The following is a 144,179-nucleotide window of genomic DNA, read 5'->3' on the forward strand; positions in this document are numbered from 1 at the left end:
TCAGCAGCTGGACTCTGCCAACTGTGAGTCCTGCCCTGCCAAGAAGTGCCAATCCAGTCCTGGGCCTTGAAGTGGATTCTGCAGTTGCTTTTCTGCAAGAATCGACAGTGACGTCTTTGCGCCGATCGGAACTGATGCAGTGCCCTTTGAGGCTAAAGCAGCACGGTTTCAAGGACATCACTGGGTGGCTCAACAGCGGCGCTGAACCGGACTGAAAGGCTTACCATTGACATAGCGCCTACATCATAAGGGGTTTGACAGGAGGATTGATGAGGCCACTAACACCAGTAAGGAAATCTTCATGATTGTGAAGGAATTCACCTCGCCTGCCGCTATTACATCTAAGTGCTCCTTCTCTGATCCATGGGTCACGGAATTGGCAAATTTTTATGCTAATAAAATCCAAAACATTCAGGCGACTTTTTCACCTGCTGCACCAGTGGTAGCGTTCAATCCTGCACCCCTTTCTCTTTTTCCCGTTTTTGGGAGGCCCACGTTGTCTAATTTTCCACCTCTTTGGCCCAAAACTTCGTTGAAACTTCTTTCCAAAATGAAATCAGGCTCCCCGCTGGACTCCTGTCCCGCTAAGTTTTTAGCCAAAATGGTACTTGTCATTAACCCTATCATCAATCCTATCTTAAACCACTCCCTTGAGACGGGGGTGGTGCCGCAGGCCTGGAAACAGGCTCTTGTTCTCCCTCTTTTCAAAAAGCCGACCCTGGACCCGAGTATTCACGCCAACTATCTGCCCATCTCTCTGCTTCCGGTCCTGACTAAAGTTGTGGAAAAGCATGTGCAGTCCGTTCTCTCGGACTTTGTTGAGACACATGGTGTCCTCCGTTATACTCAGTCTGGATTTAGGGCGAATATGAGTACCGAAACTGCACTGCTGGAGGTATCGGAGTCATCAAAGAGGTCTTGGACGGCAGAGGTAAAGCATTCCTGGTGATGTTAGATCTCTCGGCGGCGTTTGACACCGTCCCCCACAACCGCCTCCTTGCAAGACTCTTGGAGATCGGGGTAGAGGGGACGGTGTTCAGATGGTTTGACTCTTTTCTTTCCGACCGCCAACAGACGGTCTGGGCCCCTCCGCACTCAGCCGTTGTGTCGCCATTGGTGGTGGGAGTTCCCCAGGGTTCTATTTTGAGCCCCACTCTCTTTAATATCTATATGTCCCCTCTGGCGGAGCTGGATGAGTCTTGCGGTGCCCAGATTGTCTCTTACGCCGATGACACACAGCTCCTCTTTACGTGCGGAAGGAACATGGACTTCAATGGAGAGCAGATTAAGAGTTGCCTGGGTGCCGTCTTTGCATGGTTCCAACGGAACCAACTGAAATGCAACTCTGACAAATCAGAGGTTCTCTTTTGTGGCTGTCCCCCAGACCCCTGTTGGAAGTCCTGGTGGCCGGCTGCTAAGTTTCCACCCTCCGCTGATACTATAGTCGCTAAGAATCTTGGAGTGAAGATGGACAGCCCTGATTGGATCGAGGCTGGATTATGCGAATGTGCTATATCTGGGCCTCCCTGACTACCTCCTGTCGTGCCTGCAGGTGGTTCAGAATTCTGCGGCGCAGGCAATTTTTGGCCTTAGCCGGAGATCCAACGCCACGGGACTTCTGAAATCTCTCCAATGGCTGGCCATTCGGAAACGCATTATCTTTAAGACTCTTACAATTGCGTTCAAGGCCCTTCATAGCAATGGTGCCCGCTATCTTAGGAACAGGATTGGCTTTCACTATCCGGCTAGAGCCTTAAGCTCAGCTTCATTGTCGCTACCCACGATCCCGGAAATTAGGCGTGCTCGTATAGGGGGTCGCTCTTTTAAACATCTGGCGCCCCTGGCTTGGAATGCACTGCCATTGTCATTAAGGAAGATTGACAACCTGCTGTCTTTTAAAAAAGAGCTCAAAAATGGCTGTTCTGCCAATAACTCCATCTGCTTCCTTGTTTTGTGCTTTGCCGGGTCTAACAGCGCCGGGACACTCTGATTGAGTAGTTGAGCGCTCTACAAAACCCCGGATAACATAACATAACATAACAACGACACAGGACCCAACTGCGAGGCTCGGCGATGATGCAAAGCCTGCATCGTAAGGAGTTCGATGAAGGCACGGGACCTGACTACAATTTGAGTCTTCAACGCTGATGCTTGCTCCAGCCAAGGTACTTTTTCAGCGGAACCTGCATGGGTCCTGTAGCTGAACTGCCCTCCATCGCGGTAGGACTGAACTTTAGATTTACCTTGATTAAGGGCGACCTCAAATAACGCCTAGGCGCTATTAGCTTTTGAGCACTGTTCCCAGGAGGAACAGGGTCAAGTCTGATTGGGATTTGGCTGGGTCCAAACTGGGGTGGCTTGGTGAGCAAAAGAACAATGGATTAAACCCAGATCTTTGTGACTGGGGGTGAATGTTTGCATTATTCAGCATTCCATCCATCATTTGTTCCATTTGCTTTTTTCGCCTTAAGTGTGAAGTGGATGACCAGACATGGGTCCTGTGCTCACTGTGCCACTAGATTTAAGCTAGCCTGGCTGACGAAGGCTGATGCCCCGAAACCTGCCCTAGGATAATTGTTTCCAGTCCAGGAATGACTTGGCTTGGCAGTTCAGGCTGGACTGTTCCATGAGGGTCAAGACTGATTTGCATATGGCCGGGTCCCAAAAAAGGGGTGGTGTGGTGAGCAAAAGAACAATTGATTAAACCCAGATCTTTGTGACTAGAGGTGAAAGTTTGCATTGTTCAGCATTCCGTCCATCATTTGTTCCTTTTGCTTTTCACTGTTATTAGGGCTCATCAGTTAGGTATAGCTTGGTTCCAGTGGCACAGTGTGCATGGCACCCACGCTTGGGCATACCAGTCCTAATTAAGTGCGGCACACTGATGTATACATAAAAGTGAGGGTTGGACTGCTTGAATAAATCTCAGCCACTGGTAGTTACTCTTCTAGTCCATCATTATTTCGCACACCATGCCACCTCAGTTTGGACCCAGCCATATGCACATCAGTCTAGACCGTGCTCCAACAGGAACAGTCCTGCCTGAACTGCCAAGCCAGATACTCCATGAACCAGAACACAAGTAGCCTAAGACTGGTTTTGTCTGTTGGGTATAGCTTGGTTCCAATGGGACAGTGTGCATTAGACCCATGTCTGGGCATACCGGTCCCACTTATTGCATCTCATTGAAGTATGGGAAAAAAGTAATGGCTAGAATACCTTAATTAATCTCACCCACTGGTAATTACTCTGGCCACTTTCTAGTACATAATTATTTTACACACTGTGCCCCCTCAATTTGGACCCAGCTATATTAAAATCATTCTTGATCCTGTTCCAATAGGAACAATCCAACCTGAAATGCCAGGCCAGGTCCTCCCTTAACCGGAACAGAAGAAACCTAAGACCAGTTTTGCCCCAATGAGGATTCATAAGTTGAGTAAAGCTTGGTTCCACTTGCACAGGATGCACATCTGGGTGTACCTGTCCCACCCAGAGTGCTGCATAGAAATATGCAAAAAAAGATGGATGGAATCCTTGAATTAATCTCAGCCACTGGTAATTACTCTGGGTCACATCCTAGTCGACTGTTATTTTGAACACCATGCCATCTCAGTTTTCTCCCAGCAATATGCAAATAAGTCTTGGCCCTGTTCTAAAAGGAGCAGTTCAGCAAGAAGTGGCAGGCCAGGGTCCTTTCTGAACCTAAACACAAGCCTGGCTTTGTCCTTATTAGGGCCAATCAGTCCGGTACAGCTTTGTTCCAGTGGCAAAAACTAACGTCAGGGCATACCTGTCCCATTGAGGTGGCATGGTGTGGAAAATCACCTCAGAATGAGATGCGGCCCGAGTAATTACTAGTAATATGGATTGGAAATGTTAAATTTTTTATGTGCTTTCATGATTATTTTTTATTGATCGAATAAAGCTTTTGGAACGAACGAACGAATTACTAGTGACTAACATTAATTCAAGTAGTTCATGTATCACGTTATGTATACTTCCATAACAGCCATCAGCATTGCCATTACCAGTACGAACAATTCCTTTGATTAGAGGGTCCAGTCATGTCATGAATGCTCTTTCTGAAGCTTCAACTGTCATGAAACGGATACCTTCACCTTCATACATACATAAACAGAAAGGATCTCAGGTTGTCCTGCAGACAAACATTATTAGGATTTATCTCAAGAAATGTAATTAACTACATCAAGAGCAGTGCCTGTCTAGTTTTACCCTAAGAATTCAAGTTTGACCTTGTCTGATCAGGTCAAAAGAAACATCTGTACAAATGAGACCTTTAATACACTCTGTAGGAAAGTCCAGTTGACAATGTGTAAATAACTTCTATTCACTGCACACGTGTTTTGTTATTTTACAAATTGACTGTGTCGAGGGGAAATAACGAGAGTTTCAAAACAACAGCAACTGAAGTACAAAACTATTATTAATGATTTCCACATAAACACAGTAATAATTGTCATTGTATTTTAGTACATGTTAAAGAATCAATCTCCTCCTTACTAGACGAAATCATTTACAACTGCTAAACTGGAATTTACACCAGAGTTAGCATTGTTAGTCAATTTGAAACAGAGTAGACAACAATATTTCGTATAAAATCATGTTTGGTGATTATTACTGTGCGGCATTTCAACATTACTGTGCGGCATTTCAACAGTGACTCAACTCGTCGGACTCAGGGGATAATGGCTATTCTCTGGTGCTTCGAGTGGCATCGGGACATTGGGTTTGTGACTGGTTCAAGGGCAGTATTAACCCAGTTTTAGAAAAGCAGGGCACCTTGGCAGTCGTGTGTCTCCTCGTCGGAAAAAAACTTCGATTCACACACTCAATTTACATGGAAAGCATAACTGCAAAATGTTAGACGGCAGGAGAGATACATGTCATGTGTTATTCATCTGATGTGGTGCAGTGCTCGCCCTGGCAGTCTGGGCATCGCCGCGAGCAAGGCATAAAAGAAACATGGAAGAAAATACTGCAATAAACCTTAATGGCCGTGACCACCACCCAGTCAGAGGAAAAAACATAGCCGTAAGATCCTGAGAGTGTCTTGAAAACGTCTGTGGTGAGGCTGAGCATCTCGCGGTTGAGAAGCACAGACTGGAGAGTAAGGGGGGGGGGGGGGGGGCTGATGGAGAGAGGAGGGGGCCAGGGGGGCCTCCCGCGGAAGGGAAGGCAGCAGTGTGTGCAGAGCTCTGAGAGAGGGAAAGAAAAGAAAGAAATGCGGTTGTCATATTCACTTTCTAACCCTGGGGGCATACTGAAATCTCTCCTATTAAATCCAGAGGGAAATGTAAAACAGGATTTACTGGTTTCACACGCTGGCTGCTCGGCTAAAACCCATCATTACCATAACCGTCGGGAGAAGCGGAGGAGCGGCAGCGCACTCCGTGCCCTGGATTCGCCCCATGCATGCCCCGCGGGGAGCCAGCCGACCCCCGACGACCGCCAGCCCGCAGAGACCCCGACCCTCACCCCGGCGCTGCTCTACACATCACCGGTAAGGGTGGGGGGCTGGAGGCGGCAGCGTGGGGACACCGAGGGGTGCGTGCATGCATGCGTGGCACACACCCGCCGCAGCTGTGGGAAATATGGACAGGTGGCAGGAGGCTGAAGTCCTGCCTTGCCCGGTGCCCTCGGGAGGGGTGGCTGGAGGGCCGGCGGGGCAGCCTCTCCTCAGGGGCATGGTGGTCTAAGGAGAGGAGGGGCGAAGATGATACTTCAAGTAGATCATCTCCCGCCCTCGGAGTAGACACCTTTCAACAAAACGGCTGCAGTGCTGGGACCCCAAGGGTAAAAGAAAACAAAACTGACCACAACAACTGGGGGGAGGGGGCGTCTGGATTCGATGTTACGCCCCTGCACTATCAGTTCAGACACATCGCATATCTGTCACACCTAGGTGGTGGGTCCGATGCTTCTCGTTTAATGTTTTTCTAAAATCTAAATCCAGACTAATGCATGTTCATGCCGGAGTGGACCGGCGGCTCCATGTCAGAGGGCGCCCGCCCGTTCACAGCGTTAGCAGTTCGAGAGCTGCGTGGACGTGTGTGAACTCGAGATTCATTTTGGGGGAGGCGGCACGTCCTCCACGCCCATCCATCCGTGCGCGGTGCCTGTCTGCTGGCCTGGCAGCCAGACTGCGCTTCGTCTGCAGCCGCTCGCGCTCCTCCAGTCTGCCCTCTCTTCGAAGCAGGCGGCTGCGCACGGAGCGCTGCACAGGCTGCCTGCCTCTGTCTGGCACCGCACTCCCTCCCTGCAGCAGTCAGACACTTGTTGCAAGCTGCCCGCGCGCCTCCTTTTATTGGGAGGTAGAAATCACCATATCAGCGCGACTGATGACTGAAAAGGAGATTCCGAATTATCAAGTATTATCGGAGGTATGAAGAATTCCTTGTATGTATGACACGCTTTTTTAGTTTTCGTCCAGGAGGGATGCTCTTGGGCACCTGGCTTCTGCAAAAAATGGGTCTGGTAAGTTTAGACGTATGCTGCCCGCGTGAGTCATGTCCGAGGAATACCACATTTAGAGCTGATTCCCCTTAGAAGGAAACTGGGAAATGAGGTATTTTAGCTTCTCCATTAACTAAAGACAGCTGACTGACAGGCGCGTGAGCTCCTCGTGATACAGTCTGGTTAGTAGACAGCGGCTTAAGGAAACTCAATGTCGGCCTACCCTACGTGAAGACATTGACAGGAGACATTCATGTATTAATGATGGACAGAAAGCGTCACAAACCTACCCTGCCTCAAACAATCCTCAGCTCGTGCACAAGGGCACAGTCTTATTCCAGGGTAGCCTCAGAGGTCTGTAGTGATTTCTGTGACTTTGAGAAATAGATCTTCCTTTTCAAACATCAGCTGTTGGTCCACAATCCACAAATATCACACATGTGGTTCTTGGACCTCGAGCTCTTCGGGAGAGTGAATTGTAGGTTATTCTCTAAGTGGGCCAGGACCTGGCTACTATCTGCAGTGGAAAAGAAAAAGAGGGCATTGAACTAGTGCCCTATGGCACCCTCCAATACAGCCCTTCGGTGGCTGAAGTAAAACATAAACTGTATCTTGCCCAACTCACACTACAGCATTGCAATATAGTGCTGCTACCTGAATTCACCTTTGTGACACTGGACACCAAATGTCACTTGGTGACACTGTGTGTGAACAGTGTGGATACTGTAGTTTACCACTGGCGTTGCAGGCCCTTAGGAACTATTTCAGTTCAATCCAATACCAAATTATTGTCACATTTTTATATTTGACCAGTCAAGCGTTTTGTTTATGGCCTATCATAACGGTGCTAGTTAAACTGATAAGTGAACCAGCAGAATTTTATTATGGCTTGTCTGGTAAAATCTATTTATGAATTTGCCAAGCATTGGGCACTATTTCACATATATTAGTTTGCGTCCTGATTTAAAAAGTCCATACAATTTGTTAATCCCAGTACTGGTGTTAGCCAAGTGTTTATGAACATCTATGGTTATGGTGGGAAACACAAATGGTAAAATATACACAGTTCAGCAGGAATAACATATCACCTGTGCTTGTCCCCCACTTTGAAGCCTTAAACCAAGTGTCTTCGCTGAAGACGCTTCAAGGCCCGTTGCCATGTTTATAAATACCCCTTCTACCCTATTCGAACAATACAACACTAGATTTTTGCTCCATTACACACCCGTTGCTAATTGTTGGGCACTGTTCCTGACTGACTGAAGGTCAGCTATTATTCCCAGCTTCAGTTCCTGATGTGATATAAGATATTATATACAGTTAAACCAGGGCTATCGGATGACTGTGGGTGAGTGAGCACAATTGCGTATCACACATTTGGTGGCTTACAGCTTCTAGGTCATTGCATGTCCAACTTCACTTAGAGAAAATACACGGTGATCCCTCAGAGGACTTTTGTGCATCGATAGTATCGACTTGTACGTCTTGCTATCTATCCTGCTCCCCACATCTTCTTTTTTTAAACCAAGCACTGAGAATGTCCTTATGACACTTGTGATAAAACCCATGAACGCAAGTCCTGTTTGAGACACTACCAGCATAAAGAAATGCAAATGTTTTTGCAAACCCTGTGGCCCAGGAGCTGTTCGGCAACCTTCCAGCTCTGCCCTAACCACATTAATCTGCTCTTGAGCTATCCCCAGCAGGCACGCCGGAGGAAGTGAAGCAGCTCTTTACTGCTCTGCAGGGCGAAGGAGGCGCCAGCAGTGCATTGTTACACATGCCAGGACTAGCTGGCTACTTGGCATTCTTCCTCAGTAGTGAACAATATCTGATTGTATTTCAGCATGCACAACCCGTGCCTAGTTTCACAGTGCTTCTTAAATGTCTGCCATACAGCAAGCATATGCGGAGTTATGACTGCCAGAATCTCATGCAGATAACACTCTATCAGCATGGCAGTGCAAGCAACCCTAAACCTTAAAGTGGGCATTATCACCTCTGATTCGTTATGACTCTTCTGCAAAACCTTTAGTGTCATTCATGTTCCACGCAATCCTCTTGTGAAGCACAGGGACACAGTTGAAAGATTTAGCACTCATATTAAAGCACAAAGAAGCTACTAGAGCTTTTAAACCGCATTTCTAATTTCTGCAACACATGTATTTAACCTGCCCACCAATTAAATAGATGACAGCCCAATACTTTAAATAATTTAATTTTTTTCCATATGAACTGTTTTCTGAACCGTAATTCTGTGTGTCTTGTCATTTCCTACACTAAAATAACGAGACAGTGACAATTATACAGTTAGGCTTGTCCAGATTTGAGCGCTCAAAACTTGGTGGACGTGGATTTTTTGCACATTGTATAAAAGCAACGACACCATCAATGGATGCGTCGCAAAGCTAAACTGAAGTCAGTGGTGGGAGTAGCAGCACTCTTGCATGCAGAGCTCAGGACCTTCTCTGATGCATTGGAGCACATGCAGGGTGGAGGGAAGTTGGAAGGTATTTTGGGTCGTATGGTAAACGTAGGCCTACAGCTTTAGGATGTCCTATCAGGGATTGCTTTGATAGAACGTGTCTCACTTCACTCGTTACCACTTCCTCCAGGTGAAGAAGCAATACACTTCCTACATTGGGTCAGGCTGTATGAATACCATTACAAACGTACACAAGCAGAGTATATATCTACAAGAAGAAAGCCCATGGATATTACATACTTAACAAAAGTCATAAACTCACAAGGATTAATAGTTGTGTACTGAGCACCTTTGAAATGTATTGATCATGGCCATTGAAGAGTTGGATGGGCCGGCCCCTGTAATCCATAGAATCATATATTTCATCTGTGATTTTCTGTCTCCTGGGTAGCCTATATCTTTACATTGTCACAGCTAGTGAAACCTATAGTTACATTAATTGAGGCACTTCCTAAACTCTGGACATGGGATCAGGGATTGCAGGAAGTAGAGATTAAACAAAAATATTAACTTTTAGAAGTAAACGTCTGTGCAAGAGCTGTTGATTTTTAACAACAGTACTAGCCATTTTTATGAAAAATATTTATTTTGTTAGACAGGAAGAAGTTATTCTTGAATGCATGCACACGTAATAGAACGGGGGGTGCTTTCCTTCTCTGTATGTGTGTCCACAGAAACAATTAGACTAACCTGACAAAGCAAGTTGATTATTTGTAAGTATGTGTCATTTGTATAGTGCGTAACGTTTGGGATATCCAGGTACGTGATACGTACAGACTTGAATTATGATATAATCTGTGTGACGTGTGCTGCTGCTACTTCGATACTAGATTCCTAAATTATAGTAAAGTTGCTTCTATAAGTGATTGTAGTTATTGGTGAGCTCCTGGTAGTAAATGCTTGTTGATGTGGGCAGTGGTAAATCGAGGAAGGGGTATCTGTCGTATTTTTCTTGAAATAGGCATTTTAGTTTTTTCTAAACTGTGGATGGATTCGACTCCAAGTAAAGATGGAAGGGAATTTCAGATACTGAGTTCAGCTACAGCAAATTTATACCCTCCCATCCTTGCTTTCTTGTTGTCTGTATTTCAATCTGGTCTTGGGTTGCAGATGTTAGGTTGCATGTGGGGGCATGCACCTATATTTCAGCCAGTGGCTGTGTAGTATCTTGTGGATCATTAACTCAATTTTGAATGTAATCCCTTTTTTTGGATTTTGAGCTCATGTGCATTCTCCATGGTGGGGTGAAACGGGAGAATATGGAGTTCCTGTGGAGGGTGTAGCTGCAGCATTTAGGCCTCTTTTGTGCACAGCTGTTTATGGAGGCTGCAATGGAGTACATTGTCACAACCAATTTTGCCATAAAACGGTTCTTTGTATGTCTGTGGTTCTCTCTTTGTCTTCGAGGAACCATGTATTTTCTTGAGGACCTTGAGATGATCGTGGCTGCTTTGGGTGACCTGCTGTATTTGTTTTTAAGGTAGGAGTCGAACATGAATCACAGAAGTTTGTGCTTGAGTTGGGGGGTGGGATTACCGAGAGAGCTGTCTAGAGACATAGGGGAGTTAGCTGGTGACAGGTTGGAAATGGAGGGATTGGAGTTTAGTGTACTAACCCTATTAGAAACCCAGTGATGTACAATGTGCATAGCGACTGGCTTGAAAGGTGAATGCAATTTGCAAAGTGATCTATGTACTAATAGTTTGCATCGCAAATTGCCCATTCACAGGGGATCGCAAATCAACGTGCCCAATGGCAATTAATTAAGGAGATCAAAATTTGCGACCATTGGGGAGGAAGGCTGCAAGGGGCAGCTAACCTACATTCTTGCATTTCATCCTCAAACATGAAACTAATTTGTAAAAGCAACCGAGGTCCATTAAAGGGCTGCTTTTGAAAGAAAAATGTGTTGCCTGTTGGGAACACATGAGGAGGATCAGGCAGTGGTCCTCTGGACCACTATCTTCTCGCTCGTGAGGCTACTGACATGATTCACAAAAGGGAAAGTGTGCCACATGGACAGTGTCCCATTTGCGAATCAATCACCACCACATCTTTGGGGGGTGGGGGATGTCGGTAAGTGATCAATGGTTTGCTGCTGCAATTGTGTTCTTAAACGATTGATGCATTCCATTAAAAATCCCAGATGAAAGGGGGACTCCCATTTCACACCTGCTCTATTTTCTATTCCTAACAGGTTGCAAAATACCTTTTACAACTTAAAAAGACTTTTCTGACTCACAAGAGGGCCTTTTGTACATTCTATAAAGGTGCTTTCCAGCTCAAATGTTCTGTCTTTGTGAATCAAAGGCTTTGTGACCACAAACAATCTTATTATAGGGTCCTTAGAATCTCGACATAGGTATTCGGTTTTGTCAGTTGTTAGACCTTGCATCTTTGGCCGGTTTTCCCCTGTCTTTTTGCTTTTGGCCTCTTGTTTTTGACTGTGTGCAGCATTTCGTTTTTGCTGGTTTTAGAGATCTGTGCACTTTACCACTGCTGATCGGGGCTAAAGTACAAGTGCTCCTTGTGTAAATTGTGATCATGATTGGTTAGCAATGATTGGCATATTTGATTTACTGGTAAGTCTCTAGTAAAGTGCACTGTGTGTGCCCAGGGCCTGTAAATAAAATGCTTCTAGTGGGCCTGCAGCACTGATTGTGCAACCTACATAAGTAGGCCTGTAAACATGTCAGGCTTAAACTGCAAAGTCGCCATGACAAGTGCACCCAATTGTCAGGCTGAAACCTACCCTTTTACTACATGTAAGGCACCATTAAGGTAGGCCCAAGGTATCCCCATGGGCAGGGTGCAGTGTATGTGAAAGGTAGTGCATGAACTGGTTTGTTTTGCATGTCCTGATAGTGAAATATTGCCAATTTCGTTTTTCACTATGGCAAGGACTGTCTCTACCATAGGATATCATTGAAGCTGCCATGTTATAACTTACAAGTGTAACATTTAATTGAGAAGAGGTAGAGATTTTGAGTTTTCGTTCCATGAGCTCAGAATTTAAAAACACATCTTCTAGTGAAGGTAGTTTTTAATTGTATGTTTGAAAATGCCACTTTTAGAAAGTGAAAGTCTCAAATTATGGAGGGATGCAGAATAAATCAAACATTTACCCCCAGTCAAGAGATCTGGGTTCAATCCATCGTTCTTTTGCTCACTATGCCACCCCAGTTTAGACCCAGCCAAATGCAAATCAGTCTTGAACCTGCTCCTCATGGGAACAGTCCAGCCCGAACTGCCAAGCCAGGTCCTCCCTGGACCACAAACAAGCATCCTGGGACTGGTTTAGGGATATCACCCTTCATCAGCCAGGCTAGCTTAAATACAGTGGCACAGTGAGCCAGAGACCCACGTCTGGGCATACCCGGCACACCTAGGGTGATGAAGCAAAAAAAACACAAATGATGGACAGAATGCAGAACAAATCAAACATACATCTCCAGTCAAGAGGTCTGGGTTCAATCCTTTGTTCTTTTGCTCACCATGCCACCCTAGTTTAGATCTAGCCATATGCGAATCAGTCTTGACCCTGCTCCTCATGGGAACAGTGCAGCCTGAACTTCCAAGCCAGGTCCTGCCTGGACCACAAACAATCATCCTGGGACTACTTCAGGGGTATCACCCCTCATCAGCCAGGCTAGCTTAAATATAGCCTCACAGTGAGACAGAAACCCACGTCTGGGCATTGCCGGCGCACTTAGGGCGAGAAAGCAAAATAAACACAACTGATGGACAGAATGCAGAACAAATCAAACATTCATTCCCAGTCAAGAGGTCTGAGTTCAATGCATTGTACTTTTGCTCACCATGCCAGCCCAGTTTAGACCCAGCCATATGTGAATCAGTCTTGACCCTGCTCCTCATGCGAACAGTCCACCCAAACTGCCATGCCAGGTCCTCCCTGGACCAAAAATAAGTATCCTGGGACCGGTTTCAGCGAATCACCCCTCATCAGCCAGGCTAGCTTGTTTCCATTGGCATTGTGAGCCTGGGAGCTATGGCTAGGCATACTCAGCGCACTTAGGGCGATATAGTTAAAGACACACAAATGACACACAAAAAGTGGGGATTTTCTTGCTTTACCATCCTGTGCCTCTGCTGCCTGTAAAGTCCACGTCTAGTTTTGACTGACAGTTGGGCTGTTTTTGCATTCACTCTAGACAGTCACACAAAGGGAGCTGGGGTGTGCCCTGCATATCCAATTGCCCATCACCAGGCTGATGGGCCTTTCTGAGCTAGAGTGGTGGGAGGAGTTGTCACTGACACCTGAATAGGGCTGTGCCTGGCCTCTCACCATGCTGTCTCCACCTGTACTTTGTCTGGAGCCAGAACAGGCCAAAACAGGCTCTGTGCAATACAAAGACTATTCTCTGAAGTATGCCTACTTCAAAGGCCAAATGGACCTATAACTCTGGACTTTAGAACACCTCTGGACTAAGAGGAGATTCTCTCAAGAAGAGCGAGAGAAGCTGTAGGAGGGGAACTGTCACTCTGCTCGTTACTGTGTTGTGCTGGCCTGCTTCTTTTGTTTTGGACAGTGAAAGGACTGGACTTTGCTTTCTTCTTCCTGCTTCCCAAGGTTCAACAATGGCTTGTGTGTGGTTGCCTCCTGTTGTAAGTCTTAGGTAAATCAAAGACTTCATCCACATCTTATTGCCAGCACTGGGACTCTTCTGATGTGAGTCCTGCATTGCAAAGTGGTGCCAAAACCAGTCCTGGGCCCTTGAACCTGAGTAGTTATGCTGTAACTTTAAGAAAAGCAACCCTGATGCCGTCATCGATGCACCCGCCTGCACCGAAGCTGTGGTCACCCCTCATGAAAAGCACAACACATTGACTGCAATGACATTGAAGCTCCGACCTCACTGACTACGCCACTTCATGCTGTAATCGACGCTGCTGCCTGCACCGTGGCCAAGAGCACCGCTTGTGAAGAGCACGACACAACGCCCGACGACATCGCAGCCCTGGTGTACTGGTGACAGCAACATCAACTCCATCTTTATCTTCAACGCCACTACCTGCACCGTGACTGAGGGCATTGCTCGAGAAGAGCACAACACATCACCCCGTTTCACATTGCAGCCCTGGTCTGCCAACGACATTGCTTCAGCACAGATGCCGCACTGCTGCCTGCGCCAAAGACGTGGTCACCGCTAATGAACAACACAACACATCGACCTAGACGACATCGCAGTCCTGGCCTGCCCAACGTCAGCGCTCCTGAAATCAACATTGCGGAGATTAACCTGCATCAGCTGTGACGCCAAGGCCTCAACAACTCCGGCCTGACCTTTGGAACTGACGCCTGTCGATGCTGGTGACACCACATCTTTGGATTTCATTGCAAGGTCCCCAAGGCCTTTTCATTTCAAAAGGTACTGTTTTGCGGATCTTGCCAACACTGCACCACTGAAATGTTGGCTTTGTGTTGCTCACAACACATGATAGCCCTGGTTGGCGCTATCAACTTCAAGGAACTGTATTTTTAGTTTCTTCTTGCAAAATTAATATCTTTACATTTGTATGTTGGATTTTTGTCGTTTTGGTCTTGTTTTAATCAGATAAAGACTGTTTTTTTAACTGGTGTGGTGTCTATTTGTAGTGTTTCCACTGTGTTACTGTGTGTGTTTTATACAAATGCTTTATACATTGGTTCAGAGATAGGCCTGACTGCTCGTGTCAAGCTACTAAGGCGATGAGCAGGTGCTATCTTAGCTGCGTAATCCTCTTATCCTTAATAGAAGGAAGGGTCCCTTCTTGGACAGGGTGCAAGCCACCCCCAACTAGAGACCCCATTTCTAACATCGGTGTTGAGTTCAAGATAGTTGGAATCTATTCTTTGTGTAATGATTGAGGGATGTCTGTTTTGCTAATTTGAAGAAAACTGTTGTCTAGAAGTGTTGAATCTGATCACAAGACTGGCAAGGACAGCACAAAGCAGGATTGTGTTGATGTGATGACCTCAGGAGTTAATGCTGAGTCCAAGGGCACCAAACATGTTGGTGGCTTGTTGGGTGTAGCTTGATCCTTCTATGATAAATGTTATGAGTTTTTTTAAGCAGGCGATCCAGTTTTAGTGTTTGTTGTCCGCTAGTGTTATATTTTTGACCTAGTCAATAGGATTTGATGGTCTTTCATGTTGAAGGAAGTTCATGCACAAACAGAGATTAGTAAGGCTGTTTGTCCTTTACATCCATAAGGGCCTTTCAGCTAGTCAATTTGGTGGCGACTGGTGTTTCTAGGATTAAATATCGATTTTTCAGTGGTGACACAAACTATGTCTTGTTTCAGTGATATAGAGCGAGTGCAGGTGTCCAGGGATGGCACTGTTACAGTAGATGCCAACTGCCATTTACACTAGGCATTTGGTACATAGGAATGAAGAGATGCTCAGGCAGCTGATGATGCATGGGATTTCTTCTGTGTTGTAATCACAGGAGGACAATGCATTGGTTGATATATTTGGTGAATTAATCAAAATGGTGGCATCTGCTTGTGTGGTTAATCATCATGCTTTGTTGATAGATTAGTTTGTTATATAGATCTAATATTCTGGAGTTTTGGTGCACTGATCTTCTCTTGGAGAAGGTGCAATTTAGGGAGAAGGTGAGGCGTCTAATTCTTTGATGATCTGGAATTGTTGTTTGGGTGAGGTGTTAACTGTTAGACAATTGTTGTTATGGGATTGTCTTTCGATCCTGTGGATTGCCATTTAATATTTTTAGCAAAGAATTAGTTGAATCAGTGTGATCAGTACATTTCTAGGACCAACGGAATTGTGGTTTCCCCATAGTTTTGCTGAACTTTTCAGTCTTGCTTGTATAATTGGAAAAACACTCGAGGGAACCTATTTAACTAAACAAAATGCCATCTACCTCCCCAGCAAAGTCCTGAGGTGAAGGAGAACTCATCTCGAATACTGACCTCTTTTAAGTGATAATCAGTAGGAGGGCTGGAGCATGTTGCTTTCGATTTGTTTCTTAGGTGGTCTGGATACAAAGTGCTGAGAATGCCACATTTGTGTCCAGGTTGGCATTTATCACGCATAATCTACTGGATCTTCATGATGGTGCTTGTAGGCATTGCAGGATTCATTTTGTAAACTGGGGCTGGAGAACTGACATCTCAATCTCATGTGAAAACTGATATGGGGCCACGTGGGCAGTGAGGCGTGACATTCAGGGTTGAGTGATTCTTGATCATTTCTGCAAGGTGAGTAGCTTTGTTACATTTCAACCAGCGAGACTGTCATCGCTGTGTTTTCTCTGAAACATCTGCATCTCTGTGTTGACTGTATTTCATATGCCTGACTTGCAGCGTAGCCACCGGTCATTGTCCTCGTTTGTGGCAGATGCCTTCAGAGTGCTAGTGGTTGATAACGCATGCAGTTAACCTAAGAGTGGTGGCAGAAGCGGAGTTGGAGGGTAGTTGGTCGGAAGCATTTATGAATTGTGGAGATTTCATTTAAGTTTACTTTTGTCTTCAATTGTGCAGTTTTGTGTAGTATCAACCATACACTCGGGTGTAGGTGCCAAGTGCAGAGTGCACTCAAGATACTCATCTATTCTTAAAACCATAAAGAGTAAACAGTCAGAAAGAAAGCCTTTTCCAGTAATTTTACTGTTTCAACACTGGCCAATTTACAATTAGATGCTTTTGCAGTGGTGCATAATGGATGGGAAAAATACAAAAGCTGTCCAGGGGATGTAAGTGAGAGATCAGGTAGCCATCAATGTATGTGGAAAGTATGCAGACGTGGGAAAATGGATGTTTGAGCTAAGCTAACACCACATGGGCTTATGTGGGGAGAGCTCAGGAGCATTCAAAGAGGCATGAGGGGAAATGCACATAAGTAGCTGGCAGCTAATCTGTCAGTGTAGGTTGGAAGGCACTAAGGGTACGGTGAGGGGTGGAGGAGCATCTTGAATGCTTATAGCATTTAAGCCATAAGCATGCACAAAAGTGATGGAGAAAATGACCAATGTCATTTCAGGGGCCTGAAGGGGAGAGTCAGCTAGAAAGCTTACAAGCCTAACGAGGGGCGTGTAACTTTAGAATCCTAGGAAGTCGAGCCAGTGTTAGGAATGTAATCATTCACCATGTGGCGAGGAGCGAGGACAGGTGCAGTCCTGAGGATGGGAATGATTGAGTAGACAGGTAAACCATCAACGTAAGTGGGGGTGAAGGTGGTTGTAGGGAGTGACAACCAGGTGGACTTTTGTAGTTAAGCTATTTGAATTCATGGCAAGATGGAGGAGGCTACAAGAAGAAGAAAAGGTCGGGACCAGCCGAGGAGTATCTGGGCAGGTGTTTGGCAATGAAGCCCTAATCATTGGAGGGGGGAAAGGTGCAAGGAACATATGACACAAAGAATGACAGCAGGGCAAGCAGGAACAAAAAGTATGCCACTGTTTATCCTCAAGGTCAACATTCCTTGTTATTTCGTGCTGGTAGTCCAAGGGTTCCGTTTATGCAGGATCCATCTGTCGCCAGCTGGGCTGACACTCCTGTAGTGGCTCTAAGTCACGTTAATGGAGCATGTCTTAAGTAACATTTTGAATGCATCTGCCAAACTGGGGACTCTTCATGGCTACATCTCCTTAGTTTGCGTAGCCTTCCATTAACGTAGGTTTTCTCCACACCCAAGGCAAAGCTTTGCCACTGATCTTGTTTTCGACTCAAACTTCCCTCCCACCTGCTTTTCCCAAATGTGTCCATCCCGGCATGCTTTTATAGCTTGGGGTATACAAAACAGTGATGGATGGAATGCTTGAATTAATCTCAGCCATTGGTTATCACTTGGGGCCGCATCTCACTCCATTTTTTTTTTAATACCATGCACCCTAAGTTTGGACCCTGCTATATGCAAATCAGTCTTTACCCTGCTCCAATAGGAACAGTCCAGCCTGAATTGTCAAGCCAGATCCTCCCTGAACCAGAACACAAGCAACCCAGGACCGGTTCGCCCTAGTTATGGGCTCATCACCCAGGTACAGCTTGGTTCCAGTGACAAAGTGGTGTGCACCAGGCCACGTCTGGGCATACCAGTTCCACTTAGGACAACACAAAAAAGTATTCAATACAGTTATGAGGAGAATACTTGAATTAATCTAAGCCACTGGTACTCACTTGGGCTGCATCCTAATCCCTCGTTATTTTGCACACTGGAGCAAGGTCAAGACTGATTTGCACATAGCTGGGTCCAAACTGAGGTGGCATGGTGTGCAAAATAAGGTTGGTCTGGGATGCAGCCCGAGTAATTACCAATGGCTAAGATCAATTCAGGCATTCCATCCATCACTTTTTTGTATACTTCAGTTTGTCACCCTAGGTGGGACTGGTATGTCCAGATGTGGGTACAGTGCACACTGAGTCCCTGCACCCAAGCTCTACCTGGCTGATGAGTCCAGAACTAGGGTGACACCAATCCTGGGTTGCTTGTGTTCTGGTTCAGGTAGTACCCGTTTTGGCATTTTCGGGCTGGACTGTTTCCATTAGAGTTGGGTCCAAACTGAGGTGGAATGGTGTGCAAAATACCGATGGACTGGGATGTGGACCCTAGTAATTAATAGTGACTGATATTAATTGAAGCATTCCATCTATCACTTTTTTTGTATACTTTAGTTTGTCACCCTAAGTGGGACAGATATGCCCATACGTAGGTCCTGTGCACACTGAGTCACTGGAACCAAGCTGTACCCAGCTGATGAGCTCATAACTAGAGTCAAAACCATCCTGGGTTGCTTGCAGAAGCGGCTCCTCTGCTATTGCGGAGGAGTGTTGCCCCTGACAGCTGCTAGAAAAATAGAAAAATAAAAGAATAATAAACCAGGTTTATGATCATTTTATTTTTCTCTCCTGGGCGAGTCTTGGGGGTGGGGGTGAGTCACGGAGGGGCAGTGGTGGACACCGTTATCAATGTGCTGTGGGTTTGGCTGGCCATCAGCACTCAGGCCAATCCTGATGCTGCTCTCATGTTCGTGAGAGCAGCATCAGGATTGGCTGGAGGGGATTCCGGGTTCCTGTGCTAGTGAGGAGCGGAAATGCAGCAGGTATGTTGTTTTTTATTAGTTTTTTGTTGTGGTCATTCGTCCTCCCCTTCCCCCCACCCCGCCACTCAGCCCTGACACCAGCCGCTACTGGTTGCATTTGTTCTGGTTTAGGGAGGACCTGGTTTGGCAGTTCGGGCTGGACTGTTCCAATTGGAGCAGGGTCAAGACTGATTTGGATGTAGCTGGGTCCAAACTGTAGGTGGCATAGTCTGTAAAATAATGATGTCTTGGGATGATGCCTGAGTAATTATCAGTGGCTGAGATTCTTTCAGGCATTTCATCCATCACTTGTGGGATGGGTATGTCCAAATGTAGGTTTAGTGCACACTGAGTCACTGGAACCAAGCTGTACCTGGCTGATGAGCCCATAACTATGGTGAAACTGGTTGCTTGTACTCCGGTTCAGGGAGAACCTGGCTTGGCATATCGAGCAGGACTGTTCTCATTAGAGCAGGGTTAAATTAAAGTGGCATGGTGTGCAAAATAACTATGGACAGCGATGTGGCCCTGAGTAAAATTACCAGTGGCTGAGATTAATTCAATCATTCCATCCATCACTTTTTTTGTATACTTCAGTTTGTTGCCCTAAGTGGAGCGAGTATGCCCAGATGTGGGTCCGGTGCACACTGTGACACTGGAAAAAAGCTGTATCAGGCTGATGAGCCCATAACTATGACAAAACCGACCCTGGGGTGCTTGTGTTCCTGTTCAGGGAGGACCTGCCTTGGCAGTTTGGGCTGGACTGTTCCCATTGGAGCAGGATCAATTCTGGTTTGGATATAGCTGGGTCCAAACTGAGGTGGCATGGTATGCAAAATAACAATGGACTGGGCATGAAGCCCCAAGTAATTACGAGTGGCTGAGATTAATTCAAGTATTCCATCCATCACTTTTTTGTATATTTCAGTTTGTTGCCCTAAATGGTATGGGTATGCCACAGACATGGGTGCTGTACACACTGAATCACTGGAACTAAGCTGTACCCGGCTGGTGAGCCAATAACTAGGGTAAAACTGGTCCAGGGTTGCTTGTGGTCCAGTTCAGGGAGGACCTGGCTTGTCAGTTTGGGCTGGACTGTTCCCATTAGAGCAGGGTCAAGACTCATTTGCATATAGTGGGGTCCAAACTGAGATGGCATGGCATGCAAAATAACACTGGGTTGGAGTACAGCCCCAAGTAATTACCAGTGGCTGAAATTAATCTAAACTTTTCATCCATCATTTGTTTTGTATTCTTCTCTATGTCCTGGAGCGTGTGTGTGTGAGAAAATATTTTGGAGAAGGATTTCTTTGCAGAAAATCATGACATAAAATTTTATTTTTAACCCTCTTAATAAAATAATTGGACCCAATCAGAAATAAAACTTTTCTTGTCATGGTTTTGTCAATAATGCAGGCATAAGACATAGATGAGAAAGTTGAAAATAGAATTATACTGTTAATCTCAACGAGCTTGTGCCAATAATTCAGAAGGCACACCAGGAAGAGACAAACATTTTGGGAAATTTCCCTTTGCTATTAACTGTCTAATATTATTCACACTGTTGGGATTTTTTTCTGCATTGCTCTGATCCTAAATCTAGCCTTGGTAAACTGGAGAAATGTGATCGTCAGGATCATCACAGTTCTGAACTTCTGTAGTTATAGTTATGTAGCCCCTCTTCCTGATAAATTGACATCAACTTGCATTTAGCCCAGTACAGAGTGTAGAGTTTGTTTCTTGTACTTTGAGTAGGTACAACATCATGTCTGGCATCAAGTAATCATATTAAGTTCAAGTGCCGTAAAAATAGATGTAGAATTTTGTTGCTGTTCGATTCAATGTCCCTGTATTTAAAGTGCCACAAAAATAGGAGTGAGTTTAAAATATATCTCTGCCTTTTCAATAGTTGTCTACCATTAGAGTCTAATGGTAATCCCGTTGTTAAAGTGCATGAAGTAATACTTGAAACTGTTCGGGCCTTCAGAGTTAGTGGCACTGCTTGATGTTCATACAGTGAAAAGTGTGGATGGAGTTGGATTCATAGTTAAAAACTGCTGTGCCCCCTATGTTGGCATCACTACTTTCTTGTTTTCTTTAGGCACCAATTCACGGTGTGAACATTTAATTCCCAGATGGATCTATGACCCTTGCCCTTGATATACCTGGAAAAAAAGTATAAGCGCTTATGCCTCAACCAGAAATCTTCAGTCCTTCAGTACACACACTTGCTAACTACATCAAGATTAAGGTGTCCAACCTATGGTGGCACAGCCTTTTCAACACTGAAATGTCTCACTTGTACTCACACGCGTCTCTGTCGCCAGGCCCCCTTGTGAAAGCCATTTCCATAGCACTTCTGTGTGTTTTTGTTGGTTCGTGCACTTGACTGTGTATAGGCAAACATCACTGCAAAACAATAAACAATAAAATACCACTGTAAAAGACATGAACCTGAACTGGTATATATTATACAAAATTGTACAGAAGAGTAAACCTAAACAAATAAAAACACATAAATACCAGCAAGACACAGACAAGCAACCATATGGCAATATACATTAGCATGCCTTATACTGCTAAATGTACATTGAAACCCTAGTGATGATTTTGATCTGAGGGTGGATTGTTGGACTTCCTGGTCTGACATTGATTCAGATCTTGCAGTTCGCAGGCCTGCACAGAAAGCTAAAATAGCGGCAGGCTACATAGAGGCTAGAGCGGATGGCTTTACCCCTTTTAGAAGCTCCTTGGATATTTACAAATGTGGAGACCACTGAGTCTCTAGAAGGTGTCTTTTGTGACTTTTTTTTAGACTAATACTGTGCTGCCTGCGTAAGTATTGATTGTGTTGTATGCAAGCGGGCAGCCATTTTATGATGAAGTAGTGCTTATACATTTTTGGGACATAGACACCAAGTAATATTAAGAGTTTTACACATTCAAATTACTATATGATTATAAACTTTATAAAGTGCACAAAGTTTGTGAAGGTAGGGCTCATGACATGCACTTGGCCATAATGTGTATTGATTGTCTTCTGGGAGCAAAGTGTAGTTCTTGGACGTTTGCCCAACCCTAAGATGCCCATTCAGTGTGCCTGCCTTTGGCAGTCTAAATCTGAAAGTTAAAGTGCTGAACACGTTTTTGAACACTTGAAGTCCTTGCTTCATTCCTTCGAGACAGAATTTCAAGCAACTTACAGAGAGCAGGAGAGGGTAGGAAAGGAGGAGGGAGAAACTGCTGTCTTGGATATGGTCATAGATTAAATCCAGGAGGACATGTACAGCTTGAGGGAGGAAAGGCATTCGAAAGGAAGAGAGAGGAGGGAAGAACAGAAACAGAGAGGGTGAGTGCCGCAGAGAGAGAGCAGACTGAAGGAGTGAGAGGGCCGGAAGGATACAGGGGGCAGGAAGAGCATGAGGGAACGCTAGACACGTGAATGCCCCTGAAGCGGCAGCTCCTGTTTAATATTCTGCTTGCTCTCCGTGTTGTGCTTGGCTCCTGCGGGACTGGAACTCAGAGCTCGAAACTGGAGCCAATTTTCTGTCTTGATCTCACAATGTTTTGACTGGAGGCAGATCCATTTTAGTCCGACTTGGGGCCAGTGGAAACAACTCACACAGCCTCAGACTTGCGGAGGAGCCCTTCGCCGAGGTGGTTGTTCCGTCGACGAGGAGATGTGACGGAATGGAAAGCAGGACAGCGGTAAATGTGAGCTTTTGGGTATGGCGGTCAGTTTGCCTCAAAACTGTCTCTTCGGCAAGAAAGCCTCTGGCTTTTCTGAAAATAGATTTCTCTACTTGGCAGAGGATATTTGTGTGCGTGCCAGTGTGTCCCTTGCTCTTGTGCAAGAATGAGCTGAAAATGTAAATGAAGCATCACCCTCAGCGGAGTTTGACAATACGAGTAAACAGCGAATCCCGGTGGTATTTGTACGGTTAATGTATGTTTGGCCAGAATTGATAACAGCATTGCAAGTCAGATGTGCAGACCTTCCTAAGAGACCTCTGACCCCCTCTTTCCCCTTTTTCCGCAGGTTCGAGGCTGTAAGACATGACTCTGGTTCTGTCCATGAATAGGTTCTGTGACCCCATCGCCTCTGAAGGAGCCGTTGACGTCCCTGAGTACCAGAGCCTGTGGGAGTCCGAGTGTTACGGCAGAACCGGCGCCCCCGACGCGCTGCACGCGCAGCACGCGGACAGCAGAACATGCCACCCGTGCGCAGGTACGTGCCCTCCGCGCGCCCCCCACGCCGCGCACGTACGTGCCTGCGTCAAGCGCAAACCACCGTCGCTGACTGTAGTAAATGCATTGACTTGCAGTATTGATGATTTCGTGGAGAGAGAGAGTGAAGTGTTGTTGTGCTAGCAGGCTGGGCGCGGACTCGGCCTCTGGAAGAGCATATCTGGAGTACGTCTCGCAGCACGCTTGGCGTAAGCAGCTGCCATTCTGCGCACACACGGATGGAACTATTTAACATGACAAAAGAGCGGCACGGTGCCGCCTCCGCGCGGAGGGGCTGCGCTCCTGCTCCGGCATGGATTGTAATTCTGCACAGTTACAACCGAGAGGAAGCTTTTAAGCTACCGCAGACTCAGTGCCAAAGCCAGGCCCTGCTTTAGCGAGGCATTGTGCTGCCATAATAGGTGAGCAGGAAGCATTGGCTGCGCTCCACAGGGGCGAAAGCGCGCTTACAACCGCCACTTGCCGAGATAAACAGGGGTAGGCTTTCAGGAGCTGATGGCTTCATTTGTTTCCTATAGTCCAAAGAACGCATACATGCAATAGATTTATTTGCTGTAAAAATAGTCTGGACCAATCAGTATGCGTAAAGATGAATTACGGAAGTAGTTACAGCAATCAGCCGGATTAAGCCTATGAACAGGGCCAGTCCCCCCCCCCCACCCCCTGATTTACCTCCGACTGGTCAAGGCCCTTGCGGACCCGGCTCCAGCGCTTCGAGACACCCGCCTCGCTTCTTCTCTCTTTCCCCCTTCCCCTTTTGCCTTCATCTTTCACCTCTGCTCTACGCCTCTCATTCACCCTGTGTAACTCTCTCTGCTATGTCTGCTTTTGGTCCTTCATACGCTTTGTGCCTCTGTGCTATCTGCTTTTGCCTGGTTTCCCTTCGCTTTTGTGCCTCTATTTTGTCTGCTTTAGGCCGTTCTTGTGCCTCTGTTATGTCTGCTTTAGCCCGTTCTTGTGCTTCAGTTTTGTTTTCTGCTTTTGCACATTTTTATTTTTTTGTGCCTGTTTTGTCTGCTTGTTTTTCATTCTGCTTTTGCCAGTTTTTTCTAGTATTTTTCCGGTTTTGTCTGCTTTTGCCCGTCCATGTGCCTTTGTTTTCTCTGCTTTTGCCCCTTGTACCGCTGTTTCTGTCCTGTCTAGTTCTTCCGTTCCTGCTTCCCTGCCTGTCGTGTTCTTCCTCGGCCCTGTCCACTGTTCTTCCTCCTCCTGGGCCTACAAAATAGCAGCCGCAGCACGCACACACCACTGGCATGTTGAAGGCGCACTGGAGGCAAACCCATCTGCACCCATTCGCACACTTGGAAGACCTCCCTTCCTTTAAGAAAGCCTTAAAAGCATAACTGTTCCCTAGAATATTGTAAATGTTTCGGTAGCTGGAAACATCATGTATGTGTCATAACAGTCTAAGCGCCAGGATGCCCGTTGGCTGACAGATATTGCACTATACAAGTATGCCAATACATACATACATACATACATACATACATACTCGTAAGGAAACTTGAGTCGGGCCCCCTGCAAGGTACTTGGAGGGGCCCTCTCTGGGCTCAATCGGGAGCTCACCGGCCAGAGTACTGAGCTGAGGAGGGTCCCCTGGAGCTAGGGCCCCCACTCCGACCTGCAGTGGCCTGTGTTACACCACCGCATCAACACCTTTCCTGCGCTATTGTCAGAAAACCTGGGCCTCCTCTAATGCACCGCTACAATGCTACATCCCCTCATCAGGGCCGCTGCTCCTCACTCTGCTGCTGTGATGAACCGCACAACGCAGAGTAAGTATTTAACTGCACCTCCTGCCGCTTGTTCTGTACCACACTACCCACTGTCCAACACATACTAAGAACACCAGCAACACCCAAAGCCTCACCCTTTCAAACACCCTCTAACAAACACTCACACGCTTCCCACACAGCAGTATTATGAATGTTCCTTAAAACCCGCCTGCTCAGCTCAGCAAACATGGCAAAGAGATCTGGGGCCTGCTGGATGGCACTGCCTTAGACATCCTGTTCTTCACTAAGACATGGATAACCATAACATCAACAAACAATTGTCACTGTGGCCGTCCTGCCAGATACAAGATCGTCAGGCAAGACCCCCCCCAACGCAGACCTGGAAGAGGAATCACCATTATCTTTAAGGACATCTTCAATTGCAGTGCCTTCACAGAATTCGAAACCAACTGTGAGAAGTTGGCCCGATATGCAACGTTCGCTATTCTAGCGACCGCTATGTATCGTTCCAACGACCCTTATGGTGTTTGGTTGTAAGTCAACCTATAGACCAGCTATCCTAGTAGCGTGGATACGAGCAGTCTAAGGCTAAAGACTCGAGAGGGCGCGTTAAGCCAGCTGTTTACCACACATGTACCCCTTGAACACCCCGTGAAAGGACACCACACAAGTGTTATGAAAATAAACAGGATATTTATTAAGATTCACAACAGCCCTGGACTCTTTATGAGGACAGGGTACTAAGCACAAACCAAATCTCTTAGGAAAATACTTCAAGTGCACAATTAAAACAAGTGTCCGAGGACACGGAAAGTTTACGGTCTCGGGCGGACCCGATAAGGCAAGTCGGAAGCGAGGGACTCGGGACCCTAGAGTAAAGAGGCTATGCAGGCACCGAAATGCCGAGTTACCTAGCCACGAGGGCTGCGGCTGCACAAGTCTTACAGGCGTCGGGGTCTTCGCTGACGAGCCAGGAGCCGGAAGAAAAGGAGTTGCTGGCCGGCGACCAGTGATGAATAGTTCGTAGAGATCCAAGCCTGGATCAGAGATTGTTGATACCTGAAAGCAGAGGGGACCAAGTTCGTACTACTAGCCAGTAGTTAGAGGGTACCAGGATGGCACCGGTTGGCCGTCACCTCGACCAGGTGAGTGGGCGACGCTAGGCTCTGCAGTCTCACGGACCAGGAGGCGTTGTCGGCGACCACGGCGGAGGTGCGAGCTGTCCCACGAAGGATGATGCTGTCGGCGTCGCTGGGCCCAGGATGGGGCAACAAGCCTTGGCAGATCTCAGGGCCACGTGGTGGGCCTAAGATGGCGTCTTGAGTGGACCAGGAGGGTCCGGGGTGCTTCTCGCAAAGTTGGAAGCAAGGGCCAGTCTGGAGCAACCAGACCAGCAGTGTTGATTGTCGGATGTCGTCACAGAAGGGCACAAGCCAGCGGCTAGTGACCAGACAATGTGCTGAGCAGCGAGCAGAAGGGCCCCACGCAGATCGTGGAGATGCTGGGAGACTGCACTTCGGTGCTGGAGCGGCTCAGGGTCGGGGCTTCTCGGACCCCAGAGCACTCACCAGGGAATCGCTTCGGTGGTCGTGCTGGTTTAAGAGCGTGCAGGTTCTGATGATGGCCGGTCCCTCGAGGTCTCGTCGCACCCACAGATCACAGCTGAGCTGATGACGTGGGTAGAGGTCAGAGGTGCCAGGGAAGCCGGTTCTCTTCGAGCTGGGCCGTCGGATCCTTGAGGAAGGACTTGCAGCAAACCGCAGTTCTTAGATGGTGCCCGCTGATGCAGGGTGACTACTCCTTAGTCACAAGGGAGAAATCTTGAGAAGAGTCTTGAAGTCCTTTCGTAGAAAGTATTCTTGATTCAAAGATGATCTAATTTGGAAGGGTCCCCGCTCCGGCCTTTATTCTAAAGAAAGGGGTGGGTACATGACTAGGTCCTGCCCTAAGGGTGGGACCAGGAAGGGAGGTAGTTACACCCCTCTCCCCTGCCGGACTTTCCCCAGGCCAGGGCTGGCGCCCCTGGAACTGGTTCTGACCGGCAGATGCGTAGTGAGCACCGGGGTGCCACTCCGCAGTCACCTTCTCGCAAAAGCCCTACCTACCCAGAATACACAAACCTTGTCTGGGACGGTGCGAACACCGCCCTTGACAGGAAACCCTTTGTCCAAGCTCTCCCCGCTGGAAGGACTCCCAGCAGCAGGAGGTCAGACTCGTGTCTGTGGTGGCAGCATCCATTTTGTGGAGCTGAGGCTTTAGTTAACTTTAACCGGGGTTCACAGTTACGTACATGTCGTGTCCCTCTAGAAGGGCGGAATGCTAACCTCGTCGCAAGAGTTGGTGAGAGGGCAGCATCCCGATTCGTATGACACCTTACTCGACATGTCTTGATAACGCGACACCGAAGTTACCGATGTGGTACGCGTTATCATGGAACAGCCATTGGGTCTTGATTCCGCAAGCTGCAACCGGGCTCGGCTCGGGCCAGAACCTAGTTCACACGAGCCCACGCACTCTGCCTTCAGGATTGTCAAGGCCTGCCATAGGAGTGACTGATAGGAACTCGGGTGTCCATTGTATGGTTAGATATAGAGCTACTATACCTAAAGCAAAGGGTGATTACACGACTTTGCCCCAGCTGTCATGCAGCCAGTTGTGTCAAATTTAGGAGGCCAGCCAGGGGTGGCATAATACATGCTGCAGCCCCTGGCGGCCCTGGGTACACCTATGCCCTGAGTTACAGGGTCTGATAGGGTGGCCCAGTACCAATTGGAACTGTACCTAGGGTACATGGAATCCATTTTAAAGAGAGAGCAGTAGGCCTGGGGTCCTGATTGGCAGGGTCCCAGGTCGACTATGTCCAAAACCAGCTACAACACAGGGCAAAAAGTTGGGGGCAACCATAGTCAGGATGTACCTTCCTACACAACCCCCCCCCCCCAAACGAAAGGAGATAAGGCTATCCTTGTCCAGGTAAGCCTCTATTACCTAAGTGGCCATATAAGGAAGGACCAGCTCTGGCTTAGTTTCCCCCTGTGTCATGGTCCACTAGGCAACCCCTCACCCTAAGGGTATCTGAGGGTCTCCACCATAGGGAATCTCTGTCTCTGGTGTGTCTTGGGAAAGAAGAAGGCTGATGCTGGGATGGAGTACTGAAGTGAGGCTCCTCTACCTTTGGGCTCAACTTCCTCCAATCACCATTCATCATGTGTGCCTTTCTTTCTTTAGCTGAGATGCACTGAGCTCTCAGGGTCAACCTCTGGCTACCTAAAGCTGGAGGCTGAGTCCCTCTGTTTGGCTTACTGGAGGGACAGGTCAGGTCTGGGGTTTTTAGGCCCCATGTTTGGCTGTGCCCAACAGTGTCCAGCTGTGGGAGTTCCCTAACTACTTTTAAGGGGGATCCCTCAGGAGTCTGTTCTATTTTCACTTGGCTAGGGTTACCAGCTTCAGTGATCCTAATCTGCTGATTAAGGGGTTCTTTTGGACAGGGGGCCCTTTGGGGTCCACCACTGGCCTCCCTGATTTCTTCAGCCCTGGGCTGACTGAGGCAGGGTAGAGAGGTGCAGGTTACCTGCTCCAGACTGGGTCCCACCTGGGAAGGGTCCACTGCCATCAGGGGCTCTGCCAGGCTAGGCCTGACTACCTCTGGGGCAGTTCCTTCAACAGGGGTAGAGTCAGTTCCCTGAGGAGGCTGGCTCTCACCTAGTGTCTGGGAGGGGGAAGACTCTTCTTCCTCCTCAATGCTCTCTGTTTGAGTGGAGTGATCCATTGTTTCAGGCTTCACAACCTCACTATCTGTTTGAGTAGAGGCTGAGACCATTTCAACCTTGCCAACCTTTTCAGGAGGGCACTCAGTTTGTGTTTGGGCTGTGACTGTCACAGCCCTCCTATCCTGTTCTGAAAAGTCTGTCTGAGCCTGGGCAGTGGCTACCACTGCCCCTCCAACCTTTTCAGGGAGGAATGATGCTTGGACTGGGGCTGTAGCTATTACTGCCCCACTAACCTGTCTGGATAGGCCTATCATTCTGGAATGAGTTTCTTGTTCCACCTCAGCCCATGCTGAGAGTTCCAGGTCATTCCCCAGTAAGCAATCTACAGGTAGGTTATCTGTCACTGCCACTCTTATGGGCCCCGTGACATTACCCCAACTGAGCTTGACTACTGCCATGGGATGCCTTCTCTTCACTCCATGAATGTCTGTCACCTGATAAGTAAAACCAGGGGTCAGTTGAGCAGAGGGGACCAGATGGTCACTCACCATGGTGAGGCTGGCCCCTGTGTCTCTGAATGCCTCAACTTTCTGACCATTCACTAAAACTTCTTGTCTATACTTGCCCAAAATGTGGGGTCCAGTAGTGAAGTTGGCAAACCCCATGCCAGTCTCACAGACAAGAGTGTGGTCAGGGAACCTGGCTAAGCCATAGTCCTCCTGATTGCCCAAAGTAATGCCCACCACATTCTCGGGGGCACTCCCACCACCTGGGGGATTACCACTAGTGGTAACAGGAGGTTTAGGAGTATTACCCGGGGGTATATTTCCCTTATTACCATTTTTAGGGCAACTGGCATCACTTTTGTAATGACCCACCTGTTTACAGGTATGGCAATAAGGTTTCTTCTGTTCTGAAGGAGTGTTCTGGGACCCACCACCCTTGTTGGAGTTTTGGGGCCCTTGGGAAGTCTTCTCTGTGGATTTATCCCCACCCTTCTCTTGAGGCTTGGTTGATTCCTTTTTCTGGTCACCACCCTGGTTTTTAGGCCTGACCCTGGTTCTGACCCATTTGTCTGCCCTCTTACCCAATTCCTGTGGAGAGGTCAGATCAGAGTCTACCAGGTGCTGATGTAATAACTGGTTCTGACAATTATTTAAGATTTGCTCCCTCATAATTAGATTATGCAATCCTTTAAAATCAGTAACCTTACTACCCAGTAGCCAGCCTTCAAAAGCCTTAGTGGCACAATCAACAAAGTCAGTTCAATCTTGAGACTGAGTTTTCTGGGTGTCTCTGAACAGCATCCTGTATTGTTCAGTGGTTAAACCAAACCCATCAACCAGTGTATTCTTCAAGAGTTGGTAATTGTTGGCATCCTCCACCCTTGTGGTGAGGAGCTTATCTCTACCTTTACCATCAAAGGAGAGCCACAAGATAGCTGCCCACTGACTTTGGGGAACACCCTGCACAGTGCAGGCCCTCTCCAAAGCAGTAATCCATTTGTGGATGTCATCCCCTTCTTTAAAGGGGGGCACTATCTTATTCAGGTGCTTTGTATCAAAACTCCTTTCCCTATTGCTAGGTTTATTGCTGCCACCAGTGGGCTGTAGCCCACATAATTCTTGCTCTCTAGCAAGGGCAAGTCTCTCTTTGGCCAGGGCAAGTTCTTCCCTTTCAATCCTCAGTTTGATTGCCCTTTCTTCAGCTTCATACACTCTCCTCTTAGGGGAAGACATTCCTCTGTGAGAAGAGTTGAGAGAGCCATTGGTTCGAAGGGATCTGCCAGAGTCTCTTGACAGAGATCTGGCTCGTCCATTCCCAATGTTAAGCTGACCTGATAGCGGCCCCGGGGGTCCCCCAGTACCACTGTCATGTTTGCTTAAGTTGGACCTGCTTAGTCTGACGACTTCTACCTGTCCCTTATCTGCCTCATCCCCAGAGGGATCCTCATCCTCATCATCCTCCACATCTTCGTTCTCAGTTGCGAGGTGGATGAGGTCAGGATCGTCTCTGGTTCCCTCGAGGGGAGGCATGTCTCCTTCTGGATTAGAAGAGCTAAGACGGGTCTCAGCTTTTCTGGCATCATAAGTCTCCAAGAGACCAATCAGAAAGGACGTGGTGGGGTTAGACCCCTGCTTGATCTTCCGGGAGTGACACACCTGTCTCAACTCCTTGAAGCTCAGCACAGTATATCTTGAAGGGATGACCTGTGGAGGGTCAACTGACACAAGGGGAGACTCAGGGTTTCCTCCTTTGTCCGACATACTGTTTCTAGTGTGGTGTAAGTGATGCACCTACCTACACTACGTGTTTACCTACTGTTCCCTTGCTAAGAGTTGCAGCCAAGGTGTGCTAAGCCTTGAGGAGCTACAACAGCTGGTTCAGTAGAACTCAGAGTATTCTAAGCTTTAGTTATATGTACTAACAGTACTTATGCGATCTTTCAACAAGATATTCTTAGGATACGTGTGGTAAAACAACAGCAAGCTCAAATCCCAACCGCTGCTCACCAATGTGAGAAGTTGGCCCGATATGCAACGTTCGCTATTCTAGCGACCGCTATGTATCGTTCCAACGACCCTTATGGTGTTTGGTTGTAAGTCAACCTATAGACCAGCTATCCTAGTAGCGTGGATACGAGCAGTCTAAGGCTAAAGACTCGAGAGGGCGCGTTAAGCCAGCTGTTTACCACACATGTACCCCTTGAACACCCCGTGAAAGGACACCACACAAGTGTTATGAAAATAAACAGGATATTTATTAAGATTCACAACAGCCCTGGACTCTTTATGAGGACAGGGTACTAAGCACAAACCAAATCTCTTAGGAAAATACTTCAAGTGCACAATTAAAACAAGTGTCCGAGGACACGGAAAGTTTACGGTCTCGGGCGGACCCGATAAGGCAAGTCGGAAGCGAGGGACTCGGGACCCTAGAGTAAAGAGGCTATGCAGGCACCGAAATGCCGAGTTACCTAGCCACGAGGGCTGCGGCTGCACAAGTCTTACAGGCGTCGGGGTCTTCGCTGACGAGCCAGGAGCCGGAAGAAAAGGAGTTGCTGGCCGGCGACCAGTGATGAATAGTTCGTAGAGATCCAAGCCTGGATCAGAGATTGTTGATACCTGAAAGCAGAGGGGACCAAGTTCGTACTACTAGCCAGTAGTTAGAGGGTACCAGGATGGCACCGGTTGGCCGTCACCTCGACCAGGTGAGTGGGCGACGCTAGGCTCTGCAGTCTCACGGACCAGGAGGCGTTGTCGGCGACCACGGCGGAGGTGCGAGCTGTCCCACGAAGGATGATGCTGTCGGCGTCGCTGGGCCCAGGATGGGGCAACAAGCCTTGGCAGATCTCAGGGCCACGTGGTGGGCCTAAGATGGCGTCTTGAGTGGACCAGGAGGGTCCGGGGTGCTTCTCGCAAAGTTGGAAGCAAGGGCCAGTCTGGAGCAACCAGACCAGCAGTGTTGATTGTCGGATGTCGTCACAGAAGGGCACAAGCCAGCGGCTAGTGACCAGACAACGTGCTGAGCAGCGAGCAGAAGGGCCCCACGCAGATCGTGGAGATGCTGGGAGACTGCACTTCGGTGCTGGAGCGGCTCAGGGTCGGGGCTTCTCGGACCCCAGAGCACTCACCAGGGAATCGCTTCGGTGGTCGTGCTGGTTTAAGAGCGTGCAGGTTCTGATGATGGCCGGTCCCTCGAGGTCTCGTCGCACCCACAGATCACAGCTGAGCTGATGACGTGGGTAGAGGTCAGAGGTGCCAGGGAAGCCGGTTCTCTTCGAGCTGGGCCGTCGGATCCTTGAGGAAGGACTTGCAGCAAACCGCAGAGTTCTTAGATGGTGCCCGCTGATGCAGGGTGACTACTCCTTAGTCACAAGGGAGAAATCTTGAGAAGAGTCTTGAAGTCCTTTCGTAGAAAGTATTCTTGATTCAAAGATGATCTAATTTGGAAGGGTCCCCGCTCCGGCCTTTATTCTAAAGAAAGGGGTGGGTACATGACTAGGTCCTGCCCTAAGGGTGGGACCAGGAAGGGAGGTAATTACACCCCTCTCCCCTGCCGGACTTTCCCCAGGCCAGGGCTGGCGCCCCTGGAACTGGTTCTGACCGGCAGATGCGTAGTGAGCACCGGGGTGCCACTCCGCAGTCACCTTCTCGCAAAAGCCCTACCTACCCAGAATACACAAACCCTGTCTGGGACGGTGCGAACACCGCCCTTGACAGGAAACCCTTTGTCCAAGCTCTCCCCGCTGGAAGGACTCCCAGCAGCAGGAGGTCAGACTCGTGTCTGTGGTGGCAGCATCCATTTTGTGGAGCTGAGGCTTTAGTTAACTTTAACCGGGGTTCACAGTTACGTACATGTCGTGTCCCTCTAGAAGGGCGGAATGCTAACCTCGTCGCCAGAGTTGGTGAGAGGGCAGCATCCCGATTCGTATGACACCTTACTCGACATGTCTTGATAACGCGACACCGAAGTTACCGATGTGGTACGCGTTATCATGGAACAGCCATTGGGTCTTGATTCCGCAAGCTGCAACCGGGCTCGGCTCGGGCCAGAACCTAGTTCACACGAGCCCACGCACTCTGCCTTCAGGATTGTCAAGGCCTGCCATAGGAGTGACTGATAGGAACTCGGGTGTCCATTGTATGGTTAGATATAGAGCTACTATACCTAAAGCAAAGGGTGATTACACGACTTTGCCCCAGCTGTCATGCAGCCAGTTGTGTCAAATTTAGGAGGCCAGCCAGGGGTGGCATAATACATGCTGCAGCCCCTGGCGGCCCTGGGTACACCTATGCCCTGAGTTACAGGGTCTGATAGGGTGGCCCAGTACCAATTGGAACTGTACCTAGGGTACATGGAATCCATTTTAAAGAGAGAGCAGTAGGCCTGGGGTCCTGATTGGCAGGGTCCCAGGTCGACTATGTCCAAAACCAGCTAAAACACAGGGCAAAAAGTTGGGGGCAACCATAGTCAGGATGTACCTTCCTACACCAACTACATGTAATATTTCAACTTTAAACTGCAAATCACGGCCAACTCCAGCCTGGGCGGAGCCAAGGTCTACTGAGCCCCAACTTCATAAGCATCACTGACTTCGTCGCCCCATTAGTCATCATCTGTAGCACATACATCCTCCGAGAAGACCTCAATTTCAATTTAGAAGACCAGAGCGGCCCCAACTCAGCCGCACTCCTTGATAGCCTTGAGAACCTCAGGCTAACACATGCATCTAAGATCCCACCAACTCTGTGGGACGCATCTTGGACTCCGTCTTCACATCCTTCAACAACATCACGATTGAAACACCCATGCCTCTCACCTGCACATGCCAATGTCAGTTTCACAACCAGCATCCATCACCTTTAGAACAGTGGTTCCCAAACTTTTTTGATCTGTGGCTCCCTTGGACTAATTGGCAGCTGGCCGTGACTCCCCACCATTTATTTACCGGTGGGCGGGTGGAGGGGGGGTGTAAGCCCCCCCTTGGGAGTACTTCCTGTTGTCTTCCGAAAGTCAAGTAAGAGTAAAGTGAGTTGGGTGTTTTAGAATCTTAAAGATGTCAGCAAGGTTGTTATTGTTTTCACTGTAGTAACCAAAATGAAAATTACATTTCAGCAATAAAAGAAGCGATTTAGAATAGCATGCATCTCTTTAATAAAGGCATGGTCTTCAAAGGTAAATCCACAGACTTTGAAAGGGACGGCTCTACTGGAAAGGAGTACAATGGGAGGGTAAAAAGAGGCTACACGAGAGGTAATAGTGGGGAGTGGGGATACCCAGAGAGGGCCGGGATCATGATGTGCCTATAATTTTCTTAATTAACAAAGAAGCCCTAAAAAGAACCACTGGCAAACCTAAATGAAAAACATTTAGCTATATATTTGTCTGGCTCCACTGACACTGCCCTTACACAAGGGAAGGTTTCATACCAACACAATAAGCTGGTCCATGTTTACATTTTATTACTTGCACTTTTGAGGTTTAAAGTACTATTTTTAAAGTTATACTAATGGACAGGGAAACTTGTATTAGTTTTATAATCAGTTACGGAAGTTTATATGTATGCAATGCATATATGTTATTATACATACGTATAAATAAACAGGCTAAAAAAACAAAGGCATCATCTTCTATCCACAGAGCTGCAGAAAATTCCCCTTAACCTGCCAAAGGAGTTTACTTCATATTTTACTCCCCAAAAGAAATGGGATTGATGAATTTTTAGTTTTCACACCATGTTGAAACAGAACACTGCTCATTATACTCCATCTGGTTTCATGACATCACCTCAAGCGTCTGCCCAAACTTAGCAAGTTGGAATACGAGGTTCAAATCAGCACACTGCCCGATAGGTGACGGGTGCAACATCTTAACGTACATTGTGCAAATGCGTTTTTCAGAAACCTTCCATTAATGTGCACATTAGATTTCTTACCGTTAACAGTGTCCTAACTTCAAAATCTTAGGCGCCCACACGCTGAAACTACGCAGTTAGGCACCAAGTAATCCCAATCAAATGCCATGCTGATCTTCTGCCCAACCTCCGTTTTTTACCTGAACTAGATTTTACACCCGTACTCCTACTGTTTTACACTATTTTGTCAGTATTTAAAATCTAGTTCAAGTAAAAAACTGTATGGCATTTGATTCATAGTAGTATCACCAGCATTATTTTTACAATTTATTTTACACTAAAAAGGCAGGCTCCACGGATCTTGTTAAAGAAATCGTGATAACAAGGCTTATGATTCCTTTAACGAGCTCCGTGGAGAGCGCCTTTTTACTGTAGAAATAATGCTGGTGATTCTACTATTAATCAAACGCCATGCAGATCTTTTGCCCAACCTCCCGGATTATGCAGCTGGCACGCATTTTGAGCTGCGGCTGCAATGAGCTTCAGTTTTCCACATCGTTTCCGCGGCGCCCCTGGCTTCTCATGACGGCACACCGGGGTGCCGCAGCTCACAGTTTCGGAACCACTGCCTTTTAAGAACCTCCATGATGAGTTTAGCATGCCGATATTGGAGTAGATTAGCTGAGGTGATTTGGACCCCCAACCTGCATAAGAACCAACCAGAGCACACAGCCACCTAGCATTCAACATGGACAACCTCAACAAATGGATCACCGCCTGTGCCAACACCCTTGCCCCTCGCAAACACATACCGCATAGCAAAAACAAGAATCCAGACCAGCTAGCACACAGTGGATCTCAGACTGGGTAAAACATCTAGAACCGAAGTGGAGAACAAGCCAGTGGAAGATGGAAAAATATGTACTCAGATCTGCCCTGAGCCGGTACCACCAACAAATCTGAGAAGCCAGGAGGAAGGGTGCAGCCGAACACATCAACAACAGCTCCACCAGCATCTAAGAAATGTTTGCTATAGCCATGGATTTCACCATACCCATTGTAGTCGCCAGCAACATCAACTCAACTACTGTGTGATGACCTCTTGGATATCTTCTGCAGCAAGATCATAACTACATACACCAACTTCGTCCCACAGCCAGGCCCCTTGAACCTTGCCAAATACCTCCTTGTGCTGGACAAAGTCAACAAAATAACCTCATGGGACACTATCAGCACATATGAAATCACAGAAAGCATGATGGACATGTACTCCGGGGCATCACCAGACTCTTGCCCCCATCTTGCCGTCAACAACGGATCAAAGCCATTGTTAAGGCACTCACTCCAATCCTCAACACCTCCGTCAACACAGCCACACTTCTGTAATCCTGGAAACATGCATCCATCAACACTCTCTTGAAGAAGCCCTCAGTCGGTCTAGCCAAACCCGCCAACTACTAACCAATGTCTTTAATTCTGTACCCAGCCAATGTCCTGGAGAAAGCCATTAACAGACGCCTCTCTGACCAGTTCACCAACAACCAGCTTCTTGGTGCCACACAATAAGGCTTCAGACCTAACCACAGCACTGAAATCACCCTCATCACAGCAACAGATGACATGGGGAAGCCCCTTGACAGATGATAAATTCCAGCACTCAACATTCTAGACCTCTTTGCAGTCTTCAGCACCACCTCCAATCCTATTCTGCTCAGATAATTCCAGGACACAGGGATTCAAGGATGCGTCTTCCAGTGGATCCCCAGGTTTCCCACTGGAACTACCTAAACTGTCAGCATGCCACCATACTCCTCAGAAGCACATAAACTCATTTGCATAGTCCTGCAGGTGTCCTCTCTCAGTCTGACCCTCTTCAACATATTCCGGACCCCTCAAGCAGACCCCATCTGGGGTCACAACATCAACATCCTTAACTACGCAGACTACACTTAACTGATACTGTCCCTCTTGGCTAAAACACCCAGCACTAGAAGAAAGTTCATTGTGTGCATGACAGAAGTAGCCACCTAGAAGAAGTCCAACTGCCCAATGGACAAGACTGTAGTGGTAATGTTTGGGAAGATCATATTGTCATGGGATTTCACCTGTTGTCGGACAGATCTCAGACCTGCTTCCATGCCCAGCACGCAAGCTAGAAACTTCTGAATCATTATAAATAACAAACTGGATACGTCTGTTCAAGTTAATGCAGTTGCATCGTCGTATTAGTTTTACTCTGAAGATGCTCAAGAAGATCCTCAAGTGATCTTCAAGTGGCTACCGAACAACACCAGGAGAACGGTCACCCAAGCTCTCATTACCAGTAGATTGGACTACAGGAACACCCTATATGCAAGAATAACCAACCAACTTTCAAAAAAGACTCCAGACCAGTCAGAACACAGCAACCAGACTAGTTCTCAATCTCCCACAACAGGACCACATCACACCTTGCTTAAGGGAACTCCACTGTCTCTTGATACACAAGCACGCACACTTCAAACTTCTCACCCACACGTACAAAGCACTTCATACCATAGCAGGCCTTGAAAAATCATAAAAATATTGTACTAGTCCTGTTATTATTTGAGTCTAGTGACCTAAATAATCTGCTAAACCTAATTATAATGATCTTGACCCATAAACTGGTTTAAAATTATGTGATCCAGGGCAAATATTTTAATTCACTGTGCCGCCATATACTTCTTTATCACATGAGAGCACCTTCAAATGCATGCATTCAGTATGTCTGCTGTAAAAAAAAAACACTTTTGTTTGATTTAATAGACTAAACTTTGGCTCCATATATAATAAAAATCTAGCCACATATAGGATCGGATACACATGACCGCTGATTTGCCTCTCAGTTCATGAACCACATTATCTTCAGGGTGGGAGCAAGAATGTTTCTCAAATCATGTTTAAAAACAATCACAGTTAATAAATGTATATCTGAAGGTAGCACACTTTTTTGCAATCAGCAGATTTTCCATTTAAGTGGCCCCAACATTTCCCACTGACGTGGATTTACGGATAAAACTACTTTGTGTATAGTGTTTGGAAATTGAGTTTCTGTGAATCTTTATTTGCACATCACCAAGTACAGTGTTCTGATTTGTTTTGTTCCTATTTAAATCTTTGTTTGCATCACACATCTGAATTACAAAAAAGTTTTCGTAATTCCTGATATATTTTGAAATATTTGTACTATTCATTTACAAGCTGTTTACATTTTTTGTGTTAGCAATTAGTAAAAAGACAAACTGACATTTCCGATGACTTGCAAGACAATTTTTAAAAAGTACATAAGAATGACATATTTGCAAAATGTCGGCCTGGTATAGTATAAAACCTGAAAGTCATTGACAAACAATATACAAACCTCACTATAATTAGTACATATTTCAGTATATTTATTATTACAGTTTTATATGTTGACAAGCTAAAGAACTATATTATTCTTGTTAAACAGGCATTATAAAAAGTGATCACACTTATGGCTGTACTAAATGCCTGGGGTGGACAAGAATGTAATGGATTTATATTTTGGTATTTACATGCAATGGCTTATGATTTCTGCACAGTCTCTAGTGTGATGGCCTGTAGATATTTGGTAAAAGGTGTCGCCCACTAGGCTGTGTACCCTTTTCCCTTTGGTTACTTTCAGCAGCTGCTTCCTATTGTGTTCCAACTTGTAGATGCATTGTGTTTTTAACAGGAGCCATTTTTGTGAGTGTCCTAATGTGCCATTATTGACTGCCTTTTTGGGTTAATCAGCAGTCTAGTTTTCCACATTTCATGGTGTGTATGCCTGCTGCCGGCTGTTTAAGCACTCTTCCACCTCAGCTGTGCATCTTAATTGTAGATCAGCTTGCGTTTATCAATCAAACATGAATGGGTTAATGACCTTTGTTTGATCATTGATTTCCTTACATTACCATACATTTGTACTATCTGTCCAGCAACATTTTTGCATTCCGCCTAGTGTGACGCCCCATATATGTTTGGTAAGAAGTGCTGCCAACTGGTCTATGATTTTGTTTAGGGGTTACTTTTGACAGCTGCTTCGTATTGTGTCCCAATTTAAAGTTGAATTGTGCTTTTCACTGAAGTAGTTGCAGGGGCACCCTAATGTGCCAATATAGACTGCCGTTTTGTGTCAGTCAGTGGTTTAGTTGTCCACAATTGCCTGCCATTGGTTACTTAGGTGCTCCTGCATTGCAGCCATGCACCTGAATTTCAGACAACCCTGTGTTTTCATCAGTTTAAAGGCATTGGGATAGTGATGTTTGCTTGTTAATTGATTTCCTTTCATTTCCCTTCATTTGTTCAGTCTAGTAAATAGATATTTTGCATCCGGTCTCTAGTGTGATGGCCCATAGTTTTTTCTTAAACTGTGCCGCCCAATACTTTATCTCCTGATTAGGGATCACTTTAGAGACACAAAAGGTGATGGGAAGACTGCTTGCAATTTGTCTAACTACTGGTAATCAGTCTGAGTAGCATTCCACCACATCATTAGTTTGCCCACATACCTCCTCATTCGGTCCCAGCCACATGCACATCAGTCTCGACCCTGCTCCAACAGGAACAGTCCTGCCCGAACTGCCAGGCCAAGTCCTTCTTGAACCAGAACGCAAGCAACCAGAGACCGTTTTTGCCCTAATTGGGGCTCGTCAATCAGATGTAGCTTGGTTTCAATGGCACAGCGAGCACGGGACTCATGTCTGGGCATACCCCTGCCAGTTAGGGTGGTACATCAAGCACCAAAAAGGTGATGGTAAAAATGCTTTCAATTTGTCTAACCACAGTCAATTATTCGTGTTACTTTAGACATCTGCTTCAAATTGTGTATCCCAGTTTAAAGTTGTACTGTGTGTTTAATTGAAGCCATTTTTGGAGTGTCCAGATGTGCCATTATTAACTTGCACCATTGGTCTAATTGTCCACAATTCACAATTTATTGGCATGTGGTCAACTATTTAAGCACTCTTCCATTTCAGGCGCGCCTCTGATATGCCATAGGAAATCCCTTCTGCACCAGTCCATGCTTAGGTGCCACCATCTGCTGACCAGGCTTCTCAAACATGCCAAGAATATGAGATCAAGCATAGAACGTACTCCCCAGAGTTCTTACTGTCTTTAATTTTAATTTTAATTTTACATAGTTTTATATAGCGCATACTTGACCCGAATCGGGTATCAGAGCGCTTTACATAGCACCAGTTGCGTTACATGAGGACACATTCATTTTTTGTAAGGGACGGGGATTAGCCCAGAATCACAGGATGTTCAGCGTTGTTGCCGAGACTCAAACCCAGTTCCCCAGATTCGAGGACGACCGCCCTAGCCGTTAGGTCAACTCCTCTCCCCAACTCCTCTTTGGTCAACTCCTCTCCCCAACTCCTCTTTGGTCCCCACCTCAGGAATACAGGCTCCAGCCACCATTAAAACCCATAAAGAGTCAGTACCCTTAACCACTCAAAGAGGGCCTCCTGATAAAACATCTTTCAAACCTTCACATCAATGTCATTTTATGTCATGAATGTTCAGCAATTAAACATAGACACAAAATTGCTGACCTTATTGACCTTCATCAACTTGACCTGCTGTTATTAATATAAACTCAACTCACTGAGAATAGTGCTCCTTTCTTGAATCCGGTAGATCATCCTAATTTAAAAACCTTTAGAAAGGACAGCTCAAATAGAATCAGAGTCAGCGTAGCAACCCACTCAAATGACACATTGAAGATCAAACACTTTCTCAACCTTTGGTCTAATCTTCCTTAAAACGCCCCACAAATTTCAGCAATAACACAGCCACCCCAAATCTTAAGCTACTAAACCAGGAGTGCATCACGAAGACCAATTACGTTGACGTCACATTTGCCTCAGCTGATCTAATTTATTTCCACAGAACCGCATTACAGGGGCGTTTCAAACCCAATAACAACATCCAAGATTGTATACTTTAAAAGGAAGTATATAGAAGACGAGGATTTCCATCCCCAGCTCAGCAACTCCGCTCAAAAAGTAGGTGTTCTATCTTTGATTTTTCTTGCTGCCTTTAATGCTGCCTTTTTTTGTGAATTGTCATTGTGTGATATACGAAAGATGAGCCATTCATTACCGGAAAACCTTTCAATGAGTTAGTGAAGAGGGAAGTAGGTATCACATTTAAAGTGTAACTGAATCCTTTCCCAAATTGCAGGCCTGTTTTTCAAAACTAGATAATCCTAAATTGATCTAAAGTTTATGCTCCATACTAAGCCTCAATGGTGGTCCTTTATTGTCTCCTCTTTTAAGTCAAGCCCCCTTCACACCTCTCTGTTCAGACGAAAAACAAGGCTGTGCCTAATCTGGAATTCCCAGTGGTAAAGCTGCAGTTGAGAAACTTTAAAATCCGTTGCTGGTTGGGCCACTTTTTTTTTTTTTATTGAAGGTTAAGCTAGAGTTTTAGTTTTTTGCCATAAGTGTGACAGCTTGTGATCATTTTTTGGAGTTAATTTTGCTCAATATAGAGAAATCAATAGCAATTTAGAATATTATTTTGGACTATTAGAATGGCAACTGTTCATTTCAGGACGGCAATTGTACGAAACTTGTATACCCCAATATCTTTAATAGAGTCACATCAGGAAAATCCAGGATCTCAGAGTGATTTATTGCAAGTAAAGCAAAGGGTGAAAGCTGTGGAATTTTTTGTACTCGTATTACCAAAGCTTTACGCCCATGTACTCTTATCAGAAAACACCAGTTCTACTTTTAATAGGCAAGAATTTCGGCCAACATGTGTTATAGGGTGGAAAAAGTAGAACATGATTTTGAGCTTTGGGAATTCAGACGTGTTTTGTGATGAAGTGGTTTGCTGTTAAAGCTCAGTGAAGTCATGTAATGCCTCTCATCAACCTGGCCACACTTTTTTTGATTTCAGCATTTTTTAATGTCAGCTTTAGCACTGGTTGAGGCACGATGTAGCATTAATGGCCACAGAAACAGTCAGTAATGTTAGTTATTGTCCCTCTCCAGACGTGACGCTTCTTGCATTCCACTAGCGTTTTGAATAGCTCGAAGGTCAGTAATGCTATTAGCTAATAAATGTGCTAGAATCTTGAACTCTTCTCTTTCCTGACTCTCCTAAAGGGCAGTTGTTAGAGTTGTAGCTAAGGGTCTCTACCAGTGGTTGCTGCACCAAAGGAATCTGAATGACTTTCCTAGGCTCTCCACCCAATGTGCAAAACGTTTCTTAAAGGAGTCCCAGGCTAAGCACAAAGGTGCATAGAAACCCCATTTTAAAGCCAGAGAGTTCTTACTGCCTCTTTGCACAATTTTCCAGAGAGAAAGGTGTCTAAACAAAAGGCAAGAAGACTTCTCCATGGTTTGAAATTAAAATAACAAAGAAAATAAGTTATCTTGGGGAATTGAGGTTCTCGAGTAAGAGGAACTTTCAATCTGATGGCCCACCCTGTCCAAAAACATGGTACAGGTTCAATAAACCATGTAATTATCTTGCATCCATTGGGATCTATGCAGTGCTTCATCTAGCACATGGTCAAAGCTCTCACATTGCTTTCAATCTTCCTCAAAGGTCACAAACCATCCAGCCAAACCATCCTGTTTCATGGTGTAAAAAGTCAACATGAGTTCCACAGAGGTTACCGTTTACTTCACTGTAGTAAAATGACTCATGGATGCTTTCTAAGTGCCACCTCCTAATCATGGAGAATCTACTGTTGTCCTTTGCCAATTGTAAAAGCAGCAATGTAAATATCTTTTTTGTAGGATGCTTATCTGTCACCCACCCACAGGTGGTATTCTTTGTCCATGGGTCTGTTCCTCACATCTTTCCGTGGTTTTAGGCATGCAAGGCTGAAACTCAGAAGAATATTCTATGACACTGGACCATTGGTTTTTGTATAATTTTTCTCTTTATCGCTTACACATCACATTTTCACTGGCTGTCAATAGGGACAACATCTAAAGTCCTTGCCGGCACATCTTTGATAATGCTGAAAGCCTCAGACCCTTTTGGCCATGATCAGGGGGGCTGAAACGTGTTGGCCTGATACACAAACAATTTAGTTTTACCCTTTATGATATGTTTAATCTTATCAGCTTGTGGCATAAATAAAGTTTGTGGTAAACCTCTAAGTAATTTTAACTGTTTTATCCTGCACACTCCTCAGTTATTGGCTGAACCAATGGAATTATATGTCGAGTAGGACCACATTGTGCGGCAGGGTTGACTAAGTAATGCAGCCGGAAAAGGCAAATTATATTGCCTACTGCAGAACATTTTGAAGTACTGTTAACACTGTATGGACCGAGGTTTCGCCTCATTAATATCAATTTAACATCCAAATACTTTAATCAGCAACTGAAACATGACCTGCCTCTGTATGACAAAACGCTTGCCACTGCAAGGCTACTTGGGTGACAGCGTGTTTGGTAACTTTCGATTTTTTGATTTAGAATTAAAATATATTTTTGTTAAAGCCTGCAAATTATGCAGAAGACGATGAATTATGTGGCAAGTGCATAAACCCATAAATAGGATAATTACAGACTTGCATAGTTCTAGTTGCCCTTGTCATAGGATGAGCATAATCGTAGTGTGCCCACATTTACACCATCACCAATAGTAAGTACTATTAGTAGTGAGTGTATTCGGATTTGATCCTGGGTCTTTATGAGGGTGCACACAGATCCCAGGGCCTTGAGGAAAGCTACAGCGCAGGGTCCCACAGAGTTTCTCAGGAGTCTTCCACTTCAATTGTCAGTGTCGACCTTGTTCTTCTGTCTGTCCCTTTCTCTTTGTTAGATCCTATGTCAGAGCCATTGCTTTGAAAAGGTATACCACTGAGCATCAGGTAAACTTCCGGAGCATTATAGAAATGCCGTGCATAAACTAGATATGACCATTTACTTTAGACGAGCAGTGCATAACATCAGTGCAAAGTTGCAGTGATCTTGAATTGCTCAGCCTCTGGTGTGTGTATAGTCATGTTTTTTGGATAGAGTTTTACATTTAAACTAGGCCACATCAATGCCAGACTAGCTAACTGACCCCACAATGCTTAAGGTATCAGCAGGATGTGCTCTAGAGGTAAATACCGACTGGCACACCTTGGCTGAAATCATCAAGTGGTAGGAAAGCAAGCAGGGCTGGACTGGGAAGCAATACTAGCCCTTGCAATTTTCTCCAACCAGCCCCTGGTGAAGCATTGCTTGGCCCCGGGAGGCTGGAAATGCTTGCTTGCTGGTTTTGTTATGGGCGGGCCGATATTGCAGCTCTACTGCAAAACCACCCCCAGTAACAAACCCGGCTCCCACCATTGCAAAACCAGCCCCATGCCTCCTGGGGAAATGCCCAATGCCTGGTCTGGCCAGTCTGACCCTGAAAGCCAATGACACTACCTGCGTAGGAGTCTGGCTGTGCCTAAATGAAGCATTTGTGCCACTTGCCACCACTGCACATTCGCCTTGGTAGCAGTGCCATTATGAAATAAACATATGTAGGTGTTTGTTCCAGTTAGTAATGCTGTGAGCAACAGGCAGACCTGCTTTTTCCAAAATGGGCAATACTAGTACCTTATTAAAGCTCAGGTGGACTAAAATGAGGAAACAATGTTTAGTCTCAGCCTTGGATTTTTTCTGTTTGTCTGTTTGCCTGTGCTCATAATGATCAGTTACTGACCTGGTGACACACCATCAATACCAGTGACACATCTGCAATATATATTGTGGCCAGAGCAGTGAGCGAGACACTGATTTGCCTAGCCAGTTAGTCCTCAAAAAAGAATTTTATTCCCTTAACGTGCAAAGAGAGGTTAAAGACCGTGCTAGAAATACCGACTCTCTAGGTTATGTTCCAGATTGTTGAACTAACAGAAAATACAATGCTCAGATGGTACTATACATAGGCTTTCAAAAGCACACAAGGCTAAATAAACAAAGGCGGACGTAGATGTGCAAATAACAGGCATTTTGAGGGCAATTAAACTTTGTTGCCTTTTGGGCATTCCAAGGTGTGGCCACCTGTAAGACGTGGCCAATGCTCTCACAACGTTTAAGTGTGAGTATTCACAGCGTTTTTATAGGTAGTTTCCACTAGTTTCACTGGTGGTCCTTTATTGTCTCCTCTTTTAAGTCAAGCCCGAAAGATCAGAAGATTCACACCTGTTAAGGACATGAGTAAATACTTGTACATGGCGGAAACGGTGCTATAACACCTCTAAAATAGCTAGGGTGAAAAGTGAAAAGGGGGTTTCTCGACTGGATTTTTTTGTTTTCCGCTTGTAACAAAGAAAAAAAAACACTATTTGGAAATATACACCAATTACATTTCCATATGAATAAGTATTTAAACATTTGAAAACTCCTAGAAAGCTGCAGTATTTGCAATTTCCCTGGATTACTTTTGGAATTGTTTGTGATTCCATGAAAAATTGAAATTTCCTCAAATCACAGAATACCACACTGGAGAAAATCCTGACTTTATTTGCAAATCGGGCTAACAGACTCCTTCACAAGTGCCACCCGAAGAAGGGATCTGCGATCTTCTGGGCTTATGCAGTGCACTCATTCTTAGGATTCAGCTAAAGGTCTCACAGTGGAGAATTTAAACCTTATCTTTCTGCATTTGTTTTATAGCAGTTCTACACAGAACCAAATGGCTTCCAAAAGAAGAAAACTGTCTTGACTTTACTACAAGTAGTGGCTCCACAGAGTCTAAGAAGATCAAAATCACTCGTATCGTTACCCTTCATGAAACCTGAGGTACCCTGCAATCATATGGTTTGGCTGTGGATGTGAAGTGGAGGATAAAATCCCTTTTTTGACTGGCCCTCCAGATAGGACTTAAGCCCGGCCCAGTCTTGACCTTGTACACTCAAGTCCCATAAATTGTCCAAGAGAAAGGACTGGGAGACCATATTGAAGGCTACGGACGAGTCAAGGACAACCATGACTACTTAACCTGGCTCGAGATTGATCTCGATGAATTAGCGACCTCCAGGAGAGCGGATTCCGTGCTGTAGGCCATTCGAAAGTCCAACTGATTGTCATGGAGCAGGCTATTACTTTCCAATAAACTGGAGAGTTTTCTGTTGTCCCACTTCTCCAACATTTTGACAGCATCCGGCAGGAGGGAAATAGGCCTGAAGTTGCTATGCACATTAAGTTCCGTATTAGCTTTCTTCAGTAGAGGTAGAAGCATAGCCTGCTTCCAGCTCGGTGGCACTTTCACTGCCTCCAATGAAGCTTTCGTCAGCTTAGTAAAGATGGGTTTGATCATTGGCTCAGCCATTTTCAAGATATTCGGGTAGGCCCAGTTTTGCAGCTGGTCAATAGGGTGGCAGAGTCTTCATGCATGAGGGGATCTAAGTTGAATAGCAGTGGTCCATGATGGGTATTTCTGTCTGCGAAGGGGATTAGAGCCTTTTGAGGGGGAAATGTGGTGTAGATCATTTGGATTTTATTGTAGAAAAAGTTTCTTCGTACATTATGGCTGAAGGAATCAGGTAGTTTTGTGAAGCACTAGGGGACACAAAGAGTTCACCACTTTAAAAATGTTGAGGGGTTTATTGGCGTCAGCGCTGATAGAATATGAAATAAACTCTGTACTGCACTAAGCAAATTATTTAGCACTTTCTTTTAGGTTGCTTTCGCTTCTGGGTCGTACAACTTCTTCCACTTGCTTCTAAGAAGCTTACAATGTGATCTATCTTTTTTTACTCCGGTAGTAAACTAGGGTGCAGCAGGAGTTGATCTCCTTTGGGATACTGCTTTTAAAGGAGCGAGGGCTGAAGACAGGCAGTTACAATGGCCAGATCAGGGCCACTGCCCCAGAGAGTTTGAGCGGGGTTGCCTGTTGTGCCTCCAAGAAAAATTATTCAGAGACGTGCCTCTAAGGCCTGGAGATTTTCTGCACAGGGAGTTGCTGTTTCTTAGGGAAGACCTTGACAATCTTAAAAGGCACTAGTAAGTGATCTGACCATGTTAATTGAAGGATTGGATCCATCTGAATATTCAAGGAATGCGAGAATATAAGGTTGAGTGTGTGACTGGCTTTATGCGTTACCCTATCACATGTTAAGTAATGTTGAATCCCTCTGAAGCAGAGAGGAAGTGTGCAGCCAGAGAGCAGTTAAGATCATCACTGTGAAGGTTGAAGTCACCAAGTAACAGGATTTTGAGCGGAGAATGGAAAGTTGAAATATCAAGTTTGTTAGCAGATAAGTGATTCGGACGTACTGTTGGGGGGGGGGGGGATGGTCTATAAACTAACAAAGGAGAAGTTAAGGTTATTACAAAAGAGAGGCCCTCAGTGTCTCCCATATTTTGGGTTCAGATATAGAGTACTGATGGGAGTCTCTACACTATCACCACCCCCGCCTTGTGTATCCATTCTGTCTATGTGCTTGTTCGGAAGCCAACCAGGATGGAAAGAGCTATCTGGGGCAGAGAAGTCTTAGAGCCAAGTTTCTGTCAGGAAAAAAAGATCACATTTATTTCCTGAAAGTAGTTTGCTAATTTTGAAGGAATGTTTGGGGAGCGACCGGCAATTGACTAGGGCAAGTGAGAGCAAAGTTCCTTCCGGAATATTACTGAGATAGGAAGTCTCGGTCTGGGGTGCATTAAAATCAGGCACAAGAGGCTCAGTTAAACAGCCACAGGATGGACAGACCATTTTGGTAGCACGTCTTAGTAGAGCTTCTAAGTCAAATTTGTTACTGCAACAGATCGGAGAAGGGGCTTAGTCATTGCATGTAACTCATCTTTAGAGTAAGCAAACGAAGAAGACGGTTTGCTAGACTCACCAACGGCGTGGCTGATGCTGGACACAATCTGAACGTGGACAGGCGCAGACGGGCTTGCCTTTTGCATACCTTCGGTGAGCCAGCACTGTGCCAACAGCATGCCCGCTGCACACGTTTACTGTGTGTCCATGGCATATCCCACTCTGAGATTCCAACCACTAGAGCGCGACCTGTCAAAAATGGTGCATCTGTGGTGGAATAGAGTAGAAGTACAATACACGCCCCCAAAAATGCACAAGCCCAACATTTAAGAAGAATAAAAGTTTATATAAACATGTAGATAAGACTAAACTACAGATGTAATCTGCCAAAGCGGTGAGTTACATGGTCCAATTTGAATGTTTAAGCCCATGAACTGCTAAGCAGAAGTGCCAGCTAATTCAAAGTCCAAGCAGTTGACCTTTAATGAACACTGAGGTTTGTGCACGTATCCCACATGCTCACTCCTGCCAATAATGAAAGTGGAACCACTTGATAGGGATATCCTTCCTACCAGTCATCAACATTCATTGCTACCAGGGTGCCTATCTAGGGATAACACAGATACATCCCTGCACTTTCATGAACTGCTGTACATCCTGCTGAATCAACACCAACAGGTAGTGATTGAAATAAAAAAAAAGTTATATGCGCCAAACGAAAAGTGCGGGTGAGTGGTGAGCTGTCGTGACTGCCTGCCCTCTGGAGAGACAGAAAGACACTTTAAGAAATTGGGTTATTGGTTGACGGGGCTAGGGGCAGCCCCACTCGGGCAACAGCCACAATCTATGCCAGGGTAAACCACAAAAGGTAATAAAATTCACCTGTGCTTCACCCTCTGGTAGCTTGGCACAAAGCAATTAGGCTTAACTTAGAGGCAAAGTGTAAAGTATTTATGAAGCACACTTACAGTAATAAAGTGAATACACAACACAAGAAAAATCCCACACCAATTAAGAAAAATAAAGTCATTTCTGTAAATAAAATGAGATCAAATCAACAAATCCAATCAGTAGACCCCGAGATATTGAATTTCAAAGCTTTAGGTAAGAATAGCGCCTAAAAGCATAAAGCGCCACTGGCAGTCAACTGGTTTTGGTAGTCCGGGGGAAAGTCATAAGTTTAGGCAGTCCACAATAGAGTTCAGGCCAGATATAGGGACCAGGTTAGTCCTACTAAAAGAAGATACTTTCTCAAAGTCCGGTGCAAAAAGTTCAGTTTGTGGTGCAGGAGGCTGTGAGTAGCAGGGCAAGTGTCGCGGATGGACATCCCTGTAGCACGAATCCCCTTAGGCTGAAGAGTAGGCCTGGCATTACGTATGGTCTTTGCTGTAGCAGGAACATCCATTGAGGCGCTGCAGACCGTCCTAGCTGGAGATTCGCATTGGCAGTCACCCCTTGCTGTAGTGTGAAGTGCAGATCTCACATTGGCAGTCTTGGCTCGAATAGGCTGTGTGTGTTTGCAAAGAGCCCAAAACTTCAGGATGTCTCCTTTTAAGGAAGAAGGGTACTCTGGTGGCAGTCCAGGGTTCAGACCTGGGTAAGCACCTCTTGGGGATCAGGGACTCACTGTAGCAGAGGCCGACTGGGATCAGGCAGGTCTAAGCTGACCCAGTTGCAGTTGGTCAGCTAGGAAATTGCAGGGAGGCCTCTGTAGCTTGTTGTGTCCCTGTAGCTCAGAGCTGGAGGTTAGCCACCTGACCCTTGGAGCTACTCAGGTTAGTCTGGGATGAAGGAAGCAGGTCCAGTCTTCCTTCTCAGAGACCAGGACAGTTCTCAAGCAGTGGAGCTGTCCTCTGGGGAAAAAGGGAGCAGGGCAGTCTTCTGTTAGCTCACGGGCAGACTCTGTCATACCTCCACTTCTAGTAGGTTCTTCCCTTACCCTGTCAAGGCTCCAAGGAGTCCGTAGTGATAAAGCCTGGTGTCAGGTCCTTTGAGAGTCCCAGAGACAAGCCTTTAGAAGTCTAAGTGGGGCAGGACACAGCTCCACCCTCAGCCATTTGGACCTAAACCGCTTTTATGTCACTGTCTACCAGGAATATACAAGCCTAGAGCCCTTCACAGTCATATGCCCCAGGATCCTACCAGTAGGCACACATGGGTAGGACTAGAAAATGCCAACTTTCTAAAAGTGACATTTTCAGAATTTTGACCTAAAATTCCAACTTTCTCATTAGAGACGATTTTAAATTACAATTCATTTTTAGTCCAAACAGCATGTCCCTATCAGCTCCCAATCTAAAATTAGGACTTATTAAATGTACCAAGGTAGCCCAGTGTTATTCAATATGAGAGAAACAGTAATGAAAACGACTGTAGGAGTTTTTCACTACCAAGACAGGCAAAACTTAAACCCCCATTTCCTACTTTTTAAACACAATACACTTGTGGCCTACTTTAGGGCTGACATATGCAATACAAGGAAGTTTTGGCCAGGCAAAAGGTTTACTTTGCCAGGTCAAGAATAGCAGTTTAAAACTGCACTACAGACTGCAGTGGCAGGCCTGAGACATGTTTTAAAAGGCTACTTGTGTAGATGGCACAATGAGTGTTTCTGTCCACTAGTAGCATTTAGCGTACAGGTCCTGGGTATAGGGAACACCACTTTATTAGGAATTACAATTAAGGTAAATGTGCCAAGTCAATGTCACCATGTTTAAAGGACAGAGCACAACCACTGAAGCACAGGTTAGCTTTGGTAAAGAGTCATAATGCCAACAAACTCAAATTCATCCACAGAAGGCAAAATATCTGGGGGGTGTCCCTGCAAAAAAGGCCAGGTCCAACAATTCTCATCTGTGTGCCAAGACGAGACTCGTAAGCCCTTTACTAATGGGAAACCAGGGGGCTACACCCTGGCCCACAAGTGCTTCTATATTGAGAAAGCAAAAGACACACAATTGATGGACGGAATGCTGAACAAATCAAAACATTCACCCCCAGTCAAGAGATCTGGGTTAAATCCATCATTCTTTTGCTCACCATGCCACCCCAGTGTAGACCTGGCCATATGCAAATCAGCCTTGACCCTGTGCCTCGTGGGAACAGTCCAGCCAGAACTGCCAAGCTCGGTCCTCCCTGGACCAGAACCAAGCACCCCAGGACCGGTTTAGGGCTTTCAGCCCTCATCAGCCAGGATAGCTTGATTCCAGTGGCACAGAGAGCCCGGGACCCACTTCTGGGCATACCCGGCGCACTTAGGGCGAGAAAGCAAAAGACACACAATTGATGGACTTAGGCCCAGATCTCTGTACTGGGGTGAATGTATGACATTGTTCTGCATTCTGTCCATCAATTGTTTTTGCATTTGCCACCCAGAGTGTGACGGGTATGCTCAGACGTGAGTCGCGTGCTCTCCATGCCACTGTAATCAAGCTATCATGGCTGAAGAGGGCTGAAAGCCCTAAACCGGTCCTAGGATGCTTGTTTCCAGTCCAGGGAGGACCTGGCTTGGCAGTTCGGGCTGGACTGTTCCCATGGGGCACAGGGTCAAGACTGATTTGCATATGGCTGAGTTCAAAATGGAATGGCATGGTGAGCAAAAAAACGATGGATTTAGGCCCAGATCTCTGTACTGGGGTGAATGTATGACATTGTTCTGCATTCTGTCCATCAATTGTTGTTTTTGCATCTATATTGCGAAAGCACTTTGGTGCAGCTTATCAGTTTTGTTGACAAGAGATTATTATAGTTTTGGAATGTGGGCCTTTGGAGATTAGCGATGTGATCTGACGTTATTTTTTAATGTTTGTCACTTCCAGGGACAGTAAAAAAAGAAATAATAAATCCTCATTGGATTTTCATTTTTCAAAAATAAACTGCCGCTTTGGGAGTCTGTTTCTGAAAAATGAAAAACGGTGTATAATTTGATCAGCATCCTCTTTGATGGAGCCATCCATCAAACGTTTACAACATTGAGAGGATCCACAGTCACAACTTGTTAAGAGTTGTCCACAGAGCTGGTGAACTACTCTAGATTTGGCTGGCAGAGGTCTTTCTGGATGGCGGGGGCAGTATCATTAACCATCTTTTTTTTTAAATTTGACTTTTTTTTTATTTATTTGATCGTAAATGGCACAGTCATCACTTCTTTGTACATATCAAATAGTGTATTTACGGTCCACACAGTATACATTCCTTGTTGCTTCTATTTACAATACATCATTGTTTGCATCTTGCCGCATGCCTGTACATTGTTACAGATATTAGTGTCAATTGCATTACTTTATTCTCGGGTCACTATTGGCAATTCACAGATATCCCCTCTATAGGCGTTCCAGCCTCCCCATTTTCGTATCCATTTTTTAGGACAGCCCCTGTGTACATATACAGTCTTTTCCGCCACCATGGCCATGTCCATACCCCTGCTCCACTCTGCAGGGACTAGATTCCCACTCACCCTCGTGATGATAGACATGACTGATTTCAAATATGACATTATTACAGGGCAGGCCCACAGCATGTGAAAGAATGCGCCAACCGCTCCACATTGCCGCAGGCAGAGCTGTGTGTCAACTTTCCCAATCTTATAAAGAGTAGTTCTAGTGTAGTAGATTCTATGGAAGATCTTGAGCTGCACGGGGCATAATTTGGATGCAATCGCTACTTCTCTAGGTGACGCTAGTGCCTCCTGCCAATCAGTATCATCTAACTCTCCCAGGTCCACCTGCCACTTGTCTCTGAGCTTCTACACAGGGCCTGGCATGTTGTTAATAATCTTCCGATAGGTCATAGAGATTGCTTTCTTATCCATGTGATCCATCAGTAGCCTGTCCTCTAGCGGAGAGGCCTCGGGTAGAGTGGTGTCAGGGGGTATTACCATCTCTAGGGCGTTTCTGATCTGGCGGCAACGGGTCGACGATGTAAGCTGGGCCGTGTGTGGGACATGCATCCAGTGGTTAATCACTATCAATTGGGAAGCCCAATAATATGTTTGTATGTTCGGAAGTGCGATGCCCCCATCATACCAGGTGCGGTACAGTTTTGTCATAGCTATGCGAGCTGGTTGATTATCCCAAAGGAGTTTAGTGACTTCTGCCTTTATTGCACGGAAATAGGACTGGGGGACCAAGAAAGATGTATTTTGAAGGGCATAGAGGAACCTTGGGAGCGCCATCATTTTGAAAAGTGCCGCCTTCCCCAGGAGCGACAGTGGCAACGACTGCCAGTGCTTGGTATCTCTTTGCAGCCGTTTCATGGGGGCTTGGAGATTCAGAGTCATAAAGACCTCTGGGTCATGGGTGACGTGAATTCCTAGATATTTGAAAGTGTCCTCGACAATTGTTACGTCGCAGCCAGCCTGGAATGTTGGTGGGGGACCTTTCAGGACATAGAGCACTGATTTTGTCCAATTAATCGTGTACCCTGAGTATCATCCATATGAACCACAGATGTCTGACTTGCAAGACAGGGAGAGGCCATATATAGGAGGACATCGTCCGCATATAAGGATATTCGATTCTCACATCCCTCAGTCCATGGAAGCCCACGGATCGCACCCAGGCCGCCAGAGGCTCCAGTACGAGGGTGAAGAGAAGCGGTGACAGCGGGCAGCCCTGTCTCGTGCCTCGGTGCAGTGGGAACTCTCTGGATCTATGCCCATTGGCCACTACGTGGGCCAGTGCCAGTGGAGTAGTGTATAGCAACCGTACCCAGGAACAGAATTTTGGTCTGAACCCCAATTTCACGAGAACAGCGGAGAGAAAGGGCCACTCGACCGTGTCAAAGGCCATTTGTGCGTCTAAGGAGAGCACGATGGCTTCTTCTTGGGTGGTATGCTTTCGGCCCAACACGTTTTGGAGGCATCTCAAATTTAAGGCTGTATTCCTCCCAGGCATAAACCCATATTGATCCGGATGTATTAACGTTGCTTGGTGTGTCGTGAGTCTATTTGCCAGGCACTTGGCCAATATTTGGCCTCAGCGTTAATCAGAGATATGGGCCTGTAGGAGGCACACTCCTGGGCGGGTTTGCCGGGTTTGTGGATGGCCACTATTGTTGCTGTTCTTTGATCTCAGGGAAGTTCCCCCCTGTCCAAGCTGGCCTCATACATAGCTATGAGATACGGTGTGAGTATTGTTGTATTACATTTGTACCACTTTATGGGAATACCGTATGGACCCAATGCCTTTCCTGACTGAAGTTTACGGATCGCCGTTGCAATTTCTTCGGTGGAGAGCTCTGCATCTAATAATTGAGACTCCGTCTCCGTGAGCTTTAGAAGTTTGATATCACGGAGGAACTCCTCCGCATCCTCTTGTGTTATTTTGAGCGCCGAAGTGTAAGCCTATTTGTAGTGATGTGCTAGGAGGTCTACTATGCCTTGGGAATTCTGTGTGGTTTCACCCGTGGGGAGCTGAAGTTCTGCGATCCACCTATCTGCCTTTTCCCGCTTGTCAAACCAGGCTAAATGCCTGCCGGCCTTATCACCGATTTCATATTTAGTCTGTTGGGTAGTAGAGAGTCGGGTCTTCGCTTCTTCCCTTAGATGGTCTTTATACTCTTGCTTTTTAAGGTGTAATAAATGAGTGTTCGCATCGGAGGGGTCCTGGCCCTGGGCCCTCTCTAGGTCATCTCTAGGACACGACAGCGCCGCAAAACGGCCCTGGTCGTCTGTGTATGTGTTCTTGGTGACAATCAGGTATTGTTTTTTTAGAAGGATTCCTACCCCCCGTGAACAAGATATAAACTCGGAGTGTACCGCTAGTTTGAAACCCCACCTGTCTAGTGCTTTGTAAGCCATCCTGTTAAATGGGTCGCTTGCAGTAGGGATATTGCTGGTGCCTTACGCTTTAGATATTGTAGGACTAGTGCTCGCTTGAGCTTATCCCAGAGACTGTTAACATTCCTGGATATGATAGGTAGATGCTGTGCGTGAGGTGCCACAGCTGTGGTGGGATCAGGTGGTGTCGTCATGGAAAGACCTTCCTTTTTCCTTGATCAGTGAGTAAAGGGTAGCTGCCTACATGTGCTGGGATGCCTATGGGTAGCCATGCGCAATACAAATGTGTGCTCATTCATTCATTCATAGTGTTTGAAGCGTACGCTATACGATCGAAATTGTTTTGCAGCAATGCATGAACAGCATGAGTGGACCTACGATGTGCCATATAACATAAAAAACCAAATGAACCAAATTAGTCAGAACTTCCCGAAGAAACCCTCTTACCCTCCCTACCTCCCTGCAAGATGGTTTTAGAACTACCGGCCACCCCAACTTTGCAGAGTGCCTATTTCCTATTACCTAGTACCTTCGTAGGGGGAAAGAGCGCTTCTGGGCTATCCCCACGGGGCCTTCTCGTAGACAGAATTACCCACTCAGCTTTATTTAGGTGAGCGTAATGAGATGCCAGAAACCCCTTGTCCATACAAAGTCTTGTGGGGGACTACCAGTGACTGACCCTGGTTAAGTCACTGCCTCAGCGGTCATTGTAGGAGCCTACAGCCCCCTCCCCACACATGTCAGGATCGCAGCATCGTGATTCTTCACTCAGTGCCTTATCCGGACTATGGAACTGGTCCCAGTGCATTAGTACCTCACTTAGAGGGTGCTGAGTATGTCTATTCAGTTCTCTTTGGGCTGGGTCTCGGATTCCGGCAAGCCACCCATTGGGTCCAGGGATTGTGATCCTGTTGTGTCACGAACAGCGTCCCTCCAACCAATCCAGTGCTTCCTTCGGGGGGTGGTGAAGAACCACGTCTTCCCATCCGCCTCCACTCTTAGTTTTGCAGGGAACAACGTAGAGTATTTAAGTTCACGATTCCTCAGTTCCTGCTTCATGGCTATGAAGTTCCGTCGCTGTTTAGCCACAGCCGCTGTGTAGTCTAGAAAGAAAGAGAACGTGCTTTGCTGATAGCGGATCGGGTGGCCACTCTTGGTGTCTGGAGGATAAGGTCTCGATCACGAAAGTTGAAAATATGTGCTAGTATGGGCCGAGGGGGCTCTCCCTGCGTTAGTCTACCTCTGGGGCCACTGTGGGCACGCTCAACCGAAAAATAATTGGGGAGTCCATTGGGTTGCAGGTGGTTCTTGATCAGGTCCTCCACAAAGAGGTACACTGCAGGGCCCCCCTTCCCTCCGGTACTCCCACGATTTGAACGTTATTGCGTCAGGAAATCATCGCGCTTCGCTGCAATGGTTCTGTTGTCCATTTCCAGCTGTTTAATTTGTTTCTTCAGGGTGGCTGTCTGTACCTATAGCGGTTGTTGACTTCTCCGCCTCTGTCACCCGGGAGCTGAGGTTTCTGAAGTCTGCACGGATAAGTGAGAGTTCAGTGGTAACGGTATCTATGTGGGACTCCAGAGAGGTGTGTACATTGTTGAGAGGAGTCATAATATCCTGTAGCGTGATCTCTTTCCCTGTTACGGGCTCTTTGGTTGGAGCAGCATCAGTATTGCACAGTCGTGTGGATCTTTGTCCGATTTGGAGAAAGCATATTGCTCAAGTTTGTTTTGGTGGTTCACTCGCTGGCCTTGGCCCCTCATTTCGTCCTGCTCTGCAGCTATAACCAGTGGTCGCCGGCTGTCTGGTGGTAGTACTCACCGCCGCCTGCCTGTGCTACCTTGTGGCGCTCGTGGCCTGTTGGGTTTCCTACCAACCGGTGGATGTCACCGCTTTTCCGTTATGGGGCAACAACGTGGGCTGCTTACTGGTCTTGCCGTGTAGTTTGTAGATTGACACCCCCATGGATGAATTGCAGCTTTTGCACACAGGAGTCCCTGAAGCAGACCGGTTTGCAGGCCGTGGGAGGAGAGGATGGGGCCACCTTGGCTCCACAGTGATTGAATGCACGGGGCCCCTGCAGACGTGTGGTTTCAGTGTCTGCTTGTGTTCCTTTTAGTGGGTTGGTTGTGTTATTTGGCCCCCACAACAACCTGTTGTGATGTAGGCCCCTGTTGGATCCTGGCGCTCTGGAGTCCACGCCGATGCGCAGTGATTAATCGTGCCACTGGTCCCCACTGCGTGCAATGCGCCTCTTGTGGGTTGCTGCATTCAGGCCACAAGTTCGCTGGGCGTCTCCCGCGCCCAGGTGCTGCGGGAAGCCGCTCCTTCAATACGCCGCTGTCCTAGCATGCGCACCTACCCCAGTGTGGGCTCTGATGTAAGCTTGTTTCCCCGGCTTTTGGTGTACGCAGCTGGTGGGTCCTCCCGCGTCTCACTCCTTGCGGGTCCCGCCACTCAGCCAGAGGAGAAAGCAGTGTTTTTGGAGCCCCGGGGGACAGCTTGGGTGCACTTTGCCTCTCGGTGCCGCCAAGCTCTTGATGCCGAGAGTGTCTGCCGGGTAAAGCACCTACTTTAAGTCCCGGTTGCGGCGTAGCTCCAGACCGCGTCCTGCACACCATTGCAGAATCTTGTCAAATCAGCAAATTTGAACGCAGTGGTCAGCCCGGTAGGTGCAGGAAGGGCTCCGACGTTCCCGCTGCTGGTTGTAGCTTGGTTAGGGTGCGGATAAAGTGATCAGATTTGAATTACGGCCTCCGGATGTCCGGAGCTCTCCTAGGTAGCAGCCATTTTCATTGGCTGCCGGCCATGCCCCCCTATCATCAACCATCTCGATGGAGTGACTTACTTCCTCAAAAGTCTAAATCAGACCCTAACTTCTTAAGTGTTAGCCTAATAATTACTTCTACATTATACAATAAAAATGCAGTTCCTATCCTACTCAGAAAGTGACTAGGGAAACTCAGTGAATTTAATTCACTGTGTATTGTAGACCAGCCTAGGCCCTATTATTCTTCACTGGTGTGAAAGTAGGGCACCGTTATCTAATGCATCCGCCCTTGAAGTATGCCAACTTTCTAGGTTTTCCACCACAATGACCTCTCTATAGTATCATCCTACCGCAATATTGTGGGCAAAATATTAAGGACCAAAATATTAACATGGGAGGTATATACAGGTGAGTATAGGCTTACTTTACTCAATTACACACGTGTGTACCTTGACTATATATGTATTAACTGAAAAAAACAAAGGTTACATGGACGTTATAGTTTCGAAAATAAATACATTTTAAAAAACGTTGAAATTCACTGAAAACCAAAGGTTACAGGGACTTTATACTTAGGAACAGATTTTACATACATAAAACCATTGAAATTCAGCAGTTATAGTGATCTCAAGAAACTTCAACTCCAGCCCTAAGGTAACCATACTCACGCCATCGCTATGCACAGTTTTCCCGTCAATAATTTTATTGCAAATGTTGCAGTGATATTATCAATGATGTCATAGAAGATGTCATGACTGAATAATTAGCAGGGCATGGCGAAGGTTTGATTTTGGCCCCGGAGACCTATCCTGGGGGCCCTCTGCTATATTTACAAGGGAGGAGGGCATGCAGTCCTCTCCCCTGGACCGATTTTGGCCCTGTAGACCCCATCTCCCGGAGCCCAGCCATACTGCATAAAGGTGTAGGGGGCACATAGCCCCTTTTCCCAGGACAATCTTGACCTCCGGGCCCGACCAACAAAAGGTGGATGCCCTTTTGCCCACCCAGGGCACCCATCACACTATGGTTGGGGGCTGCTGGGAGAGCTCCAAGGCCTCCGCTGCCCAGCCGGCACACCACCTCTAGTGGTAGCCGACATTGCTCCAGCTCGCAACTAAAAATGCTGCTCCCTGCGAACAGGAGCAATCTTTTAATCTATTTCCCTGCCCACATTAGTGAAGGAAGAAAAGTCTGCTCCCAGTGGGTAGGCACTTTTTTCATGCTCCTGCCCGCTGAGAGCAGACTTGGTGTTTGGTCCCGCATGGCAGGAGTTTTAAAATTGCTCCCGCCAAGCGGGAGAAAACACAGGTTTGTCTGCCTGCCCCAGTGCGGGCAGGGAATCGCTATGTCCCCTTCCCCTTATTGAATCTAGCCGGACCCTGGGGGATGGAGTCCCCGGGGGCCCAATTTGGTCCCAGAGGGGGGCCAGGCACCCCCTAGTACTTTTTCAAAAAGGTTGGCCCCAGAGGATGGGGTTCACGGGGCCAAAATCGGACTGGGAAGGGGCCAAGTGTGCCCCCTTCCCGCAAATATATATGTAATTGTTGTTTTATATGTAATGTATTGTCCCCCAAGGACCTAACCAACCAGAGGCATAGAAAAAAAAACTAGCGCTTTAAAAAAAATTGCCACGAATCAGAGGATCATCCGCGAGTTTTCAGCAACATTTTAAAAAAAGCATTTTTGGCCGCAGACTGTGTCCCTGTGGGGCCTCATCACCAGGCATAGGAGGTCAGAGTAATCATACCCTGCCGCTCTGTGCGTTTATTTGCCTTTTTTTCTTGGGACTCAGCCGAATCCGATTCTCAAGGTGGCTGCCACCACATTCTGGTTGAAGTGATGGCAGACAGTCATGGCATTGCTGTTAGCTCGTGGATCCTCTATGGATTCACGTCTCTAGATATACATAAATCTTTTTTCTTTAATATCTCCAAACGTACCAAACAGATTTACACTAAATTACAAAAAGCACGATTTCTGGCCAATGATCGAAGTTTCTGACAAATTTATGCAGATCCGTTAAGTGGTTCGGTGTAGTCCTTACCAAAATCCCTATGGGAAATTGCACAGGGAAAATGCGTTTTGTGACCACCCGCTTTTTCTCGGCCCCCGCTTGATGAATCCTCCCAAAATTTTCTAGACAGTAGGAGAAGTTACTGGTTTACTAGTTGTGAAATTTTTGTGAAGGATTGTCAAACGGCGCCAAGGTTATTAGCACAACATAAAACGCTTTTCCTATGGAAAATGGGTCTCACTATACCTTCCTACTGGTGACCTCCAGAAGGTAATATGTGTTGGATTTAGAACGGGAAAAGGGAACAGTAGAGCAGGGTCTAAACCTAGCCCTAGTCATATCCAAATACACTCAGGCCAAAAGAGGTAATTTATTTGTCACTTTCGTGGACCTGAGTTCCGCTTTCGATTGCGTGGACCATAATAAATTGTGGTCCACACTATCAGATATGGGTATAGATGAACAAATTCTCATATTTATTAAGGAGCTATATAGAGGCGCAGGCGCTAGGGTACGTTATGGCAGATTGGGAGAATGCTCCTGAAAGTTTCCCCATTAGGAGGGGCGTGAGACAGGGGTGCATTCTAGCACCCCTTCTCTTCACCCTATACATAAATTCCATTGGCAAACATCTCAGGGAGTCACAGTATGATTATCCGACCATACTGGGATCACCGGCGCCAATATTTTTATACGCCGATGATGCCGCTATTATGTCCCAAACTAGGGTTGGCCTACAGAGGGCTGTCCTGAAATTTATAAACTTTATGAGAGACAGGGGCCTAAAGGTCTATACTACAAAAACCTACACGATGGCTTGTGGGACTGGGACTAAGAGGACACCCTGTCCAAATTTCCTAGATGGTAGGGGGATTGAGACCACCGACTAGTTCTCCTATCTCGGAATAAATTTTGACAGGAGAGGCAATTGGCATACAGCAGTGAGGGCCAGAAACTTAGCCTTCACCCAGGCAATTGGCGCCCTTAATAATATTGCGGCTAAATTGGGGAGAAGACCGGTGAAAGAACTGACTTTAATTTATAAGGCCAAATGTATTTCCACAGCTATATATGGTTCAGGTCTTTGGGGAATCGAAAATGTACAACCAATCCAACAAAGTGAAAACCAGTACCTACGATATCTGTTAGGGGCCCCTAAATCAACTGCCACTTACATCTCACATATTGAATTAGGTTTACCATACATTGCAGATGTGATAAAAAGTGCGCCCATATTATTATGGCATAAGGTGCAAGTTACCCCTGAGACATCGCTTAACAGAGATTTAATCTCTGACTGCCTCACTCTTGACGGCGTTTGTAACATCAAATGGCTAGTCTATGTAAAAAACACGCTGACTGAGATGGGCCACTTAGAATACTTTACAAGGCCATCCAGCATGGAAGGGGTTGCCAGAAAGACTCTGAAAAAAATGGCCCTTGATCATCTAGCCAACAAGAGATGGGATCTGGAAAAAGGTAAATCCTCAGTTGTGGACTATCAGCGAATTACTACAAATGAAGGGCCTCAAAAGTATCTTGTAAACCAATTGTGTTGTTATACCCGTATGCTACTGACCCGCTTCAGGGTTGGCACCTTTTTTCGACTAACGACTTTCCCAGCCTGTAACAACTGGACGAGGGAGAGGCTTGTCTGCCCATACGATGATATTTCTGCCCAGTCAAACATCCACTGTATTTTATTTTGCAAATGTTACACTGTACCCAGGGGAGTTTACCTGAAACCTATTCTGAGGGTGTGGGGACACCGTACGTGCAGAACAGCTTTTGTCAGGCTGCAACAGCTTGAAAATGACTGTTATCCATGCCGTATCTAGTTTTTTTAAACTAGGGATTACATTCAGAAATTCAATGTAAATAACCACGGTGATTTTAGATTGACTCTGTTTTATTTGGATAATATGACTGTCCTTTTTAACTATGTTGAATACTGTTCTTGTATAATAGATATTATTGTATGAGGCACTTTTTAAATGTATGCTTTTATGAGTTCAATTTGAATATCGAATAAAGCTTTTGAATTTGTAATATGTGTGTGTGTGTTGTGTGTGTGTGTTGTGTGTGTGTGTGTGTATGTGTATATGTATGTATATATATATATATCCTTAGAAATTGCGAAGGTTGTGTTGCATGCAGAATATAATACTGACAAACTACCTGAATGGGTCTGTGTTCGTTTTTCTGGATGAATGCAGAGTGAGAAAACGGAGTTCTTTATTTATATATATATATATATATATATATATATATATATATATATATATATATATATATATATATATATATATATATCCTTAGAAATTCACTGAAAAAAAGCAAAGGTTTGAGGTATGTTAGTTTGGCTCACATTTCACTCGTACAGAACCACAGAAATTCAGCAGTTATTGTCACCTAAACTAACTATAACTCACACACCCTGAGTGCACTGCTTATGACCTCACATATTACATCACTCATGGCATGGCGGGCCAGGCATAAATGCCCACCACAGCGCGGAGGCCGGCGGACGCACGCAGCGGGCGCGCCAAAGGCAAGTCCGCCTGCGCCCGTCCGCGCCCAACCGGGTCCAGGGGTCAAGGATGCTGCTCAATCCATTACCTACTCCCCTGAAGCACTCCGAGCGCTCACATCACAGCCATCCTCTCTGGACCTGTCCACATACGGTCGCATCCGTACGAATAGCATTCTGTCAGAACAAGCGCCCCTTCCAGTCCCCCCCCCCCCCACACCCCCCTCCCGCCTTAAGTAATGAGACCACCCCTCGGGTTTTCTATTTGAATACTCGTTCTTTGGTAAAACATCAGCTGGACATCTTTTGGTTGTTAGCATTGGAAAAACCGGACGCCCTTCTGTTCACCGAAACTTGGCTTACCGAGGATTCCTCACCGGATATTTTGGCGGCCCTCCCCTAAGACTATTACATTCTATCGGCCAATCGGCCCGCAGGGAAGAAAGGCGGGGGTGTTGCGGCCATTATACATAAAAATTACAATTTTGACACAATGACCTCCCTCGAACTACCACAAGTCGAGAATTTGGTCATTACTCTAGATACTACCACCGGATCTATCGCGTTGGTGCTCCTATACCGCCTGCCCCAACATATGCCCTCTTTTCCACTTGTGTTAAGCGAACAAATTGCCAACCTGGCCATGAACCATGCATGGGTCCTGCTCATAGGCGATTTCAACTACTGGCTCAATGACACCCTTGGAAGACCACATGCCATGGAACTTTCTGACCTGCTTTCCAACCTAAATCTGCTCCAGCACATATGTTCTTCTACCCATACTAAAGGACATGCACTGGATCAAATCTGGACCCACAATCTTACCTTATCTGTAACTTCTATCTCCCCCTGTATATGGTCAGATCATCATCTGATTGATTTTACGGTCAACTTAATCGGCAGGATCAAGCCCTCTATAGTGCCTGGTGGCTTGACCAGAAAGTGGCGAACCATCGATAAAAACAACTTTATTAACACTCTAGCCTGCACTGCCCCTATTCTTAACCCCGATGTCAACTCTATGGAACTGGTCATCACAGACTGGTTGTTGTCGGCCAGTGACATACACTCCCCTCTCACTAAATTCTCTTGGGCCAGACATTCTGTTCCCCTTAAGTGTTTCACCGGCGATCTAAAGAACCAAAAACTCATGCTCCGTCAAGTTGAGAGGAAATGGAGGCGCCAATACCTAAGTGCAGACAGGCAGCAATACCTGCTAGCGCGTAACGATTATAAAAAGTCGACCCTAACCGCCAAAGCCGCCTTCTTCTCTGCGAAAATTTTGAACGCCGAAAACAAATCCAAGGAGATCTTTCGCATTGTGAACTACCTGAGCTGCGATGAGAGAATCTTGCCCACCCTAGCTCCAACACAAGAACTGTGCGACTCCCTGAACAACTTTTTTATAGATAAAATTGGTAATATAAAGGTGAGTATCCCACCCATGGCCAACAGGGATTCACTGGGCGACATATCCAGAAATCTCTCTCGCCTGAGTCACTTGTCAGGCATCTGTCCCAACACGATACCACATCTCCTGACCCGTGTCAAATCTGGCTCCCCCAGCGATCATTGCCTCCCCCAGGCCTAAGAGAGGTCTTCTCTGCACTACCCCATACTATTCTCCCTTTTCTGAATGAGTCCCTTAGTACAGGGGAGGTACCCTCCACTTTTAAAAATGCCACGGTTATCCCATTGTTAAAAAAACCTGGGGCCGATCCCTCAAGTCCCGCCAACTACCGCCCCATTTCCCTTTCACCCTACCTAGTTAAAATCATGGAGACTCATGTGACCAGCTGCCTTTCTAATTTCATAGAACAATCCAACTACCTGGAGCCTAACCAAGCTAGTTTCCGACCCGCACATTCAACAGAATCAGTTATCCTTGCGGTTCTGGACACACTGAGAGCCAATGCGGATAAGTGGGCCTCCCAGGCGCTGGTCCTCCTGGACCTGTCGGCGGCGTTCGACACGGTTGATCATAACATCTTAATGAACCGTGTCGAACAGGCAGGTATCCAAGGCCCTCTCTATAACTGGGTTAAGTCCTTCCTTACAGGTAGAACCCAAGCAGTACGCCTTGGCGCATTTACGGCCCCCAAAGTACCCATATCGTGTGGGGTCCCACAGGGTTCTTCCCTATCCCCTCTGCTGTTTAATCTGTACCTTAGGCCTCTGCTCCACTCACTAAAGGACAGAAACGTCACGGTCTTCAAATATGCCGACTATCTCTAGCTGATTTTTAACTTGGATTCCCCTGACTCGGCCACGGAATTCAAAACCACGATGCTCTTTATCCAACACTGGATGAACCTCAACCATCTAAAACTTAACCCTGGCAAGACCGAATTGGTACTGCCAGGGAAAAGTGACATCAGCTGGGGCCCACATTTCTGACTGTGGACCTTCTCACATCCCTTCGCCCTCTGTGAAGAGTCTAGGGGTCACTATAAACGCCGACTTCTCTCTGAGGCCAAGTGGGCTCAGTGGTATCCACTAGTCTCTTTCAATTGAGGAAAATCAGAAAGATTTCTCACCTACTGACCCACGCATCCCTCGTGCAGGCGGTATAAGCACTGGTCCTGTCCCGCCTTGACTTCTCAAATGCTCTTTATATAGGCCTGCCACTATATCTGCTTAACCGGCTCCAAATAGTACAGAACCAAGCGGCAAGGTTCATCCATAAACAACCGAGATGGCAATCAGCCCGGCCCTGTCTGCAAAAACTCCACTGGTTTCCGATGGAGCAACGGGCTGCTTTCAAAGCTAGCTGCCTTGCTTTCAAGGCGCTACACTGCAAAAGCCCTAAGTTCATCAATGACATGATCATAAAGCATGTTCCCAATCGTAACCTTTGCTCCTCCCACCTACACCTACTGTCCACCCCAGCCATCAAACTTAAGAGACAGAGAGGTAGCAGGTTCTCCTACCTAGCACCTAAAGTCTGGAACTCACTCCCATTGTCAATTAGGAGCTGCAACAATCTGCTGTGGTTCAGAAAAGCCCTGAAAACCTGGCTGTTTAAACAACCATACTAACTACCTGCACGCCACACAATCATTCAGCATCAGCGCCATGAAACCTCTGGTGACCGTGCGCTTTACAAGCTTCTGTTAACATAACATAACATGGCCATTTAACATCACTAATGACTAATCAAATAACATCCCTGATATAATCCACCACGCACCCATACAGTCTCTCATACACTCACACACCCACAGAACAATTCACATACCTATTCACATTCTCCTAGAAATAAAATCCCATGACTAACTTGGCCTCAACAACATAGATCCTGAACGTAGGGCCATTTTGGTGCACATTCAAAGAAGATATGTATGAAAAAGAGTCAGAAGATGAAGTTTGCTTTGTAAGTGGTGACCACGAAAAGCATTCGAAGCAAAATAATGCATAGTAGTTACCACTGACAAATGACCAGTATTTTGGTAACATCTGTTAGGCCTAGTAGTGCACACATCATTACTTTGGGAGCAATTTAAGCTTTACATTTAACATCAAGGCAGCAAAGTCAAACAAATGAACAGACAAGGGATATTGTTGACTAGCACTGCATTTATGACATGTGACCAGTGCACATTTTAGAAGTAGGAAAAAAAGAAAAAAAAAACAGCTATTAAATAAAATATTATTTGGTCAGCAAATTAAATTCATTAAATAATGCATATTGGCTACACTTCATATCACACCTGCAGCTTATTTAATGCCCCATGACCAAAACCTAATGGAAACACAAATTGGACTATAGAACTATGGGCAGCCCATCAAAGCAGTGCTAAACCATGACAAACACTCTAAAGCCAATGGCTGATTGGATTGATCCCAACCCCACTGTCTCTATTAAGCTCCTCTTGTGCTTATTTTGAAGAGTTGGTTAGATGAGATCGTAAGGCAGCTAAAGTTGTCTTTAGCCAGACTTAGAAAAGAACTCTGGATTGAGAACCTGTTCTACCACAATCTTTCCATAAACAATGCACCAACATCAGCTCAGTTATGCCAACACAGATTGTAGCTGCTGCACTTGGAAGCGATAGTAGGTGAAAGATAAATATTTATTTAAGCTCTCCACGATTCAGCTCGAAGTTGGCTTCATTTGGCATGGTACTAACTTAGATACCTTAATTTTTCGCTTATTTGTCATGTATTTTGGAATACACTTTTTTTCTTGGTGCATGTGATAGATGTTGCTTGTTAGATTCCAGTGTTATTCTACCAGCATTGACCTATGCACTTTATTCTTGTCAGCAGACTCTGTCACAGAGAATGCTGTTGCTCCACTTGCTTCTTTTGAGGGGTAAGTTTGAAGATAGATAGGGGACGATACAAGTTATGGCAGGGCTCTGAAGGGCCAGACACTCAGAATCAGAATTTAGCTGTATTCTGTTTTCAATTTAGCACACAGAAAAACCATAAAAGCACAGTTTTACAATTATATATCACATTATTATACAATATTTATAAAAAAAAGTTAATTTAAAAGTTGGCACAACATTTAAAAGTCTAAAAATGGTTAAAAACCAAGGCCTAGCAGCATACTTTGAAATGGGCAAAGTTCATAGATGTTTCCTACGTCTGATCGTACGCTTCAAGAATAGAGCGATGTGTCTTACAAAACAGTCTTTATCTAAGAGCTGCAATGCAAGATAAGCCGGGCAACATTGCCTCAGCCCATATTTTCAGTATAGGTTTGATCCACCTCCTCCTCTGTTCCAAATAAAATGTACAGAACAGGACTACATGGATTGATGTTTGCGGGGAGACTCCGTCACAAGGGCAATTTGGCAAGGTTTTAGACAAATCATTTATGGTCGCAAAGCTTACCAAACGATGAATACATTGAGTCTAAGACGTGTAAAAACCAATCTATCATACCCACTCAATGTATGTGTTAATTATGGTTGCATGCCGATGGTGGACCGCATCATTTGGTTAATTTGAACCGAGGGCAGTGATGCCTCGATGACGAATCTTTTTGCCTCCATATGGGTCATACATTGTTTTTTGAAAGCCTTTCTAGAGACGGAGCCCATCAAAGGAGGATTATGGTAATAATCTGGCTGGCCCAAGTCGGACATACATTTTTTTATATACTTTAACCACCTGATCTCTAAAGCATGTTCTAGTTTCAGACAATCACTTAATACATTCCGATTAAATGTGGTTCTTATCGAGTACCTCAACTGGTGCCGTAACAGAACTGATTGCACCTTTATTATGTCTGTGATTTATGGTATCCCCAACTCGCTATGGCAGATATAGGTTGATGTGCAATGTGGGACCAAGGCACTCATTTAAAGGAATACAAATGTACTGTGTTTGGAATATCCAACTCTTCCTTCAGTTCAGTGCTTTTCTGTAACGTTTATAGCATGATCAGATTTTACTCTAAAACAACAGCATTTTGGTTACTATCACTTGTAAGGCATTATGATTTACTGCAGCCCTTAGGTGAGGTTTTTATAATGTTCACAATAGTAAAAATCTGCCACATTTTGTTTAATTTGTATATTATTTATGTCATTTTTTTAAATCTTATTAAGCAGAGTACACATTGCACTTGTCTATAGTTATTTTTTTTTTTTAATTGAGTACCTCAGTTCACGGCTGGAACTGCAGAAAGTAAACCCTGCACTACAAAGCGCCGTTTGCCTAGAGTTCTGGCCATTGCCTTTGCCACCTCTGACCCCAGGGTTCACAAGGGGTCAGCCAGGGGTGCTAGCTGCGACCCCTAAATAACGTCCATGACAGTAACCTGAGAAATAATCAGTCTGAGAACAGAAGCAATTGCCGCCTAAGACAGTGGGGGGCGAGGATTAAGGAGACATTCTTTCTTCTGTTTGTGAACTTGTTATGTAACAAAACCCTTGGCATCTCTTAAAGTTTCATTTTTGAAAAGGTAGGCAGTTCACTTTACCCATACTGATTGCCAAAAGCATATGAAGGTAAAGGAATCCAGCCAGAAGATACTTACCTATTTCAAGTCTTTGCAGACCAGGTTTGGTTTGACAGTTTTATAGAATATACATGATTTTGTCCACAAACGAAGATATACAAAATTATATGGTAAAGAGTGGTCCTTTTTAGGTCTCGCTTGAGAGGGCAGGTATCTTCCAGCTTATTGTTAGCAATTTTTTAAACTACATATAGTACAGGCTTTTGCTCCGCTCAAGGAGTTTTTCCCCTCACTTTATGATACTGGCTGTTTGATGTATCATTCCATTCTCTTGTAATGCAATGTACCAGGCACTATTTTACATCTCAAAAGTATCAAAGTATACGGAATCATCACACATTCAATTCTTTACTACATAGATGCACTACAAACAGAATAACATAGTATTTTTTCACTGCAGCTGGCTTCATTTTAATATTTTAGTCACTACTCAAAATGCAAACCAAATTGAAAGGTCGGTTAGACCCTTGCTAGAAGATCAGTTTAGGTTCTTGTTACCTTGTGTTCTTAACTAGCAAATTCATGTACAGAGACTATGCAGATATGTTGGAAAGGACATTCTGTCTTTACTAATTTTTCATTAAATGTGACTAGTATGCCTATTAAGGGTATTCAGTTAATATTTTTACAAGAAAACACAAGTCAAATAACAGTGGCCAATGTTTTTTTGGCAGGACACAAATAGTGGAAATGACAAACTACCTTTTCATGCCAAACGACGCAGCAAGAGGGGAGATGCCCAAGAAAGGGGTACAACAAAGACATAAACATTCTGGAGGGGGAATCTGGCATAGCCAATAGATCCAGCATGCATTTTCCAGTCAGACCTGTTGCTTTTCGAATGGAAATGTACCACTAATGCAATAAACAGTCACATTGCCACTATCATGCGTAGGGTTCTAGTGTTTTATTAGGCTCTTCGCTTCAGACATTACAGCATTCTATTGCCTACAGAACTGCAACAATAATTCCAAAAATACTATCAGCAAGATACATCTGATCGGGACACTAGTTGGCTATCTTACAAAAAGAAGGTATACTTTATATAGTTTCAGGAAGAAGAACTATAAAAACCAAAAGCGGAAAAACTGAGCATTTGTGGAACCCAAGGGATAATTAATCAATCAATCAAACACCTGTAAAACGCACTATGCACCCATGAGGGTCTCAAGGCGCTAGGGGTGGGGGAAGCGGTGCTGTTACTGCTCGTACAACCAGGTCTTGAGCAGCCTCCTGAAGGTTAGTAGGCCCTGGGTCCGCCGCAGGTGGATGGGGAGGGTGTTCCAAGTCTTGGCAGTGAGGTGGGGGTACGATCTGCCGCCGGAGATCGCTCTTGGGATGCGGGGGATAGTGGCGAGGGCGTGGTCGGCGGAGCGTAGCTGGCGGTTCGGAGCGTAGAAGGTGAGTCTTCTGTTGAGGTATGCTGGTCCGGGCTTGTGCAGTTCCTTGTGTGCGTAGGTGAGGAGTTTGAAGGTGATCCTCTTGTTGACGGGGAGCCAGTGCAGGTCTTTCAGGTGTGGTGTGATGTGGCTGTGTCGAGGGATGTCGAGGATTAGGCGTGCAGAGTCGTTCTGTATACTTTGTAGTCGTTTCAGTAGTTTGGCCGATGCTCCAGCGTGGAGGGTGTTGCCGTAGTCCAACCTGCTGCTGACGAGTGCCTGGGTGACTGTTCTTCTGGTTTCGGTGGGGATCAATCTGTAGATCTTGCGGAACATGCGGAGGGTCTTGAAGCAGGAGGATGAGATGGCGTTGTCTTGCTCGGTCATGGAGAGTGCTGAGTCGAGGTTGAATCCCAGGTTGCGTGCATAGTCAGTGGGTGTCGGTGCTGCTCCCAGTGTGGACGGCCACCAGGAGTCGTTGGGGGTGGAGGGAGTGGAGTCCAGGATGAGGACTTCCGTTTTGTCTGAGTTCAATTTCAGTCGGCTGTTCTTCAGACAAGCTCTGCCTCTAAGCACCGATGAATGTCCCCCTCCGGGTCGGAATGTTGAATGGGATCTTTGTCATCTTTTTCTGGTTCTAATAGCTGCCCTTAATCTTGACACCAGCAAATGCTTGAGGTGTTCAATCGAGAACCCTGTAGCCACAGCCCGACAGCAGGGCTGAAAATCAAAAAATGTCAAGTCCTCAAAGTCCCATAATTTAAATAGTATATTAAACAGATCACATCCTATACTCATCACAATGCTTAAGAAAACATTCATAGGCCTGCTCAGTCATATATGTGCGTTTCGAATCTCTATCTAGTGATGTATCTGCAATAATTAACAGCTCATCAAAAAGAATACAAAATATTCATCTTGAAAGGGTATATGTACCTTAGGTAAGATTTACTGAGTGACACTTCATAGCCTGTCTGCCCCCTCAATCATAGTGTGACTAATCGTAAAATTGGCTATGACTGTGATTCTCCATAAGTTTAATAAAGAGTCACACAATGAGACACACACATTCTATTGTGTTATCAATGGAGTTAGCCAGTTGATATTCATACTGCAACTTGATATTTCTCAAATATGTACTTTTGAACTCACTAACTAAAAAAATTATGTAATTACAACTAACCACTCTATATTGTAATTTTTCAAAGAATACATGGAGTAGACCACAGATAATCAAGTACTGGAAAAAAGCACTTGGCAATCAGTTCAGAATGTGGTCATGTATGATCAGAAGCATATTAACATTGTATCTGCAAAAATATGTTCTGTAAAATAAAATCAGAAAGAAACATAGAGCAAAGAAAGTATTCGGAACAAATCTCACAACTTCCAAATGGTTTATATTTAGTAAAACGAAAGACCACATTTTTATTTCAATTATGAATACAAACAAAGTACATTCTCAAAGCCTCCCTCTGTATTAATCATAGTGACTGTCCAAGATGCCATATTGGACATATGGATCTTAAATCCTACCAGTGAATTGGTTGAAAAGTACTGCAAACCAACCTATCTGTCTTGTAACCCGGAAGGAGACACTCCTAAACGTCTATTAACCTCATGCGCGCTAGCGGAATTCCGCTCGCACGCTGAGATTTTTTTAATCGCATGTTACGTGACGAGCTGGGCTCGTCATCAGCGTGCGAGGAGGCTACGCCATGACGAGCCCAGCTCGTCATCAGCGTGGAAGGGGTTAAAAAAAACTTAGGCTATACAACCCAGTCCCCCACCTAAGGTAACTGGATGTTGTCTTCTTTCAATTTTTGGACTGGAGATTCCTACCTGCCATGGAAATTGAAAGAAACGTCTACTGGTTACCAACCTATTAGAAGGATAGCCTTGGTAATCAAATTAGCAATATACAAGCTTCCGCCACACCACCCGAATAATACTTGAATGACTGTAACCTTGGTAAATGTGTGAATATATCAGTTTTAGACAACAGATAAACACCCCAACAAATCTTATTGGTTTATCACTTTTGTGTCAAGTTGAAATTAAATCTAAGTCTGACAGTGTTTGGGGAATAGAGGCAATGTTGTTTCCTCTATTCTAGTGAGATCATGTCAGATGTGTTAGATTCCGGCCAGCCCAAGCACTGCAGGAACGTAGCATGCACCAGTCCCCTTTACCTGTCCACTGGACACTCACAGGACGAACTCTATGAGTGCACCAATGGACCTGAAAAGAGGGTGGTAATGTTGAGGAGACACCAAGTCTTCCACCCTTAAAGGTAACAGGACACAGCTCCCTCCTGTCTTTATGCTTCTGCACCTATGTACAATGGGGGAAAAACAAACCTTTCATGTATCACTGTTTACAATAGTGAATTTCCAACCCCCAATGACCATGCCTTACCAAACATACAAAACCCCTCTTACCAGTGTAGAGTGCAGGCTCTGCCTCGTAAAGGTGTGGAGTATAACAACAAAAGAAACGTGGTACTCCGGTATCTGCGCTAATAACTTGTAGCAGAGAAAGGGAGGGAGCCTTTATAAATATGTCCACGTACCAAAAATATAGCAAGGGGAAAAAAGGTCAAATGATGGCACTTGCCACCACCTAAAAAACCCCTTTACGGATTAAGGTAGACCGAAGGGACAGGGAGCAGGGAAACCTTCCGTAACGCTAAACAAACTCAGCGTTCGGCAACGAAGAATCCGCGGAGTGACCCAAAACGTCACTTCCGCACAAAACGAGGAAAAGTGTAGTCCCAGCGAAGACGCGCTGGAAACGACTGCAAGCCTCGTAAAAATCAGCGTTTGCTTTGTTACGCTAGAGTGAACGCGAGCCCCCGAAACACCCGGGGACAAAGGAATAAAATATGCGGGGTCAGGAAAGGAACGAGGGAGAGGGGAGGGAAACCAGGAACCCGCTAACTAACTAATCAGGGGAAAAGACGGGAAAGGGACCAACCAAAACGGGGAGAATAACGAACCCTTCTCACGAGCCCGCAAGGAAGGGCAAGGCAGGAAAAAAGGCGTCAGGTCAGCAGAAAAGGCTCTGCTCAGCAACAATCAGCAACCAACAACCAGGATAGGAATCCAAACACTGGCAATATCGAGCAATGAACTAAAGGTAGGACCAACATTTATCCTCCTTTCCACTGTCACGTGATGTTAAGGCATGGTCATTAAAATAGGACTAGCTCGATTCCTAACAAGATGCAACTCAGTAATATCATTGTTAGCTCAAAATTCAACTCTTTGGGATACAAATATGTAGGATATTCTCGTTTATACTTATTCCACTTGCTATGTTAATTTCTGATCGATTCTAATTTATTAATCAAGTAGGTCTCCTGATCTCTTAAGTTTTTATTCTTTATTACCACTACATCTGTCTCCTAGCACAAGGATTATATCCATATATTTAATGTCCCTCAGCTGGTGCATAGTCGTAGAGTAGACATTTGTCCTGTTTTTAAAGGTTTGGCGGAAGGGCAAGCAGAGAGAAGGAAAAAATACCTTCATGTATGATGTGAATGTCTGTTGAAATTGTTGAACAAGATAGAGAAAACAGGGCTTGAGTATTATTCAAGGCTGTCCCCGTGTCGGATAGTCCAGGAACTCCCAGCTGCCTAAAAGATCAGCTATCTGTCCCTTTGAAAACCGCGGGGTTATTAGTATAGGGAGAACCTTGCGGTTGATGGATCTCTCTTACCATGGGCCATGTTGAGCGATAAAGTGGAAGGAGGAATATCAAAGTTTAAGTATTTACAGTTATTAAGCTGGTCCCAGAGTTTGAGTAGTCCGTTAGGCCAGGGGTATCCCCTGGAAGAACATCTGGCTAATAAGTCTCTATCCAAGAAGTAGATCTCTTTCTTCTACTGGGCTATCGAAGAGGCTATTGATGGCGAGTTCAAGCTAGCCGAAGAGCTATGGATGGAAGTCATCCCGGAGACAGATCTGGAGGACTTGTGTAAGACTTCTTATAACATTCTCTTCTCAGTTGTGAAGCCAGCTTGGCTGAGGAGGAATCACTATTTTACGACACGTAGAGCCTACTTTTCCCCGGCTAGGCTTTCAAAAACTTCTAAAGGCCCACCAGCAAGGTGTAAAAAATGTAACTTAGAAACTGCCTCGGATGTGCATATGTTTTGGGCTTGTCTGTCTCAGAATTTTGGAGGGAAGTTGGAGATTGTTTATCCTCGATTTTGGGACGTACAATACAAATTTCCCTGGAACATACCATCTTTGGTGTATTTAGTGACATCACTGGCCCCAATAGGGATTTTTTATTTTTTTCCATCTTTCTGGCCAGGCGCGAAATATGTAGGAGATGGGTCGAGTCATCACCCCCAATACACGCAGAGTGGTTATCCTCAGTATATAAAACCTCTAAAATAGATCTGGCCCAACTGAATAATTCTAAGAAGCGCGCCATTTGGAGCAGTCTGTTAAATTGGACTTTGGTTTAGAGTTTTATTTTTTTTGTCCCATCATTAAGCCTCAGTGGAACTCTCTGACTGTCTAGCTACCAGCTTCAGTCTCAAATTCTGGAGAGAGTGTAACCACCCTCCCCTCAACAACGGGAGGGCAGCAACTGGAGTGAAGTCTGCTTATGCCACTGGTAGGTGGGAGACGAAGGGCAGAAAAGATCACCCGACAGCCTACTTCTCTAATTTGAGCAGCAGTGGCAGCTTTCTGATCTTTGGTCCGCTGAGGTTAGAGGCGAATGAGATAGAGAAAACAGTTCTGGTAGAAGTTGACATGGTTATGAATTCAGTTCTGCGTTTAAATTTGACAGAACTAACTAAAACAATTGATGACATTTTGGAAGAATGTAAATATTTTTATGAGTGATTGGGCACTTAGATGTTATCTTCTGCAGTGAGATAAGTTTTTGGTTTGTAATCTGTTTAATATATCATTATTCAAGGATTTTGAACGCTTTATATTTTAATTTGCAGCGATGAAGAAGCAGCTGCTTGGGCATGAAACTTTTGTTTGCTTCTCTTTTTGTGTGAAAATGTATGTTGCCTTATACAGAACATAATAAATATTTCGACTTCCTTAACCTAAGGTTCCACCACACCTTAATGTTAATTTATTAACGTGTTTTATAAATGTTTATAAGTGGATACCTGAAAATAATAGAAATGTTTCATGTGTTTTAAGGAAATTCTTTTAAGTCATGTGGGTTAATCACCTTCATCAGTATTAGTTGAAGAAATGTTATGCAGTCTGATACATTGTCTTCCATTGCATCAATGCGGAGGTCATTAAAAAAGTGATTTCACATTGCTTAACTTGACAAAACCCTCTTGGTTGCCAGTTGTTAGTGGAAATGAGGTCAAATCTGAGTGAACCTCGGGCGTGGCTTTGAGGGCGATGATGGCGGACGTGGCTCTGTAGAGCTCCCGCCGGCCCGCAACTTATCCGCCTGAATTATCCTGGCCCTGAACCCTTCATTCCCCGTGCAACAATAGCGGAGACTGCTGGAGACGGGGGGCGCCCTCCGGTGCGGTTTCTGTGACCCCCGATCGCGGGTTGGAGCAGCTATTGGTGGCGGCGCCCGCCGGGCCTGCTCGCCGTGTGGTGAGCCGGGGCCTCAATTTTTGCCTGGCCCCGCCTGCTGGCTCTGGGCGCCAGGCGGCCTGCTTGCTGGTGGCCCCCCCGGGTCCTGGTCGGCCGCTTCCAGGCCGACGGAGGAGGGGCGAAGGATCCTCCTGCCGCTTACGGACCCGACGGCATTGCTGGGGGCCGTGGAGAGGCGGCTCTGTGGGAGGACTCCGCGTATCCTGAGGCAGTCGGGTCCCCCGAGACTACCGGGGACAGTGTGGTGGTGGAGCCGGCCTTGGGCTACCGGCGCGAGGAGGGGAGCGCCCCGCCCGTTCTGTGGATAGAGGTGGGCCCTGCGGTGAGGCCCTGAGGGGAACTGGTCCGGTGGATTGGCTGTGCCCTCTGTCCCCGCCGATCCGGAGCAGTGGACTGCGGCGCATCGGCGCCTCTCTCGCCCCCCTGACTCTGGGCCCGAGGTTGGTGGCTGGTGCAGCCCGGAGGAGTGGCTTTGCCTGGTTGCCGCGGCCTCGGGCTCCAGTTGTGCCTGCTTATCTACGGCAGAGAGGTGCCCGGCGGACTGTGGATGGCGGAGGTGGCTGGCATGGACCGGCAGGGACCCGAGACGGTAGGGTGCTGACCTAACCGCTACATTTGCTGCGGGGGCCCGGTATACCATCCGGTGCACCTGCTTGCTGGACTTTGGCGTGGTGGTGGCGAGTGGGTGTGGCGCAGTGCCCGGCAGGACTCAGATACCACAGTCTTACCCCGAGTGGCAGCTGATCTTGGAATACAGTGTCGGGAAGCCTATTACAGACGTGAGCCGACCCGCCGCAACTGCCGGGACCATGACCAGAGGCGGGGGTGGCACGGGCGCCACCAAGCAGGGGCCCATCGATAAGTTCACCGGACCTGGAGGAGGCTCGGGGACGGCCGGGGGGGGGCAGAATGCCGGACCGGACAACGCGGCTCTGATGGCGGCCATCACGCAGTCCAGGGACATGTTGGACGCAAAGATTGGCGCGGTGGGTGCTGATGTAATGCTGCTGCGCCAGGATCTCTCCGCAACGCTGTTGCCCGCATCACGGAGACCGAGACCAGGGTCGCACAGGTGGAGGGAGACGTCTGCACCCTTAAAAAGAAAGTGGCGGAAATGGAGAGGATCCAGAAGGGCCTGGCGCTTCGCGTGGAGGACGCGGAAGGGCGAGCGCGACGGAATAACCTGCGCTTTGTCGGCTTTCTGGAGGATTTCGAGAAGGGACCTATGGATGCCTTTCTGGCGCGGTGGTTGGAGAGCTGGCTTCCCCCGGACACCTTGTCGCGCTGCTTCGTGGTGGAGCGCGCACATAGAGCCCTGACGCAGAAACCACCGGCGGGGGAACGGCCTCGGCCAATCATTGCCAAAATCCTAAACTTTCATGACAGGGATGTCATACTCCGGGAAGCAAGGATCAAAGAGAAATTGCTATTTGACAATCACAGAATCATGATCTTCCCGGACTACACCAGGCAGGTCCAGCAGCAGCGACACTCCTTCCTGGCGGCAAAGGCCAAGTTGCGCGGCTTAAAAATCCAATATTCACTGCTGTATCCGGCCCGTCTCCGGGTTATCTTCAACTCCAGGACTCACTTCTTTGACTCTCCGGAGGACGTCTTCAAGTGGACAGATGAGACGGTCAGGATCCGACCAAACGCCCAGCCGGGATTGAGCTCTGGACCCTCGCGTAGTTCCTCCCAGGAGAGGAGCGACCCCGCCGGTAAAGGGAAAAGACATCGGAAGTCCCGCTCGCGACGGAGGTCCTTGTCCCGAGACCCCCTTTTGGGTGACACACAGCCCGACACTGATCAATCTGGCAAATAAACCTGATCATCATATGACTCTGGCGCTTGTCGTTTGACTCTGGTCTATTGATGGACTTTATGGAGGACCTGGCTCTGGTGGTGGAGCGAACGTCGACTGGTGCAGTATGATCTGGGTCTTGGTTGGGGATTGGGGGCCCTCAGTGGGCGGGCGCCTATCTGCTGCGCCCTTCCTGTGCATCGGATACTTGTCATGTTGGGGTTCGGGGTACTGTGTGTGGGCCGCCTAGTCCTCCCAGGGTTGGGGGGTGGTCCTGAGGGTGTGCCCTGTTGGTGGGGGGGAATAGTTGGGATCCATTGGTATGGCTGGTTTTAGGCGCTCTGTTCTGGGCCTGAAGCTCCCCATGCCGCGACAGGTACTTCAATGTTTCATGAGGTATAGGGGTGGGGGACGGGACTTGGGAGTTGGGCTGTTTGGGGGTCGGGCTGGTTGCTGGGGGTAAGGGGGGGACGGGGGTATTCTGAAAGGGGTGCACATGATTCTTGCTATCTTTGCTTGTATGGTGTTGGAGACCTGGGCCGGGCCCTGGAGGTCGCAGAGACTCGTTCATCGAGACCATGGTTGACACCCCAGGACCAGTACTTGCTAGTGACTCTTTGCGAATTCAGAGCTGGAATGTCCGGGGGATGTTGGACAAGATCAAGCGCGGGGCCGTGCTGCGCTGGGGTAAAAGGGAATTGGCTGATGTAATGCTCCTCCAGGAAACACATATGTTGGGTACTAAGACATTGAGTCTGCAGCGATTTGGCTTCCATCAGGTATTCCATGCAGGGTTTTCCAGGGGCTAGAGGGGGGTCGCCATTCTTGTCCACAGACGGCTGTCATATACTCACGAGCGTCAATGGCTTGATCCTCAGGGTCGGTTTCTGTTTGTGAAGGGGAGGATTGGAGCAGAATCCGTAGTGTTTGGCAGTGTGTATGCCCCCCCCCTCTCCCCCCGCTGCAATGGTCCCTGGCGGAGAAACTATTTGACCTATGGACTGAGATCCCCCACTCCCTGGCGGTGATTGGGGGCGACTGGAATGATGTAGTGGATGTGAGTCTGGACAGGCAGAGATTGCAGGGGGCTGCGGCTGCGGCCTCTCCCACGCGGCTGAAAGTGATGATTGATGGGCTGGGATGGGTGGATGCATGGAGGCATCTGCCACCCAGGGCGCGGGAATATACATATGTGTCAGCAGTGCATGGATTCTTCTCGCGATTGGATTGTGTGTTCGTACCGGGGGCCTTCCTTGACAGGGTGAAATGTGCTGCAATCCGGCCTCGGGGTCTATCTGATCACTCCCCAGTAGCGGTACAGGTTGACCTGCGCAAGGCACGCCAACCATTTCGGTGGCGGATGTCTTCGTGGCACCTACAGCAACCCGCCTACACCCAGCATATGCGCAGTGCAATTGCCCACTACTGGCAGGACAACCTAGCGGGTGGGGTTGACGCGGTGACGGTGTGGGAAGCCATGAAGCCCACCATAAGAAGCATCGAGATTGCATGGTGCGCTGCTGCCCGTCGCACTCGACAGGAGAGCATTGTGGCGGCTGCGGAGCGGGTGGAGGTGCTGGAGACGCGTTGCCGGGGAGAGGGTGACGACATGGCGCTGCGACTGCTTCTACAAGCACAGCAATCCTACGCCTCGGTATTGATTGACGAGGCTCGCCAGGCGTGGCTGGCTACGCGGAGCAGGGTGTACCAGTGGGGGGATAAGTCCTGCACCATGCTTCATAGGCTCTGTCAGCAAACGATGCAACCGATCACCCTACCAGGTCTCACCGACGGGGAGGGGGCTGTGATAACGGACCCTGCGACTCTTGCGGCGAGCTTCGCACGCTACTATGCGGAGCAGTACGCCTCTCGGGAACGCCTTCCACCCGAAGCGATTGAGGGGTTCCTCGCGGATGTCCCCCCTCGCACAGTTTCGGACGAGGTGCTGGAGGCCTTAGACCTCCCCTTGACTGCGGAGGAACTAGGTGATGCACTGGGTCAGCTTAACGTCGGCAAAGCGCCGGGACCGAGCGGTTTCCCCAGCGAGTTCTACAAGAAATTCCACCTGCAGCTTGGGCCGCACTATGGGCGGGCGTTAGAATTGGCGCGGGAACGCGGCAGCCTGCCCTCAGACTGGCGTCAGGCCGAAATGGTGGTCTTCCAAAAACCGGGTAGGCCTCCCGACCGCCATGAGTCTTATCCCCCAATATCCTTGATCAACATTGAGGCCAAACTCCTGGCCAAGGCACTGGCGAACCGCCTGCTCCCGCATATCGCAGACCTGGTCCACCCTGACCAGGCAGGCTTTATGCCACACCGGGCGACGAGACACAACATTCGGCGTGTACAGGCTGCGGTGGATGCTGTAGGGGCGACCGGGGATCGGGCAGCGCTGTTGCTCGCTGATATCGACAGGGCGTTTGATTCGGTCAGCTGGACCTATCTCTTTGCTCTCCTGCCGCTCCTCAACTTGGGGCCGGTGTTTATCTCCTATGTGAGGCTGCTCTATACAGACATCACTGCCTCAGTGCGTGTCTCTGGAGCGGTCTCTGAGAAGTTCCCAATTGCCAGGGGTACTCGTCAGGGGTGCCCCCTTTCCCCCTACCTCTTCGCACTGGCCATGGAGCCATTGGCCGCACGAGTGCGTCTAGACGCACAGTATCGGGGCTTTGTATGGGGGGCAGAACTGTCGGACCGCATTGCCTTGTATGCGGATGATGTCCTTTTCTTTATGATCGATCCTCACCGATCTGGCCCTCGCATACTAGACATGATGCAAGGGTTTGGTGAGGTATCGGGGCTCTTCCTCAATCCACGCAAATCGACCCTGTGGGTGCTGGGTGATGAACCGGAGACATACCCATGGGCCGCGGCTTTACAGATGGCAGTCGGTGGTCTAAAATACCTGGGCGTCTTCCTGTCGGACTCCGCTACGGTGGCGTGGGAACATAACGTGCAGCCGGTATGGGACAAGGTCCAATTGGACATTAAGGCCTGGTCACGCATGCCCCTTAATATTTATGGCAGATCCGCCATCTTTAAGATGGTCGCCCTGCCACGGCTCCTCTACCAACTACAGAACCACCCGCACAGGATTGACCCACAGTGGATCCGTTGTGTTAATTCGGTACTTGGTCGATTTCTGTGGGCCGGGGGTGCCTCTAGAGTGGCACTGCGGACATGCTTTCTCTCCACATACTGTGGAGGTCAGGCTACCTCTGACCTCCTGTCCTATTACCAAGCCTCTCATCTCCTGGTGCTCAATGAGTGGTGGTATGGAGACCACAGTGACCCGGCATATGCATTGGAACACTTCCTGATGGGAAATGCCGCGCTACATACACTATTATACTCGGTCAGGCGGAGGAGGGCGCTGCCGCGGGTCACCCAGGTGGTCTTCGCAATATGGAGACAGGCGCTGCGCCGTATGGGTTGGTGGGGCAGGCTGACGGCCGAGACTCTGCTGTGGAATAACGGACAACTTCCAGCACTGGCCTCCCTGTCGGGCTTTGGAGGTTGGGATGCTATCGGGATCTCTTCACTCGGCCATGTCCTCACGGGGACTACACTCAAATCCTTTCAGGACCTCAGCTCCGAATTTCATATGCCCAAGACCCAATTTTTCAGATACCTCCAGTTCCGCCATGCACTCGGCCCAAGCCTAGTGGGGATGGACCAGCTTCCCGAATTCAGCCCAATCGAGGCCAAACTTTTCATGGGGGACCTGGGTGATAAAAAAGTTTCCCAAATATATTGAACGCTGGTTACGCACTGCTCTTCTTCCCTCCTGTCGCTGAAGGCCTCCTGGGAGACTGATGTTGGCCCTTGGATGAGGATGATTGGCGGGAGGCCCTTGAGTCCCCCCGTGGGGCTGCCATAGCTGTACGCCTCAGATTTATACAGTTTAAATACCTACATAGGGCATACTACACTAGAGAGAGGTTGTGGAGGGCGGGCCTCATTGCTGCCCCAGAGTGCTTGCGTTGTGGAGCTGAAAGAGTTACACTACTACATTCAGTGTGGTCTTGTGGGGGTCTGACCTGATTTTGGAATGGGGTATGGAACTGTCTGTCAGAAGTGCTGGGGTGGGACCTCCCTCGTACGCCTAGACTGGGCCTCCTCCATGTCCTGGAGAATGTGGGAGGCAACATCTACAAACGACATCTCCTGTTACTGGGGTTGGTTGTAGCTAAGCGAGATCTGGCGAGAGCTTGGAAGAGTGATCGTGCCCCCCCACTTAGCGCCTGGAAGGCGGGACTGGATTTTCTTATGGGGCTGGAGTTACCTGTGTTTGAGGCCAGGGGGTGCCCCCGGAAACATTATAAGATCTGGAAGCGGTAGGCGGACTACAGGGGGCTGACTCTGGATCCCCCAGCTGACATGGACGATGTGCTACCTCCAGATGGGGACCTGGGGACCTATGTCGATGTCTGACGCATACATTGCCTTATCCATGTATTTGATATACTGTGAACACGTGCACGGGGTTAGGGTGGGATAAGGGGTGGGTAGTCGGGGAAGGGAGTTGGGGTATGTTTATGGGGGTTGCTGGGACAGGGGATGGGGCGGGGGGGTGCTTCAAAGTTTGGGCTTCTGGTCATTCTACTATTTGTCTATCACTGACAGTGTCCTCCTGATTGTGGAGAACTGTATCTATGCCTGCCTGAACTTTCAATAAAAACGGTTGTGAAAAAAAAAACCATCTGAGTGAACCTCCACAAAGCTTTCATCTAAGATGGATGTTGGATCATGAGGATGGGCTGCCATCTTAGATAAGGGGACTACCTACAGATTCAACTGTGGTTAGTTTGCCATGTCATGATTCAGGTAGTGCTGCACATGGCAAAGAACATCATAATCCCACTAAAGCTACCGGAATACCACTGTTGCCTAGGAGAACTATGGACACCGCATGCAAAGGAGTAAGCCTCACAGACGTGTAGTGGACTTTTAAAATAAACAATGGCTAATACTACAGAGAAGTGATCGGGTGGAACTACTTTTCACTAATGCAAAATGTAAGTATGCTTATGTAAATAACTGCATAGTCAACTCACCCTAAGAAACCCATAACTAAAATGGGCCTATCAGAAGCCCAACGCATATGTTATGTAGACTAAAGATCTTCAGACAGTTAACGTTGTCCGTAACTAAACTTAAATATTGGACCTTCTTTAAAATACAAAATTAAGATAAACAATCAAAACATAAAAGTTGGGAATTTTCATTGCATTTTCATGTGTAACTTCTATTTAGCCAACATATTCAGTTAAGACCACTCTGTATAGTTTGTGTCACTCAAAAACCTAGTCTTTGAGGTTGCGAAACACATATTGTAGGTCGACAAGGAGAGGCTTGCATCCTGCCCATTGCTTACGATTGGGTGTCTTTACTATCACTCTAATTTGTCTGCTTCTTCTTCAGTGGCTTGCCTTGACCACCTTGTGTCTGTCTCTCTCCTCAGTCATTGCCAATTTACTTTTTTCCTTCCACTGCTCACTTTGAAGTAATTACTTTTTCTGTAAGAGTTCTTGTGTTTTCCAGCTGTCTCCCTAGTGGGCTTCTCTTCACCCCACCACTGCGCTCCAAGTTCCTCTCTCTAGCCCATGTGCTTGTCCTCCTGCCCCACTTCGTGATGTGCTCTCCTTAGTGTGCTTCTCACCCAGCATTACTTTTTCATGTATCTCAATTCTAGCTCCACATTGCTCTTTGTCTCTCTCTCCCATATGCTTTTCTACCCCGTTCAACGTTGCCCTTATTTGCCCGTTTACTTTTCTCCAACCCCACTCCCTCTGTTACTTCCCCCCACTTAAACCCCTTCATGTTGCTTCCCCAACAGCACCTCTTTTTTGCATCCCAGACATCCCTCTGTTGCTTCTGCCCCTCCGCGGCACCCTTTGTTGTCTCCCCTCGTGTTTACTCTTGCTCCCTCCCAACCTGTTTTAAAAAGATGCTTTCACATGTTTTTTTACTTTTTATTTACCGATCAAACCCAGATTGTTAAAGAAAAAGAAAAAGAAAAAAGGACCTGTGTCATTTTGAGGATGCTCACGTGTGGGTGACCATGTCATAAGCTTTCTTCTTTTTCTTTTTTAGCCATGCTGCTCCGCATCGGGGATGCTGTACAGCTTGGCTGAAAAAAATTGGCAAAGCCAATAGGCCCCAAAGGGTAGACTGGTCTGCTTTTTCAGTGCTTGTTTATGTGTATCAAGGGTAGGATCTAGAAAAGTTTATCATAGGCCTTCATAATTTTCCATTCAGACATACTCATCAAATGTAAACAAAACAGTGCAGTATGGATAAATTAATGGACATCTCTTCACCCATTGTGCTTTCTATAATAATTACTGACTGATGAAAACAGTAAAGTTATCGCCCTGTCCTCTGTCTATCTAAATGTGTTTAGTGCATCTACAATTATTTTAGCCTTGCACAGTAAACAATGCTACCTTTCTCGTTTACTCCATACTATAAACTCCCTGCCCCCAACCCTGTTTAGGCTCTAACACCAAGAACCGAAATTCACTTAAAACAAGTTAGTTTAGCGCATTGGTACTCGCAAACATTTTCACAGGGGCCAAAGATTTGGTCTGTGATATGACTGAGGCCCCCATTGATGCCAACAAGATGATAGCCAGAGGATGAGGGAGAATGGTGGTAAATGGGGTCTAGAAGAAAAGCATATACATCTAGTGGCTGAATTGCACAATGTGAAACTAGAAAACTTGGGATTGATCCCGGCTTCCCCTCTTAATTACATTGTGAGATCTTAGGCAATCATGTTATTTCACTTTCCCTCCTTTTTTTCATTATCTGATATAAGAGTGCCTCGAAATACATGGCTTTGGGATGTGGAATGTACAAAACCTGCTCCTGCATTTTATTTAATAAACTGTAATAGTGTTCATGTATAATAGGAATTCCGGACTCTCAAAGAGTGCGCATAACAACCGACTTGCCTCTTAGTTCACTATTGGCATTGTTGTCAGGGTGGGAAGTAGAATAAATGTTTCTAAATTCATGTTTGAAAACTATCACATAAAAAAATACTTCTCAATGCATTGATACCATGATGTACTAAGATAAAACGGTTCTGCAAGTTAACAAAATACACTTTTTGAATTCTGAAGAGGCTTTATCATATTTTTACACTTTTGCTGCTTTCTTTCTTTATCTTCAATTAACCTTCAAACAAATGCTTGCCTGTTTATTTAACATATTTTTGCTGTTAGTGCTGATTTGAGTAAACAGCAACCTAGTGATGCTGTTGACTAGGGTGGCGCATGTGAAGGTCATGAGGCTGCATGCGGCCCCCGGGCCGTACTTTGAGCATCACTGGTTTAGAGTGAATCGCCTACATTGGATATGACCTGAACAAGGTTTAACACTTTACGTTGTAGGTAAATGGAGGCTATGAATAAACATGAAAATCCTGAACTGTAGCCTTAAATTATATTTTATAAATAAATCTTGCAGGGGGGTGCAGGGTTGTGGCATGGTATGTTCTCATCAATACTTTTGACAAGAAATAAAGTTTCTACCTTATTTCTTTCCTCCAGTTTCCCCGTGCACACTATTTGTTTTCATTTTCAACAATCCTGTTTTCTTTTTTCTTTTTTTAGACGATCTCAGTTTTTGAAGAACGTGCCCACATCCTTTACATGTCCCTGGAAAAATTGAAATATATTGATGACCCTGAAGTGTTCCTGCGACGATCAGTCCTTATAAACAACTTGATGAAGCGGATCCATGGAGAAATTATCATGCAGAATAACTGGTGCTTTTCCGCTTGTGCTCTTGGTGGAGCCACTGCACCGGAGTGGCTGGTGGCTCAGGACTGCCCATACAAGAAGCGCCTTCGGACTGCGAAGGAAGAGTGTAATAGTTTGCATACCTGTTGCTTCTACCAGGACGGTGTCAAGCACCACTTGAATGTGCCATTTGCTCCTAGTTCAAGTGAAGCTAGCATTCCTGCCGCCACCTCCTCCAGCCCGCCATCGTTACCAAGCTGCTCCCACCAAATGGATTATGGCATGAGAGATGTGAGTGCTTACCAAAACAACGACCAGATGCCCCCTGATGAGGTCTTTGTTCCCAGGACCAGATCTCACCGTGGCCTGGAGAAGACCAAGTCAAGCGATGACAGCACCATGAGCACCACAGATGGAAATGGAATTCTTATAAACTCTGAGCCCACGATCGGGGACCCGGCCCCTGAATGCAAAAGTAAATTATACGATTATCTTACCGCTGGAGGTATTGAAAAGCGCAATGCAAATGAATCTTGGAAAAAGTCATTGCGGAAAAGGGATTCACTTCCAGGAAATAAACTGTGCTGCAGCAAAGGAAGTAAAATATGAGGCTGTACTTGGAGATAGTTTTGAAGCATGCCCTGCATGGTCAATTAGCTATCACAGATCCGGGGGACTAAATTACTTATATAATTTTGTTGATTCAATACTATCACACAACCCACATGATTCATCGTTGAAGAACAGACTGCGCTGACGCTCTGCCAAGCCTGTTGTAGCAAACTGCGTGGAAGCAAATGACTACACCCAGACAAATGGGGTTGCCAACAGCCTACCTTCTTAGTCATCTGCATTGCCTCTGAAAATGCAGATACAGCTTCCAGCAGGATTGAGCAAACTCCTTAAGTAATTTTCTGGAGTCTTGTGTAAGGGCCCACATCATGTGATATGTGTTATGTAATAAGATAAACGAAAACAAACACAGCTTTCTGAGCTGTTTAAAAAAACAGAGTGTACATAGTATGGTTTGCGCTTACAGAAGCTTGCCAGGTTCCAAAACAAAGATGAGTTAATTACAGTTTGTTATCATGACTCTTGCTTCCTTATTCTCATCTTTAATTGTGAGTGCCCTACAGCTTTGTCCGGTAACTCTGCCCACCTCGAGGTACAGGCACATGGGCATCTGTAACTCTTGCGAGGCACAGTTACCTGCTGGGATGTATGGGTTGTGTTAGATCCCCTTAGATATGAGGAACTGCCAAGGGAATCAATAATTCTCGTCTGATTGCCCTGCTTACTTCTGCATTTAGCCAGTGGAGGAGCAGGGTGAAAGACAACATGTATGCCTACTTACCATAGATCTCGTTATTCTAGCAGAGCAGGTATTTTGTATATCTGACCCCACCGGAATTAAGAGGCTACTTGTAGTGAGATTATAAATGCAAAACATAGTCTTATCAAAAGTGAGCATTAGTACAGGCCAAGAAGTATGGCTTGTCTCCACAAACTCAACATACACATAGGAAAAGCAAACATTGCAGGCAAAGTGTATCATCCAAAGACTTAAAACTGATCCCAGTGGGTCCTGTTCGAGATTTAAGTGCTCTTTCTGCGCTATGTGCTACATATCACTCCTGAGCAATATTCTAATTATTTGATGTACACAGTGTAAAAATACACAAATACAGAGTGTGAGTTATTTAGCTGCTGAGACCTAATTGCTTGGTAGAGTAAAGTGTGTTCAGGCTGGTGGCTAAGGAGAATGTATACTGATGTAAAGCGCTCGCTTTCATAGCACCTTATATGATTCATTAAATATTCACTTATTTTCATCCATTCAAAATCAGTGCTTTTTTTATAGATATTGAAAGGATGATTCCACCTTACCAGGATTTGAAAGTGCCTGATTTAAGTGTTGGCAGATAGGATACTCCATCATAACAGCAATGGAGTTTTCTTCCGACAACATGATGGTCTGTCTGCCTGTTTTAGAACTGGTCGGACCATAGGTGTGAAGGACAGTCAAGACTATCCCATCCCTGCCATGGTCCAACCCTTCCAATGGGCCGACAGAATAAGGGCAGTCGGAGGTATGGCTATATTTCTGCCGTCTAATTTAGATGAGTGGAATCAGCTGATAAACGCCTGTCACCGCCAGGAAAACCTGGAGGTAAGAGGGATTCAAAAGTGCTCAGTGCCACCCTCGCCATGGCAAGGTGGACATTGTTTTTTTTATTTTCAAAAAGAAAATCTTGCTTTGGGATTTTCTTTCTGAAAATGAAAAAAAGTATGTTTGTCGTTCCGCTCTGTCATGTTGAGGGAAACTTTCGTTAAACTTACAATGCATTGACAGAAGTCGCCGTGATGGTGGTTCCTGTCAGTGCTAGAAATGTCCCTCAGACAGTGGACATTTCTAAATTTGGCAGGCATCACCTCATTGGTCATTCAGTCCGTCGCCTTGGCAGAGAATCGGACCACCTGCCCATGGTGTCACATTCACCTAGATCCTAAAGTATTTATGTTGGAATTTTCAGATCAGATCATGTTTGGTCACGTGACCTTGTACCAATCCCTTTTAATTCTTTTGCCTGAGCTCCATTAGTGGAAGATGAAAGCGTCAGCCTAATAGAGCCACCCTGTGCTATTCAGCCGCCTCGTTGTTACATTTGATAAGGAGTCAAAACCTGTGAAACGGGCTTAAATTAATTGCTGAGTTCTGAAATGGTGTCAAATTGATGTGGTATTCCAGAACACATTCCCTTTTGTGGTTAAATGTCATTGTTTTTGTTTAAGAACAACTGAGGTAAATCACTTTACTAAAAAAAATATTCAGCCGTCACACAGCTTTCGGTAGGGAGGTGGGTGTAGTAATGTAGTAATGAAGGGGCGTGGGTCAATAGGAGAAGGTCTGATGTTAGATACTATAGTTCAAATTTGCATCAACTTAAAAAGGGAGAAGGCAGAGCGAGGCCAAGTAGGCTTATCACGCAATCTGCACTGTGCATAAACCTCCTCGATGCAAGTGGATCTTGGTACAGGGTTGATGATTTGGTTCCAAGCACATTTCGCCAGATTTTGATATTAGGTAAACTATGGCTTGTGGTGTGTTGGTCGAGTTTGTGGTATACTATAACATACGTGGGTTGAACTTTTCCTTACAAGGCCCACTATACTCCACTAATTATGACAAAATAAGGGCCTTTAGCATGACTAAGGAAGTGATAGAAATGCAGCAGTAACAGTGCAAGGCTTTCCAGATGTTCAGGGAATAGACATTTTGCCATCTTGAATGTTCCCCATGCAGCATGAAAGGACATTTTGGGCCTTTTACAGAAATGTGGTGCCTCCACTATGTGGTGCTTTAAGTCTACTGTCTTACCTTGCCTATTCGAAACTTCGAACCTAAAACCAGGGAAAGGTGTGAATAAATTGATGAATTCTGCTTTCATTTTGTGAGAAGCAACAATTATATTGATTGCTCAAGCTGCACGTCTACCATAGTAAAGTTAGTTAAACAACCCTTATGGTATCTTTTATGCAGCACATCTGTGTTTGTATTTCTAGTGAGTTTTTCAGGTTAGGAGAGCGAACATCTCATTTGAGTTTTCTGGCAGAAGATTTTCAAGATTTGCTAATGGCAGGGGTATGCTGTATGCTTGTCACATTTTGGTTAGCCTGAATATTCATGATACCTTCAGACAAGGCATTGCCACATATTTGGCTACTATCAGTTATCACCTGGCTTGTAAAGGGGTCCTGGATCAGGATGGCTTTTGTGTGGCTGCTGATACTCTGGATTCTGTATCCATTGTAAGTTATGATCTGCATTGCTTCTGAAAATTGAAATCAATGTATTTTGCAGTGTGGATTGGACTTGTTTCATTAGCCATCATGGCAGGTTGACTTTGTATCAAACAACAACATAATTTATTTTAGCTTTCTGAAGTACATGGCACATTAGAGTACCTGTTCCCTGTATATCAACTCATAAATTAAGGGGAAATTCCACTAATAAGCCAGGGTAAAAATTGCAAAAAGGGTCATAAAAAAGCAAACAATGGCAAATCCAATAGGTCTTGGCTTTAAAAATGATTAGCTGTGTGTCAATGCTTGTTGACTCTTCCACGCGAACACACAAATATACATGAATGGCTGGCAGTGTTGGAATGGGTTTTCAATTAAGGGTAACCCAAAAAGGAAAAAGAAGGAGCAAGCAAGGGAAACTTAAACTCTTGTTTGATGCTCAATAGCAAATAAATATAGTCCCATCTGGTATGCTGCGGAAGAATAAATCTCATCCAATAAGAAAACAGAGATTGAAATTATTTTGGACAGGCCGAACATGAGAATAGGGAGGAAAGCCTTTGAATTAAGAGCAGACAACTGAGATGGTCAATAAAGCCAACCGATCATGAGTAAGATACTGACCCAAAGTCCCCATTGAGAAACTTTTATGTATTGAAAACGATACGCCTGCCTACAGACAGCTAAAGAGGTCTGTGCCCTAAACCGAAAATGGCACGAACAGTGCAATAGATTCCAAAACATTATTTATGGGTTTAGGAAATCCCCCTGCCATGTATGGCAACCATTGTTATCGCCCAATGTGCCATTAAGCCAAATGAGGCATGGATTTAAGACACAAGCTAAAAGAGAGTGTTTGTTTCCAAATGGGGAGCACTTTATTTAAGAGTGGAAGACATTTTGGGTGCAATAAAAGTGCCTTTTAGGGTGCAGACCTGTGCTCCGTCAGCAGAGCTGAGCGTTAAATCTCGGATTAGGAATGCAAGTAAATTTCTGTGAAAAGTGAACTTAGCTTTTCAAATTCAGAAAGTATAAGGTTAGATTTTTTTGTGGCTTAAAAGGTTTTTCCTACATTGGGTAAAGCGAAACTCTCCAATAAGCATAAACCTGGGTAGCCACAGAAATATGATATGAAACACGTTTATGGCATTTTGGTAAAATGAAAAAAAGTCTGAAGTCTTTCTACTTCGATTAGTGGTTCATTTAGGCTTTACCAACTGAGCCCACTCAACTCGGTCTCATTTTACCCTCAAAATCACTAGATTTTTCAGGGCATTAGCTAGTGATTCATAGACCTCACTTCAATCATCAGCCCTTGACTGGCAAATGCAAAGCATGTTTAACAGTGGCATAAAATAAAGCGCAAGACGTCTTGCCTACAGAATATTTAACAATTGCATGACTTTTGGCCACATGTCAAACGTTTTTTTTCCTCACCTTTCGCATACTAATGAGGCTCATAAAACCATTTACTGATTGATCTGTAATTTCTGAAGGGGTTTGTGTCCTGTTAGCTAAAACCGTGCAGTAAACTCTTTAACCATATCTCACTGATAATCGCAAACATACCGGGCAGAGGGTACTTCTTTTATGGACTTTTAATTATATAAAAAGCTAAGCAGCCTGAAGCTTAGTGGGCAAATTAGTGTTCTGCTGTGTAACACAACATCGGAGGTCCAGGCCCTGGGAAAGAATGTCTTCCCATTTTCTTAACTAATGAACAATCATCTTGTGTAGCACTATAGCTATCGTTGTTGAAGACACACACACTCATTACCTGAGCTATTCACTTTGCAACAGCTTGTAGCCACCAGGGAAGGCCTACATTGAAGGAAGGGGCCTTTAACAACTGGCCTAACCTGAGGCATAAGTGTTATAAAGCTATTAGAACATTTCTCCCTTTGAGGGTACAATGTTTCAAATGTAAACAAAAAGGGAGGAATAGAAAGGCAGCCGTTGGAATTTTGCAGCAGATCTAGACCAGGCATTATTGGCTCTCTGCTACCAAATGTGTGGCAGTGAAACACCCTGGTTTTCAGTGTTCTAAACATGGTTTGTGTGAAATGTACTGTTGTAATTGGCTTTGTGGAGTAACTGTATTGCTGACCCATTAAGCAGCATTCACCAATTATAACACATCTTTTACAATTCTTGATGCAGCATGACATCCTGAGATCCAAAATTACCAACCAAAACCTTTGAAGGAAATTTGAAATCTGTATAGAATAACAGTATTTGTTTAAACAGCGGCTACGAGGCATCCTCCAAAAAGGCATCTTATAAGTAAAATAATTATTGCAGACCATGCTCACTTGTGCAGTGCTCTCTGTACTCAGCCACAGAGTCAAGGATGAACTGAAATCCTTTATCACATGTACTGTTGTTTATTAGTTTCAGGTTGCCCAGAAAAATAGCCTCAGTGACAATTTTTTTTATAAAGGTGGTATTACAAGATATTTGAAAGCGGAATGTTGTGCACCACAACTAATCTTAATAGTGCCGTTTATTTGCCATATTTCATGCTATTGCTTTTCTTCTGACAACCTCCTGTTTACATAAGGAAGTGTGGTTGTATGAATTCGATATTTGTCGCTGCTAGGCACCAGATAATATCAGGCAATAGGTATGAAAGCCCAAAGTACTTCTAACACTTTCATCTCCTGTACCACTTGTCTTGTTGGCTGTTGTAACAATTATCTGTGCATCTTGCCTAGTCCTCAGAGGACCTCGGAAGAACGTTATGCATCATTTCAGAATCCAGTCCCTAGTAGATTAGGTGGAAATTAAAATTGGGGGGAGAGGGGACTGGGGTGGGTCAAAGGTTCTTCCAAAGGTAGATCGCCTAATCTTACTTTGTGATCCTTTACAAGAACTGCAGCCTCTGTAACGAAGGAGTGGGACTGACATATGTGAGCTAGATTTTTGTGCTTGATCCACTCGTAAAAGTCTTACTGGACAAAGAATCACTGAAATGAGGAGACAACATGATATTTATTGACCATAATCAATAAAGTGCATTGCAAGGTACATGTAAAAGTAATCACCCCTCCTGTTCTGGGAACCTAGGACCCCCCTGAAGTCCCTACTAATGAGGCTCATGAAATCATTTACTGATTGATATGTAATTTCAGAAGTGGTTTGTGCCCTGTCAGCAGTCCTCAGAATTAACTCTCCCTTTTAATATTTAGAAAGTGAAAGGAATGTCGATTCAATTTAAGAATATTTGTAAATCAGAAAAGCAATACTTAGGGTGAAAATGCGAAAGGATTGCGAGTAAAGTAGTGGCCATAGAATCAAGTCTACAGTCACGACATGCAGATTTTATGCTTTGCCTCTTAGTATGTTGAAAGAAAATACATTCTCCGTAGGCAGTTAACTTTGCTGAGTAGATTTAGAGTCTGAGGCTGCCTCATATTCGACTGGGATTACACTTCAGAATCTTCTTTAGGTCACTATATTTGATTTCCCTAATTTTGACAGTCAAATTTGTGACTGGAAGCACTTTTGAGGGTTCGAAGAAAAAGCACTTTGAAGCTAACCTCCTACGTATTGGTTGCTACTTATGTGATCCCCAAAAACCAGTGAGATAAGAGCTCTGAAAATCTCACCACTAAGTTTCTGAGCAAATTACATTGCACTGTGAACCTCACACTTCTTCCTCTGTATTCACACTGCACATCACAGCCTTGACCCAAAGAACTCAAACTATATGCACTTATTCAAGGTATGTCAGTCCCTGTAGTCATTTACAGCATTCAGTATCCGTGCATTCAAAAGGTTATTCTTTCTAATAACTATCAATTCATTCAAGAATTTATTATTTCTAAACACATACTAAAAGTTATTGTTTCCATTTCCAGATTGTTATTACAACCAGACAGCAAATATGTCTAAGTGTAGATTGTCAAAGCACAGTGACTAATATTAGCACCATGTATGGAATGCTGAAATTGGCTCATCCAATCAGCATACTTAAGCGGAGAGGTTAGAAGAACGGCGTAGAAAGCTGATTCAACCAAATTCTGTAGGGCATTAAGAGATGTTAATGCTACTTCCCCCAATAATTTTAGTAGAGACAATTATTAGTGGTTAACATTTTCTGAGGAGGCTGTTAATGCTCTAAATAATGAGTAATAATGCTTCATTGCCAAATGCTGATTCGTTTTGATCTGATTTTTAGTTTTTCACGTTGTGATACTTCACTATTCCAATTATTGTTCATAAGTGCGAACAAAAAGGGCTGCACAATGGTCATTCTTTACACATTGTCCATGTAACTGCACCATAGATGTTAATATTTCTACATTCTACATTTAAGTTCACCACAAGTTGTGCTGTTTTTTTTATTTTACTCTAACAGCTATCATTTCCACATCATGAGTCCTGAGTATCAGTACAACATCATAACATTTATTTACACATTCTACATGTAATTTCACCTTACATTTATTATTTCTCCATTTAGAGTGTTAGCACATCACACCTACTAACATTCCTGATTTCTGAGCACATACACACTTCTGTTATTTTCCAAGTTCATGTTTTGACTATGAGCACATCTTAACAATTAATGTTACCGAGGTCTGAGTCCCACTGCATCTCACATGTATTATTTGCAGGTTCTTGGTGCCGGTTCACGTTAACAAATAACACATATGTAATTTTCTGTGCAGAATAACAGGAAATACTTTGTCACTGGTCCAAGATATCCACGGCATAATCTCTCCCTCACCACAGTACACAAAGTGTACCATCTTGCCCTCTTACTGATGCACACTAGTTGAAAGCATGTGACCTATTTCTGGGGAACAGTGTTGTTTGAGCCCTTTTTATAGTGAGGGAAAGCCATGACCACTGAGTGGTAATGCTGAGTCTGAGTTATGCAACCCCACTCGTTCATTGGCAAAATTAAAGCAGCAACACTATATTGCAGCATGCATTGTTTACACGAGATCCTTGCCAAGCCTAACAGTCCACAGTTTGAGTTATTGAAACTTCTTTTCACTGCAACAACTTTGTCACTGCAACTTCATTCAGTGAATATTCCTTTTATTGTCATTTGGGATTACACAGAACTGATGACGAAGCTTCTAACCACAGTCACACCCACACTGGGATAGTAAAGTTACAATATAATAGCGCAGTGACAGAGAAAGCGCCTAAACCTTCAGAATTGTGCAGACAAAAAGCCTTGGGGACATATGTGTCATAGGTTTTGTGTCGCTCGCAGAGTGATGCAAAACCTATACTGAGATTTATCAAACACTGCTAGGCCATCTTGTGTGGCCCTGCGCGGCTTGGTAGAGCTGGAGTAATGCAAGGCAGCACGAGTCTCTGCTTTATGTTGCTCTTCGACATGGAGGCGTTCCACAAGTGGAGCGTGGGTGTTCCCACATATTCACCTATGGATTCTGAAGCATTCACAGATTTACCAATAATGGTAGACCTGGGAATGCGTCAGAGTGCTACGCCTTACAAGGTGAGGCACAGCAAGAAGAAATATCTCTTATTTCGATTTTTCCTCTTTCTATATGTGCTGCAGAATGCAGCACAAGTAGAAAAAGGAAAACGCCTCAGGGAATTGATTTTGTGCAGGAAGGTGTTCCTTCCTGCACAAAACAATCCTACCTGTACTACAGGCCCCCTTGTACCATGGTGCAAGGGTGCCTGTGTTGGCTCTAGGCTACACTGAGTGGGAGAGCATAGTAAGAAATGAGGAAGCACCATATCTTCATAGATATGGCGCATTCCTGCCCTCTCTCCTTTTCCCGCAGAGCAGAAAGGTGTCTTGCTGTGTTGTTGTGCATGAAATAATAATAAATATGCCCTTGGTGATTAAGAACAGACCATCTAGCTCATGGTTTTTGTTTGTAAAGACCCAATAGTCTGATAGCATTCCTCTCCTGCCCCAGAGACATGATAGCTTGCCTTATGATAACACCACCTATCTCTACAGTGCACTGCATGTTTGTTACACATATAATACCTGCCTCAACAGACTATCTATTGGCAGACGATTGTGTCTTTGGAGAAATGTCACTATAATTACAGTGTACTTGCACGGACTTCCAAAAAGGGGCGTTATCAGTGGTACCTGCTTTGCAGCTCTCTGTTCACAGCACACGTTAACCATTGTTAAACTCGACAGAGCCCTCTCTGTGGGTCCTGTTGTGCTATAGATATGAAAACAGGAGATATCTAGATTTGACCTGTTTATTTAACTTATGCATGGTCACATTTCAGGTTTTTGGCTCTACAGTGAAAGTAAAGATTGGGTTCACAGTAGTTTTTTGTTGTTTTTGTTTTGGTGCCTTAAGTTTGCAATGTGAATACCAATTGCATCATCAGCACTGCAGCAGCAGGAATCTAACAGGTTGGGTGCACAGGGTAAATGCCTTTGTGCTTTTTGTTATATATTTGCAAATCAAGGAAATTCTTTCTCCTCTATCTCTCGTCTTAACGTTAATGCTAGACTGAATGTGGATTTGCCATCCTTACAAAGTTGAGCGACCAATCAATGGAGAGATGTCTGTTGTAAACAAGCACTTACCACTTGAGCATTTCTATGGCAACTGTCTCTTGCTGGCTGTTTTTTTCTTTCTTTTGTATAATGAGGTTCCTTCGCCGGTGGCATGCTTTCTCTCCTCTACCCTGTCTCGTATCCTTCTTCCCTCTTCAAGGTGATTACAAAGCGTGTGTTTTATAGTCGACTTTTGTTGATAGCGGGGAAGCACAATGTTAAAGAAACGAAGTGGCAGACAGATACTTATCTGTCTCTAATAAATGTAAAGATGTTAAATGGAAAGGTGACTTTAATGGAAAAGCTGAAAATAATGTGTTCATAGATATAATGAAAAACAGCTTGTAACCTGCTGGCACATTGTGCAGTCTATGAAGCTGGAATGCTGAACGTTTTAATAAATTGGACTGTTGATTTCTATTTGAGCACAAATCAACTTTTGACCCTTCACAGAGGCCACCTGTTGGAGCCACAGCATTAACTGAAATTATTACATAAATAACTGCTTTATTTTTTGTTTTTCCTGCAATCTCCATTTTTGACGCCTTTTCTTCTACGGCCCATCCTATTGAACTGAAAAATCTACATTTGCTAGCAAATAAACGTCTGAACCTTATATTTTCGCAAAAACACTTGCTATTTTCAGATCTTCTGTCTCTCCCTTTGTCAAGCGAAAACAAAGTGTTGGTGCTTTGTATAAATTACCCTAAATTTCACCTTGGAAGGGGCCAAATACCAATGCGCAGTACATCTGGAATGGTACATGTGGTTGGATCAAAAGTTAAAAAATCTTTTAGATCCTCTCACATTTGAAAATCTTTTGAGAATGTATTTTTGGCACAAATGTTGCTTGTATTATAGACTTCCTAGAAGTCATTAAATAGAACTTGCATTGGAAATGCATAGGATACCTATATCTGAACCGAAATCTCCGGGACGGAACATTTTCTATTATGTTTGTAATGCTAACGTGGTTATGATCTAGCGGTCTCATTCATACAATGTATGACTTGGATCACCATTTGGGCATCTTGTCCATCCAGGACCAATGTTTTTTAACAAATGTTATTGTTGTATGTCACACTAGTTCGAGTAACATCTGTTCTTTTTTCAATATTTGATAAGCATTTGATGATTTTCACTTCAGATATTAGTTGCTTGTAAACCAATCTGTTGTAGTAAAGTGAGTTTTTATTGATCTATATATTTATTAAAATGCTCAAAACTTGTAACTGTGTGCAATCTTTCATTATATTTCATTCAACCTCCACAGATAGGACGCACTCTATAGAGTATGGGAGAAGCGTTGTGTAAATGTTGAAAATGCTGTAACGTTTGAATTTTTTCATAGATCTATGTATTTTGATTTGTGCTCATCTTTCACCAGATACTAAAGGATACAGAAAAGTGATGGATGGAATGCTTAAATTAATCTCAGCCACTGGTAATTATTCGGGCCGCAGTTCATTGTCATTTTGCACGCCTTGTCCCCTTGGTTGGGAGCCAGCTAGATGCAAATCAGTCTTGATCATGTTCTAGTTAGTGCAGTTCAGCCTGAATTGCCAAGCCAAGTCCTCCCTGAACCGGAACACAAGCCACCCAGGACCAGTTTCGCCATTGTTATGGGTTCATCAACCGGACACAGGTTGGTCTGGTGATACAGTGTGCACGGACCCACGTCTTAGCATACCCATCCCACTTAAGGCGACACACTAAAATATACAATAAAGTGATGGCTGAAATGCTTTAATTAATCTGAGCCACTGGTAATTACTCTTGGACCCATCCCAATCCATCATTATTTTGCACACCGTGTTACCTTAGTTTGGACCCAGCTATATGCAAATCAGTCCTGACCCTGCTCCAATTGTAATAGTCCTACCTGAACTGCCAAGTATATGGTACCCTACCCTGGAGGCACCAAGGGTAGACCTTAGCGGTGATTTACATGTAGAATCAAGGTAGTTAAAACTTTCCAAGCATTTTTAAATCCAAAGTCGAAATTGAGCATTATTTTAAAAGCAGCTTGCAAAGCAGGGCTGACTTTCAAAATGACTGCAGGCTAGCCAGTTGTGAATACTTGAGTGCATTAAATCAGCTGGGCCTGTAAACCTCCATGCTCTACCATATAATCGGGTCTTACAGGTAGGTTGTCATACCAATTTCAGTTACACCTTATTACCATATACCTTTTACACAGAGCACTGCCCCTGGGTCTGGTTATCAGAGCCCAGGGCACAATAAGAGGCAGCAACCACCAGTATCAGTCAAAAAATGGGTGTGATCAGGGCAAAAAGGATGACTTTCTCACAGCAACCTTAGTACAGACTTACATTGCACATCATATGCTTCATGCTGTGTTAAGTGTTTAATTCTTTTTAATTCACTAAATCTGTCTTCTTACCCTGTCCCTGAATCCTAACCAGAATCAATGAGTAAGAAGGAATTACAATTGTATTTTATTGAGTTCCAAATAATAGTATGTTAATCGAATCTTGCAACATTCCATGTACCAAACTATTAATATAAATTTGCGTTGAATCAGTTTTTCAGTTGACAAGAAAACATTTAATTTACAGCTTGAACACTTGTATGCAGTTTTTTATGATTAGTAAAGCACACAAGTATGTATATCTTATTAGTTGCACCCGTCAGGCTTGTTCTCCAGGGACGGTAGAACTCGAGGGCAATTAGGTTATCCTTTTACTAGTAGTACCCTTGTTCTTTGAACCACGGGCGCCAAATACTACTGCACAGTCACTGAATTGTGAAGTACCTCCAGTTTGGGCTTTGACTTTCAGATGGTAGTGAAGTTAGGCTGAGCCTGAAGCGTGGGTTGCGGTGGAATGCTATGTTCTGCTGAAATCTGTATCTCTCAATAAATATATTGTCCAAACAGTGGTATTCATTTTAAAAAGGTTAAAGACTTTGATATGCTTAGTTAGTCTAATAAGAATTTCTGGATACATATGTGTGTGAAACAGGAATACAGTTGCACGTCTCTCTGAAAAGGCTACAGAAAAGCGCACCAGCACTGGCTTTTGTCAGTTACACAGTTCAATATCTTAATCAGTTTGTGATTCGGGGGAGCACACATGATCATTGCATGTTGTCCCGCGTGACCATGCTTCTTTAAACTTTGTCTTAGTTGGGTGGCCGTCGCTTAGTGTGGTTGTGGGGCTGAAATACACAGACCCTCATGTTGGGAGATGCACTTGTGAACAATCACCAAACAGAAAGGGAGACACAGGACGCCAATTAACGTTTAATAGGGCAGGCCCCATTGGTCTGGTGCATGGCCGGACTGGCCTCAGCGGGCACCCGTATCTATCCCGGTGGGCTGGAAGGGTGGTGACTGGTTTTGCAACAGTGCTGCAATATCGGCCCCTTGTTACAAAAGTGGCAGTGGTGCTAGACACTAGCGCCACCACCCTCATCCCCCCCACACTCCCTCCCCATGGGGCCAGGCTTCTCAGTAACACTCTTCCCACCTGGGGCCGGTCGAGCAGGATTGCCAGGGCTGGTTTCTGTTCCCAGTCCGGCCATGGTCTGGTGCAGTAGCAGTCACAGAGCACACAGGTTTTCTGGCTTTTGGTTCATGCGGTTTGGGCAAAGTGACCGTGTTGTAGCAGTCAAAGCTACTTGGAGGAAACAGTGCAGCAGCAGCTGCAGAGGCTCAGCGGTCTTCACATTTCTTCTTCAGTGCCGTTCAGGTGAAAGTATAGTTCTCTTCCAGGGGATCCTCATCAATAGTCATAAGCATTAGAATATTCCCGCCCATGCGCGGGACCCCGGAAACAATATATTATATGTGCCCCACATATATATACTCCTATATATGGTGGTGTATGTGTTGGAAGCGCAATAAGCGGCGCCCCCTCGCCCAAGACGCTGTTCCTGGTTCGAGGAGAGAGCGGCAGCTTGCTGCCGAGTTGGATGGAGTTGGGAGACGATTTTGCAACCTTGGTCCCTGAGGCGGTGGATGAGCAGACTCACGTGCCAGCAACAGCTGGGGCATTACTACATGCATGAACGGATCACTGAATCGAAGTTCACAAAGTGAGGCTGTGACCAGGCTTTGTGGGACCCTAACTGACTCACTGGGACTACATGCACCAGCATGCTTAGCGAACACTGCTTGCAAAGGAAAATCTTTGGCCTGTGATTGGGTGCATCGGCACCAATGGGAACATCAGAAACACTAGTTAAAGTCCCAAACTGTAACAACATGGTATTAGAACACGGAACTGGCAATGAATAAGGCACACGCCGAAACGCGTCTGCCAGGTGTTTTTAATCCTACTTGTCAAGATGGTGGCGAAATAAATCTCCTGACCCCTCCAAAACGCATGTGTCGGTCCCGTTTCTTGTCAAGAAGCGGGAGTGGTGGTGGATATGTATGCAGCAGTCGACGCTGCAGAACCGGCACGCCTCTCGTTCTGGTGCTCCGCTTCAAGTCGGCATCCTGGTGGTGTATGTGTTGGAAGCGCAATAAGCGGCGCCCCCTCGCCCAAGACGCTGTTCCTGGTTCGAGGAGAGAGCGGCAGCTTGCTGCCGAGTTGGATGGAGTTGGGAGACGATTTTGCAACCTTGGTCCCTGAGGCGGTGGATGAGCAGACTCACGTGCCAGCAACAGCTGGGGCATTACTACATGCATGAACGGATCACTGAATCGAAGTTCACAAAGTGAGGCTGTGACCAGGCTTTGTGGGACCCTAACTGACTCACTGGGACTACATGCACCAGCATGCTTAGCGAACACTGCTTGCAAAGGAAAATCTTTGGCCTGTGATTGGGTGCATCGGCACCAATGGGAACATCAGAAACACTAGTTAAAGTCCCAAACTGTAACAACATGGTATTAGAACACGGAACTGGCAATGAATAAGGCACACGCCGAAACGCGTCTGCCAGGTGTTTTTAATCCTACTTGTCAAGATGGTGGCGAAATAAATCTCCTGACCCCTCCAAAACGCATGTGTCGGTCCCGTTTCTTGTCAAGAAGCGGGAGTGGTGGTGGATATGTATGCAGCAGTCGACGCTGCAGAACCGGCACGCCTCTCGTTCTGGTGCTCCGCTTCAAGTCGGCATCCTGGTGGTGTATGTGTTGGAAGCGCAATAAGCGGCGCCCCCTCGCCCAAGACGCTGTTCCTGGTTCGAGGAGAGAGCGGCAGCTTGCTGCCGAGTTGGATGGAGTTGGGAGACGATTTTGCAACCTTGGTCCCTGAGGCGGTGGATGAGCAGACTCACGTGCCAGCAACAGCTGGGGCATTACTACATGCATGAACGGATCACTGAATCGAAGTTCACAAAGTGAGGCTGTGACCAGGCTTTGTGGGACCCTAACTGACTCACTGGGACTACATGCACCAGCATGCTTAGCGAACACTGCTTGCAAAGGAAAATCTTTGGCCTGTGATTGGGTGCATCGGCACCAATGGGATCAGAAACACTAGTTAAAGTCCCAAACTGTAACAACATGGTATTAGAACACGGAACTGGCAATGAATAAGGCACACGCCGAAACGCGTCTGCCAGGTGTTTTTAATCCTACTTGTCAAGATGGTGGCGAAATAAATCTCCTGACCCCTCCAAAACGCATGTGTCGGTCCCGTTTCTTGTCAAGAAGCGGGAGTGGTGGTGGATACTCCTATATATATATATATATATATATATATATATATATATATAAATATATATATATATATATATATATATGTATATATATATATATATATATATATATATATATGTATATATATTTTTCGCTCCACTGCCAAAAAGAACTTTGACACACCAGCATTCGCAGTAAGTTAAACCTAGTTAGGTTTATTGCACAACAAAATGATAAAACAGACGCGTTTCAGCACTTGCCTTCGTCAGTGTCAGCTGGCGACGGCGAGGCGGAAGTAAATAGCGGCAAATACAATGAAAATCAACAACGGACCACTGCCCAAATCATAAGCGCCATCTTGTAATGGCTAAACCAAATCAACATTCAAGAAGTTCAGGTATATCTGTTCAGATTACTGTTGGAAAAAATTAATGTGTTATCTGCTTTTGCATTACACAGGATAGGCAATTACATCCTTATTTGAAGCCCTGGATGAGCAATCGTTGTGAAACAATTAATTCAATGTCATTTTAATTTTTACTAAATCACAGTCCAACATTCTCTAATATAACCTGTATTATTGTATCATGCAGTGGTGTGTCTCGGGGAAAGCATAATTATGTTGGAATATTTTGCAACCATATATATAAAAATAAGCAATTGCAGCCAAATAAACAGTAGAGCTGAATTATGCTGTAAAGAATTTCCACCATACATGAACATCTGCATTAAAAACATGAGAAACAACACCAAAGATTGTTTAGAAACTGCTTTAATGCTTAGAAAGCAGTAGAAATTATTATAACTCACTGAAAGCATAGAAAGCTCCCAGGCTGCATTGCAAACACACAGTCTAAAAAGACTGAAAAGCTAACTTGTAGCTGCATGTAATAAAAAACTGACACCATGCCTTTAAGGCACTCATGACCCCCAGTATCCCATCATGCCTCGGGGGTGACAGTTGGGTCAGTTGTTCTTTACGGCTCCTTCAGGAAGGACCCTGGTAACACGGCTCCACTCATTTCTGGCTTTTCAGACAGAAATTTGCTTCCATTTTCTAACTTTTGGACTTACTTTGACTTTTGACAACTTGTCAAGTAAGGTTTCTGTCTTTTTAGATAGTTTTTGTGTGGCATTTTATTTTAAAATGCCTTCTTTTTTTGACAACTGTCCTTCTTGTGGCAACAAGAAGGCAAAATCAGACAGTCATGATGTCTGTATACTTTGCTTGCCTGATCATCATGATCCTAAGGACTGTCCTCAATGCGAACGCCTGTCTGAGAGAACTCTCAAGGACAGAGAAAGAAACCGCATTTATGGACTGGCCAAAGGTCCACCAGAGGAAGATCTCCAGTGAAGAAGGGCAGCAAGAGGACCAGAAGTCCTTCTAAAGGCAAGTCTTCACGTCCTTCAACTTCAACGTCGGGCTCGGCGCTGAAGAAACATCTACCAGTGACTTTTCCAGCTGTAAAAGGACCATCGACGGCGGGCTCGCCGGCGAAAAGATCAGGTTCGTCACCGACGTCAAGGATACCAACTCCGTCGGCGAAATCCCCTCCGCCGTCGTCAACCAGGCGACGATCGGCGTCGAGGGAGGTCACGCCCTGCCGTCAACAGGGCGGCGATCGGCATCGAGGCCAGTGACTCCACCGCCGTCGTCAACCGGGCGGCGATCGGTGTTGAGGACCGAGACCCCTTCGCCATCGTCAACCAGGCGACGTTCGGCGTCGAGGACAAGGATCCCTCCGTTGTTGTCATCTCGACGACGTTCGGAGTCGAGGACCAGGACCCCTCTGCCATCGTCAACTCTGCGATGATCGGCGTCGAGGACCAAGACCCCTCCGCAGTCGTCAAACTGGCGACGATCGGCGTCGAGGGGTGGCACACCTCTGCCGTCACCATCTCTACGACGATCGGTGTTGAGAAGTGTGACTCCCCCGCCGACGTCAACAAGGCGACGTCTGGCGTCGAGGACCAAGACCCCTCCGCCGTCGACAACCAGGCGTCGATCGGCATCGAGGAAGCGATCTCTGTCGATGTCTCGTCGACGTTCGGCGTCGAGGACGTACAGGGTTCCTCCGCCGTCGTCACGTAAACACTCGACGTCGAGGGAGAAAGCTCCGTCGTCGGCAAGTCATCGACGTCGAGAGAACATTGTTCTTCACATCACTCATCGTCAAGACATCCGTCGTCGGAAGTGATTGCTCCATCGACGCCCCGGAAGCGGTCGGCGTCGAGGGGAAGAGTTCCATCGTTGATGCATGGCGATTCGACAATGAGGCGTCATTCTTCACCGTCGAGAGCCGGATCGATGTCAAGGCACTCTGCGATTCTGGTTACGGAATCAGCTTCGCGTCACTCATCTTCCCAGTTTTCTGATTCCTCCAGATCATCTGCAAACACTAGAAGTCCTGTCCGGAAATCTCCTCCACGTCGGTCAGAGCTTTCTGCTCCTGCGGTGAGGCTGTCCCCTAGATGGAATGCGCCACTGCAAAATTGGCAGGACTCGGGGGCTACGGAACGCCTTCGGCAGTACGTCAGCCCGGAACATAGATCTCCGCTGCAAAGGCTGGTTGCTGAAGTAGACAGTCAGTCCTCCCAGACAACAGGTAGCACGTTCACCTGAAAGGAGGCCAGATAGATCTCGTTCTCCAAGAAGGGAGGAACGTCCAAGAAGATCTTGTTCTCCAAGAAGAGAGGAACGTCCAAGAAGATCTCGTTCCCCAAGGAGAGAGGAACGTCCCAAAAGGTCTCGTTCTCCAAGAAGGGAAGAGCGTTCCAGAGGATCGGGCGAGAGGCGACACATTACTTATCGCAGGAGTAGAAGAACTCCTTCCTCCTCTTCTTCTTCCTCTACCCAATCTTCCACTAGGGATTACTCCCCTACTCTCACAGACAGCCCTATCTCCAGAGTCTCTCCAGAGGACGACATCAGTACCTATCTGGATGTCCTGCAGAGAAGGGCTAAGAAATTAAATATTGAGATGGCTGTCCCACAAGTGACTACCACAGTAATTTTTGAGACATTGCACCAAAAATCTTCTTCCCGTCCGTTACTTCCTTTAGTCCCAGGAATCATGGAACCATTCAAGAACATTTTCCTCACCCCTGCAATCATCAGAGCAGTGCCGACTCGTATACGAAAGAAATACAAGCCTGCTGATTCAGACCCAGTCTTTGTCAAATCTGATCCACCAGCAGATTCAGTGATTGTGGCAGCGGCTCGAAAGACCCAGGCAGTCGCTCCTTCATCTTCTGTCCCGCCAGATAAGGACAGTAAGACACAGGACTCATGGGGTCGCAAAGTTTGTAATACTGCCGCTTCTGCCCTGAAGGTATCCAGTGCGTCCGCGCTGCTGGGAAGGTATGACAGAGCCTTATGGGACTCGATGGAGCGCTTCAAAGCCAAGCTCCCGAAGGAAGACCAAAAGGACTTTGAAGAAACACTAACGGAAGGCAGTCTGGTGGCAATCCAAATGATAAGCACCACGGCGGACGGTGTAGTGTTGGCTGCGCACTCTTACTCACATGGAGTATGCGCCAGAAGGTCTTCTTGGTTGCGTTTAACAGGCCTTAAACCGGATGCTCAACAACGCATCTTGAATCTTTCTTTCTCTGGGTCCTCTCTCTTCGGGGAACACGCAGATGAGGAGATGACCCGGATGAAGACCGAACTGGACACGGTAAAAGCGGTCGGTTTGGAGAAGAAGAAAGAATTCAAACGACGCTTCAAATCCAACAAGGGCAGAGGGGCTCAACAGAGGGTTCAAACCCCTTAGTGGTCCCAGAACAAAAATCAGTGAAAAACCCACTTTCGAGGAAGCTAATCCAACAGGGGTAGAGGAGGTCATCAGCATCCACGACGAGAGGAGGGAAAACTTGTGCAGTGGCTTCCTCTGGCGCCGTTACCCACTGCAGTGGGAGGAAGTGCTTCGCAACATCTGGCAGAGTGGGTCAGCATCACAAAAGATCGTTGGGTGCTGAATATACTGCGCAATGGATATGCACCACGTTTCCGTGCGATCCCAAAGTCCATACCTCCGAAAAAGTCTCGCCCTTACCAACTAAACCTTCTCCAAAGAGAGGTCAAGTCTCTTCTTCAAAAAAGAGCCATCGAGGAGGTGCCTCCCTCTCAAAGGGGAAAAGGAGTCTACTCCAGATACTTTCTTGTCCCTAAAAGAGATCCGGAGGGCAAGTTCAGACCCATCTTGGACCTTCGCCTTCTGAACAAGGTGGTGGTCAAAGAAAAGTTCCGCATGTTGGCTCTTCACCAAATATGTCCACATCTTCAAGTCGGGAATTGGATGTGTTCGGTGGATTTGCAAGATGCGTACTTTCATATTCCAATCGCCCTTCGCCATCGGAAGTACTTGAGATTCGTGGTAGGAAGCAAGCACTACCAGTACAAAGTGCTGCCCTTCGGACTCAAGTCAGCACCACGAGTCTTCACCAAATGCATGGCAGTGGTTGCGGCTTATCTACACAAGAAGGGGCTCCATATCTGGACGACTAGCTCCTAAAAGGCTCATCTCCCCGACAGGTACTCAGAGATTTTCAACTGTGCCTACAGCAGTTACACAAGCTAGGCCTCCATGTGAACATGGAGAAGTCTATCCAACAACCAACCCAGAGCATTCACTACCTGGGGGCAGTTATGGACACAAGTTTGGGAAAAGCGTTTCCTTCGGAGGAGAGACTATCATCTATGAAGCAGAAGTGCAGGACTCTCATCCAGTCTCGGAATCCAACAGTCCGACAGGTGGCTTCCCTGCTGGGCTCCATGGCATCCTGCATTTTTCTGATACCAAATGCCAGACTGAGAATGGGGACTCTGCAGCAGGCTCTAGAGGACCAGTTGGACCAAGCGACAGGGAATTGGGAGGATCGGATCAGTCTGTCCCAGGCAGCGAGGACTTTCATCCTGTGGTGGACTCGCCCGCAGAATGTGTTGCTGGGTGTGCCATTTCACCAACCTCTTCCGACGCTGTCCGTGGTCACAGACGCTTCTCTAGAGGGCTGGGGGGCACACATGGGGTGCCTTCAAATTCAAGCTCGGTGGTCAACTCAGCACCAAACCTACCACATCAACATGCTGGAGCTTCGGGCAGTTCATCTGGCTCTCAAGGCTTTTCTTCCAGCTATAAACACAGACTCAGTCCTAGTACAGACAGACAATATCACCACCTTGTTCTATCTGAACAAACAAGGAGGCACACGATCTCGCCCTCTCTCCCTGGAGGCTCAGGTGATCTGGCACTTGCTTCTGGCTCTGGGCCTATCAGTAGTGGCAGTGCACCTTCCAGGCGAATTAAACACCAAGGCAGACGCACTCAGCAGGCACTTCGAAGATCAGCCAGACTGGGTGCTAAACGAGGAAGTGGTAGAAGAACTTTTTCGTTGTTGGATTCGTCCAACCATAGACTTGTTTGCAGACGACGAAAACGCAAAATGCCACGCCTTCGCGTCCAGATTCCACCGACCAGGGACGCAGGGGAATGCTCTCCTGATGGATTGGTCAGGAACATTTGCTTACGCGTTTCCGCCCCTGGCTCTGATTCCGAAGGTAGTGTCCAAGCTCCTCAGGTCGGACATGGAGATGACCTTGATAGCTCCGGATTGGCCACGGCAGTGGTGGTGCCCGGACCTTCTTCATCTGTCTGTGTGTCCACACAGACGACTTCCTTGCAGACCGGACCTGTTGCGCAAGATGAACGGGAGGATACTGCATCCCAACCTCCCATCACTGAACCTGACAGCATGGCTCCTGAGGTCCTGCAATATGGGCACCTGAACCTGCCTCCCGAACGTATGCACATTTTAAGAGAGGCTAAGAGACCTTCCACGAGAGCGTCTTATGCGTTCAAGTGGAAAAGGTTTTACATATGGTGTAGGGATCGTCACCTGGATCCTACTAAAGGGCAGGAGGAAGTAATCCTTCCATACCTCCTTTCCTTTGCAACTTCTGGGTTGAAATATGCTTCCATTAGAGTGCATCTGTCAGCCATAGTAGCGTACAGAAAATCACCTAACCAGATTTCTTTCTTTCAGGTTCCGATGGTCAAGGACTTCCTACAGGGGTTGAAAAAATTCTATCCCCCTGTGCGAAATCCTTCTCCTCCTTGGGAATTGAACCTGGTTCTATCCAGGTTAATGTCACCTCCTTTCGAACCCATCCACAAGGCCTCTTTGCAACATCTATCTTGGAAAGCGGTTACGTCAGCACGCAGAGTAAGTGAGATACAAGCGCTCGGTACAAAGGAACCATATACTGTTTTCCACCACAATAGAGTAGTCCTGAGAGCTCATCCATCCTTCTTGCCTAAGGTGGTTTCTGATTTTCATATAAATCAGACCATTTCCCTCCCTTCGTTTTTTCCAAATCCTATGACCCCAGCCGAGCGGTCACTGCACTCCTTGGATCTTAAGAGAGTGCTCAAGTTCTATTTGGAAAAGACCAAGGGGATCAGGAAGACGGATCAACTGTTTGTGAACTATGGTTCAATGAGAACGGGCTTTCCAGCGGCCAAGAGATCCATCTCCAGATGGATTGTCTCCTGCATTATATTGGCCTATCAGCTTACAGGCAAACCTTTACTGATGTCACCCAAAGCGCATTCTATTAGAGGGAAAGCGGCCACAGTAGCTTTCTTACATGACATTCCTATGTCAGAGATATGCAAGGCTGCAACCTGGAAATCAGTTCATAACTTTACGAGGAATTACTGTCTAGAATCTGATTCCAGGGCCGATACTCAAGTAGGGCAAGCCTCCTTGAGGAATCTGTTTGGGTAGCCTATGGCCTGCTCAGGCTTGTTGATGGGAAATTACTGTCATGTTATTCCTTTGCCCGCAGGGATGAGGTGAGGCTCGCTATTCTATTCTATTGCTTATGACTATTGATGAGGATCCCCTGGAAGAGAAGGATTAGTTACCTGTAATCCTAGTTCTCTTCCAGGGGTATCCTCATCAAAGTCATAAGCAACCCTCCCGCCTTCCCGGGCAAAGGACATTCATTAATGAGGAGATAATGTTAACCTATTTGTTACTTGGTTTTTTCAGTCTCCGAAAAGAACAACTGACCCAACTGTCTCCCCTGAGGCATGATGGGATACTGGGGGTCATGAGTGCCTTAAAGGCACGGTGTCCGTTTTTTATTACATGCAGCTACAGGTTAGCTTTTCAGTCTTTTTAGACTGTTTGCAATGCAGCCTGGGAGCTTTCTATGCTTTCAGTGAGTTATAAAAATTTCTACTGCTTTCTAAGCATTAAAACAGTTTCTAAACAATCTTTGGTGTTGTTTCTCATGTTTCTAATGCAGATGTTCATGTATGGTGGAAATTCTTTACAGCATAATTCAGCTCTACTGTTTGTCTGCAATTGCTTATTTTTATATAAATATATATATATGTATATATATATGAGCATATATATGTGGGGCACATATAATATATTGTTTCCGGGGTCCAGCGCATGGGCGGGAATATTCTAATGCTTATGACTTTGATGAGGATACCCCTGAAAGAGAACTAGGATTACAGGTAAGTAACTAATCCTTCAGCAGCAGCCATCACAGCTTGAGATGGCAGCAGTTGCAGAGGCACAATTGGCTCTCAAGCTCATTCTTCTGTACCTCCTGGGGATTCGAAGATTAATTGGCAGTTGCGAAGGCACACCAACCCTCACGCGTCTTCAGCCCAAGTTGTGGAACAAACATATAGCAGCAGTCGGAGAAGCACACAGGCACGTCTTTGGCACGACTTGCACAACATAGATGTAGGGACTGTCATGGAGGCACACAGGCACTTGCGCTTCTCCTTCAGGGTGGCTCATGATTATGGTCCTTCATCTGACTGGGCAGCTTTTCAGCAGTCTGGTCTCATGATTGCAATTGTGCCAAACATCACAACAGCACACATGCAATGCTAAATCCCAGGCTTGAATCTGGCACGTTCTACACACACTGGGCAGTATACCTCTTGGGACAGAAAGCAGCAGCAGGAAGTCTTGTCCTTATGTAATATTTTCCCTCCCTAACCCTTCTGAGGAGACAGCCAGAGATTCTGCCTCTGGTCTCAGTCTTCCCCGCAACAAGCGTGGAGAGCTTCTTTCAGTAATAAGCCAAAATAGCAAGTTTATGTTCACTACATTGGCAGTGAGTCTCTAAGTGGGAATCAGTATGGTCAAAATGTTTTCTTGAGTTGTACCACAGCTCCATGGCAATAAGCCTGCATAGGAACTGTCACTATGCTTTTGTACTGTAGATCCAGCCTGATCTTCCAGGTAGGTGATATTGCTCAGTTCTTGCATGTCCAACAGACACATTTGAGGGCCCAGATTTACTATTGTGAGCCAGCACTCATGCTTCGCAAAGCAACACAAATAGTAGTATCATTCAACTCTTGCACAGACAAGGAGTTTTGTACTGAAAGTTGATGCAAGTCCAGACCTCAACTGCATTTTGTTGTGCAAACACTCCTGGAATTCCAGGTAAAGGTTTATCAACTAAAGTCACAGTCTAGAGTGGTGGACTACTAGTACCAAATGGAAACATATACAAACACCGTGCAATTTCCGTAACGAGTGTCCTTTTCTTGAAAAGTACACATGTCGCAAAATCAACACTTGGGAGGTCTGCATGAAGAGAATTGCACTCAGTGGGTTTCCTTGATTACAGTACACTTGCAAGAGTATGCTTACTCTGAATTTAAAGTATGGCAAAATGATAAATCATATTTAGCATCATACATGCATGGCATTATTTACAAGTCCGATGACATAATTGCAAAGTAAATTTTGTGCAACGCAGCACAGATAATTTCTACTGTACATTTGCTTGTGCACATTTTGATAAATCTGCCTTTTTATGCAGTGATGGTAAGTAGCCCATCTCTGCATAGGGTAGGCAACTTTGCTATGCTCTTGGCCACTGTCATCAAGATTTGCACCTCTCCAGCAACAAGCTCATGGCTGGAAGTGTCTTGATAAGGTTAGGTGAACACAAAGAAACCTTCCTGCTCCTTTTAGTGGGTGTGAATTCAATTCCAGACACATACACTTGGCTTTACAATAGCTTTTGTTTTCATCCAGGTAGGGTAGAGGGAAGACAGCAACAGAGACCTCCTCTAAACCCTGTGGAGCATTCTGTGATCCCAGGATCTTTAAATAGTCATGGGGGTCCAAACAATAGCGTCCCTACCTATGATGTACTTAAGCATTCTCATGAATCCCACATACAATCAGGATTCATCAAGGAGCCCAACCATGACATTTGCACAGCTTTACACTGGGAAAGCTGATTGGCAGTCTTCATACCAGGGTGCAGATTAATAGACCTATACCCCAATGGTTGTTATCAACTGTCACCAACTAATATTAAAGTCATGACCCGGTTGGGGAGCTGTAGTCATCCTTATGCAAAAGGGTACCACTTTGGGTAGACCACCCAACAGATTTTAGCACTGTCCTTAAGCAGTAAACAAAGTCATATAGAGCACTTGGCGGGAAATTCTGGGCATAGATCTGCACAGGAAAGCAGCATTGGCCAGAATGAGAACATGATCAGGTTGCTAGATTGACCCAGCACAAGGCACTTCAACCTTAGGACACAGCCTCAAGTGATTTAATTAAATAATTCTTGTCTGTGCCAGTTTCTTCACCCCATTGCAACTTGATCCCATGAAGCTTCACATTTTCCCTCTCAGCTCACTTGCACCCTTCATCTACCCCTCACACTTCTGTGGCAATTTCTGCACCAACCCTTACTCTAACAATGCTCTTCCTGCCTCTTGCACATTCCCCTTCCACCATTGTGATTTCATTACTATCGTCGTTTTAAACATTCACCATTAAATTAGTAGCTAGATTTGTGCTTTATAAAATTCATCTGTACTGCGCATATTCACGAAAGCTAGAACCCTGCTTTGTTCCTCAGCTTTGATCTGTGAACAATTTAGGAATTAAATCATATTTTGGTGACCTTGAGGATGTGTTAGAAATAGGGGTCTCTAGTTGGCAGTGGTATGTACCCTGTACAAGTAGGGACCCTTCCTTCTAGTCAGGGTAAGGAAGTTACACAACTAAGAAAATCCCTGCTCACCCCCTTGGTAGCTTGGCACAAGCAGCCAGGCTTATCTTAGAGGGAATGTGTGAAGCATTTGTGCATAAAACACTCTGTAACACAGTGAAAACACTACAAATGGACACCACGCCAGTTTAGAGAAAAAAACACTTTATCTAAACCCAACAAGACCAAAATGGCAAAAATCCAACATACAGTACTCAAGATATTACTTTTTAAAGGTTTAAGCAATTCTTTCCATAAAACTCTATCAATGCGGTGATTTTAGCACAAAGTATCTTTGATGCATCATAACCCAAGACGAAAAACATCTGCAAAGGAGAGAAGCTTCGGAAAACACTGCAATGTGTTGATTTTTGAGCCCCAGCTGAATGGAGGCGTTAGTTTTGCTACACTCAGGAGAAGTGTTGCGTTGATTTCTTACTGCGAGGAAAAGCAATGCTTTGAAATCCGAAAGTGGGTCCTTTTTGTAGGGCGATACCCTGGAAACTTGGCACACAGGTGCGATACATTGAAAATCTATTTGAGCTGGGGTCGATGCTCCCAGGCGCGAACAGGCACTGCGTCAATTCTTTGACCGCAGCAATGCAATGGTTTTTCAGCTGCAGAGCCAGGCCTGTGTCGGAGCCGGAGCCGGTGTCTTGGATGTCGGAGACACGGTGCTCGGAACTCAGGCTGCGGTGAACTTAGTGCCATGCAAACCAGCTTGGTGTTGATTCTCCCAGCTGCAAACAGCCGCTGCGTCGATCTTTCAGCCGCGGTACGTTGGTTTTTCAACCGCACAGCAAGTTTGGAGTGGGAAAAACTATTGCGGATGGTTGCCGCATGGATTTTGTTCTTCTTTGAGTTGCAAAGCCACTTCTAAGGGCCCAGAATGGGAATTGGTACCACTTGGCAGGTCAGAACTCCTAGCAGAGGAGTCCAGGGGCTGCAGGTGAAGTGTTTGGTGATCCTGAGACTTCTTAACAGGAGGCAAGTACACACAAGCCCTTGGAAAATCTTCTCAAGCAGGATACAAAGCATAGTCTAGTCCTTTTTTCTCTCCAAGACAGAGGGAGCAACTGCAGGCATACAGAGCAAAGCAACACAGCAAAGGGGCAGTACTCATCCTGACAGCTCTCCAGCTCTTCCACATGGCAGAGTCTCCTCTTGATCCGGAAGTGTTCTAATAATGTGGGGTTATAGGTCCAATACTTATACCCCTTTTGGCCTGTGAAGTAGACCTACTTCAAAGGATAGTCTTTGTAGTGCACAGGTCCTGCCTTGCCATGTCCTGGCTCCCGACACACTACAGGGGGGTGGAGACAGCGTCGTGATTGTGAGAGGTCAGACACAGCCCTATTCAGGTGTCAGGGACAACTCCTCCCACCACTCTGGCTCAGGAAGGCCTGGTGATGGGTAATCAGGATATGCAGGGCACACCTCAGCTCTCTTAGTGTGACTGTCTAGAGTGAATGCACAAACAGCCCAACTGTCAGTCTAAACCAGACGTGGGTTCCACAGGCTGGCAGAGGCACAGGATGGTAAATCAAGAAAATCGCCACTTTCTAATAGTGGCATTTTCAAATACACAATTTGAAAACCACCTTCACAGAAAGATCTGTCTTTAAACCCTGAGGGTATACAGTCTAAATATCGAGTATTTTTTATCGAATGGACATAATATCGAGTCAGGAATATCGAGTCTGCAATAAAATCGAGGTAAGTAATATCGAGGTAAGTAATATCGAAATTAATAGTAAAAAAAAAATATCAAAGGTAGTAATATCGAGTTGTTAATATCGAGTGTGTAAAATATTATTTATGTTAGTAATTAATTAATATCGAAAGTACAAATATAGGGGCCCATTATGATGTCGGGCGGATTGCCCCCACCAGGCTGGCGGTAGCCACCACCGGCCTGGCGGGGGCAATCCACCCGACATCATCACCAGAATTCCCCCTGTCATATTAGTATGGCGGGGGGACCTCGGCGGACGGAAAGACCGTCCGCCGCTCTTTCTCCCCGGTCGCCTTGCGGCCGGGGCGGAAAAGGAATAATATGGTGGCAGTGTCTATCAGACACCGCCAGCCATATTATGATATGCATTTTTCAATGCCTTTCCGTGGCGGCAATGCCGCCACGGAAAGGCATGCGGACTTCACTCTGGGGGCCCCCTGCGGGCCCCCAGAGTGAAGGAGAGTATGGGGGTGCACACAGGGGGTACCTGTGGAACCCCCCTGCATTTGCATAATCAAAGCGGCAGGCACCGTGCAGTGCCTGCCGCTTTGATTATGCAAATGCAAAAGTGCTCTTTAAGCATTGTGGCGGGCGGTGCTGAGAGCACGGCCCGCCACAATGCTTACCATGCAGGATGTGTCCGCCTCTGTGGCAGGCCCATCCTAATACTTCCCACGGGACCCCTGCCCTTATGGCGGGCGGTCCCTATTACCACGAGGATGGCGGGCGGGCAAAGTCCGCCCGCCATCCTAATGACACCCTAGGTGTCAGAATATCGAATGTAAAAATATAGAGTGTCAATATTGAATGTAAAAATATAGTTAAATATGTTTTGTAAAAATGTAGAAAATTAAAATATCGAAATTATAAATATAGAGTGTAAGAATATTTATATTTGGTTTTTAGTTAAATATGTAATTTAAGTTATTAAAAAAATATATATTATTGTATAATTTTTAATAAATAATTTAAAAAAATTATTTATTTTAAAAAAAAGTATAATTAAATTTAGGAGCGGGATGTGGGTTTTTAGGGGAATAGGGTGGGGAGTGTTTTAAAAAATTGAATTTTGAATGTATTTATTTTTTTAATATAAAAATATATTATTAAAAATATTTAAATAAATGTATAAGAAAATTTAGGAGCAGGATGTGGGTTTTTAGGGGAATAGGGTGGGAAGTATTTTAAAAAAGTTATTTCAGAATTTATTTTTTATTTAAAAAATAGAAAATAAATTATTAAAAATATTTAAATAAATGTATAAGAAGATTTAGAAGCGGGATGTGGGTTTTTAGGGGACTAGGGCGGGGAGTGTTTTAAAAAAGTGAATTTTGAATTATTTTTATTTTTTTAATGTAAAAAATAAAATTTAAAAAAATAAAATAATGTATAATAAAATTTAGGAGCGGCATGTAGGTTTTTAAGGGAATAGGGTGGGGAGTGTTTTCAAAAAGTGAAATTTGAATCTTATTTTTTTAATTTAAAAAAAATTCAAAATTTTTTTTCAATTTTTTAAAAAAAAATTAGGCGCGGGGTGTGGGTTTTTAGAGGAATAAGGTGGGGAGTGTTTTTAAAATTTGAATTTTTAAAATATAATTTTTTTAATATTTTTTTAGTATTTTAAATCATTTAGAAAAAAAATTAGGAGGAGGATGTGGGTTTTTAAGGAAATAGGGTGGGTATTGTTTTACAAATGTGAATTTTTAAAATTTTAATTGTATTTTTATAAAAAAAATATATATTTTTAAAATTTTGAAACAATTTTAGTAGTGGGATGTGGGTTTTTAGGGGAATAGGGTGGAGATTGTTGTAAAATCTTTAATTAGTAATACATTTTCTTTCATTAAAAAAATAATTATTAACAATTTTTAATTTTAAAAATGTATACTTAAATTTAGGAATGGGATGTGTGTTTTTATGGGAATAGGGAGGGTAGTTTTCTTAAAATTTCTAATCATAAATTTTATTTTTTATAAATTTTAAAAATGTAATTTGTTTATAACATTTTTTTAAATTTATATTAAAATTTAAGAGTGGGATGTGGGTTTTTATGGGTATAAGGTGCGGAGTGTTTTAAAAATTAGAATTTGTAAAATTTATTTTTAAAATGTTACAATTAAAATAAAATTAAAATGAAAAAAAATAATAGTAAATTATATTGGTTTTGTGTACAGTACATTACCTGAGTTTGTCGTTGGTGGAGTGGGATTAGTTAATAATATTGTTTGATTGTCCAGCATCTTCCCTGAGTTTATACTTGGTGGAGTGGGAATAGTAAATTGTATACGTTGATTGTCCAGCACTTTTCCTGAGTTAGTACTTGGTGGAGTGGTAATAGTAAATTATATTGTTTTGGTATCCGGCACCTTCCCTGAGTTTGTACTTGGTGGAGTGGGAATAGCAAATTATATGGGTTTTTTGTGTCCAGCACCTTCCCTGAGTTAGTACTTGGTAGAGTGGGAATACTAAATTATATTGTTTGAGTGTCCAGCACCTTCCCTGAGTTTATAGTTGGTGGAGTTGGAATAGTAAATTATATGGGTTTTGTGTCCAGCATCTTTCCTGACTTTGCACTTGGTGGAGTGGGAATAGTAAATTATATGGGTTTTGTGTCCAGCACCTTCCCTGACTTTGTACTTGGTGGAGTGAGAATAGTAAATTATATGGGTTTTCTGTCCAGCACCTTCCCTGAGTTTGTATTTTGTGAAGTGGGAATAGTAAATGATATGGGTTTGGTATCCAGCACATTCCCTCAGTTAGTACTTGGTGGAGTGGGAATAGTACATTATATTGTTTGAGTGTCCAGCACCTTCTCTGAGTTTATACATGGTGGAGTTGGAATAGTAAATTATATGGGTTTTGTGTCCAGCACCTTCCCTGACTTTGTACTTGGTGGAGTGGGAATAGTAAAGTATATGGGGTTTGTGTCCAGCACCTTCCCTGAGTTTGTACTTGGTGGAGTGGGAATGGTAAATTATATGGGTTTGGTATCCAGCACCTTCCCTGAGTTACTACTTGGTGGAGTGGGAATAGTAAATTATATGGGTTTTGTGTTCAGCACCTTCTCTGAGTTTGTACTTGGTGGAGTGGGAATAGTAAATTGTATGTGTTTTGTGTCCACCACCTTCCCTGAGTTTGTACTTGGTGGAGTGTGAATAGTAAATAGCACCTTCTCTGAGTTTATAGTTGGTGAAGTTGGAAAAGTAAATTATATGGGTTTTGTGTCCAGCACCTTCCCTGAGTTAGTACTTGGTGGAGTGGGAACAGTATATTATATTGTTTGAGTGTCCAGCACCTTTCCTGACGTTGTACTTGGTGGAGTGGGAATAGTAAATTATAAATTATTTGGGTTTTGGGTCCAGCACCTTCCCTGAGTTTGTACTTGGTGGAGTGGGAATAGTAAATTATATTGTTTGAGTGTCCAGCACCTTCCCTGAGTTTATAGTTGGTGGAGTTGGAATAGTAAATTATATGGGTTTTGTGTCCAGCATCTGCCTTGAGTTTATACTTGGTGGAGTTGGAATAGTAATATATTTGGGTTAAGGGTTTAGCACCTTCTCTGAGTTTATACTTGGTGGAGTGGGAATGATAAATTATTTTGGTTGACTGTTCAGCATTTGGGTAGAATATATAGTTGATGCAGTGGGAATAGTAAATTATAATATATGAATGTTTAGTATTTTTTGAGAGTAAATATAATGATATTATCTATGTTGAACTCATGTTGTATTATTATTATAACAGTATTAATTAATTATTGTAATTGTTAGAATAAAAAAAATTTGTCACAACATGTTTTAAATATTTTAATATTTTCAAAAAGCAGGTTATAAAATAGGAAAACAGAAAAAAATGTATTGACATTTTTCAATGTTATCTGTACATTTTTATTTTCATGAAATAAATTAAAAATATTTACATTTTCATCACAGTTGTATTTTTGTCTCAGAAAATTATTATTGCAAACATAATTTATAACAATTATTTTGAAGTAAAGTAATATTTATTAAGTGTACATTTTTTTGTTTATTTCACAGTTTTTAATGTAAAAATAAAGATGTATTTGACAAGTCATATACAACAACTTTTTAAATAATTTTTTAACATTGCGGTAGTATTTCTAAACATTTTTTGTAGTACACATATTTATAAATATTAATACAAAAAGGTAGGTTTTGTTAACATTATTATAATATTTACATTTGTGTTTTTTTTAATGCATTTTTAATATTAATATATAAAATATTAATATTAATAATTTTTACAGATACATTGCTAATGTTTTTAGGTAAATATTGGTTTATACAAACAGTAAATAACAGTCAATAATAGTAATATAGTAATATTAATAACAGTATTGTATATTCATACAGTCATGTAAGTAATTTTTAATAAGATAAATGTTTGTTTATTTAATGTAAAGTCATTGAAAATAACATACAGTACATTGGAATACTTTTTATAACAATGTTACATTTTTGTTTAATTGAAAAAAATACAATCGTTACATAATGTATATTGTAAAATGTGTAAAATAATTTTACAATGTTAATATAAATGGGAATATTTGTTTGTTTGGGCCTATTTTGTAACCGCGCCATGTTATTTTGGGTCATTTCGATTTGGAAGAGGTTGCGTTTGGAGCCTGCTTCGCGTGTGGAAGGGGAAGTTTAATTTTAAGTACTTTATATAAGTTATATGTTTAGTTTGAGTGTTTGTGGAGTGCGTGTAAGTCTTCTATTGTTTGGTAGTTGTAGGATGTGTGTGTTTTAGGCGGTAGTTACGGTTATCGTTTTGGTTCCGGTTTACTAGTTTTGGGTTAGTATGTTGATGAGGTAGGAATAGGGTTAGAAATGTAACGTAACTTCTTGTATTGTGTTTAATAATGTTTTATATTGTATGTTGGGGTATATTGTGTGCGGGTGGGTATGTATTTTTTCTATTTTACAGGTACTTCATGTGGATGTCGTTTTTGGGAGAAGATTGCGGTTTTTTTCGTAAGAAGGGTCTCTATTATTTTTTAATATATTAGAGACACACTTTCTAACATTTTTGGTTTTTCCAGGAGCGTTTATTATCTTTTACACTATTTTCGGGTCTTTAATGGCTTATCGTTGGATCCATTATGGAGAAGAATCGTTATGGATCTGTTTTTTAAATTTTATTTATATTACATTTCCATGGAGCGTTTTTTCTGTTTTTGTGAACTATTTTCGGGTTTTTAAGGGTTTCCGAGTGGATTGTGTTGGAGCAGAATTTTTTTGATTTCGTGTTATTTTTGGATGATCTCGTTTGGATTGTTTGGGTGGATTACTTCAAAGGAATGACTTATTTGGTTACAAAGGTTTCTCTTCAGCAGCAAAGTAAGTAAGTATTTTTCTTTTTTTATTGGGTGGGATTGTTATTTTATTTTTTATGTAATTTTATGGTATATGTTAGAAATTGTAAGGAAATTATTTAGATATATTTAAATAAATATATTAAATATATTTCAATAATTTTGTTACAGTTTCTAACATGTGTTTAGTATGTATATTTTATGTTTACTATTTGAATATTGTAGGTATGTGACTTATGTTTAAAGAATTGTTTTAGCTATGGTAGATAGGTATGGTAGGTCTCTGGTAGTTGGGTATAGGGCTACTTGGCTTTGTAAGGTGTTGTACATTTTTTTCGTTTCTTTAGTTAGTTTAGGGCCTATTTGTGTTATAGATTGCACCATTCGGAGTTCTTGGTAGCTTTGCTCCTTTTGTAATGCTTGAAGTAGTTTATGTAGGGTTAGGGAACCTCTGCCTGTACCTGCTTGGAAAGCATTGTGCCATCCTCCGACAGCGTTGTTGCTTTTAGCTTGTTTATTTAGTGTACTTAGGTAGACGTTCCACGAGGGGATTTGGAATTTTGGTTGCCTTCTGTGTCCAGATCTGTGTAGTCTCCCTACCCATGTATCTTCAAAATAATCTAAGAGAGGGCTTAGTTTAGTTTAATTTTTTTTATAATAGGGGCTGTCTATTAATAGGTTGTAATGTTCCGCTACGTCTGTAACTGGAACGTAGGCCAGTGCAATTAATTTTTTACCTGGTAGGCAAAAGTACTGTCAGTGCAGTATTGGGTGCTTAGTGCAGATTTTTGTATATGTTTCCATATACATTTCTTAAAGTGGTAGTAGCAACCTTGGATTCCTGTGTGAGGGTAGGTTTTTAGAATTGTATTTATCATTGCTTTCTCAAAGTCAATGATAATTTTTTGGGGGAAGTAATTATTTGTTAGCTCTTTTATTTTATTTAGTACCTCAGTATAGTTTGTTTGCTGTTTGTTGGGTAGTAGGGCATATATGAAGGGGATATTGCAGTTTTGATAGTGTCCATGGATGGTGTAAAATTGGTAGAATGGTTTTGGGCACACTGAGAATGTGCCGTCCATCATCCATGTTTCGCATTGGTGTAATTTCACCATATTGTTAGATGTAGCAAACATTATAATTCTTTTTTCTTTACATGCATTGTCATATATGATGAAAGGTTCGTTATTATGGGTTATTGTTAGTTCAGGGGGTATTTGGACTTCCTAAAATGTTTTTGGGGCAGGTGGTGTAGCTGTAGTTATTCTTTTTTGCCTAGCTATTGTCCTTTTTAGAGAATCTATAGAAGGCACTTGATGCATGTTGGGGGAGAGTTCTTAGATGGTCTTTAAGAATAGTTGTAGATGGGCGGCCTGTGTTAGTGCTTGCTTCTTTTAGTGAGTCAAGCATTTGTCTAATTTCTATTTCTGTAACGTTGGGAGGGTGGTTATGTTCTGTTGTGTTAGTTACAGTTGTTTCCTGAGTTATAGCACGACCATAACATTTATTACTGTAATATTTGCTGCATTTCCAAAACACTTTCAATTGATGTTGTTTTTCTTGGGTATATGTATAGCCCATATAACAAAGAAGAATTTTGCCTTTCTGTGAAGTTACAAATTTTGCTTCTTCTGTCATTGTTCTGGTTTCTTTCTACAGTAAATAAATGTTACATAGAGAAATTTAGATTTGTTTTACGTTTATCATTACATTTATCACATTTTCACAGTATATTTACCAGTTTTTCAGTTATTTGGAGGGCTGTGCTCTGTGTTTTGATGGTTTTCTTCTCTGTTTCTTTTGTTGATGGCTCTGTTGGTGAACAATAATTTATTGAATACATTTTTTTGGTAGTTCAGTGATTCGTTTTGTAGATGGTAGGTAATGGTTTTATATTGTGGTGCATTTATTTATCTTTTTTTAAATTTAATATTGTTTTGTAATGTGTGCTGTATAATGTTTTATATGATTACTAGCAGCCCGTCCCGACGTTGTCCGGGTATGAATTGCTGCCGGCCAGTAGTATATTGTTTTGCAGGATTTTTTTTGATAGCATTTCTTATCTGTGACAGGCCTGTGAAACGCTCCGATTCACAGTGCACTGCTGATGCACTTAAGAGTGCGCGTTCAGTAGTGTGTGAACTCGAGTTTCCCTACTTTATTTTTCCGTGCAATATTATATAGTGCAAACTCGACAACATGGCATGAGCACAATTTACATTACAGAAGAACACATTCATTTGTGGTAGGCACGGGGAGACAAAGCGATTTGCCTGGAATCACAGGATGTTGAGCTGATGCCGAGATTCGAACGTAGCTCCTCAGCTCTAAAGTTCGCAATTCTAGAACTTGTGGTGGGAGGTGTGTCTAAAAGTGTATGTCGGTGCTGGCCATCAATGAGAGAGACCTGTGCATTTTTCAAATGGGTGGTGAAAAAATATGAGTATGTTGCTGGAGATGTGGGCCGACGTGCCACGAATATACTTACCGGGGGAGGGTAAACACCCATTATTCCGCAACTTTCTTTCCGCATACCTTCACTCCGCATACTTTCATTACGAAAGTACCATGACTCCGCATTGCCATTATAACGCATGGCATTACATTTTATATGCTTTTACCACACATAATTGTAAATGGTAAAAGCATGTTTTTTTCCAATGTTTGGATAAGGTAAGTATGGGTATAGGGGTATATGTTTTGGGGTACCGAGGTATATGTTGTGGGGTGTTTGGGTATTTTAAGGGTTCAGATATAGTTTAGGGTTATGGGTTACAGGGGTAATTTGAGGGTTTAGGGATAGGTATGGGTTTTGGGGTACAGGGGTATTTTTAGGGTTCAGGGCTAGGTTTGGGGTATAGGGGTATTTTTAGGGTTCAGGGGTAGGTTTGGGTTTTGGGGTACAAGGGTATTTTAAGGGTTCAGTGCTAGCTTTGGGTTTTGGGGTACAGGGGTATTTTTAGGGTTCAGGGCTAGGTTTGGGTTTTGGGGTACAGGGGTATTTTAGGGTTCAGGGGTAGGTTTGGATTTTGGGGTACAGGGTTATTTTTAGGGTTCAGGGCTAGGTTTGGGTTTTGTGGTACAGGGTTATTTTTAGGGTTCAGGGGTAGGATTGGGTTTTGGGGTAACGGGGTATTTTAAGGGTTCAGGGCTAGGTTTGGGGGTACAGGGGTATTTTAGGGTGCAGGGGTAGGTTTGGGTTTTGGGGTACAGTGGTATTTTTAGGGTATTTTTAGGGTTCATGGCTAGGTTTGGGTTTTGGGGTATGGGGGTATTTTTCGGGTTCAGGGGAAGGTTTGGATTTTGAGGTACAGGGGTAGGTTTGGGTTTTGGGGTTCAGGGCTAGGTTTTAGTTTTGGGGTACAGGGGTATTTTTAGGTTTTAGGGATATGTTTGGGTTTTGGGGTACAGGGTATATTTATAGGGTTGTGAAGTGAAGTAGTGTGGCTCACTGGTTAGAGGCGGCAGACCCGAGAGCAGAGGACGGCCTGGGACCAGGGTTCGAATCCCGGCGCGGCAGGTTTCTGGACCAGGGTCAGCGGACTCGATAATTCTCTCGCCTCGGTGCCCACTCTGACCAGCGATCACACTCGGCAACTCTGGGCATTAGCTTGCCTCATCTTCACTAACGGCCCCACCAGACCGCCGGGGATGCCTGGTCTCACCCTGGAGATACCCATTAAGGGACCATCTCTCAGGGAAGCCAGGAAGGGTTTCGCAGCGGTCGAAGCGCCTTGGGACCCTACGGGTAAGTAGTGCGCTATATAAATGCCTATACATTTACATTACATTTACATAGGGTTAAGATGGGTTAGTGTTTAAGGGTGTTGGGGTATTTTAAGGAGTAAGGGTGGGTTATGATTATGGGGTGCAAGGGTATTTAAAGGGAGCAGGGTGGGATTAGCTCACAATATAAGACATGGCATGAAGGGCGGAACATACCACACACCCCCAGCGTTTGTCAGGCCCCTAGCACACGCCCACAGCACAACGCAGACACGCCCACAAGGGACTACTTTGCTGGCACGGTTCTTTTACCTTTTAAATGTATATGGTGGGCGTCTGCATAGCCTATGTCCTTCTGCTGCAACTGCCCTTTCCAACACTGTATTGGGTGTTGAGATTGGTACTGTGGTTCCTGAGATTACCCGCCTCAAAGGTTTGGGCTCTCTCTTTATTATATCAGTATAGATATCATGTGAACTTATTGTATTATAAAAATGTTTTATATGTTATAAATGTTGCTGTTTATTTATTATTTAATTGTATTATGTAATATTTTATATAAGTATGCTGATTTATGTTACGATTAATGTGTTTTTTTACAGATATATTCGTATATTTATTATGTATAGTGCAGTCGATAATTTGATTTAGCGATATTTTAGTGGTCTATATTTTTGTTTTCGATATTTTCGATTATGTCTTTATGTGTATTGAAAGTCAATATATTTTAATTGCGATATGTTTTAGGGTCGATAATGTTGTTTTCGATCTTTTTCTGTTGATATATTTTTGAGTCTATATTTTTGTAGTTTTATGTTTAAGTATTGGGAGTCGATATTTTTGTACTCGATATAATTACGTCAATAATGTTTGTACTCTATATTCGGTCCATCGATATTGTTTCAGTGGTCCAACCCTGAGTTCAGGGAACCCAAACTCCAGGTATCTAGCTCTTCCCAATTGATGAGTTTTCCCTACACTGCCCCTAAATCTGGGCTCCTGCACCCTCTGCTTGAGAGTCGTACCCTCAGAAAAAGGAACTGTCAATGCATCCTAGGCTACCTTGCATCTCAGTTCTCCTGCCACTGGGGGCAACCATTCCCCAGAATGAAGTCTATGGGTATCTGGGGACTAACCTTGGCCCTCCTCTGGGTCACTTCCCTCCTCCAGGGATATTAGGGCCAAAGCACAGAGAAGTCCTGCCCCTGGGCCTAACTCACCCTACAAACCTGTCCAGTGTCCTGCTCTGGGGAAGCTAGCGTTTCCACTACCATGGTCTAGCTATCTTCGATGTCCCTGAGAGCAGTGATAGGGATTCACATTCACTTTCATGTGGTGGAAGTGATGACTTCTACCGTCAGAGATCACCAGCTCACCCTCTGAGTCTATCTCCAAGCTATCGGAGAGGATGTTGCATAACAACCAGAGTTGCTGACTTTAGAACTGGGGAACCGGGTTCTGTCTCTGCGTCAGCTCAGCATCCTGAGATTCTGGGCAAATCACTTAAGCTCCTGTGGTACAAAAAATGAATGTGTCCTTGTGTAATGTAACTGGTGCTCATGTAAAGCACTCACAATACCTTTGGGTCAAGTTTGCGCTATATAAAACTGCAAATAAAAGAGAAAAGGGAGATCATGGCATGGTCTATGACTTGCCCCTGAGGACTACTTACCCCTAAAGCCATACTGGCCACCCATGTAGCGGTCCCACCAGTGAGTGGCTTCTTGTGTCCTAAGTGGAGGCACTCATAGCACCGGCATTGGAAATTGGATGCCCTGGGCCACTGCCTACCAGCACCACCCTCTGTTTCTCAGATGGGGTATAGAACCCCTTTGCTCCCCTGGACTCTGGGACTTGTCTGGGTCATCTTTAACCTGTCCCTCTCTCTGCTGGGGGAAACCTGAACTACCCATCCAGGGTGTCACTCCCAGGTACCTTCTTGGACACTTTGGTACTGACTCAGACGTCTGCCTCCTAAGCAAGCTTCCTGGGGGTCAATCTGCATGCTGTCAACCAGGTGCTGGCACAGTTCAGGAAAACATGTTTTGAGCATGTGGCCTCATGATTAAGTTGTACAACCCAACATAATCATTAACCTTGCTGCCCCTCACTCAGCCATTCAATGCCTTGCTGGCATAATCCAAGAAGTCTACCCAAGACTGATTCTGCATCTTTTGGCTGTTCCTAAACCGGATGCTGTATTTTTCTGGGTGAGTCCAAACTTGGTGACAAGGATGGCTTTTTCATGGGGGCATATCTGGTTTGGTCTCCCATGCTTAGTGTAAACAGTGTGTTGCTCCTCACTGGAGGCATGCGTTTCCACAAGCCACCTCCCAGTACTCCTCTGGAATCCTGTGTACCTTTAGAACTACCTCATATTGAGAAAGCCACTTATCTATGTCATCCCTTACCACATAATTTGGCACTAGCTCTTTGGTTATGCAGACCTTCTTGTCCCCTTAAGACACTGTGGGTAGGCTGCCACCATTATTGCTGATCTCCACTGGCTTAGCTCTGATGTCCATCTCTCTGAGACTTAGCTCATGGCCATTCTCCTTTCCTCCATGGCAATTCTCCTGTCCTTCAAGGCTCTTTCTCAGCCTTCTCCTTTGCTGTCTCCATGGGCAGTTAATTGTCCTCCATCCAGAGTCGCCATCTTCAGCCTGAATTCCCTCTCCTCCCTCCTCTCCGCCAGCTCCCCTGGGGACAGGTTGAGGTTCTTTAATTTTGACTCCATCTTACATTTGTCATCAATTTGTGTTGCCTTTACACAGACTGCTCTATTCATGAAGTATTTCTGCCCTTTGGACTGCAACGTGTAGAACCCCCCCCCCTCTGTCCTTGCTTTGAAAGCAATCTTAGACACTAGCTGGCCTAACTGCATACAGACATGTTCTGCCTTTACTGATTGACTTATAAGTGCTGTAATTGATTGACTTATGGGTTGGGCAGAAACACGACGTAAGGGGGACATTCTGGTTACATGATGTTTTTCTATTGGCTAATATTTTGCATGCTTGCAGAAGCTAGGACTGCCCCTTTCTTTGATGCTGAGTTTGTAATTCTGAACATATAAAAGGCCTCTGTGTTTTGTACTCTTTAGACTACCTCATTCAATTGCTAAGGCAGTTGGGTGACGTGGCCTCACTTGTTAAATTTAATAAAGATGTCTTTTGATATTTTCAGCTTCTGTGCCAAGTTCTTTTGTATTAGTGAGACCCCTGAGAATGAAGATTTCAGTTCTTCAGATGGCGGGACCAACGCGGGCTTCATCAGAGAAGTGACTTTCTGTGGGAGTGATCTTGTCAGGAGACAGAAAGCTACTGAGGAAGACAAGACAGGATTCTACTAAGAAGGTACTCTGTGCACAGTGATTCTGTGGATTCTTCATCTCTGCAGCCCAGTGTATTTCTGCTCTTCCTGATTTTGATCCTCCACATGATTTCACTCCTGACTGAGAACCTTTTTGGCGTGAGTATTAAAAAGAAAAACAAAGCGACCGTTAGGTCATGTAGAACTTGACAGTTAGAATTTGGATAACCTTTTGATTAGTAAAAGTAAGAGTTAAGTATAAATGGGTCGCTCCCAGTCCTTTGTTTTTGGTTCTGTTGTTCTTTGCTTAGTTTGTTTGGTCCTTAATTTTATTTGAAGATTGCAATTTTCAAAAACCGAGGGTCTTGTATATTTACGAGTGATCGGTAGAGATAACCCCTTGAAGTTTGAAGCTAGATTAGTGAGCTATAAGATGCCTGATCTTAGCAGATTTGGAAATGTAGCTTTGGAACTTTGGAATTTGTGTTGGCCAACTTTGGATTTGTATAGGTTTGTATATGCAAATTGCAATTTGTGTAGACAGGTAATGAGGAGATATTTCTCCATTTGGTTTAGTTGAACGGTGCACGTACGAAAAGTACATTAAGCACTATTTTGATTATAATATTGTATATTTTGCAATATTTTGGGCATGCCTGTTTGAAAGCTCACATAAGAAGAATGTGTTGCTTTATTTTGGAAGGTACCATGTTGTGATGGGAAGTAAATTAGCCGGCTTCCCTAGAGGAAAAATCTAAATAGGTTTAGATTTACAAACATATTTCTTCCTTGGTGATTTTGTATCCCCAGGGAATTAAAATATGGACATAATACATACAAGGATCCTTTGTTCTGCGCAGTTTTATGAATGAAGATATGCAGAACGATTTTGTTTGGTGTTCTGCTAATCAAAGCTAGTGAATTGAGTGCATTTTCGTTTTTTGGACATCAGTCTGTTGGGCTGTTTTTGCAGTCTTTTGGAACACAATTGAGAAGCGTTTCTTGTAAATATGACTTACAACTAGCATTTACAAATGGTTTGGTTTAAGTACAGTCTCTGTGCTCTCCTTTATTTCTGTCCTGAGTATTGGTTTGTGGGTTAAATGTGTGTTTAAATGTCTCTGTGGTTTTCCCATTAGTGCAATTTCTTTAAGTAAATAGCGTTGGCGCTATTCACGAAAATGCATGGCTGAAAGCGCGCCGTATTGTGTGTGACCCCTTTCTGTTTGTCTGAAATGAGCTCAAATGTGTGTTTGTGTTTTTTTTCTAGATGTTTTCAGTCTATTAAGCAAGATGTCTAAATGTTTAAAAACTAAAATGTAAATTCACATTCACTAGGAATAAAAAGCCCCAAAAACGAATTTGGGTGTTTTGAAAAAAATAAATAAAATTACAGCATTTTCCTTAGATACATTATGTTAGGTATTAACAGGCAAACAGATCAGCTGAAGTAAATTCCTGCTGAACTCAAAATAATATAGAACACGCATTGATATGTTTTAGTTTGAAAAAGACTGCCAGCTGCTTATTTTATAAACACTTACAGACAAGCTACATAAACAGGAATATTTATTCATCCAGGATTTTGCCCTCAGTTGCACGGGTGAAACTTTGCATTTCAGAATGTTGTTTTAAAAAGGTTTCAAAACTAAGGTTCATTATTTTGTATTATAGGAAGACATTTTAATTAAGGGTTTTCCTCTCTTCAAGCATTTCTTGGCTCAGTTCCTAAGTAATAATTAACCCATGTAGTGAAAGAAACATTTAAAAGGAAAGAAATCGTAACAGATGCTGAAATAAGATAGGGCAAGTGCAGGGAAACTAAAAGTTAACGATGTCTTGAACATTGATTGGCAATCTCAGATAAAGATCAATCAGGGAGATTGGTTTTGCAGGTCAGTTTCGGGTGAAGAAATTAGTTTCTTACAGTTTAAACTGGTTAATGTGTAAATGACCTGGGGAGCCCAGGCCACTTTGTTCGTTGGCCTACATGGCACAGAGCAACAAAAAAAAAAGAGAAAAGAAAATGAAGTCAGATTCGAGGAATTACAGAGCCTTAATATGTGGAATTCTCAAAACTGATTGAGTTATAAAAATAAGTGCTACAAAATTAGTTTTTTTACTATTCATGAAGCTTAATGCTCATACTGTGACCTCCTAGCATTATAATTTAATTTAAGTTATGGTACACTGCATAATGAGGACATTAGCATATGGGATTTTTACTTAGCGCAGGCGTACAAAACTCATTTTTATAAGGATTTACATGGGATATGTCTCATGTCCAACCTTTGCAGTTTATAAAGAACATTCTGAGGATGATTAATATGTAAAAAAATTATAGAACATTTATTTTTAAGTGCCCCAAATAGCAAAGTCGAATTTGGGTAAAATTTGGGCATTTTTGCCATTTAAAATAGCTTTAAAAGTGCTTTAGGCTTCTTCAGTAAATGCATACATTTAGGTATAATACAAATTTGCAGGTTGCTCCCATTTAGGTTTCCTTTTAAATAGGTCAGTGAGCCAATGTGCCTGGTGCAGAGGTTTAAGTTTAATATCAGGGTGGAAGGTTTTAACTTTTGCTGGACCTAACTGAGACCTTCAGCCTTTTAAGGTTGATGAAATGAGTACCATTGCAAACAAGCATTTGTTCTAAAAACTGGTATGTGTTATTATGTTCTGTGAATTATACACAGTAACTGTTTTAATAATTCAAGTATAGAAATAAATTGTACCCCCTAACAGGAGTAATATCTATATCATGTGTTTTTAAATAGGGTTGGTTATTGCAGGTTAGAAAGAGTTGGGAAGGGTTTTTTTTGGTCTTTTTTCAGCCTTAGAGTGAGGAATTGATTGAGGGCTGAGGAGCCCGCAAGGCAGATTTTGACTTTAAGATCAGTGAGGTAGGATAGGGGTAAGTGTAAAGAGATGGAGAAATTATTGCTTGGAAAAGCAGGGCCTCAAAGGGTGTTGGCGCACAGGACACGCAGAGTGTCTGTGAAAATGTTTTTGGAAAATTAAAAAGGTTTAGCATGTTTTCAAAAGATGGTTGTTACAGTTGATATTTTGTGTGTTATGTGCAGTAATGTTTGTGCATTTTACATATTTTTGCATTTTATCCTTTTATGAATTGTTCCTGCTGGTCCTGTGTGTGTGAGGATTTTAAGCCTGACAAATTAAGCAGGCTTGAATATTCTGTTTTGAGCTGCAGGTTCACTGGGCATAAAAGTGCATGCAATAGTGTTGTGTGTCACCGCTTATTTACATGTGCTATTGTTTTGTCTATGCTTTTTGTGCTAGATATACAGCACGTATATCTGATCGCTTGACATGTGCGTTTTGTGTTTTTTCTAATGCATGTTTTTGTTTCATGTTGCTGCTTTTGATGCTAATACAGGTTTACCTGTGTTGTGAAGGGATATAAATGACATGTGTATCCTGTACAACAGTTGGGTAGATTTGCTCTGACACTAAATTTCACAGATAGAAAGACAACACTTCACCAGTGTATGTCAAATTTGGCTATAAATATTGAAGAAAAGTAAAAAGCAAATTGTGTCATCTAGTCACGATACTGTCCTCTTCCCTTAAAGGAACAGACAGCCCTAAAAATTATGTATCCTGATTGGGCGTAAGGATAAATTATAGATTTGTGACTCTTGTACATGGTGACCTAATTTCTATATTACATTAGTCAGTTTTGTTCTGCTTCCCAAGTAGTTTATGGCTTTGTACTATAAAGGAAACAAGGCTTCATTTTTACCTAGTCCCATTTCCCTTTTCCAAATTCCTTTCACTAGTTGGTGTATTGTTCAGGTTCACACTTCCAGACTACAGTAATATACTAGAGACCCCCATATTATATATAATTCCCTTTTGTATGACCAGTTTGGTTTTCAAAAATTTTCTTTAGGCCTACTCTGATGTTTCCAGTCTGACTGTTAGGGTAGTGATGTACTGATTAACTGACTCAATACTATAGTTAGATAAGTTTTCCACCTCAATAGGAGACACCTTACATTTTTTTGAATATGACAAATTCAATGCCTATTCTAATTTGGTTTTTAGGTCCTTTTTTCTGCTGCTTTAATTTTTGATGGACCAGATGTATTTTAAATAATGGAAATACCAGGACTCTCTAGATCTTGTCTTTTATTTCCATATTTTGGTCATTAGCTTTTCTATTGCATAGTCCACCTGATGCACAATTATTTAAGGGGAGGTATCTACATGTCCCTGATAATCTGTATGATGTAATTTCTCTTTTGAAATGTTCTAGATAAGGAATTTAGGAACACCTATATGTAATTATTGAGAGAAAAAATGTGTTTGCCCCATTAGACAATGCCACTATGTGCGAGGACATCCATTCAGATAGAATTCCCATGTCGCTATCTACCCTTAGATGGTAGAGGATATGCTCTCATATGGAAACCCAATTGAAAAGCCTAAAGGCACTGTTTTGCCTACTGCCTTTATATTTGCATTGCTTTTTTGGGAATGACAGTGTATTCTAGACCAGAAATGTCCCATGACTATGGCCACCCTTTTAAAGATTGCAGGCCACTTGCTTGCAGTCCCTTGTTATACAATGAACTGTTTTTGTACTTAAATTGAAGGAAATAACTGTTACATTTCCTACGTCACTAGGTTCTGCGGGATCTTCCAGAGTTAAAGGAAGAATGATACCCTGCAGAACGCTAATTCTCATCAGTGTCAGCTACAGATGAGGGCTACATACCTTGTCCCAGCACCCAGACATCGATCGCCAGCGTGCCATCAGTGATATCTCTAACTATTGTACTTGCTTCATCAGAAGGCTTTGAACATCAGAATTTCAGTGCAAAAGAGCGCCTGTTATGTGCTGGTTAACCTCTGACAGTGTGCAGTCCCTTGAGCCCCTTGGCCTGAGTTTTTGGCCACACAACCCCTTTTCCTTTGCTCCAATGGAAGTGCAGTGCACCGGAGGATTTGAGATTGGCGAAAGGCACTACATTATGGTGCCCATGAAAGAGCAGCCCGAGCATCCTCTGACACTGAATAGAGAGTGTTGGAGCCTGAAAGTGTTGCTGAGAGTGACAGTCTGTTGCTCTTTCCAGATTAATAGTACTTGGGTCTGCATGAGATGATCTGTGCTCTTGATCAATGAAGAGCACACTATCTGTAGTGCCTGCAGCACAGGAAATATTGGTGCACTGCCCTTGAGACATTGAGACTTTTGAATGAGCTATGAGTGTTTGCCAGGAGGGCACTCCATCGGATACTGAGTAACATCATTTTCATGAAAGGCCTGAAAGAAGAGGCCCATATGGAGGAAAACAACAGAAACAGGATTTGATGGACAATAGAAGCCTGCCAGGAGAGGCTTTGACGGACTCTGGGTATTTCCTGTGAGCTTGTATAGAATGGAGTTTGGAGACTGATATTTGTTTTGCTGGTATTATTTTAAAGTACTATTCTGTTTAGTAAAAGCAGAATAAAGTCCATTTTCTGTGGAAGAATATCCCCTTTTTCACCTCAGAGCGTTGATGAGGATCACCACTGTTTCACCTGAACATGTGATGGGTTACTGAAATGCATAGGAGCCATAACAATGTTTCTACATAATTTTAGGATTTGCCTGTGTAATGGCAAAAGCAGGGTCTGAGGTTCTTTAATTTTGACTCCATCTTACATTTGTCATCAATTTGTGTTGCCTTTACACAGACTGCTCTATTCATGAAGTATTTCTGCCCTTTGGACTGCAACGTGTAGAAAACCCCCCTCTGTCCTTGCTTTGAAAGCAATCTTAGACACTAGCTGGCCTAACTGCATACAGACATGTTCTGCCATTACTGATTGACTTATAAGTGCTGTAATTGATTGACTTATGGGTTGGGCAGAAACACGACGTAAGGGGGACATTCTGGTTACATGATGTTTTTCTATTGGCTAATATTTTGCAGATCTTGTATGTCCATATTAGGTATTTTGTATGCTTGCAGAAGCTAGGACTGCCCCTTTCTTTGATGCTGAGTTTGTAATTCTGAACATATAAAAGGCCTCTGTGTTTTGGACTCTTTAGACTACCTCATTCAATTGCTAAGGCAGTTGGGTGACGTCGCCTCACTTGTTAAATTTAATAAAGATGTCTTTTGATATTTTCAGCTTCTGTGCCAAGTTATTTTGTATTAGTGAGACCCCTGAGAATGAAGATTTCAGTTCTTCGAGGTGTGAGAAGAGTCACTGCTCCCTGTCCTAGCAGGGTGCTCAACTTAAGGAGCCAAGTTATCCCCCTCAGCTGAAGGCTGTATCTCAGGAAGGCCCTCTCCTTGTCCTTCCATGACCTCATCTTCATTTGTGGCTTCCAAAACTGACTGGTGAGCTTCTGCCAGGCCTTCAGAGCCTTTTGTAGTTCTACCTTCCTGGCGGTGGTCTTGGCTGGAAGTCCCCTCTCCTTCCAGAACTCCTTAAGCTGGGTCCCAGTTTAGGACTCCATGTTTACCAGCTTGCATTCCATCCTTGCAGGTGTGGTTTCATACACAACAGCCTGGGGAAGAATTTGGAAAAAGCAAAACAGAAGGCAATCAAAGAGAATTTAAAGACAAATTGGTCTTAGATATGGGAAGGTAGTTTACACCAAATCACTGTAGGGCACTGCACAAACACAAGTCCTGATCCCCACCGCTTATTACCAGTGTTAGAAATTGGGTTGCTGGTTGACTGATGGGGGCCCAGGTCAAGGAGCAGCCACAATCCTTGTCAGGGTAAGGCACAAGCAAACCTCAAATCAACCTGCGATCAACCTAATGGTAGCTTCGCAAAGAGAAGTCAGGCTTAGCTTAGAGGCAATGTGTAAAGTATTTGTGCAACACTTCAAATAGTAAAACTGTGAAAACACCACACAAAAAGATCACACACAAGGTTAAAATATTGCACTGTGCTTAATAAATAAAATAAGACCAAAATAACAAAAATCCAATTAGTAGAACCAGAGTTATGCATTTTTTAAAAGAATTAAGTGTACAATAGCGCCTAAAAGCACAAATCACTAACCACGGCTATCTGGTCGCGCTGGACAAGGTCAAATTCAAAAGTTCAGGACGACAGCAATGGAGTGCAGGTCAGATAAAGTCCCAGGTTAGTCCTGCTGAAGGTTTACTTTCTCATGTTCGTTCAAAGAGTGATGTTCATGTTGCTGAGAGCCGCGAAGAGCAGGTAAAGTATCATGGGATGCTGTCGGTGAAGCACGATGAGCTGGGCGGTGTCATGGGCTGGCGATGCTCTGCAAAGGCAGTCAGTCGCTACGAGCGGTCGATGCTGAAGTGTGAAAAGGCGGACTGGTGCAGCTTTGTGCTGATTTGTAGTGCATGCCACAAGGTCTCCGAGCAAACTGGTCTCTTCGAGGTCTCCAAGACCCCAAAAGCTTCATTTCAGCACCTTTTAGTCGCACCAAAGGTCTAGGACCTAAGAGGTACTAGGGTTGGGGTTTAGAAACTCACTGCAGCTGGGTGCAGTAGTTGGTTCTGGATGTTGGGGAGCCTTTTATGTCCCTGGGCACAGAACAGGAGACCAAAAGACTAGCCCTTGAATTCATTCTGGTCCCCTGGGTTCAAGATGTAGTTGCATAGTCCATTTCTTATTCCCCAGGCAAAAGGGCAGCAAGTACCAGTTCAGCCCAGCAGGGCATCCGTTCCTTTAGAGCAGCAGCCCAACTGTGGCAGTACTGATAGCAGCAAAGCAGTCCTCCTTCCTGGCATAGTATCCACAGGTTAAGAAGTGTACTGAAGAGTTGATGTCTGAGGTCCAGCATTTATACCCAGTTGTTTCTTTGAAGTGTGGGAGAAACTTATAGAGGTTTCCCCTTGAAGTCCACGGGCATCCTGCTTTTCCTGTTCTGGCTTCAGACTTACTTCAGTGGGGCTGTGTCTGGCTCCTCCCTCCCATCCTCCTAGTGATGGCCCATCCAAACTTGTCTAAGTACCCTATTGTGTGTGGCTGTCTGGGAGGAATACACTAAGCTCAACAGTCAGCTACACGGTGTCATGTGACCCAGGTACAGGCTAAAAGCACTAAATTGCTAAGGGAAAAAATGCCTACCTCCTAAAAGTGGCATTTTTAGAATGACAATGTAAAATCAAACTTCACCAAATGTTAGGCTTTTAAATTATAATTAAAGAGACACTAAACATGAACTAACTACCTATTCCCAAATGGAAATTTCACTTATAAAATGTGATACGGTAGCACCAATGTTATGCTAAGGGAGAGATAGGCCTTGCAGTAGTGAAAAAACATGTTACAATATAACAATTTAAAGTACATGTCCAACTTTTTAAATACATTGCACCCTGACCTCGGCGATGTCCAGGGCCTACCCTAGGAGTAACATATATGTTTAGAAAGGAGGGTTTTTGCCTGGAAAATGGTTAACATTGCCAGGCCGAAATGGCATTTTAACAACGCACACACAGGCTTTGCAATGGCAGACCTAAGACATGTTTACCAGGCTAATCAAGTAGGTGGCACAGCCAGTGCTGCAGGCCCACTAGAGGTACAAAAGGGGGGGTACAAAAGGGGGTGGTGATGGACGGAGCATCTGAATCAATCAAACACTCACACCCAGTCAAAAGATCTGGGTTTAATCCATCACTGTTCTTTAGCCCACTCTGCCACCCCAGTTCAGACATGGCTATATGCAAATCAGTCTGACCCTGTGCCTCATGGGAACAGTCCAGCCCGAACTGCCAAGCCATGTCTTCCCCGGACCGGAAACAAGCTTCCGAGGATCGGTTTCTGGCATTCCAGCCATCTTCAGCCCGGCTTGCTTGAATCCAGTGGCAAAGTGAGCAAGGGACTCACGTCTGAGCATACCCTGCCACACTTATGGTGGCCAAAAGCGGTACAAAAGGGGGTGGTGATGGACGGAGCATCTGAACCAATCAAACACTCACACCCAGTCAAAAAATCTGGGTTTAATCCATCACCGTTCTTTAGCCCACTCTGCCAACGCAGTTCAGACATGGCTATATGCAAATCAGTCTGACCCTGTGCCTCATGGGAACAGTCCAGCCCGAACTGCCAAGCCATGTCTTCCCTGGACCGGAAACAAGCAGGCCCACGAGAAGCATTTAATTTACAGGGCCTGGGTGCATGGTATACCACTCTGCAAGGGACTTACAAGTAACTTAAATATGCTAATTGGGTATAAGCCAAGTATACCATGTTTAATGAGAGAGCACAAGCACTTTAGCACTGATTAGCAGTGGTAAAGTGTGCAGAGTTCTAAAGCCAACAAAAATGAATTCAGCAGAAAAATGGAGGGCAAAGGCGAAAAGGCTGGTGATGACACTGCCGAACTGGCCAAATCCAACATGAACCTTAATCTGAGCAACTACTAGGCTGGTCTTAGGCAGTCTGAATAATATTTATGTTTACGAGCCACAAACTTAAGCTAGCCCACCCCTCATCCCCCTATTGATAGCTTCTGTGTTGTACATAGCATTAGGTTATAGCCCATCCGGTACAGAAATGATCCATCTTTATAGGCTAAATGGGTTTCCATCTGAGCACACAAATAAGACGATCGAGTTGATTTTTGATAGTGTAGAAGGACGTGCTTTTAGATAAATGGCTGGATGTAACAGAAAATTCCCTATATAAATCAGTATTGGACGTGATCTAGGGCCTATAGAAGGGATTTTAAACCATGCATGAATTGGATCTGGCATTCTAGATCCCAGTTTGCTAGATACAGTAATGTTTGCAGGAACCGCCTGATAATGTTTTTAACATATTGAACGAAAGGGCTTTTACACCGTAGAATTGAATACACTCCAGATCCGGTTAATACGGTGATCAATTGCACGAAAGAGCGCCTCTCCGTATTACTTGTTCGCCCTGAGCATTATGTTGAGAGGTTAATGTACATTTGTGCGCGATATGCACCCCGCAGATTTGGTTAAACGGTGGCATGCACTTTTTTTTCCAGAAGTAGCGATGGTTGTCTGTCTGTTATGGTGCTACACCTTGCTGTATCAGTTATTGATGGAAACGCAATAACAACTTTTATACCACCGTGTCCAACAAGCACACAGATAACTTTATTTTACGTACTTGACAGGTGACATGAATTCTTCAGAATCAGCTATGACTGCACGCATGCAATGACGTTTCACTTTGGCACCTATACTAGTAAATTTTTCAACGTCATGTTCGATAAGTGGACAGGTATTAAGTTGTACTAATACGTATTTGTCTGAATATTTCTGTTGGTTTCAGCATCACATTATTTGTCTGGTGGATACTCCGTTTTCTTAACACTCCCCTCCCAATAACTAATTAAGTTTGAGGGTTTTTAAGTGTGTGTATAATGTCATATTATAGCTAATCCCATGATGAAGGACACTCCGTCCAAAATGCATATGGAACTACTTTGTTAGAGGACTGAATGAGTCAAGCGATTATAGGGGGAAAAGACATTTGTATGAACAATACAGTGACTTTAATTTGAAGAATAAAAGCTTTTAAGGAAAACATCAATTGGTGAGAATTGAATAGTTTATAGGGCACGTTGAACCCTTCTGCGCGACCTGGGACTATAATGATTGACATTATAGCATCGACATTGCAGTAACCGTGGCCTTGGGCAGAGGTCGTACCAGTCCAGCACGTTTGAACATTTTACAGTCACATCTAGTGATTAAAAGTGTTTGAAAACGAACTGAGATTCATAGAACTGGAACCCCTATGATACCTTCACAGGAGGAGCATTTCCAGCGGAATGGAAGGCTGAGGCTTGCATTGCCTGCAGCACGTGGTTCTCCACGCCTTTTTTGTAGGGTAACCGCCTCAATCAATGAATCTTTGGGGATCTAACAATGCCTTCAGGCAAACCTTCCTCGTGTGCTCGGATGAATTAGCAGGTGCAACGGCTGGCCCACCTCTTAGGATGTGGCAGCAGCCATCTTGGTGGCAGCGGCCATCTTGGTGGTAGGCGCATGACGAGAGGCAGCACTCTGATCTCGCCATTTTATTGATCTCCTGACACAGCCGCTGCCAAACCTCCAGAAACTAAAGGGCAGTATGCCGTCTCCCTTTCACAGTGATCAACAGACCGCAGCAGAATACTCGCTCCAGGATTCACTCTCTTGGGAAACCTGTCCAGGGACAGGAAATTGGTGAGGACACGTCTACATGGTTCCTTATTATAGTCATGCCCCTGAGCTATCATTTTTGAATGAAATATATTTTAGGCTGCACCAAAGACCTCGGGTCCTGAGCTATAATAGGCTTAATCATTAAAGAGTCTGGAGGAACGGTGACAAGGGACTAGGGGCCAGATGTAAGACTGTTTTTAGCCGTCGCAAAGAGGGCAATTTCCCATTTGCAACAGCTAAAAAGGTTAGTAGCATGTACCAAACCTGATTTGCATGTGGGTAACCTGTTTCAGCCATGATCAAGGCTACGGCTGAATCGTGTTGATGAAGACCTACTTTTTGATTAAAATGCATTTTGAAATGCCAGGTCTGTCCTCAACATCCTTTACTCATGAGGATTGTACTTTTGTTTATATGGGGGAGTCGGTGGCCCACCACAGACCGCCGTGCGCAGTGCCCCTGGACTCCGGCATCTTTGGATATATATATATAAATTAAGATTGGAAGAAATGACGTTTGTCCTTTTTCAATGTCTAATAAGTTACGTTTTAAAAGCCAACGATCCCACTGATGCAACAGCGTGGCATATGATTAAGAGTCGTTAGACTCGAAACGCGTAATGCCTGTCGGTTTTGAATTAAAGAACTTTCTTTTTAAGCATTGTTTGTGTGGCCTGTTCTACGCTGCTGAAGGAGCGTGCGTTGTGTAGTAAATGTCCTCTCCACTGTTCTTCTCTGGCTAGACTGTACTATGCTATCTGTGACATCATAGAATGCCAGGGTGTCCCTCTAGCTCACTGTGCCTTTCTATTACTTACTGTGGCAGTTGGTCATCTCAGGCTGAGCTGCTAACAGCTGGCTCCTGGTGGGGTTTCCCTTACAACTTAACCTGTCTATCTAACCTGGAAGGAACCTGCAATAAAGGATCTTAACTTACTAAGCCGACTCTACATCTTTCATTTACCACAACTTGGCGACGTTTTGAAGAGGATGAACTTACCTGTGCACTAAGGAAGCTACTTCAAGAAAAGGAACAAAAGAAAGGAACTTAACACATTGTGGAATTATTCATTAGACAGAATGTAACGCCCAGCTGACCCCACCAGTGTCCTATCACACCTGGACAGCCTGCACCCTGGGCGTGTGTTTTATTTGGTATCTGCTCGTGTATGGTCAACCTACAACCTGTGGGACATTGTCATCAAGTGAGTGAACTGTTTCAGTTGATCTGCAGTGTGTCTGGGCAAGCGTGGAGGAACAGTCTTTCTTTACTAAAAGTCGAGGTGTTAATTGGTCCGTGCCTCCAACAACATCGTTGGACAGAGACCTGTTTTGTGCGCGGTTTTACATGAATGCCGTGATGCAGAGAGACTGATTTGTTGTGCGCAGTGAAGATCAACACATCCCTGACAGTTCGTCTTCTCAGTGTGCCAAGATTCACAGGTGACTTTATTTAAGTTTCTCTGTAGCTTACCCTGTTACGAGTGCTTCAGCTGAAACCCTGTGCTTCCGTTAAAGAACCTCGATCTTCTCCAGTCTCTTCGTGCCTCTGTCCGTGTTGTTCTACCCTCTCCTTCTTTTGTTCTGATGACGTATTGTAACGTACAAAGGGTGTTGGTGAACTCTTTCGTGACGCTTCAGCCCACGGCCAATTACAGTGCTACTCTTCTTTTCTGACGCGCAAGTATGACCTTTGGCAACCTTGTCCCGGATTGGTCATCCATCTGGTGGCCCAGTCAGATGGGTCCCCCGCCTGTCCCGGTTGCCAAGGTCAGAAACCTGGGAGTTATCTTCGACAATAAGCTGTCTTTCAATCACCACGTAAACAAAGTTGTTTCATCTGCCTTTTTTATCTTAAAGAAAATCAAGAAACTCATGCCCTATCTTCCGACCTCTGCAGGAAAAACCCTTATTACCACGTTGGTATTCTCTAAGATGGACTATGGGAACGCCCTTTTTCTTAACACTCAGAAACAAGTCCTAAATAAACTTCAGTCCATACAGAACACGGCAGCGAGAATTCTGCTAGGCATTCCCTGACGTCACCCGACCACCACAGCCATTCGTCATCTCCACTGGCTTAAAGTGGAAAATCGCATCAAGTTCAAGGCCCTCTGTATTGCTTACAAGGCTATCCACGACATGGGACCCAGGTTTCTGATAGAGGCCTTTCAGATTTACAGCCCTAAACGACAGCTTAGATCCGCAAACTTTTGTTTGCTCCCAGTTCCCCGAACCAGAACTGTGACCTGGGGGGACAGGCGTTTCATGGTAGCAACACCCAAGCTATGGAATGCCCTCCCTCTGACTATTAAAACAGCTCCGAATCTTGTCAGCTTTCGTAAGCTTCTTAAAACATGGTTATTCAACCAGTAAGGCTTCTGGGTATTGGTCCTTCTGAATAGTCATATGCGCCGAGACACCTTCGGGTAATTGTCGCGCAGTAAAAATATCAAAAATAAAATAAAAATAAATAAATAAATAAAGTTGTTTTCACCAGTCCCCTGGCAGTTTTCATACACGCGTCAGCGCGCAACGCACGAGAAGCCATTTTGGTTGCCATGACAACACTCCTCAAGAAAAGTAACCGATCCGTGACGCATGCGTGAGCATCTAAATAAGTCTGCTTCTTCAGAACTATGACCACAGTTGTTCTTAGTGAGCTTTCAACCTCGGAATAGGAATAATTTTTCCACGACGATACACACGTTGGGTTGTTTAAGTCGCTATAGCAACAATTACCACTCGTAGCGTTTGCAGTCAATGCACAAGACTCAGCGCGTTTGTATTTCCTTCGGTGATATACACACCTGTGTATATTTGGAAATCTCTGCATTCTCTTCATGGTGCTGTCGATGACGTTTCGTTTAAAGGAAGTGTGGAGCAACGGAATGGAAGGGACTTTACTCATGGACTTCATCACCTTCTATTTGGCTGACGAAAGTCCACGGCGTCTGCAGAGAGCAGAGTACAAAGACCCCAGGTGAGAGGTCGCTCACCGGAGCTTATATTATTAATGTATTTGTGTAGCAGTTCTCAACGCCTAATGTATATCATTTAACACAGTTTTGTTTTGTTTAGGAGTGTGTTTTTAGCATGGGAAATTCCTGTGCTTCTTTACAAAGTGTGTCGTAGTATGGTGTGGTCGGTAGTCAATTCTCATCCATTTTGTCAGGGTTGGTATCCTGAAGTGTACCCTTTCTAGGGGAGGTGGTTTCTGTGTGGGTAGTCCATGTCCCATGTAGTGGTGTATGCTCATCCATATTGTCAGGGTTGGTATCCTGAAGTGTACCCTATCTAGGGGAGGTGGTTTCTGTGTGGGTAGTCCATGCCCCATGTAGTTGGTGTTTGTGGGTAGTCCATGCCCCATCGTTTGTCCCAAGGTTATTGTCTTTATCCTGCGGTGTACCCTTTTCTGGGGAAGTTGGTGTTTGTGGGTAGTCCATGCCCCATAGTTTGTCCCAGGGTTATTGTCTTTATCCTGCGGTGTACCCTTTTCAGGGTAAGTTGGGTGCTTGCGGGTAGTCCATGCCGCATGTCTATTGCCAGGATTACTGTCCTGCGGTGTACCCTTTGAGGTTGTGCGTTTATAGGTAGTCCATGCTCCATTTCCCAGGATTATTTTGCTTATCCTGCGGTGTACCCTTTTCAGGGGAGGTTGTGCGTTTTTGGGTAGTTAACGCCCATTTTTATTCTCAGGATTGCTGTCCTGCGGTGTACCCTTTTCAGGTGAGGTTCAGTGTCTGTGGGTAGTCCATTCTCCATACTATGCGCTGACCCCCTGTTTTTGGTGGAGATGGTTTGTGCACTATTTTCCTTTCGAAGTCTACCTTCTTGCAGCTACAGGCCAGGGCTTCATTTTGGTAAGATTTTGAGCTGTGAATTTATCATACGTTTAGTGTCAGAACATCTTTATCAGGGGTAGTTTTTTTTCTTTTTTTTTCTTTGGTGAATTCTTGTCAAAGGGGTTTGCTCTCTTGGGTTACCTTAAGTGAATCTTACCCCTATTGTGTCTCTCCCAGTCTACACTCATTCTTGTTTCCTAGGGTGTCTACCCTGTTATGTACCCATGTGTGGGGAGGTTATGAGTGTCTGCAGCTAACTTAGCTGTTGGTCTTGTTTTTTTTTCGAAACCTTGCTGTTTCGTTAAGGGAGGGGGATGTGGCATACTATGCTGTTTTTTCTGCTAATGATACCTCATGCTAACGTCATCTCATGTTGTACACTATTACTTTTGGTTCTTCTTATTTGTGTACTTCCCTGCTGATTGTTGCATTTGAGGTATTGTTGCTGATTATTCCTTTATTCTGCTCTTACTCCATAAGGGAAGAGGATGTGTAGTAAATGTCCTCTCCACTGTTCTTCTCTGGCTAGACTGTACTATGTTATCTGTGACATCATAGAATGCCAGGGTGTCCCTCTAGCTCACTATGCCTTTCTATTACTTACTGTGGCAGTTGGTCATCTCAGGCTGACCTGCTAACAGCTGGCTCCTGGTGGGGTTTCCATTCATTCCTTCATTTATTATTCGATCTTTTCCCATTCCATCCATCCACTCTGCCATCCATCCACTCTGTTGTCTATCAATCCACTCTAACACCCACCGATGTATCCACTCTACTATCCATCAAATTTGCCATCCTTCGTATGTAAAAATAATTTGCGATAATGAATGACTGAGGATGGGTTCACTGTGTGCAGTGCTTAATTTGTGCTGGTGGTGAACAACACTCATTTTTTTATGACTGTAACATATGTTTCCTCATTAAACTTTGACCCCAAGCAAAATAGAGGAAGGCAGAAAAGGGAGAAAGGAAAAGGAAGAGAAATATAAGGAAATAGGGCAGAAGAAGAATAGAGTGATGGAAAAGAATCTGTTCTATTGAGACAAGGAGCTAGGAAGAGCAGGGTGGAGGAACTCAAAGTCAAGAGGTGGATTAACGAGTAGGCAATTCTGGTTTTAAATTGCATGCGTATTCAGCAGCGGGCTCCAAAGAAAGCCTTTGGGCCCCTGTATATATGTATATCCATATTAATATTATAAAGAGAGAGCCCAAACCTTTGAGGCGGGTAAGCTCCGGAACTACAGTGCCAATCAGAACACCCGATACAGCATTGGAAAGGTGAGTATAAGCAGATGGACATAGGCTATACACCAGCCCAATATATACATTACAAGTGAAAAAGACCGTTTTGGGACAAAGTATTCCGTTGTGGGCGTGGGCGTTCTGCTGTAAAGCAATGCTTGCGAAAAGCGTTCTGTGTGAGAATAGCGTTCTGACATGTCTTGAAGTGGGCGTGTCGTTTAGCATTGTTGTGGGCGTGTGCCTTCAGAGATGCCGGAAGCATTGCGGAGAGGGGGAATAGCGTCCTTGGAGTTGTGGCGTTTGGCAGTGGCGCTATGTGGGGCGTCTAAGTGCACCAAGCAAGTCTTTGGGGAGTGCGTGAACCTACTAAGGCACACGCCCTCAGTGTGCATGCCAGGACTGATCAGGGGCATCAGCAGGAGCGGACACACACGTTTGCATTCTGCGGAAAGGACAACAAACTGCAGAGCACACGCTCACCTTCTGCGCAACAGAAAGAGGGGTTCTGAGCAGCCGCGCAGGCAAGTCTCATGAAATAATAAATGTACTATGCCATGAACTTTTAAAAAAACTTTGCCTTGCCGATTCTAACCATTTAAGACATTCCTTTTCGTACCCGGACAAAGTCAGGACGGGCTGCTAGTATATATATATTTTAGAAATAAATCACCAACTGTTTGATCTTACAATGTTGATAAGATACACAAAATGACTAGTCAGGAGATCTTAATAAACATTGAAAAAGAGGCACACAGGGCACATTTGAGTACAAAATGCTCTCAATGCATGATGCGTGTTTTGAGAAGGTAAAATTATTTGGAAAAAGCCTTCAAGATGAATTTAAAAACCCCACCAGCCTACATTTACAACTATCCTAAATTACCTGCCTCTTATTCACATAAAAAATTGAACAATCCTGCTTCAATAAAATTCAGTTTTCATTTCTGCGAATATACTTTGGGCGAATTGTGATTTATTTAAATTACAATTCTTTTTTTAGTTCGAGCCTGTGCAGTGCATGCGCTGCTCTGAAAGGCATGCTGTATTCAGGTAGGGACTTGAAACTCCGCCCATTCTCCGTCCATATGTTTCATTGACTTGAGCCACTGTCCACTGTAAACTGTGGCTGTGCATTTGTCAAAGGCTCAGTAGTCCCTCCTTAGTACCGCCTTGTCTCATTTTGTATCCTCCCATTGCGACACACCCTGTTACGTTTGTTGTTAGTCATTAGGCTTTAATTAAAGCCTCAGAGCACTATTTTCTCAAATAGCTTTGTCCTGCCTGCTGTTACAGGCAGGACACACACTCTCCTAGCACTTTTTAAAAGATTTGTATAGCCCAGGCGCCGAACACATTTGTGATGCAATACGTCTCGCACTTGCGAAAGTTTAAGCTATTTGGATTGTAAATGACAATGCCTTTTCTTTATCTATTTTAAAAACAACACATAAATGAAAGGCATTGTCATTAACAATGGCAATAGCTCAAACTCTCGTAAATGCAAGGCCAATTGCATTGCAAATGCTTGTTTAAAAAGCTTCGACCCACCCTGCCACTAGATCCCAGCTGTGAAGAGAGGGTTTCCCCTTTTAATGTCTCCCCCTGCCGTGTGCTAGAAGTGGCGTGTTGTCAGCTACATGCACCAATGATTTTGCATGTAGAACTGAGAGCATATTGGAAGAGTTCAAATGTTATGGTAAACACTTACCCTGGCCTGAGAAAAGAACGAGGATTGCTGAAGAGACTTTGCAGCTTTCCAATGAGCCTTAGCTCTTTTCAACTTCAAAAAAAGGGAGATTAGCAGTGCACTGTCAGAGAATTCATAAGCTCTCCAGGAAGGCCATTAAGAACGCCCTGGGGATGAGCCATTAGAATGCAGAACGGGAGAGACACTGCAAACGATGAAAGAAAAGTGAACTCTGACAATCTTCTTCGGCAACACCTGAGCAGATCTGCAGATGCTGTTGAGGCAAGGCATATTGTAAGGTGAAGTATAGCCACACAGCCACGTTATCTACATACCTACAATACCCAGTGTTCTACCTATTATTACTACATACTCTAGTATGTACATTACAATATTAATTACTGAAAATAGACATTTTAGAGTATGTAATGATAAGAATACATTGGCGCGTGTGTAGCACTTATTACCACAGTTTGGGAATTTCTAACCAATACAAAAAGTAGGGGCGACTATTAGCCTAGTTAATGGCTCTCAAGGTAGCAACGTTGGATAAAAGTCATAGTGATGTCTGAATTCAAATTAGTGATAAGACGAGCAAATAAATGTGAGTGCTTGCATTTAAACGGTGTATCTGCTTGTTCCAAATCACAGAGTTAAGAAAGTCACATCTGAAACTGACTTATGTGACGGATGCTTGTCTGAATAATAATTCCTCAGAGAAACATAAAGTACGAATTACTCACCATAGCTACAATTTACAAGTTCAAAGTAAGTTACTGTCTGCTCCAATATTAACATTTCAGGCAAAAATCAAATTAGCACAGTTTTAGGGTCTCGGCTTTGGGGTTCTACAAATATGTCATCACTATTAACGTGGCATAGTGGGTTTGTATGAAAGATTTCAGATGTCCCCAATTCAGCACCCTTGATGCCCCTGAAAAGAGAACAAAGGGTAACTGGGATTTACCACTTGGCCTTCTTAAAACGATAACGTTCTAGATTCATTTGTGGTGCAATCCGAGGGCATGTGTCTACTCGGAAGGATTGCAAGAACTTGTACACTTAGCCCACTGTCTGAAATGACATTAGTTAAATTATATAAGACGTGCATTAAGCAATTTGGGGGAAACTGGGTACCGTCAGGACCAGAGAAGTTGGGTCGACATGCTAAAGCTGACAAAAAAGTTTTATACCTAGTGCAAGACAAATGTAATGTGAAACGTGAATCAACTTGGTGGTGTAAACTGTAAATGTAAATGTAAATTGTAGGTGTATTTATATAGCGTTTATTACGTCTGATGAGGCATTAAAGCACTGTTACAGTGGGTATCATGCTACTCCAGAACCCAAGATTAATAGTTAGTAGTTTATTACAAAATCTTTAGATTTGTTGTTGTTGTTGTTGTGCATTAGTTGTGTTAGCTCTTGATTTCAGGCGTGTTCAGTAGAGTTTGGAGTAGGCATAGAATGAGAGGAATATTTTGGAAAGGGGGCTTTTGGAGTAGGGATAGAATAATATGAATGGAATTGAACTGGGGAAGTAATAAGCAGTGGTCGTGTGTGCTTGTTAGATGGGTGGCATGGTTAAAAAGAAGGGGCGAAAGCTTCAGAAAGATGTTTGGGAGTTCATAGTCGTCAGAAAGTTTTGGGATGAGACAGAGGGATGACGGATGAGGAGGATGAAAGTTTTTTTTAGTTTTTTATAGCAAAATGTAAAACATATATATATATGTTGATAGTGGCTATCAGCAGGTG

General features: G+C 44.7%; 1 protein-coding gene across 5 annotated transcripts; it reads left to right on the forward strand.

The window, feature by feature from the left end:
• The first annotated feature begins 5,285 nt into the window (after positions 1-5,285).
• On the forward strand, positions 5,286-86,233 carry SERTAD4 (SERTA domain containing 4). 5 transcript variants are annotated; one of them, XM_086927828.1, is made up of 4 exons: positions 5,286-5,524; positions 23,048-23,236; positions 40,980-41,095; positions 84,273-86,233. In XM_086927828.1, the coding sequence occupies exons 2-4, from the start codon at positions 23,065-23,067 to the stop codon at positions 85,008-85,010; spliced, it is 1,026 nt and encodes a 341-aa protein (XP_086783954.1). In that variant the 5' UTR covers positions 5,286-5,524; positions 23,048-23,064; the 3' UTR covers positions 85,011-86,233. The 5 variants fall into 5 exon arrangements, with proteins under 5 accessions (XP_086783954.1, XP_086783955.1, XP_086783958.1 ...); XM_086927829.1 differs by lacking the exon at positions 5,286-5,524 and adding an exon at positions 6,213-6,404; XM_086927832.1 differs by lacking the exon at positions 5,286-5,524 and adding an exon at positions 22,515-22,734.
• Positions 86,234-144,179: the final 57,946 nt, after the last annotated feature.

This window comes from Lissotriton vulgaris, chromosome 6, assembly GCF_964263255.1.
Source record: "Lissotriton vulgaris chromosome 6, aLisVul1.2, whole genome shotgun sequence".
Taxonomy (NCBI): Eukaryota; Metazoa; Chordata; class Amphibia; order Caudata; family Salamandridae; genus Lissotriton; species Lissotriton vulgaris.

Bases quoted from the DNA above. Each gene is read 5' to 3' on its own strand.
- SERTAD4 (XM_086927828.1), top strand. From the start codon at position 23,065: ATGACTCTGGTTCTGTCCATGAATAGGTTCTGTGACCCCATCGCCTCT. The intron at 23,237-40,979 runs GTACGTGCCCTC...TTATTTCCACAG, and splicing joins AACATGCCACCCGTGCGCAG to AACCGCATTACAGGGGCGTT. The intron at 41,096-84,272 runs GTAGGTGTTCTA...TTCTTTTTTTAG, and splicing joins TCAGCAACTCCGCTCAAAAA to ACGATCTCAGTTTTTGAAGA.